Below are 144,179 nucleotides of genomic sequence, written 5' to 3' on the forward strand. Positions count from 1 at the left end.
AAAGCATATATTAAATATGCGGGCTATAAATCAGATGCATTTATTATAGGAAGGGGCACAAGACAAGGGTGCCCTCTTTCTCCTCTTCTATTTGCCCTGCCTATTGAACCATTGGCCCAGAGCGTTAGAACTGATCCTTCCATTACGGGCATAGAACTAGGTGGATATCATCATAAGTTGTGTTTATTTGCGGATATTCTTCTATTCTATTCTATTCTTCTATTCTTATCCTCCCCACAAATCTCTATTAGGGATGAGCCGAACACCCCCCTGTTTGGTTCGCACCAGAACCTGCGAACAGGCAAAAAATTTGTTTGAACACGCGAACACCATTAAAGTCTATGGGACACGAACATGAATAATCAAAAGTGCTAATTTTAAAGGCTTATATGCAAGTTATTGTCATAAAAAGTGTTTGAGGACCTGGGACCTGCCCCAGGGGACATGGATCAATGCAAAAAAAAGTTTTAAAAAAGGCAGTTTTTTCGAGAGCAGTGATTTTAATAATGCTTAAAGTGAAACAATAAAAGTGTAATATCTCTTTAAATTTCATACCTGGGTGGTGTCTATAGTATGCCTGTAAAGGAGCGCATGTTTCCTGTTTTTAGAACAGTCTGACAGCAAAATGATCATTTCAAAGGAAAAAAAGTAATTTAAAACTCGCGGCTATTAATGAATTGCCGGTCCGACAATAAAAGTTCATTGATAAAAATGGCATTTGGGAATTCCCCACAGGGGAACCCTGAACCAAAATTCCCTGTGACGTCAGAAGGGGGCGGGGTTATGTAATGGGTGACCCCGCCCCCTCTGACATCACGGGGAATGCCACAGGGAAGTCCCTTCAAGTCCCCGTGCGTCAGAGGGGGGCGGTGTCACCGGCTCGCCCTGCCCCCCGTTATTTAAGATCCATCAGAAGAGAAGAAGCGTTACACAGCGGGAGCCTCCCTCCATGCCATCATGGATGCAGAGCGGCCCGAAAAGAAGAGGAAGACAAAAAGATGAAGAGAAGAAGATGAAGAGAAGATGAAGAGAAAAAGATGAAGAGAAAAGCGTCACACAGCGGGAGCCTCTCTCAGAGGAAGAACCAGGAGAACCAGAATAAGAAGAAGATGGAGGAAGAAACCGAAGGAAAATAGAAGAAAGAAGAAAGAAGATAGATGGAAGAAGAAGCATTTAAATAAAGGAATTGTCAAAAACCTGTCTCTTGTCATTTTTAACATTTTTGACAGTTTTTTTGTGAAATGGTAGGGGTACTTTTGTACCCCCTTACCATTTCACACAGGGGGGAGGGCCAGGATCTGGGGGGCCCCTTGTTAAAGGGGGCTTCCAGATTCTGGTAAGCCCCTGCCCGCAGACCCCCACAACCACCGGCCAAGGGTTGTGGGGATGAGGCCCTTGTCCCCATCAACATGAGGACAAGGTGTTTTGGGGGCTACCCCAAAGCACCCTCCCAATGTTGAGGGCATATGGCCTGGTATGGTTCAGGAGGGGGGGCCGCTCTCTCGTCCCCCCTCTTTTCCTGCGGCCTGCCAGGTTGAGTGCTTGGATAAGGGTCTGGTATGGATTTTTGGGGGGACCCCACGCCGTTTTTTTTTTAAATTTTGGCGCGGGGTTCCCCTTAATATCCATACCAGACCTGAAGGGCCTGGTATGGAATTTAGGGGGACCCTCATGTCATTTTTTTTTTTAATTTTGGTTTGGGGTTCCCCTGTGTTTTTATCAATGAACTTTTATGTGTAATGTCAGACCGGCAATTCATTAATAGCCATGAGTAGTTTTAAATGACTTTTTTTCCTTTGAAATGTATTTTTGCTGTCAGACTGTTCTAAACATGGGAAACATGCGCCCCTTTACAGGCATACTATAGACACCCCCCAGGTACGAAATTTAAAGGGATATTATACTTTTATTGTTTCACTTTAAGCATTCTTAAAATCACTGCTCCCGAAAAAACGGCCTTTTAAAGTACTTTTAATTAGCACTTTTGATTTCTCCCATATACTTTTAAAGGGTGTTCCGCGGCATTCAAATTTGCCGCGAACACCCCAAATTGTTCGCTGTTCGACGAACTGGCGAACAGCCGATATTCGAGTCGAACATGAGTTCGACTCGAACTCAAAGCTCATTCCTAATCTCTATCCCTAATCTTATGAACATCCCAAACAGGTTTTCAGCTATTTCAGAACTTAAAGTTATTATGCATAAATCAACAGCATTGAACATTTCATTATGTGATAAGGAAATGTGTACGGTTAAGGAGGCATTTCTTTTTAAATGGGCTACACACAGTCTGCCTTACTTAGGTATCCAGCTCACCGCAGATCACAAAGATCTATTTTCCACCAATTATCCAGCCTTATTGAAACAAACCACGAGTTTATTGTCAAAATGGTCATCTATTCCACTTTCCTGGTTCGGGAAAATCAATTTAATCAAAATTACCATTCTTCCCAAATTTTTATATTTATTTAGAGTTCTCCCTGTACACATCCCAGCTTATTTTGTAAGAATTATACAGCAGAGAGTGATAGAATTCACAAATTAAACCAAGATTGCCTAAAGAAACCTTATATCTCCCCAAATTGCGGGGTGGCTTGGGTTTTCCTAATTTCATGGCATATTATAAGGCTGCTCAAGTGGCACAACTGTCAAAATATCAAGCTACTACTGATACCCACCTCTGGGTTGCAATAGAAGCAGTTGACGGTGACCCTTTATATCAAATATATTATGTTTACTTCCAAAGGATCGTAAGAACCTTCTAAACCCAATCACTAAACATTCTTTATCACCGCAGGATAGACACAGAACTATGTACGGTCTACAATCTTTACATAACTCATTCCTTTCATTCCACAAAAATCTGGCCTTCTATCCAGCATGGACTTCCCCCATGACCTTCCGAGGCTGGTATCTCATGCTTACACAATTTGGTTTCAGATTCATCATTATTACCCTTTCCAGGTTTATATAAATACAATGGGCTTCCCCAATCTGAATTATTTCAATATTTACAAATTAAAATTTTTTACACTCCCTCTCTAAATACAAAGATTGCCATGACAAAACTGTCAATTTTAGAAAAAATTTTCTTGAAAGATCCACATTGTAGGGGAAGGATTTCATCACTCTATTCTAAATTGCTTACTAAACCTGATGCATCTCCACCCTCTTATGTGGCCAAATGAGAAAATTATCTGTGTCATACTATTGATACAGCAGAATCGTCTGAAAAATGGTCCATAGCAAAATTTTCCTCACTGAATACATAGTTGCCAACATTGTAAAAAAAAAAATGTGGGACACTTTTGTGGCTGTAGGCGGAGCTGTCCAATAATTAGGGGGCGGGGCATTCGTCAGTAGGCGTGGCCTAGCAAAAATAGACAAGTGTGACACGCGAAAAATGGGCGTGGTTTACGCGAAATAGTGGGCGTGGCTTAAATGGGCGTGGTTCTAGAGGGTGTGCTTAGAGTCTGAGATGAATTAGGGATGGAGAGGGGGAGAGGGGGAGAGAGGGGGAGAGAGAGAGGGGGAGAGGGGGAGAGAGGGGGAGAGAGGGGGAGGGGGGGGAGAGAGAGAGGGGGAGAGAGGGGGAGAGAGGGAAATGACGGGACAGCAGCCCCAGATCCTACACAATAAAAATATGTGTATTCTAGAAAGTTTAACAATCAGCAGATAAAGATACTCCAAACACCTGGTGTTAGCACTTCAATCATCCCGGCACCATGGTTGTTATGGTGTCAGGATGATTGAAGTGCATTATTTCTATTATTACATTGTAATATAAAATGAAATCATTAAACTCACCATAATGCAGAATCAGTGGGATCCCTGAGCGTGTCACTAGCCACGTCGCCTGCCACCAGCCATCCGTCCTTGCTTCAGATGTCCGAGCAGAGTCCGTCCTTGCATCAGGTGTCCCAGCAGAGTCCGTCCTTGCATCAGATGCCCCAGCGGAGCCCCCCTCACACCAGGAGTCCCCGGCGGAGCCCCCCTCACACCAGGAGTCCCCGGCAGAGCCCCCCTCACACCAGGAGTCCTCGGCGGAGCCCCCCTCACACCAGGAGTCCCCGGCGGAGCTCCCCCTCACACCAGGAGTCCCCGGCGGAGCTCCCCCTCACACCAGGAGTCCCCGGTGGAGCCCCCCTCACATCAGGGGTCCCCGGCGGAGCCCCCCCTCACATCAGGGGTCCCCGGCGGAGCCCCCCCTTACATCAGATGTCCCCAGCGGAGCCCCCTCACACCAGGAGTCCCCGGCGGAGCCCCCCCTCACACCAGGAGTCCCCGGCGGAGCTCCCCCTCACACCAGGAGTCCCCGGCGGAGCCCCCCCTCACATCAGGGGTCCCCGGCGGAGCCCCCCTCACATCAGTGGTCCCCGGCAGAGCCCCCCCTTACATCAGATGTCCCCAGCGGAGCCCCCCCTCACACCAGGAGTCCTCGGCGGAGCCCCCCCTCACACCAGGAGTCCCCGGCGGAGCTCCCCCTCACACCAGGAGTCCCCGGCGGAGCTCCCCCTCACACCAGGAGTCCCCGGCGGAGCCCCCCCTCACACCAGGAGTCCCCGGCGGAGCCCCCTTACATCAGATGTCCCCAGCGGAGCCCCCCCTCACACCAGGAGTCCCCGGCCGAGCCCTCCTCACACCAGGAGTCCCCGGCAGAGCCCCCCTCACAATCAGGAGTCCCCGGCGGAGCCCCCCCTCACATCAGGAGTCCCCGGCGGAGCCCCCCTCACATCAGGTGTCCCCGGCGGAGCCCCCCTCACATTAGGTGTCCCCGGCGGAGCCCCCCCTCACATCAGGAGTCCCCGGTGGAGCCCCCCTCACATCAGGAGTCCCCGGCGGAGCCCCCCTCACATCAGGAGTCCCCGGCGGAGCCCCCCTCACATCAGGGGTCCCCGGCAGAGCGCCCCTCACATCAGGTGTCCCCGGCGGAGCCCCCCCTCACATCAGGTGTCCCCAGTGCCCCCCCATCAGGTGTCCCCAGTGCCCCCCCTCATCAGGTGTCCCCAGTGCCCCCTCTCATCAGGTGTCCCCCCCATCAGGTGTCCCCAGTGCCCCCCCATCAGGTGTCCCCAGTGCCCCCCCTCATCAGGTGTCCCCCCCATCAGGTGTCCCCAGTGCCCCCCCACTCACATCAGGTGTCCCACAGCGGTGCGCGCCCCCCCTCCTACCTCAGAGGTGTCCTAGAGGTGTGTCCGCAGCATGGCTAGAACCCCCCACCCCTTTCCATATCAGACTGGCAGCGGGGCGGAGGGTAGGCGGGCCGAGGCGGAGCGGAGCGAGGCGGGGTGGGCCGAGGCGGAGCGGGGCGGGGGGTGGGCGGCGACGCAGAAGCTTCGTCTAGCCCCCCCAGCCGTCTTCCTTAACTTCAATAAAATGGCGGCCGGCGGAGACAATGTCTCCGCCGGCCGCCGACCTCTAAAGGCGGCGGCGGCGGTTTCTAAAACGGGAACCGGATTTTTCGGGACATTTCCCGGGACACCACAAATTCGGGAATGGAGTCCAAGTCCCGGGAATGTCCCGGGAAATCTGGGACAGTTGGCAACTATGTGAATATAACAGCTATTGAGATTGCATACAAAGTACTCACACGAAGGTACTTAGTTCCAGCTAGAATCTCTAAATATGTTCCAAATCATTTGGCTTCCTGTTTTCACAGCTGTTCAGAGCTGGGTTTACATTTACACATATGGTGGAAATGTCCAGTGGTACAAGAATTTTGGAAATCAGTTTTCATGCTTGCCTCAGCAATGTTTAAAACCTTTTCATGACTAAGCCTATTTTTGAAATTTGGTGTTTACAAGTTAAAATCCGTATTTTTTGCTAGAAAATTAATTAGAGTACCAAAACATTATATATATTTTTTTAGCAGAGAATCTAGAGAATAAAATGGCGATTGTTGCAATATTTTTTATCACACGGTATTTGTGCAGCGGTGTTTTAAACGCAAATTTTTGGAAAAGGGACATTTTCATGAATTTTAAAAAATCCAAACAGTAAAGTTACCCCAATTTTTTTGTATAATGTGAAAGATGATGTTACTCCGAGTAAATAGATACCAAACATGTCACCCTTTATAATTGCACGCACTCGTGGAATGGCGACAAACTACGGTACCTATGAATTTCCATAGGCAACGCTTTAAAATTTTTTTACGGTTACCAGGTTTGAGTTACAGAGGAGGTCTAGAGCTAGAATTATTGCTCTTGCTCTGACGATCGCGGCGATACCTCACATGTGTGATTTGAACACCGTTTACATATGCGTGCGCGACTTCCGTATGCGTTTTCTTCGCTGCGCGAGCTCGCGGGGACAGGGGCACTTTAAAAATTTTTTTTTTTTTTTTTTATTTATACTATTATTTTTTTTACTTTATAAATTGTGTTTTAAAAAATTTTTTTTTTTTTTACTTTTATTGCTGTCACAAGGAATGTAAACATCCCTTGTGACAGTAATAGGTGATGACAGGTACTCTTTATGGAGGGATGGGGGTCTTTTAGACCCCCCATCCCTCCTTTAAACTTCAAAGTATTCAGATCGCCGAAAACGGCGATTCTGAATACTGTGTACTTTTTTAAATTTGGCGCCATTGGCAGCCGAGTAAACGGGAAGTGATGTCATGACGTCGCTTCCGCGTTTACAACGAGAAGGCTGGAATGAAGCCGCCCACAGCTTCGTTCCAGCCCGCCCCCAGCTGCCGAAGATACCCTATCGGACACCGGGCCTCCCGATCGCACGGGAGGCCCGGTAACAGCGGCGGGAGGGGGGAATGTCCCCTCCCGCTCCTCCGGTATAACAACCGAGCGGCTTTTAGCCGCATCGGTTGTTGTACTCGGGTAGCCGATCGCCCGCTGGAAACAACGGTACCGGGATGATGCCTGCAGCTGCGGGCATCATCCCGGTATAACCCCGGAAAGCCGAGTACGCATATCTGCGTACGGTCGGCGGGAAGGGGTTAAAAGCACTATTACACCTGACCCGGCATTGGCCCTTCTAAACTTAAGACTGTAATTTCTACAACAAAAACAGTTTAAATTATTAATACAGCTCTTAATAGCTAAACAGATTATAGCTAAAGCTTGGAAAACACCCTAATCTGAATTCAGCTGATACCAAACATAGAAGGAACCAAACTCTGTTATATGCAAAGATGGAAGCTTTAGATAAAAATAGTCTAAAAAAGTTTAATAATCTATGGAAACCATGGATGAAACTGCTTGCCACCAGACTTCGAAGACCAAGTACTTTTACCATAGTAAACGAGGATTTAATGTGTAGATATATCATTACCCTCTGGGAGTAACCTACCTTTGGGGACCTCCTATCCCTCCCTCTTCCTACTTGTTTTCTTTACCCTCCTTGTTGTAAACTCCTTCCCCTTCTTATTTTTCATATTAGCTTTTTAATGCAGGTAAACGCCACTATAGTTGGTTGACATAGAATAATATTACGTAGATATTAGGCCCCTAATCAGCGGTAGATTAACCATAATGTTCCATAATGTTCCACTATTGAAAAGAGCACCAAATACTGTATATTAGCGACTCTACATAAATGTGTATATATATATATATATATATATATATATATATATATATATATATATATATATATTTATTAGATTCTTGTTTAGATGGATAACTTAATTTATTGCATTGATCTGTCTTAATTTAATTCTTAAGAAAACAATTATATGATGTCATATGCGACTAAAGATATACTTTCCTGTAATATGATTATCTTAATGTTACGATGAAAAATTTTTCTCTTTACTCATTACATTCAATGTCTTCTGATAATCTTTAATAAAATACTTGAACAATGGCTCTAAAGTAAATAACAGGGACAAATAACACACAAAAAAACAAAAAAAAAACAACATACAGTAGGTGACCGCAATACTGTGTCAATCTCGCCGATAACTGTTATCGGCGAGATTTGACACCTGCGAGCCCCGTCGCGGGAGCCAGCACCAAGCTGGCTCGCTCATCGAGAAAGGAAAACTGTTTTTTCCTTTCGCCATGAGTGACAGGCAGTGCTGACAGCTGTCTGGTATGAATCATGAGGGAGAACGTTGCGACAAATTTTAAATAAAAAAAACGGCATGGGTTCCCCCCAGGGGCATACCAGGCCTTTAGTTCTGGTATGGATTTTAAGGGGAACCCCCTACGCCGAAAAAACGGTGTGGGGGGGTCCCCCCCAAAATCCATACCAGACCCTTATCTGAGCACGCAGCCCAGCAGGTCAGGAAAGGGGGTGGGGATGAGCGAGCACCCCCGAACCGTACCAAGCCGCATGCCCTCAACATGGGGGGTGGGCGCTTTGGGGCAGGGGGGCGCCCTGCGGCCCCCCCACCCCAAAGCACCTTTTCCCCATGTTGATGAGGACAAGGGCCTCTTTCTGACAACCCTGGCTGTTGGTTGTCGGGGTCTGCAGGCAGAGGGCTTAACGAAATCTGGGTGCCCCCTTTAATAAGGGGGCCCCCCACCCTATGTGAATGAGTATGGGGTACATCGTACCTCTACCCATTCACCTGGGGAAAAAAGTGTCAATAAAAAAACATACTACACAGGTTTTTAAAGTAATTTATTAGGCAGCTCCGGGGGTCTTCTTCCCACATTTGGGGTCTTCTTCCGACTTCTCCGCTCTCTCCGGCCTCTTCTCCCGGTGTCGGGTTCTTCTCCTGCTCTCCAGCCTCTTCTCCCGGTGTCCGGTTCTTCTCCCGCTCTCCAGATCTTCTGCCGGGCTCTTTAAAAAATGCAAGTACATAAAAATACCAATTGATCCCAAATAGAAATCCAGTAAAGCTCCTAACTTCTGTAATGACTAGACAATACTGCAAATCCTAAGCAGTATTATCAGCTCTGAGTTCTTCCCTGCTATACTACAGATCCCCCCATGTAATAAAGATGAGGAGAGGGGAAGGTGCTTAGAAGTCAAAATTAAAAAGTTAGCAGTCTACAGTGACAACACTGCGCCTTCTTAGAGACAGTACACAATGTCACTGCCATCCTCGGACAGAAAGTGCACTACTGGCAGGATCACTAAGTGAAAATAAAGGCAAAAAAAGACTGAAAAAAACCTAATGCAGCTACCGCATCTAAGGACTGATAAACTATAAAATATTACATTTTTGTCCTTGGGTTTAGATACAGTTTAACAGCTTCAGCCCTGGAAGATTTTACCCCCTTCCTGACCAGAGCACTTTTTAAATTGCGTTGCTTTAACTGACAATTGCTGTATCTTCAAGCAATGCTGTACCCAAACAAAATTTGCGTCCTTTTTTTCCCAGAAATAGAGCTTTCTTTTGATGGTATTTGATCACCTCTGCGGTTTTTATTTTTTGCTCTATAAACAAAAAAAGAGCAACAATTTTGAAAAAAAAACAATATTTTTTACATTTTGCTATAATCAATATCCCCAAAAATGTTTTTAAAAAACACATTTCTTCATCAGTTTAGGCCAATAAATATTCTTTGAAATATTTTTGGGGAAAAATCGCAATAAGAATATATTGATTGGTTTGCACAGAAGTTATAAACTATGGAAAAGATTTATGGCATTTTTACGGCATTTTTATTATTTTTTTTTTTACTAGTAATGGGGGGGGGGGATCTGCGATGTTTAGCGGTAATGCGACATTGCGGCAGACAGATCAGACACTTTTGACACATTTTTGGGACCATTGACATTTATACAGCGATCATTGCTATAAAAATGCACTGATTACTGTGTAAATGTCACTGGTAGGGAAGGGGTTAACACTAAGGGGCGATCAAGGGTTAACTGTGTTCCCTAGTTAGTGTTTCTAACTGTATTGGTATAGGACTGACTGGGGGAGAAGACATATCACTGTTCCTACTTAGTATGAACACACAATATGTCTCCTCTCCCCTGACAGAACAGGGATTTGTGTGTTTACACACACAAATCCCTGTGCTGGCTCTCGTGCCCGCGATTGCCTCCTGGTGGCTCATACAGGGAACAACATACCCATATGGGGTTTCGCCCAGGCATGCCATTCTGCCGATGTATATCAGTGTGAGCCGGTCACCAAGTAGTTAAACTGTATCTAATCCCAAGGACAAAAATGTATTATATAAGACATAGCCTCAGAAATTTTTTTTTAGAGCATGTATGCTAGGTAGGGATGAGCTTCAGGTTCAGGTCAACCATGGGTTAGACCCAAATCAAGCTGTTTGCAGTTAGCCGAATTGACAATCTAAATGACCAGATTTGGTCAGCTGGTTCACTTATGGAACCATCATCTGGTGCAGCCAGAAATCATTAATTTAGTGGTAGTATTGCTATTGATATTAAATGATAACTTTTGGGTCAGCAGCCAGCACAACTGATGTCATCTTCTTAATATGACCATATTTGACCAGTGATGTCAGCCCCCTTCAGACTACCACAACCACCAAGCCAGAGATATAGGGAAGAAGCCTTTTTTCATATCAACATGGATACAGGTGCCTGACTGGGAGGCCTCCTCAAGGCAACTTCACAATGCTGAGGGTATGTATCTTGAATAGAATGCAAATCTAATATTGTTCACATTGTCCAGTGATGCATATCCAGCAACAGCCACAATAAGTGACGCCCCAACGACCTACGTACCCAACCACTCCTCTCCCAACCTAAATGACAGCTCCCCAGCCAGGTTCTGAATTTCAACAAAGCAGCTTGCTATGCTGGTTGACATCATTGACCATATGTGGCTAATGACAGCACTCTGGATCCCTTGGCCACTTTGTTTACAAACAGAAGCCAAACTATTATTTTTTTTGTATGTTAGTTCTACTAGAATAAATTCTACAGGTGCACCACTTCACATACAGGTTTAAGGCTTCCCCTAAGGATTTTATTTTTAAAGGAATTGTGTAATTTAATGTTGCTCGTCAGGCCTTTATTAAAAGGGCCTCTCCCTTCTAAAGAGAATTTTTATTTTGCCTTGGTACATCCTCTAGAGTGGTCCCAGCTACCCTTGCCCGTGGTTTGATTTTGGGAGGTCCCCATGCCATTTTTTAAACAATTAAAAACAAGCCAGCGGGAAAATGTAATTTAGCAGCAAATATTTTTTCACTTTTGCTTGTGTGCATCTTTCAGATGTGCCACTTCACAGGCAGGTTTAAGGCATACCCAAGCATGTTATTTGGTGTACTTTTATTGTTCTCCTTTAAGTCACATTAAAAAATATGCTCCCCGCTAAATGGTATTTATTTTTTTTTGCAGTCCCCCGTTGCAGTGTCCACATACTCATGCCCCTTTTTAACATAAGCTTTCACCCTGGCTTTGGAGAAAAATTACAAGATTCAGCTCCTATAGACTTCAGTGGGGTTCATGTCCTAAGTTCATCATTTACAGATTTTAGACTGGGTTCACAAATCATCCTGTAAACCAAACACAAGCCAGTTTGCTCATCATTAATGCATATATTGTATTACTTCTTGCAGATATCAAAGTTCTATCCCCGACAATACTGTCTTCTGCCTTCTCTTAGGATGAAGTTATCTTTATTCAGATACTTTACAGGTAGAGCATCTATCTTCTGGACTGAGAGGCTGGTTCAGAGATGACACAATAATTTAAATCCTGGTTCCTGTGCAATTCTTTGCTGGCTTCACAAATGTCTGACCCAGATCAGTCCTGCTGTAGCCTATCCCCTTGAGACTACAAAGTTACATTGCAGTCTGATTACTGAGGAAGAGGAGACTGAGAAAATGCTACCTCCTGTCTGCAACAGATTGATGACACCAGCTCAGTCTAGGTTAAGTCACTGGGCTGGAGCTAAGAGATTTGTACAAGAAGATTGTGGAACATCAAATACACATTAGGGGAACTCAGAAACTCTTAAAAATAACAGCCATCACTATGTAAGTCTGTCATGTTAGTCCACATCAGGCGTCAGAAAGGAAAGGAATTTCATAAATCACATTGCTATAGAAACCTCACAACCCAGAAGTGTTGCCAAGAGCCATGAGGACACCCCGACTCACCATTGCTCAGCGGGACAACACATCTTTGCTAGCTCTGATCCAGGACAAAGTTTTCAGCTTAGATACTGTATGCAGCCCTTGTACAGCCCTGGCGCATAGGAATGGCTGTTGTCATCTCTTTGCTTTTGCCTCTGACAGGCCATTTATTTAAGAAGCATTTGTGACTGCATTTTAATCTTGTTCTAATAAATTGGTTTATTTTATTTAATGCAGAAGATTGTTGCACCCTTTTCTTCTTATATATTTATTAACACCGATCAGTAAAATTGAAAGGTCCTCTTTAAAGTTTAACATTTTTCATATTTATGTAGTAATACTAACAAAATAAATAAATCCTGTGAATATTACAGTAAATCACAGGCAAACACATTACTGTAAGATATACTTAAGCCTTTCTTTGTATCTTTGGAAGTCTATGTCTGCTAACCAACACAGAAGAAGATTTATATACATATTACACTGGGGTAATCCATACACCCTAATGAACAACGTCTTTCCTGCAATACCATAAAATCCCTTCAGATATTATTAATTTCCTCAAAAAAGCTAGGAATCACTGAAAGTTTTCATTAATTGACATAATGTAATTTAAATAAATTATACACCTCTCTGTGATCACTTAACATGAACTGCTGACATCTTGTCTTTGCTCTGTGAGGTGTATAAATCATCCTTCCACATTCATTTATTGTGTAACAGAGATAATAAAAAGCAAGGTCAACTAGAGTTAAAAAAGCATAGTGGGAAGATGTATATGGCATGTCCAGACAAGACCAGGATGTGATAGTTAAGCTGCTGAGCTCAAGCTATGCTGAATATTAATGTTATATCTTGCTGATTAATCAGCACTGCTGAGTTCAAAACGGGGCCAACATGATCTAACAACACGTTTTGCACTTAAAAGCATTTGCAAGACATTTTTTACACCTTTGACAGTGTTTATTTTGAGTGTCCAAACTTTGTTCCAACCATTATTGCCCTGTGCCCCAAACATTGTTCCACCCTCCCACTACTTAGCAAAAATTACGAAGAGTTATTATGCAAAATGTCATGTTTCATCACCTTGAATTTATAGGCTACCAATATACTGCAGAATCAGAGAGACAAGAAGTTATACTTATGCATCTCAGGCCGATGACCCTTTAAGGGGTAGGAGCCCTAGAGACACACCCACTTCTCCCAAATTAGTGAGAGAAATTAGGAAGGAGAAGATTTGAGAAGATGAACAAATACTTTACCACTGCTGCAAGACTTACCCAAAATTCTGCTCAGGTAGGAAAGATGTTTCCTGAGTAGGGATGAGCTTGGAGTTCGAGTCGAACTCATGTTCGACTCGAACATTGGCTGTTCGCAAGTTCGCCGAACAGCGAACAATTTGGGGTGTTCGCGGCAAATTCGAATGCCGCGGAACACCCTTTAAAAGTCTATGGGAGAAATCAAAAGTGCTAATTTTAAAGGCTAATATGCAAGTTATTGTCATAAAAAGTGTTTGGGGACCTGGGTCCTGCCCCAGGGGACATGGATCAATGCAAAAAAAAGTTTTAAAAACGGCCGTTTTTTCAGGAACAGTGATTTTAATAATGCTTAAAGTCAATCAATAAAAGTGTAATATCCCTTTAAATTTCGTACCTGGGGGGTGTCTATAGTATGCCTGTAAAGGGGCGCATGTTTCCCGTGTTTAGAACAATCTGACAGCAAAATGACATTTCGAAGGAAAAAACTCATTTAAAACTACCCGCGGCTATTGCATTGCCGACAATACACATAGAAGTTCATTGATAAAAACGGCATGGGAATTCCCCAAAGGGGAACCCCGAACCAAAATTAAAAAAAAAAAAATGACGTGGGAGTCCCCCTAAATTCCATACCAGACCCTTCAGGTCTGGTATGGATTTTAAGGGGAACCCTGGCCGGTGGTTGTGGGGGTCTGCGGGCGGGGGGCTTATCGGAATCTGGAAGCCCCCTTTAACAAGGTGACCCCCAGATCCCGGCCCCCCCCCCTGTGTGAAATGGTAAGGGGGTACTTATACCTCTACCATTTCACGAAAAAAGTGTCAAAAATGTTAAAAATGACAAGAGACAGTTTTTGACAATTCCTTTATTTAAATGTTTCTTCTTTCTTCTATCTTCCTTCATCTTCTGGTTCTTCTGGCTCTTCTGGTTCTTCCTCCGGCTTTCTCGTCCAGCATCTCCTGCGCGGCGTCTTCTATCTTCTTCTCCTCGGGCCGCTCCGCACCCATGGCATGGGGGGAGGCTCCCGCTCTTCTCTTCTTCTCTTCTTCTCTTCTTCTCTTCTTCTCTTCTTCATTTTCTTCTCCGGGCCGCTCCGCAATCCATGCTGGCATGGAGGGAGGCTCCCGCTGTGTGACGGCGCTCCTCGTCTGACAGTTCTTAAATAACGGGGGGGCGGGGCCACCCGGTGACCCCGCCCCCCTCTGACGTACGGGACATGACGGGACTTCCCTGTGGCATTCCCCGTGACGTCACAGGGAAGTCCCGTCAAGTCACCGTGCGTCAGAGTGGGGCGGGGTCACCGGGTGGCCCCGCCCCCCCGTTATTTAAGAACTGTCAGACGAGGAGCGCCGTCACACAGCGGGAGCCTCCCTCCATGCCAGCATGGATTGCGGAGCGGCCCGGAGAAGAAAATGAAGAAGAGAAGAAGAGAAGAAAAGAAGAAGAGAAGAGCGGGAGCCTCCCCCCCATGCCATGGGTGCGGAGCGGCCCGAGGAGAAGAAGATAGAAGACGCCGCGGAGGAGATGCTGGACGAGAACGCCGGAGGAAGAACCAGAAGAGCCAGAAGAACCAGAAGATGAAGGAAGATAGAAGAAAGAAGAAGAATTTAAATAAAGGAATTGTCAAAAACTGTCTCTTGTCATTTTTAACATTTTTGACACTTTTTTCGTGAAATGGTAGGGGTACTTATGTACCCCCTTACCATTTCACACAGGGGGGGGGCCGGGATCTGGGGGTCACCTTGTTAAAGGGGGCTTCCAGATTCCGATAAGCCCCCCGCCCGCAGACCCCCACAACCACCGGCCAGGGTTGTGGGGATGAGGCCCTTGTCCTCATCAACATGGGGACAAGGTGTTTTGGGGGGCTACCCCAAAGCACCCTCCCAATGTTGAGGGCATGTGGCCTGCTACGGTTCAGGAGGGAGGGGGGGCCGCACTCTCGTCCCCCCCTCTTTTCCTGCGGCCTGCCAGGTTGCGTGCTCGGATAAGGGTCTGGTATGGATTTTTGGGGGGACCCCACGCCGTTTTTTTTTTTTTTTTTGGCGCGGGGTTCCCCTTAAAATCCATACCAGAACTGAAGGGTCTGGTATGGAATTTAGGGGGAACCCCACGTCATTTTTTTTTTTTTAATTTTGGCCGGGGTTCCCCTTAATATCCATACCAGACCTGAAGGGCCTGGTATGGAATTTAGGAGGACTCCCACGTCATTTTTTTTTTTAAATTTTGGTTTGGGGTTCCCCTTTGGGGAATTCCCATGCCATTTTTATCAATGAACTTCTATGTGTATTGTCGGCAATGCAATAGCCGCGGGTAGTTTTAAATAAGTTTTTTCCTTCAAAATGTCATTTTGCTGTCAGACTGTTCTAAACACAGGAAACATGCGCCCCTTTACAGGCATACTATAGACACCCCCCAGGTACGAAATTTAAAGGGATATTACACTTTTATTGTTTGACTTTAAGCATTATTAAAATCACTGCTCCTGAAAAAACGGCCGTTTTTAAAACTTTTTTTTGCATTGATCCATGTCCCCTGGGGCAGGACCCAGGTCCCCAAACACTTTTTATGACAATAACTTGCATATAAGCCTTTAAAATTAGCACTTTTGTTTATTCATGTTCGTGTCCCATAGACTTTAACGGTGTTCGCGTGTTCGAACGAACTTTTTTCCTGTTCGCATGTTCTGGTGCGAACCGAACAGGGGGGTGTTCGGCTCATCCCTATTCCTGAGGAAGATAACAGTGAATCTGTCAGGCTCTGGAACATCATCAGATACTACAAATGAAGTCATAAAAGCAATACAGATGGATGCTACCCGAAAAGCCATCAGAAGACTTCAGAAGGCCTCGGGAAAGGTGCTAATTGGGAGCAGAAGTCCACAACAGATGGAATTTGAATATTATGGAGGCTGGAGAAGATAGAGATAGTGTTACAGCAAGGAAAGGTTGCCTGCTTCTGGGCCTCAGTGAAGTCAAGGTAGAGCAAGCTACCTAATGTTGTATTGGAAACAGACCCAGAAAAAGAGACAGACTCCAAGCTTTGGTGAAGCTATGGGCCTGAATACTGCTTATACATGTAGCACCCACCCCATTCTGGTGGGTGCTTAGTGTGTTCTGATATTAGTGACAGGCACATTCTGATATTAGTGACAGGCACATTTGGCCTAGGCTTTGCATTTTTCCTTAGGCCTGGTTGTTTATTTGTGGGTGGGAGTGTTAGAATATAGGGGGGGTGTGGTCACCTACACTCTGGCTCAAGGAAGTCCCCTCATCCTTCCAGTGGAAATGTTCTGAAAGGGAGACAGGATTTTGTACCTGAGTGGCAGGCAGCTTAAGTGGAGAGCTCTGGACCAATCATTAAATTGTATTGGCAGGGGCAGGATTTGCATATAAGCTGGGGCCACATGCTTCCTGGAGAAGATTGAGGAGTTGGAACCATGTAAGAGTGCAGCAGGAGGAGGCTTGAAGGCCTGGGTGGTTCAGAGACCCCAGTGCTGGATAGCAGGAGGAGTTTGGAAGTACTGGAGGAGGAGGCTTGAAGGCCTGGGTGGTTCAGAGACCCCAGCACCGGATAGCAGGAGCAGTTATCGCCATGCAGACCAAAGAGAAAACCGGGCGTCCCAGCCTGGGATGTGCCGGACCATGAGGAGGAGGAAGTAGGAGCAAAACGGACGGAGCTTATCCGTAAACTTGCTATGAGTCCAAGGACCTAGTAAGAGACACTTTTCAGAACTGAAAAGGATTGATTGCAAGAGTCAAGGAATCAGGCGATGGAGGCCTGGGACTTTGAAATCTTTTATCCACAGCATTATTAAGAGTGATGCTGGTCAGTTCACAAAAGGAAAGTACACAGGAACCAGAATGAATAAAGGTATCTCATATCGTCTATCTACTTGTTTTACCAACTCAAGTTCAAGAATAAAGTTATATAAAATACAGAGACTGTCTGGTGTTCTGAAGTTGCATGGGAAGGAAGATCGGGGGTCATTGACATAAAGGTAATGAACAACTTTGCAGCACCCAAGGGAGTAGTGTGCTACATACAGATAAACCTCCATTTCACCTTCTGTTTTGGTAGCGGATGAGAAGATTCAATTCTGGCAAAATGTTTGATTCCAGCAGATACTTTCCTTGTCAAAAGAAGTTTATTGAGTATACAATATTATAAAGATACATAAAGTAAGTTTACAAGGATCTATAAAGTAAGCTCATTGTCTTACAGTAGGGTTTATATAGGTAAATATCATGAAATTTCAAATATTAAACATTGGGTTCACGTAAACCTAAATTAAAGATATATATCATTTCCTTAGTTACTTTTGTAGGTATTTAAATGATTTATACCTACTATACATATTGTTTACAGGTAGAGTGTATATAGGTCAAATAAATTCTGATAATGAGCTTTAATCGTAAGGTGGAGAAAAGGAAAGAGAAAGAAGAAAAAGGGTAGAAAGGCAGAGGTATGGTCCACAAGGTTGTCCCGCTCGTCAGTTTATTATTCTTTTTAGTTTTCTTTGAAGCCTTGGAATGGGTGTGTCTGTAAGTCATTTAATCTGCTACCATGGCAACAGGACAGAGTCATTGAAGTTTGACAGGAACTGTTGTTTTATCCAAGGATGCCAAAGTTTTTCAAATTTTGGAATTTGATTTTGATCGATGGCTACCATCTTAGCATGGGACATTGTATTATTTATTCTGTGAATTGTTTCTGCTAGTACCAATGTAGGAGATTTCCATGCCTTGGCCACTGTTTGTTTTGCAGCCGTTGTTAGTTGGATCATAAGTTTGAATTGAGAGAGTGTTAACCGTTTCGGTTTTAGATTAAGTAAAGTTATATAAGGATCTGGTTGTAATTTTTTTTAAATATTTTAGATGCAATCACGAAGACTTCCTTCCAGAAGGTTTGGATTACTGGGCACATCCACCATATGTGTAAATATGTGCCTATTTCTGGGCATCCTCGAAAACAAAGAGCTGAGGTATTGGGTGAATATTTTGCCACTCTAGCGGGTACAAGGTACCAGCGAGTTAGGACTTTATAATTTGTCTCCAGTGCTAAGATGTTGGGTGAAGATGACTTAGATGTGAGCCATATGTTAGACCAGTCCGTGTCTTCTAAAGTTCGTCCCAGGTCCTCCTCCCACCTCTGAACGTAAGAGGGTCTATTAAGATTTGCTACTCCATATAATTGATTATAAAGTGATGAAATTGTACCTTTAGCAAATGGATCTTTTGTACAGATTGATTCAAAAATGGATAATTGGGATAATGGTGTATCCCCCTTTAGGAATGGTGTATAGAAATTTTTGATTTGGAGATATCTAAATATCTCAGAGTTTGGTAGATCATATTTTTCTCTAAGCGATGGGAATGAAAGGAATGATTTAGATGTTATGAAGTCATTTAGTGTCTGAATGCCTGATGTTGTCCAAGCTTTAAAAGAATTTGGGTAGATCCATGCCGGATAAAAGGCCGGATTTCTGATAAAAGAAAGGAGAGGATTGTGTGGAGATTGTAACTGATATTTGGTTTTTAGTTTATCCCAGAGAGATAAGAAGTGTTTAGTTATGGGATTATGAATTTTAAAGCGGTCTTTAGGATCAAGCCATAATAAGTTTGATATTAATAGAGGGTCATTTTCTAAAGCCTCTATAAATACCCATAATGGGATTTCCTGTTTTGCATGGTATTTGGACAGACTGGCCAAATGTGCTGCTCTGTAGTAGTTAGTAAAATTAGGGTATCCCAGGCCTCCTTTATTTTTGGGAAGATGTAGTGTGTGTATAGGTATACGTGGTTTAGAAGAGCCCCATATAAACGAAGTTGCTCTTTTTTGTACTATTCTCAAAAAATAGGAAGGAATTGGAATAGGGAGGACTCTGAATAGATAAAGCAATTTGGGTAGAATAGTCATTTTGATTGCATTAATCTTCCCTATCCAGGATAAAGGAAGTTGCGACCATTGTTTTATTAGATTTGTGATCTGTCTTAATACAGGAGGATAATTGGTTGAGAATAAGTCAGAATGAGATGCTGTTAAATGAATTCCAAGATATGGGATTGATTTTTCTGCCCATGTGAATGGGAGTGCAGCCCTAGCCGGGATCAATTCCATGTTTGTGAGTGAAATATTAAGCATTAGGCATTTCTTGGGATTAATCATAAGGCCGGATAGGGCTGCAAATCCATCAAGAGCTGGTATTAAGTTAGGACCAGAGACCTGTGGTGATGATAGACAAAGTAATATATCGTCTGCAAATATACATAATTTGTGTGTGATACCTCCTACTTCAATGCCAGTTATAGTTTGGTTTGTTCTGATGTATTGGGCCATGGGTTCAAGTATAAGGGCAAATAATAAGGGAGATAATGGGCAACCCTGTCGGGTACCTCTTTCAATATTAAAGGCATCTGATTTGTATCCAGCATATTTTATATAGGCTTTGGGTTTATTATATAATGCTTTGATCCATGTTAAAAAGTGGGGTCCAAAACCCAATTTTTGTAATGAATATTGAATATATTGCCAGGATACTGTGTCAAATGCCCTCTTAATATCGAGAGATAGAAAACATAAAGGGATTTTCTGTTTTTTAGCAATATGTGCCAATAACACTGCCCTGCGTATATTATCGCCTGCCTGTCTATTTGGCATGAAGCCTACTTGATCTCTATGTATTAATTTTCCTATAATGCTATTGAGGCGTTTTGCTATTATTTTTGCTAATAATTTAATATCAAGGTTTAACAGAGAGATAGGCCGACAATTCACACAGGAAGTATCATCAGAAAGGGGTTTTGGGATCATACAAACAATTGCCATTAGTGTTTCTTGCCAAAAAGAATGTCAATCTAGAAGTTTGTTAAAAGTTTCAGTGAGAATGGGAGAGAGTATTTCTGAGAATGTTTTATAGTATAAAGCCGAGTAGCTGTCTGGACCTGGTCTTTTGTTAAGTTTTAGGTCTTTTATGGCGTTAGCAACTTCATCTATAGTTATAGGCTCCTCCAAACTGCTTTTTTGATTCTGAGATATCTCAGGTAAGGTTATTTTTGAGAAGAAGGATTCAGCCTCTGTAGGATTAAATTCATTGTTTGTCTTGTATAAAGTTGCGAGATGTGAGTGAAATTTATGGACTATTTTAACTGGATTACAAGTATATACATTTTTTGATAATTTCAAACGTATTGGTTTGAAAGATTTGTTAGTTGAATTTAATGCCCGAGCCAAATATGTACCTGGTTTGTTTGTATTCATGTAGAAATTGTGTTTGGAGCGTTTGAGGGATTTATCAACTGACTCAGTGAGAAATAGATCATATTCCAATCTAGATTTTTCCAGATGAGATTTTGTACTCTGAGATGGATTATCTTGGAATGATATGTAGGCTGCATTAAAATTGAGTTCTAGTTTTTTTGCTAGATTTTTGCGTTCCCGTTTAAATAGTGCCATTTGTCTTTGTATTGTACCACGCAAGACAGGCTTATGAGCTTCCCACAGTGTTATTGGGGAGATGTCTGTTGTATTATTAATTGATATGTATTCCTTTAAAGCTTGTTCAATGGCCATCTGATGTAGTGGGTGTTTGAGCATTATGTCCGGTAAGTACCACGTTGGGTCATGCGCTTTTGGTATGGCTGAGGCTATAGTAGTGTATACTGCATTATGGTCAGACCACGGAATCGGAATTATATCTGATGCAATAATTTCTGGTATCATTCCTATTGTTAGAAAAATATGATCTATTCTGGTGAAGGTTTGCTGAGGGTGCGAGAAATAAGTGAATTTCTTTTTCATTGGGTTACTTTCTCTCCACGAATCTACCAGATTGTATTTGGAAAGAAGTTGAGAAAAAGGTAATCTAGAGGTTATTTTGGATGGTGTAAAAGGTGATTTATCTAGAAATGGGAGGAGGACCTGGTTCGAATCCCCACACATTATCACTGTTCCTATTTTGTGTGTATTAATCACTTGTAATATATGTGAGAGGAATGGTGTAGGTTGTTTGTTAGGAGCGTAGTAGGAAATCACTGTGATTGCTGTATCCATTATATAACCCATGAGTATCAGGTATCTACCTTCTGGGTCTTTAATTTCTGATGATAAGGTGAATGGTGTGGATCGGTGAAATGCAATTAGAGTTCCCCTTTGCTTGGTACAGGCAGAAGCCGTGTAAATTTGTTGATAAAAAGGAGAAATATATTTTGGAGTAGAATCTTTGGTGAAATGTGTTTCTTGGAGGCATACTATGTGAGCCTTCTTGTTATGGAAAGTACGGAAGGCTTTGGTCCTTTTTTGAGGGACATTTATTCCCTGAACATTCAGGGAGAGTATATTCAGTGGTGCCATGGCAACAGATCAAATAGTTTTGACTTACTTTTTGTTATGCAGAGCTGACTGCGCAGATCAACCTGTGTGGACTGAAGAGATGAAAAGATAGAAAAGAAACCAGTGAATTCTGGAGTAAAGAGTAAACAAAAAACATATGAGATTAGATGATACATTGTATAAATTATTTTTTGCAAGAAATCACAATTTACCCGTGAAAGAGAATAAATATCTCTCTCAGGGGAATAAGTGCCTTCGTCACACTCCCACATAATATGGTTGGGAGAATGAGGAGGGCTAATGGGGGTACACGGATCTTCCGCTTACAGGAGAGAAGTGCTATGTCAAAAGACATCAAAATGATGTTTCATTAATTGGAGTGCAGAATATAGTTTTTGTTGAAATTATTTATTCCAGGGTGGTTGTATATGGTTAGTTTTGCCCTAGGCTAAATAATTCAGTTAGAAAGGTACTGTTAATAACTTTGGTATTGATGAAGATAGTTTGAATTATTTTGGTATTTTAACTCTTTTAGAATAAACAATTACATATTTTATTCATATGTAACTGTTTAGATATGTTAACTCATAAAATTGAGGTTGTATTGCTTCAGATTAAAATAAACAAAAACATAATTCTAGGAACTAGTTAGGTAATAATATATTTGTTTTAAGAAAAGAAAGAAAAAGCTTCCATTACTTCTGGATTATTGAACATATTTGTCCTAAAAAGTAATAAATCTATTGTTATTACCTGATAATATATAACTGAACAAGAATTTCCTTATTTCACTTGTATATTCTAAGGCTATATGAATCAGAAGTAATAAGAAATATAACTGGAATGTAACATGATCCCACACAGTGTGTGACTATCAGAATGCAGTTACATTCAGTTATAAATGTAGGTTTTTTATAGAGAACCATCTCTTAGTATAATAAATGAAGAGATATCAGGAATTAGGATGTCAGTCCATTGAATCTTCTTGGTCCATGGATGATGTGGCATAACGGCCTCTTTTGTGAGAATGATGATTCCCATTTTGTTCTGAAATTTTCTGGGTGCTGCCTGAAGGTGAAGATGATGCCATTCTTCTGCGTGTGGGAGTGTTGCTGCTTGTGGGTTCTGTCAGATTTAATTTTAAAAGGGTTTGTTGTAGTTCATCTGCTGATCTGCTTCTGTAAATTGTACCTTGGTAGTTAAATCTGACTGAAAAGGGGAAACCCCATTGATACATAATGTTGTGGTGTTGCAGTTCCATTAGTTGGGGTTTCATGGATCGTCTTTTAGTAATAGTAAGTTGGGATAGGTCAGCAAAAATTTGATAATTGTGTCCTTGAAAATTAAGTTCCTTTTTTTCTCTTGCAGCAATTAGTATTTGTTCTTTCGTTCTGTAATAATGAAATTTTGTGATTATATCACGTGGGGGTCCATCCTTCTTTTTGGCTGTGAGGGCTCTGTGTACTCTGTCCAGTTCTAAACGTTCAATAGGGATATCTGGCTTTAGTTCTTGTAATAGAGCAGTAATAGTAGATTGCAGGTCTGTCACAGTTTCAGGTATTCCCCTTATGCGCAAGTTTGAACGTCTGGCTCTATTTTCGTAATCTTCAAGCTTAGTTTGAAGTATTAAATTCTCTTCTTTTAATTGTTCCAATTCTGTTATATTTTCTTGGGTTGTAATTTCAATTTCATCCTTTTTTATTTCTAAGGCTGCGGTGCGGTTTCCCAGCTCTCTTATTTCTTTGGTTAGGCTTTTTGTTATTTGGTCTGAGGTTTGTTTTAAAGTCTTATGAAGCATCTTTTCAAATTGTAATAATATTACAGGGGATGCTGAGGAGGCTTGTGGAGAAGTTTGTGAGAGGATTTGTTCTGTATCTGACTCAAATGGAGAGTCTTGCTGTGACATTTTCTGTCTGTGAGAGCGCCCTGATGCTGTATCTTGTGAGGTGACTGGAGCTGCTTCAGCTGCAGTGAATGCCTGTGAGCTCTTTGTGAGGTGATTTTTATTTCTGCCACGGTTTCCTCCCAGTACCATATTTCCTGCCCAAACTTTCACAGTTTGTTCCCAGGGGCAGAAAGGTTCAAATGGATACCTTTTGAGCCTGCAGGCTCCGCTTTGTCCTTCTCTTCTCTCCTCAGCGGTGTGGAGCTCTAACAATGCATGTCTGCTCCGCTAGGCTCCGCCCATCTCTCCAGCAGATACTTTAACATCGCCAGAACTCACCGTCCAGCTAATGAGATGGCAAGAGTTATTCCTACAAGATTGAGTTCAACATGGGGTAAGTAAAGAGTACTCAGCATCTCATAGGCCAACAGTTAAAGCACCCCTTCAGACAAAAGTCATGGAGGATTCCATTAGAACTGAAAAAAAAAGCAGGATCATTAGAGAGCCCATATGCTTTTCCAATAGTAGTAGTCCAAAATTAAGAATGGCTTGATAAAAATGTGCATTGATTACAACTAGGGATGAGCTTCGAGTTCGAGTCGATCCCATGTTCGACTCGAACATCGCCTGTTCAGTTGTTCATCGAATTGCGAACATTATGGGCCGTTCGTGCCAAATTCGAGTGACGTGTCACGGCCCATAATTCATTGCGGCATCGCAGTGCATTGCTGGCTGATGATTGGCCAAGCATGCACTATGACCCAGCGCCGTCTGTACAGAGAGCAGTAATTGGCCAAAGCCAGGGTGGATTTGGACAATTATGGCTCAAGGGGTTTAGTACACACCCACACTATATAAGGTCGTCTGTGTGGCGGCCTTGTATAGTTTGTTGCGGCGGCGGATAGAGATAGACAGAGAGACAGTGTCATTTGATTTAAGTTAGATAGAGTAGGTAGGCGAGTCAGTTAGCTGCACTTACAGTGTATCGTGTATATATATGCATCCTAGGTGTTGTATGTGTGTATATATATATATATATATATATATATATATATATATATATATATATATATATATATATACTGTATTCAGTTTAGCTAGATCCGTTCCTGTTATTCTCTTCCTAATATGCTGACAGGCAGGCAGGTGTTTTTTTTTACAGTATTTACAGTATTTACAGTTAGTGCACTGTGTCCTCTGCACAGTGTGCAACGAAAGCTACCTGAAGACAATTGCTGGTGTTCTTCTGATCCTATTAATACCACAGGCAGGCATCTGCAGTATTTACAGTTAGTGTACTGTGTCCTCTGCACAGTGTGCACCTAAAGCTACCTGAAGACAATTGCTGGTGTTCTTCTGATCCTATTAATACCACAGGCAGGCAGCTGCAGTATTTAGAGTTAGTGTACTGTGTCCACTGCACAGTGTGCACCTAAAGCTACCTGAAGACAATGGCTGGTGTTCTGATCCTATTAATACCACAGGCAGGCATCTGCAGTATTTACAGTTAGTGTACTGTGTCCTCTGCACAGTGTGCACCTAAAGCTACCTGAAGACAATTGCTGGTGTTCTTCTGATCCTATTAATACCACAGGCAGGCAGCTGCAGTATTTACAGTTAGTGTACTGTGTCCTCTGCATAGTGTGCACCTAAAGCTACCTGAAGACAATTGCTGGTGTTCTGATCCTATTAATACCACAGGCAGGCATCTGCAGTATTTACAGTTAGTGTACTGTGTCCTCTGCACAGTGTGCACCGAAAGCTACCTGAAGACAATTGCTGGTGTTCTTCTGATCCTATTAATACCACAGGCAGGCTTCTGCAGTATTTACATTTAGTGTACTGTGTCCTCTGCACAGTGTGCACCTAAAGCTACCTGAAGACAATTGCTGGTGTTCTTCTGATCCTATTAATACCACAGGCAGGCAGCTGCAGTATTTACAGTTAGTGTACTGTGTCCTCTGCATAGTGTGCACCTAAAGCTACCTGAAGACAATTGCTGGTGTTCTGATCCTATTAATACCACAGTCAGGCATCTGCAGTATTTACAGTTAGTGTACTGTGTCCTCTGCATAGTGTGCACCTAAAGCTACCTGAAGACAATTGCTGGTGTTCTTCTGATCCTATTAATGCCACAGGCAGGCAGCTGCAGTATTTACAGTTAGTGTACTGTGTCCTCTGCACAGTGTGCACCTAAAGCTACCTGAAGACAATTGCTGGTGTTCTTCTGATCCTATTAATACCACAGGCAGGCAGCTGCAGTATTTACAGTTAGTGTACTGTGTCCTCTGCATAGTGTGCACCTAAAGCTACCTGAAGACAATTGCTGGTGTTCTGATCCTATTAATACCACAGGCAGGCATCTGCAGTATTTACAGTTAGTGTACTGTGTCCTCTGCACAGTGTGCACCTAAAGCTACCTGGAGAAAATTGCTGGTGTTCTTCTGATCCTATTAATACCACAGGCAGGCAGCTGCAGTATTTACAGTTAGTGTACTGTGTCCTCTGCACAGTGTGCACCTAAAGCTACCTGAAGACAATTGCTGGTGTTCTGATCCTGGTGTTCTTCTGATCCTATTAATACCACAGGCAGGCAGCTGCAGTATTTACAGTTAGTGTACTGTGTCCTCTGCACAGTGTGCACCTAAAGCTACCTGAAGACAATTGCTGGTGTTCTTCTGATCCTATTAATACCACAGGCAGGTAGCTGCAGTATTTACAGTTAGTGTACTGTGTCCTCTGCACAGTGTGCACCTAAAGCTACCTGAAGACAATTGCTGGTGTTCTGATCCTATTAATACCACAGGCAGGCATCTGCAGTATTGTCCTCTGCACAGTGTGCACCTAAAGCTACCTGAAGACAATTGCTGGTGTCCTTCTGATCCTATTAATACCACGGGCAGGCAGTTGCAGTATTTACAGTTATGCCGCGTACACACGGTCGGACTTTTCGTCTACAAAAGTCCGACAGCCTGTCCGACAGACTTCCGGCGGACTTTCGGCGGACTTGCAGCAGACTTTCTAACGAACGGACTTGCCTACACACGACCACACAAAAGTCCGACGGATTCGTACGTGATGACGTACACCGGACTAAAATAAGGAAGTTCATAGCCAGTAGCCAATAGCTGCCCTAGCATGGGTTTTTGTCCGTCGGACTAGCACACAGACGAGCGGATTTCGGGGTCCGTCGTAGTTACGACGTAAAGATTTGAAGCATGTTTCAAATCTAAAGTCCGTCGGATTTGAGGCTGAAAAAGTCTGCTGAAAGTCCGGAGAAGCCCACACACGATCGGATTACCAGCCAGCTTTAGTCCGTCGGCGTCCGTTGGACTTTTGTAGACGAAAAGTCCGACCGTGTGTACGCGGCATTAGTGTACTGTGTCCACTGCACAGTGTGCACCTAAAGCTACCTGAAGACAATGGCTGGTGTTCTGATCCTATTAATACCACAGGCAGGCAGCTGCAGTATTTACAGTTAGTGTACTGTCTCCTCTGCCCAGTGTGCACCTAAAGCTACCTGAAGACAATTGCTGGTGTTCTGATCCTATTAATACCACAGGCAGGCATCTGCAGCATTTACAGTTAGTGCACTGTGTCCTCTGCACAGTGTGCACCTAAAGCTACCTGAAGACAATTGCTGGTGTTCTTCTGATCCTATTAATACCACAGGCAGGCCGCTGCAGTATTTACAGTTATGCCCTGTACACACGGTCGGGCATTGATCAGACATTCCGACAACAAAATCCATGGATTTTTTCTGACGGATGTTGGCTCAAACTTGTCTTGCATACACACGGTCACACAAAGTTGTCGGAAAATCCGATCGTTCAGAACACGGTGACGTAAAACACATATGTCAGGACTATATACGGCGCAGTAGCCAATAGCTTTCATCTCTTAATTTATTCTGAGCACGTGTGGCGCTTTGTGCGTTGGATTTGTGTACACACGATCGGAATTTCTGACAACGGATTTTGTTGTTGGAAAATTTTATAGTAAGCTCTCAAACTTTGTGTGTCGGAAATTCCTATGGAAAATGTGTGATGGTGCCTACACACATCTGGAATTTCTGACAACAAGGTCCTATCACACATTTTCCATCGGATAATCCTATCGTGTGTACAGGGCATAAGTGTACTGTGTCCTCTGCACAGTGTGCACCTAACGCTACCTGAAGACAATTGCTGTTTTTCTTCTGATCTTATTAATACCACAAGCAGGCAGCTGCAGTATTTACAGTTAGTGTACTGTGCCCTCTGCACAGTGTGCACCTAAAGCTACCTGAAGACAATTGCTGGTGTTCTGATACTATTAATACCACAGGCAGGCAGCTGCGGTATTTACAGTTAGTGTACTGTGTCCTCTGCACAGTGTGCACCTAAAGCTATCTGAAGACAATTGCTGGTGTTCTTCTGATCCTATTAATACCACAGCCAGGCAGCTGCAGTATTTACAGTTAACGTACTGTGTCCTCTACACAGTGTACACCTAAAGCTACCTGAAGACAATTGCTGGTGTTCTTCTGATCCTATTAATACCACAGGCAGACATCTGCAGTATTTACAGTTAGTGTACTGTGTCCTCTACACATTGTGCACCTAAAGTTACCTGAAGACAATTGCTGGTGTTCTTCTGATCCTATTAATACCACAGGCAGGCAGCTGCAGTATTTACAGTTAGTGTACTGTGTCCTCTACACATTGTGCACCTAAAGCTACCTGAAGACAATTGCTGGCGTTCTCATACTAATAATACTACAGGCAGGCAGTTGATTCTGCTAGCTGCAGTATAATCAATAAATATATATATATATATATATATATATATATATATATATATATATATATATATATATACATATACACATTGCAGCTTTGTGCAGCTACATCTCACTGCAGGCCATTAGTATGTCTGGAAGGCCAACAAGGAGAGGCCAATAAAAGAGGGCATGCAGGCTCTATGTCTAGAGGCAACAGTACTGGTCGTGGACACAGTGCATCCTCATCAGCACATGGCCGTGGGACATGCTTGTCCTTTTTTTCGGCAGCTGGCCGTGTTGAGCCGAAACATGCGGAAGACTTGGTAGAGTGGATGACCAAGCTGTCCTCATCCTCCTCATCCTCTCTCACCCAGGCTCAGGGTACTTTGTCTGGCAAAGCAGCTGCCAATGCGGCCTCTTCCCTCAGCTCAATGGCATTCGTCACTCCTTCCCTAGCCCCACCATGTCCTCCTGAGGAGTCCCTGGAACTGTTTGACCACAGTGTTGGGTACATGCTCCAGGAGGATGCCCAGAGTTTTGAAGGCTCCGATGATGGTACCCAGCTAGCGGAAGGCAGTAACGTGAGCCCAGAGAGAGTGGGTGCCCAAGAAGGACAGCAATCTGGCAGTCATGTTCCCCCCTGCTTTTAACAGACAGTTAGACAGGTTCATTTGGTTGGTCAGCAGACTGGTTGGTGAGTTGAGCTATGGAATTGTTCTTGTCTTACCTGTATATGCCCCTCCATGTGCTCCTTGCTGTGAAGGCCAGTTATAGGTGGGGGCAGTGGCCAGTTTTGTGTTACTGTTCGTATATATGGTCCGGGGACACACTGGGTACCTTCGCTGCCATTGTGCTCTTGCTGGGTGTCCAGTGTGCTCCTGTTCCTTTAAGGGGGCTTGGGCTACCTCCAGGCTCACCTGCCCCACATCTGTCCATTCCATGCATGTGCTTCCACTGTGGAGACACTTATAAATTTGTAGTGTTAGGACTGCAAGCAACACAGGGTGGTGTGACGAGGCCTTGCAGCTTTCACATGCATTTGCAAATATGTGCTAACTAAACCCCTTTTAACAGATGGTTAGACAGGTTAATTTGGTTGGTCAGCAGACTGGTTGGTGAGTTGAACTATGGAATTGTTTTTGTCTTACATGTTCCCCCAGCTGCAGCATACTGCCAGGTTTGCTCCAGTGATGAGGAGGGAGGGAATGATGAGGAAGTCACTGACTCCACGTGGGTGTCTAATAGGAGAGAGGAAGAGGAGGAGGAGGAGGCACTTCTCCAACGAGGCAGGATGCCCTCCAGGGCCAGCTTAAGGGCAGCACACTGATTGCATCACACCGCAGAGCGCTGCTGTCTCTGTGTGTTATTCCAAAAGTTCTTTTCTGTGGGCACCGCTGCTATTTGCAACATATGTCTCAAGCGTATCTCGAGTGGCCAAAACATCACCCGCTTGGGCACCACATGCTTGACCAGACATATGTCAACCTGCCATGCAGTTCATTGGCAAGCGTACCTAAAAGACCCACACCAAAGAACAAAGCGGACCTCTCCTTGCTCCTCATCAGCTGGGATCTCCAACCCCACTATACCTTCAGTCCTCTCTGAAACCTACACTGAGAGGAATGAAGGTGTAGAATTAGGTGTGTCACAGCCAAGTACTTGCGGGCAATCTGCTATCGTTACACCGACGTCAGATTGTACCAGGCAAATTTTCCTGCCCCAGCTGCTGCACCACCAAAAGAAGTTCACTCCCAGCCATCCACATGCCCAGCGGTTGAATGCTAGCTTGGCTAAATTGCTATCACTTCAACTGCTGCCTTTTCAGTTGGTAGACTGCCCCCTTCCGTGAGTTTGTGGAATGTGCGGTTCCTCATTGGCAGATTCCCAAACGCCACTTTTTCTCACGGAAGGCGATTCCGGCTCTCTACCAGCATGTGGAAGGCAATGTCTTGGCCTCGCTGGACAGGGTGGTCAGCGATAAGGTGCTTATTACCACTGACTCATGGTCCAGTAGGCATGGACAGGGACGTTACCTATCTTTCGCTGCGCGCTGGGTGACTCTTCTGGCAGCTGGGAAGGATGCAGGATAAGGTGCAGTAGTGTTGGAGGTTGTTCCGCCACCATGCCTGATTCTGCCACACCTCTCTCCTCCATCCCCTCCTCTTCTTCTTCCTCCATGGCCTCTTCCTGTGCTAATTTGTCCTCGGAACCAGCAGTGCTCCATAGGGGTTCCAGGGGCTACGCAAGCACACAGGCAAAAAGATGCCATGCGGTGCTTGAGCTGGTGTGCTTGGGGGACAGGAGCCACACTGGGGCAGAGATTCTGTCAGCTCTGCAGAGGCAGGTTCAGAGGTGGTTGATGCCACGCCAGCTTAAGCCAGGAAAGGTGGTTTGTGACAATGGCACCAACCTCCTCTCTGCCTTCCGACAGGGACAACTGACCCATGTGCCCTGTTTGGCTTACGTCCTTAACTTGGTGGTGCAGCGGTTCTTGGGCAGGTACCCGGGCTTACAGGATGTCCTTAGGCAGGCCAGGAAAGTCTGTGTGCATTTCCACCGGTCATATAATGCCAGTGCTTAGCTGGCTGACCTCCAAAAGGAATTTAACCTGCCCAAGAATCGCTTAATCTGTGACATGCCCACCAGGTGGAACTCGTGGAACGTTGGGCATGCTGCAGCGACTGCACATGCAGCAGACGGCCATCAATGAGTACCTATGTGACTATGGCACCAGGACAGGGTCAGGGGAGCTTGTTTTTTTTCCCACACCAGTGGGCCATGAACAGGGATGCATGCACTGTCCTGTCACCATTTGAGGAGGCCATGAGGATAGTGAGCAGTGACAGTGCATGCATCAGTGACACTGTCCCTCTTGTCCACCTGTTGGAGCACATGCTGCGTGGAATAATGGACAGAGCACTTGAGGCAGAACAGAGGAAAGAAGAGGAGGACTTCCTTACCTCTCAAGGCCCCCTTTATCCAGACAGTATTCCTGCGTGCCCGCCGATCACACAGGAAGAGGACGAGGAGGAGGAGGAGGATTGTGTCAGCATGGTTGTGGAGGCTGGCACTCAGCATCAGCAGCAGTCTTCAAGGGATCATTTAAAGTCCCAAGAAACCCATGGACTTGTACGTGGCTGGGAGGAGGTGGCTGCAGATCATGTCGTCTTTAGTGACCCAGAGGACTCCGGACCAAATGCCTCAGCAAACCTACACTGCATGGCCTCCCTGATGCTGCAAAGCCTGCGGAAGGATCCTCGTATTCGTGGTATCAAGGAGAGGGATCATTACTGGCTGGCAACCCTCCTTGATCCACGTTACAAGGGTAAGGTTGTGGACTCTATCTTGCCATTGCAGAGGGAGCAGAGGATGAAACATCTTCAGGAGGCCTTGCAGAAAGGTCTGTGCAATGCATTCCCAGAGACTGGGAGGTTACAAATTCCTGTTCCTGGGCAACGTGTTGCTGAGGCTTCGGTCAGTAAAAGGGGGTGCAGGGGAGAAGGTGGCTGTCTGACCGATGCGTTCAGACAATTTTTTAGTCCGCAGCCCCAAGGTATGATCGGTTCCAGCAACCATTGCCAGCATCTGTTTTACATGGTGCAGGAATACCTAGGGCAAGATCAGACTTGGACACCTCTCCCACCGAAAATCCTCTGGGTTACTGAGTCTTGAGAATGGATCATTGACCAGAGCTTGCACAGTATGCCATTGAGCTACTGGCTTGTCCTGCATCCAGCGTTCTTTCGGAAAGCACATTCAGTGCTGCTGGAGGCTTTGTAACCAATCACAGGGTGAGCCTGTCCACCGACTCGGTCGATGGACTGACCTTCATAAAAATGAATCAGTCTTGGATCACCACCAGCTACCAAGCACCTGATGCTAATGTAACCGAATATTTTTTTTTTGAAATGGCAGATCCCTTCAAGACTGCCTAAGTTGATGCTGAGAGACTATCCTGTTATGCTGAGTGACTATCCTCTTCCTCCTCAATAATCATGCTGATAGCTTGTAAGAACATTTTTGGTTCTGGGCACCACCACCAGTGGCTAAGGCCCAATTTTTCAGCCCCTGTTTAACAGGGGTGTGTAATTACAATTTTTGATGCAATACTTTGCATCAGGGCTCATTCCTGCGCTCCAGCTAGAGTATCTGTGAGGGGTTGCAGTGTTGTGGGACCAGCACCAGTGCCTAAGGCCCAATTTTTCAGCCCCTGTTTAACAGGGGCGTCTAATTACAATTTTTGATGCAATATTTTGCAGGAGGGTTCATTGCCGCGCTCAACTACAGTATATGTGAGGGATTGCTGTGTTGTGGCACCAGCACCAGTGCCTAAGGCACAATTTTTCAGCGTCTGTTTAACAGGGGAGTGTAATTACAATTTTTGATGCAATACTTTGTAGCAGGGCTCATTCCTGCGCTCCTACTAGAGTATCTGTGAGGGGTTGCAGTGTTGTGGCACAAGCACCAGTGCCCAAGGCCCAAATTTTCAGCCCCTGTTTAACAGGGGCGTATAATTACAATTTTTGATGCAATACTTTGCAGCAGGGCTCATTCCTGCGCTCCAACTATAGCATCTGTGAGCGATTGCGGTGTTGTGGCACCAGTGCCTAAGGCCCAATTTTTCTGCCCCTGTTCAACAATTACAACTCTTAAACTAATATTTCACAGCAGGGCCCATTCCTGCGCCAACCAAGGGTAACTGTGAGGGCTTACAGTGTTGTGGCAACACCACCACCACCAAAGGCCCAATTTTTCTGACCCTGTTCAACAGGTGCATGTAATTACAATTATTGATATAATATTTCACAGCAGGGCCCGTTCCAGCGCCCACTAAGAGTAACTGTGAGGACTTACAGTGTTGTGGCACCAGCACCACCTCCACCACCAAAGGCCCAATTTTTCTACCACTGTTCAACAGGGGCATGTAATTACAATTCTTGATCTAATATTTCACAGCAGGGCCCTGTGAGGGCTTACAGTGTTGTGGCAACACCAACACCTAAGGCCCAAATTTCTGCAGAGTATATAGGGCAGGCCCCTACTTTCAAACATCCAACTTCCAAACAACTCCTACTTGCAAACAGAAGGAGACAACAGGAAGTGAGATGAAGTCTACCCCTAGGAAGGGAAATTCTCTCCTGTAAGAGTTAATATGGGAAAACGTGTCTCCTCTCCACTGATGCTTTATCACCAATCCTTGTTTCACTAAGAAACCCAATTTTTCAAAACACATTTGTCATTGTGACAGAAAGTGAGGTGAAATCTTCTGAAGAGGTGCACGGATAGCAAAACAAATGTTACAGGGGTGGTAACTCTTCCCCATGTTTTCCAAAAAGCTTAAAAATAGATTTTTTGGCTGGAGCGACACTTTAAAAATGTACCAGTTCAAAATTACAAACAGATTCTACTTAACAACAAACCTACAGTCCCTGTCTTGTTTGCACCGCCTGTATACTGCTGTTCAGAGTATATAGTGCCTGGGGGCTCCACGCCTTTCCTTTTTTTAATTTGGGTGCGGGGTTCCCCTTAATATCCATACAAGACCCAAAGGGGCTGGTAATAGGCTGGGGAGAGGGGGGTACCCATGCCATTTTTCTCAATGATTTTCATCCATATTGCCGGGACCAGACATTACATTAAAGCCACAAGCAGTTTTAAAATTACTTTTTTCCTTTAGAAATGACATTTTGTGCAGGGACAGTTCTAAACACGGGAAACATGTGCCACTTCACAGGCATACTATAGACACCCCCAGGTACGATATTTATATTTCAATGTTCTTATTGAAAAAGAAGGTAACAAAGTACAAAATAGCCAGTCACATAGGCAGATTAATGTTAAATTCTCAAAGCAGTATATTCCAATACAGAAATAATTAAGATAGATTCATATTACTTATTCACCACCTATTATGGTAACATAACATAAAAAATGCGGCAAACATCCAAATATCGATGGAATTTAATCATAACCTCTCAATTATGAGCTGGACAATTCTTGTGTGAGGGAATGGCACAGACCCAGAGTCCTGGGAGGTCCCAGACATGGTCTTTGGGTCAATCCCAGGTCTCATAGTCATAGAGGATCGTATATGAGATCATCTGTATTGTATCGGAATTTCCGGAGATGTGAGAGTAAGAAAAAGAAAGGAAAAAAAAGAGGGAACAGAAGAAAAGGAAGAGAGAAGAGGAGGGAAGAAAAGAAGAAACGAAAGAGGAAAAGTGAAATGGTGAGGGAGAGGGTTGTCCTGGAGTTTGCTATGGAGTAGAAATATAGTCAATCCATGGGTCCCATATCTTATTAAATTTCTTGACTTTATTACTGAGAATGTGAGTGAGTTTATCATTGATCATAATCCAATTAAGTTTATTCTAGACCTGGTCAAGAGGGATTACTGACTGTTTCCAATGTCTTGCAATTGTAATTCTTGCCGCCAGTAATATATATGTAATAAGTTTTACTGATTGTTTGGGTGTTTCATCAGGCAATTTATGAAAAAGGGCAGCTTCAGGAGATCTGCGAATGTTTACCCCCATCACTGAATTGATCAAGTTGAAAATTCAAATCCAAAATCTGGTTACGAGGGGGCACTGCCACCAAGTATGGTACATCGTCCCCAACTGACCACAGCGTCGGAAACAGTTTGGTGAAGTGGAAGGATGCATTTTAGCTACTCTGGTGGGTACCAAGTACCAATGTAGAAGTGTTTTGTAGTTAGCCTCTATCAGAGTAGTATTAATTGAGACTTTGGAAAGCTGATAAGCAAGATCCTGCCATTCAATGAGGTCAAAAGTTAGATTCAAATCTCTTTTCCATTGTACCATATAAGCAAGTTTTGAATCTGGTTCAGTGAGGGAAGTATATATCGCAGAGATCCGACCCCTCTGAAAGCCTCTGGCTTGACAAGTTCATTCAAATGTTGTAAGCGTAAGGGGGCCCACTACTTGGTTAAGTTTAGATCTGGCAAACGATGCAATTTGGTTATACTGAAATATTTCACTAGGGGGCATTAGAAACTCATCTTTAAAATATTGTATCGTGTGTAATTGATCCCCGTTTAGGAAGTCTCCAATTCTCAGTAGCCCTTTATTGAGCCAGCACTGAAACATTTGTGGGGTCAAACCAGGTGAAAACTCCGGATTGCAGAAAATGGGAGCCAGTGGTGTGTGATTGTATGATAAGGGACTGCGATCGCGTGTACTATCCCATATTGCTAGGGAATGTGATAAGGTGGGGTATAGTATAGGTGGACGTCGATGGTTAGGAAGCCACATTAATGACCCTGTAGCCAGCGAATGACAGGCAAGTGCTTCTATAGAAACCCAAAGAGGGACCGAACCTTTAGCTGTGGTGTAGGCTAATTGGGCTATTTGAGCCGATTGGTAATATGCCTGCAGGTTGGGAAGACCAAGCCCCCCCATAGGTTTTGGTGTGTAAAGTGTACGCCTTTGTATCCGAGGTCTGGTATTACCCCATATGAACCGCAAAACCTCAGCCTGTAGACGCTGTATGTCTCCCCTTGGGACTGCCACTGGTAAAGTCCTAAAGTAGTAAAGGAGTCTAGGTAACCATGTCATTTTTATTGAATTGACTCTTCCAAACCATGAAAGGGAGTAGTCTGCCCAACAACGAAGATCCTCCTTGAGTCTTTTAAATAATGGGGGATAATTTGCCCGATATATGGTGTCTATAGATGAAGTCAATTGAATACCTAGGTACGGAAGAGAACTAAGATTCCATTTAAAGCTAAATTTATTTTGGAGAGTCTGCACCTCAGCAGGGGGTAGTGATATATTAAAAGCGACTGTTTTTGGGGAATTCAGACATAGGCCGGAAAGTTGTGAGAAATGATCTAGGAGGGATAGCAAGTTGGGTAAAGTTATTTGGGGCTTGGTAATATACATAAGAACATCATCGGCAAACAATGTACATTTGTGTTCCTGTTGGCCACAACGAATACCATAAATATCAGGGTGGGAATGGATTGCCATAGCTAGGGGTTCTATTGCTAATGCAAATAGTAGATGGGAGAGTGGGCATCCCTGTCTCGTACCTCACTGGACAGGGAATAATGGTGATTTATGACCTCTAATAGAAACTTGGGCTATTGGGGAACAATATAGCGTATTTAGTAAAGAAATAAATGTAGAGCCAAATCCTAGGGTTTCAAGGGTAATAAAAAGATAATCCCAATTTAGGCTATCAAAGGCCTTGTTAAGATCCAATGAAAGGAGCAAGAGTTCCCGGGTGAGTGGAGCGTCCCAATTAGACCATACTGGTGAGATTAGGGTTATGGATCTACGAATTTGGTCTAGGGTCTGATGCCCTGTTATAAATCCAGATTGGTCTTTATGAATGTAGTGTTCTAAAAAAATGTTAAGGCAAGAAGCCAAGACTTTTGTAAGGATCTTTAAGTCGCAATTTATTAACGAGATTGGGCGATAATTACGAACGTCAGTAGAGTCCCTGTTGGGTTTAGGTATAACACATGCTTTATTTTCATCTAGCAGGACCGTACCTCTATCCCGAAAGGAGTTAAAGTAAAGGACCATGTGTGGAACCAATTGACTAGAAAATTTTTTATAGTATAAGTTAGGGAGACCATCTGGGCCAGGAGATTTGAGGAGTGACAGTGATTTAATAGCAGCACAAATCTCTTCGCCCATAAAAGGTTGGTCCATAAGGACTTTATGATCATCCGTGATAGATAAGAGAGGAAGGTTCCCTAAGAACTGATGAAGGGTCCGCGTTTCGAGGATTACTGTATAGGTCAGCATAAAAATCATGGAATTCCCAAAGAATTTTTTGGGGGTCTTGAGAAAGATGACCTCCTGACAGTCTTATTTTGGGGAGTGCCCGGTGAGAGTGTCTAGGGGTAAGCTTATGTGCTAATAGAGAACCCGGATGGTCCCGCCAGGTGAAAAATTTATGATTCATCCACCTTAGTTGCTTCTCAGCCCTAGTAGTGAGACATAAATTAAGTTCTAAGCGAGATTGTTCCAATTTAGTAAATAAGTTAGGAGATGGAGAGCGTTTGTGTTGTTTAGTTAAGGTTTCAAACGCCCTGGTCTTGGAAGATATCAATTCAAAGTGAGTTTTTTGAGTCTGGAGGATAATTAAATAAAAGCTCCCCGGATAGAGGCTTTGTGTGCAGCCCAATTGATAGCAGGGGACGTATCTTCTGGGTTATTAATATCAAAGTAGGTTTGCTAATGAGTAGCAATCTCAAGACAATGAGATTCATCACCAAGGAGGGATTCATTCAACCTCCAATGAGGGTTTGCTGTTCTACTGGTGAGGTCTGAGATCTGAACCAAAATCGGATCATGATCCGACCAGGGGTGGATAGTATTTTAGCGGATTTCAATTTAGGTAGCAGCCCCGAGAGGAAAAACACATGATCAATCCGGGAGTAGTGTCCATGTGCTCTTGAGTAATGAGAGTAATCTCTAGCGGTAGGATTGATTTCCCTACAAACATCCACTAAGTCATAATGATAAAGCAATTGTGCAAATTTAGGGCTCTGTTTAGGAGGGGGACGAAGCCCCATGGCATGTGATTCATCTTTAAGAGGGTCTAAAGCTAGATTAGAGTAACCGGCTAGGATCACTGCGTAGGAGGGAATGAAAAAATGCGGTTTGATTGGTGTTGGGAGTGTAATAAATTAGGAAGGTAACCAATGATTCCCCTAGATGACCTTTGACAAGAAGATAACGCCCATCCTTATCTATAATAACTTTGATTTCAATGAACGATACACGTAGAGAGAAACAGAGGGCCACTCCTCTTTTCTTTTCTGTTGCATTGGCATAGTAGCAAAGAGGATAGTCTTTATGGAGATAATGAGGGGTAAATAGGGAGGGAAAGTGTGTCTCCTGGAGGGCGACGATTTCTGCCCCCAGAGAGCGATAATGTGCAAAGGCTTTAATCCAATTAGCAGGGGATCCAAAACCTTGAATATTATGAGATAATAGGCGGATATTCCGGAAAATAGATGTTATATTAGACATAGGAAACAGTCAGTTGAACCTCGATAAACAGACTTACCCACCGATCTGCAAACCTCCGGACCCGGGAGCACCAGAAGAACCTCCAGGCGACCCTCAAGAAAGAACAGTGGTAGAAAAGGTTAAGACAAGAATAGAGAAAGAGAGAAAGAGAGAAAACAAAAAAAACAAAAAAGTAGTCAGGCCAGGAGACCCCTAGCACTGAACAGTACAGTATAGCAATGTAAAAAATCATGTAGCACAATAAAAAAAAAAACAATTCAAGTATCTCGGAGCCGAAGCTCAGAGTGTGGAGGAGTCTTCACCACAAACAAGTAATGGGAAGAGTCCTTAAAATGGGGAGAGCGCATAGACACCCCCCAGCAGTAAAGACACATTCAAATACTATTTTGGCCACACATCTCAACCTAGGGAACATAATAAAGCCACAAATTAAAGAAGTTGTGGTATCAAACCTAGTGGGATGAACAATAATATCAGAAGTCCAACCTGAAAAAGAAAATATATGAACCAGATTTAACCAACCACTTCAGGGTCGGCTAGAACATTTAGGCAACAGGCCCGTGGTATCCCAAAATTATCAAAAAAAGGAAAAAAGAGAAAAAAAAGACAAAAGCAGTGGTTATTGTCCCACAATGGGACCACTGAGAAACCACTGCATTAACTGAAACGTTCATCTATTAGGAAGAGACAGGTTCTCAGGGAGCATGAGAAGAAGAAGAAGCTGATGTCTTCGCCGGTGTTCTCGGTTTTGCAGACCACAAAGGGGAGAGTGCAGGAGGAGGATCGTTGGATCCATGTTGATTCTGCAATGAGGGGCTATGAGAGATGAACCCCAATTTCAGTAAGATTGTTTCGCCTTCAGCGAATGTAGAAAAGGAGTAGGATTTTCCATTGAAAGAAAATTGGAGCTTAAAGGGGTAGTTCCATCTGTATCAAATGTTGCGTTGGATCAGAGGTAACAGTAATGGTTTAAACCAGTGGTTCTCAACTCCAGTCCTCGGGACCCACCAACAGGCCAGATTTTAAGTATTACCTTGGGGAGTTGCAGACTAGAATCCTGCAATCACTGAGCAGCAAGTGATATCACCTGTGATGTATTTCAGCTATCTTGCAAACCTGGCCTGTTGGGGGGCCCTGAGGACTGGAGTTGAGAACCACTGGTTTAAACGATCGTCGTTTTTGAATAGTGGCCTGGGATATATCGGCAAATATTTGAATCTTGAGACCGTCTATCTCTAAATCCGGATTTTCTCTAGCATGACGTATCACAGCCTCCTTGATCCGGAAAAAATGTGGTTTAACAATGACATCTCTAGGAGGGCCATCAGGTTTTGGAGGTATCAGGGCCCTATGGATGCGATCGATTTCCATATGAATGTCATCAATATCAGGTACAGCCGCCTGCATCAGTGAGTAGGTGACAGAAGTGATATCTTTTATATTTTCTGGAATGCCCCGTATACGAAAATTACAGCACCTGGCGCGATTTTCAAGATCATCGATTTTTGACTATGCTTCCTCAAGGCGATCTTGTAGATCGGTTATCATGTTTGAGTTTTGGGACACTCTGTGAACCGTATCATCTACTTTTGATTCAATGCTTTCTAACCGATTCCCCAGCTCCTGGAAATCTTGCTTTATGTCCAAGGCTAATTTGTCAGTAGCTTTAGCCAGTTCCCTTTGTAATAAATCAGCAAAGCGTGCCAAAAGTATTGGATCACCTGAATACTGTGGCTGAGCAGATGTAATAGCAGTGAAGTCAGTGACAGCGTCTTGATCTGGTTCTTGGCTGCTGGGCTGACTGCAGAAGAGATCTGCCATCTCTCTATCCAGAACAGAGGATGTATGAGAGTCCTGGCTTGGTGATATGGCTGCAGCTTATGAGGGGGGCTAGGGGGTGAGCCTTGCATACTTGTGTGCTCACCTGAAGCTGAGGAGGGTATCGGAGGACTGTTTGTGAGATTGCTCTGCCCTGGGGGCTTAGTAATCCTCTTCTGTGAGGGCGGCTTAGCCTCTCTGGGTGCCGGCTTCCCTCATGTAGTATAGCCGATCGCCATCTTGGATTCCTTGCCTGTAGCCCGGGAAGGATAGCGGGGGCCGCTCTGGGGCTTAATCCGCGGCTGGTGTGGCATCCATAATGATTCCGATCCTCACCTCAGGAGGATCGGGCAGCTAGAAGCCGTGGGTGAGGTGTGGAACCGCTAATGTTAGCTGTTTCTGCGGAGGGGTGTGCGGAGCAACTCAGAGGCACGTCTGCTCCAGCCGGCCACGCATGCGCTCTGCCCAGGTACGATATTTAAAGGAATATTTCACTTTTTTATTTCACTTTAAGCATCATTAAAATCACTGCTCCCGAAAAAACAGCCGTTTTTAAAACTTTTTTTTGCATTGATACATGTCCCCTGGGGCAGGACCTAGGTCCCCAAAGCCTTTTTAGGACAATAACTTGCATATTAGCCTTTAAAATTAGCACTTTTGATTTCGAACGTTCGAGTCCCATAGACTTTAATGGGGTTCCAAAGTTTGCGCAAACTTTCAGTCCGTTCGCAGGTTCTGGTGCAAACCGAACTGGGGGGTGTTCGGCTCATCCCTAATTACAACACTCCTAATCAAAGAACGATCCCAGATCAGTATACCATCCCACCAATAGAAGACATACTCCAATGCCTGTCAGGAGACAAATGGTTTAGTGTACTGGATTTTAAGGAGCATATACTACCAGATCCCAGTGCTTCCTGAAGTCTGTCTTCATCAGCGCAATAGGTTTCAACAGAACACCACAAGGTTTAACTACGGCCCCCTGACATTCCAATGACTGATGGAGTAAACTGCGGGAGATATGAACATCCAAAGTGAAGATCCAATGGAGCTTATGTGTATTACAGGAATTGAGTAAAAAAAAAAAAAAAAAAAACAGCAATTTTAAGGTGGGTCCTCACACAAAATACACAAGAAACTTAGAATCCCTATGATGTCACTAACGAACTATGGTTGGTTGGTTGGTTGTTTTTTCAGTTGTCAAGCACTGTTTATCACTGGAGGAAGTTAATGACATATAATAACAAATATCAAACAGTGGCATTATGTTTTTTTACTGTTTTAATTTTTTTTGTGAATGAATCATTGACATGGGGGGGGGGGGGGCAGTATTCAGATCATATCATTAGAGGAACCAAATTTATTCTCTCTTGAGAAGAGGAGATTAAGGGGGGATATGATCAACATGTACAAATACATAAGTGGTCCATATAGTGAACTTGGTGTTGGGTTATTCACTTTAAGGTCATCACAGAGGACAAGGGGGCACTCTTTGCATCTAGAGAAAACAAGATTTCCTCTCCAAATACGGAAAGAATTCTTCACAGTAAGAGCTGTGAAAATGTGGAATAGACTCCCTCCAGAGGTGGTTCTGGCCAGCTCAGTAGATTGCTTTAAAAAAGGCCTGGATTATTTCCTAAATGTACATAATATAACTGGGTACTGACAATTATAGGTAAAGCTGATCCAGGGAAAATCTGATTGCCTCTCGGGGGATCAGGAAGGACTGTTTTTCCTCTGCTGTAGCAAATTGGAGCATGCTTTGCTGGGTTTTTTTGCCTTCCTCTGGATCAACTGTGGGTGAAGGATTGTGTATATGGGATTGTATTTTTTTTTTTTTTGGTTGAACTAGATGGACTTATGTCTTTTTTCAACCTGACTAACTATGTAACTATGTAAGTCAATAGTGCCAGTGACATAAATATTTGCTAGGGAAGTGATGAGTGCCAGCACTCACCCGTTCCCTAGCATTTATTGACTTTAAGAAGCTCTCATATAGAAGTGGTAGAAAAACTACTTCTTTATATGATGTCTGAGACTTGAAAAACAGGGGGCTGGATGGGAAAAAGTTCAGATCTGGAGCCGAACTTCTGAACAGCCAAAGTTTGGCCTGAACCTAGGTGCAGATTGAACCGTTGGCTCATCTCTACCTCTGACCACCTTTGTGGATATTTGGTTGCTGCCAGAAGAGTTAATTTAAGGAGACCTATATATCCACTTCATATTGTGGATTACAATTCCTTTGTCAGTTAATGCTCCTGCAAGAAGTAAGGGCCACATCACCGGCAGACTTTTTTCCAGTTCTTCCACTGAACAGTAGTTTAGTTAGGGCCTTGAAAGAGTATATAGACCATAATGATTGTTGCCTCCCATGGAGTTCCCTTTCATGGCTACTTTGTAATTATAATGTTACCTATTCTTTCTTTATATTTCCTGTGCCAGTGTTTCATTCCAGGTTATTGCTGTTATTGTTGCATTTATAAGAACCAAACCTTGCTTTGCAGGACTTTTCCTGGCTCCATAAATTACATTTCTTACTGGTGTGTTGGTCAGTGATTCATTTTAGGGTGGGTCAACACAGGGGATTGAGGAAGAAACCAACAATACAACCACTCCATAGACTGGAAGTGCTACATTTAATTAAAAAAAAATAGTACAGTGCCTAAATTGTTCTGAGTGTGCTACATTTAGGATGGGATGATGTTTGATTGGTTACAATAAGTATAATGTACTTCATTGTTTTACATAATCGCTGGTTACCACTGTAAAATTCCTCTGAAAAGTGATCCACCACAGATCCCTCTTCAGAGGTATGGCAAAAGCTGCAACAGCAGGTGAATTCATGTGCATTGTCCCCGAGAGATATACAAGTTGCTAGGTGATTCAGCAATTCACTCAAAATTACAATACCAATTTGGGTGGGCTGACCCATTAACTAAAATAAACACAATTTTGCAGAACTGGTAAATAAAATGTATAGCACTTAGAAATCTATTTTCAGGTCCCTTATTGGTGTGTAAAAACTGAAAATGTCCCCCCACCCCTTTAGACAAATAGTAAATCCTGAAAGTAAACTTGCCAGACATGACAAAAGCTCTGCTTCTGTTTCTAAGAAATCAACTGTTCAGTTTCAACGACCAGCTGAAGTATGCTGATGCTACTAATAGAGTGAATGTATCTAAATCCTTTAACGTGCACATTGACAAATTACTGTAACAAGAAATGCTTTTCTTGCTGTACTGCCCAATTACCAGTATATTGACATGTCCTTTGTGTAAATATAAGACATTACAAGAGTAGGCACAACCAGGCAATTAATCACAATAAGAATTACAGTGGATGCAGCACAGCAGGTTTAGAAATCTAACCAGTTGGCCTCAATCGAGTGTGGAAGAGCTCTTGGGCCAGCTAAAAAAAATATTCTGAGGTAATACTTCAAGATGCTAGCATTCTGAGAAAATATCCTAAAATTCTGAAATATTTCATTATAATGACTAATTATTTCACTGAAGTGCTTGGATAGCATTGAGTAGCTGGTTACATAGAATTTCTGGACGTATCACGCTGCATCCGCGCACCTGGCAGTTAGTAAGTGTCCCTAAGCTGTACAAACAATAGAAATGGCAGCATCTTAGATCAATTTATAGCAAATATGAGATGCACACAAAGAGAAATACATTAAAACAATACACAAATTTCCCAGAACCAGGTCCTGCTAGTGAGCACATAACACTTATGCCACATTCACACGACCGGACTTTCCAGTCGTGTGTGGGCTTCATCTGACTTTTACTTTTGAAAACTCTGATGGACCTAGAAATAGAACATGTTTCAAATCTTTCCGTCGGAATCAGTTCTACTGGCTATTGAACTTCCTTTTTCTAGTCCTGTCGTACGTCATCGCGTTCTAAACGATCGGACTTTGGTGTGATCGTGTGTAGACAAGTCCATTTCAGCGGAACTCCATCGGAACTCCGTTGAAAAAAAGTCAGAGTTTATTCTGATGGAAAAAATGATCGTGTGTAAGCGGCATTAGGCTACATTCACACTGGCGCGGTGCTGGCGTCAGCGGTAAAGTGACGCTCGCATTAGCGGCGCTTTGGCTCCCCTTTTCTGGCGGTGGCAGGGTGCTTTTAACCCCCAAGAAGGGTTAAAAAGGGGTTAAAAGCAACCGTGATGCGGCGCTTCCAAAGTGCTTTTCAGCTGCTTCAGAAGCAGAGCCTACTCATGCCAATGGGCAGGGCCAGTGTGGGAGCTCCTGTATACACCGCTCCCGCACTGCCCCCAAAGATGCTGCTTACAGGACTTTTTTTTCTGTCCTGCAAGGGCACCGCCCCAGTGTGAAGGCACTCGGGCTTTCACACTGGGGTGGCTTGTGAGGCAGTTTTTAGGCGCTTTACGGGCGCTATTTTTAGCGCTAAAATGCCAGAAAACTGCCTCAGTGTGAAGGGATCTTAAGCTGTTCTAAAATGCACAATTGTAAATAGAGCTGCACTAAAATATTAATAATATAATAATAATAATAAGTTGCAATACATGAATGGTATGGATGGGGTCAATATCGTTGGATGGACTTTTTTCATCACATTTTGGACTTTATATTTTCATATTTTTTATTATCTCACACTGGTGATTTAGCGATCAATGCTTGCCCAATAGGGCTGGTCATTTCACTTGAGGACTTTTTTTCTTTTTTCTTTTGCTTTTTTCTATTAATTTGATTATTTGTTTGATTCATGTATTGCAATTTGTATTATTAATATTTTAGCACATCTCTTTTTACAATTTTTCATTTTTCACTGTGCATATCTCACAGTTGAGTTGCTGCTTTTAGAGATCACTTGAAGCTTATAGCACAGTTTCTTTTCCTTTCTTTGATCTAAAATGTAGGTTTATGTTGCATAAATTTGCAAATACATGTAAAGCCATATTGCCATTCAAGCCATCTCTGCAAAGCATGGTCCCTTATCTGAGCTTCCAAATTGGACCATATATCAGCCAAAACCTTATGACTACCAATAGTTTAAAGCGAAGTTCCACCCAAAAGTGGAACTTCCGCTGTCCGGATCCCCCCCCCGGTGTCACATTTGTCACCTTTCAGGGGGGAGGGGGGAGCAGATACCTGTCTAATACAGGTATTTGCTCCCGCTTCCGGCGAAAGATCGCTGCAGTACCCGTGGCGATCTACGCCATGTCCTGCCCCTTCTCCGTCACCCCTGCTGTCTTCTTGGAGACACACAGGTTCCAGAAGACAGTAGGGACTATTAAGAATGTGCAGTGCGACTCGCGCATGTGCAGTAGGGAACCAGGCTGTGAAGCCGCAAGGCTTCACTTCCTGGTTCCCTTACTAGCGATCTACTCCATGTCCAACCCCTCCTCTGTCCCCCACGCTGTCTTCTGGGAGACACACAGGTCCCAGAAGACAGCAGGGACCACTCAGAACACAGCTTTACTCGCGCATGCACAGTAGGGAACCAGTCTGTGAAGCCACAAGGCTTCATTTCCTGATTCCCTTACTAGCAACGCCAGTGCCTCCACCCGGAGCCGAGGGACAGGTCGGCTTCAGGTGAGGACATTGCAGGCACCCTGGACAGGTAAGTGTCCTTATTTTAAAAGTCAGCAGCTGCAGTATTTGTAGCTGCTGACTTTTATTATTTTATTTTTAGGTGGAACTCCGCTTTAAGTGAATAATATTGATTACCTAGTTACAATGGCATCTGAAAATTAGTGGGATATATTAGTTAGCAAGTAAACAGGTTGTCCCTGAAGTTGATTTGTTGAAAGTAGAAAAAGCTTGCATGGCAGTTTGTTGTTTATGGGATTGCGTATCCACAGACTGGTCAGGATGCCCATGCTGACCCTTGTCTACTGTCAAAGGTGCCTACAATGATCACATGAGCATTAGAACTGGATCATGGAGCAATGGAAGAAGGTGGCCTGGTCTGTTCAATCATGTGTTCTTTTACATACTGTGGATGGCCATGTTCAAGTGCATTGCTTACCTGGGGAAGAGATGGCACCAGGATGCAGTATGGGAAGAATATAAAAACAGTTTGCTGTTCTTAGGGTTGATCACATTCATGTAAACATGCAGAACACACAAAAAATTAATAAAGTCCCATTAGGTGATGAAACAAAGTGCTCGTGCTTAAATTGACATCTCCTGTGCAATGGTGTTCGGACTGGGTGCCCCACATAGATGTACACTCACCATGGATGTTGACCAACTATCGCTGGTATGGTCGTTTAGGCATGTGGGGATACCCCTAGGGAGCCTGTTGAAATGAAGTCTCATGCATGAATGCACCTCACAAGTATGGATGGAAATGACAAAGGAGAACCTTCATTGCGCATTGCCGTAAAACCAGGTTTATTAAATACACATATTAAAATAATTTACTCACATTTCAAATTGCCTTATAGTCCTGGCACCCAGCTTGTGTAACAGGTGTTTATTAAGGGTAATCGGCCCTGATTGCAAAGGCCGCCGTTTGCAGCGTTCAGCTCGATTCCCGGGTAGATTCGTATGGGCGTAAGTAACACAATGATGCGGTGAAATCTTCATCGCGTTACTTCCGCAGTAACCCTAAGCGTTTTTATATTCTCACTTTGCTTCTTTGCCATTTGCTTATTAGCGAGTCTTTGACTGCAGCTGGAACTGGATGATCAGTTCTTTTATCCAAAGGCGCTAAGGTTTATATTTTTCAGTATGGGAAGAAGGCAAACAGAGAAAGTGTGATGCTTTGGGCAATGTGGTGCTTGGAAACCTTGTGTCCTGCCATTCATGTGGATGTTACTTTGACATGTATCTACTACCTAAACATTGTTGCTGACCAAGTACACCCCTTCAGGGAAACGGTATTCCCTGATGCCAGCGACCTCTTTCAGTGGGATAATGTGTCCTGCCACACTGCTAAAATAGTTCAAGAACAGTTTGAGAAACACAACAAAGAGTTTGCAGTGTTGACTTGGCCTCCAAAATCTTCAGATCTCAATCCAATTGAGCAACTGTGGGATGTGCTGAAAAAACAGGTCTAATTCATGGAGACCCCACCTCGCAACATACAGGAGTTAAAGGATCTGCTACTGATGGATTGATGCCAGATACCACAGCATACCTTCAGAGACCTAGTGAGATCCATGCCCCCGAAAGTTTAGGGGTGTTTTAGCTGGAAATGGGGAATCTACTCAATAATAGGTAGGTGATCATAAAGTTATCGCTGATCACTGTATATAGTAAAACCTACAGTGGGGACAGAAAGTATTCAGACCCCCCTTAAATTTTTCACTCTTTGTTATATTGCAGCCATTTGCTAAAATCATTTAAGTTCATTTTTTTCCTCATTAATGTACACACAGCACCCCATAATGACAGAAAAACACAGAAATGTTGACATTTTTGCAGATTTATTAAAAAAGAAAAACTGAAATATCACATGGTCCTAAGTATTCAGACCCTTTGCTCAGTATTTAGTAGAAGCACCCTTTTTTTGATCTAATACAGCCATGAGTCTTTTTGGGAAAGATGCAACACGTTTTTCACACCTGGATTTGGGGATCCTCTGCCATTCCCCCTTGCAGATCCTCTCCAGTTCTGTCAGGTTGGATGGTAAACGTTGGTGGACAGCCATTTTTAGGTCTCTCCAGAGATGCTCAATTGGGTTTCAAGAAGTCACAGAGTTGTGAAGCCACTCCTTCGTTATTAAGTATTCAGACTCTTTTCTGTGAAACTCATATATTTAACTTCCATTTCTTCTGATCATCCTTGAGATGGTTCTACACCTTCATTTGAGTCCAGCTGTGTTTGATTATACTGATTGGACTTGATTAGGAAAGCCACACACCTGTATATATAAGACCTTACAGCTCACAGTGCATGTCAGAGCAAATGAGAATCATGAGGTCAAAGGAACTGCCTAAAGAGCTCAGAGACAGAATTGTGGCAAGGCACTGATCTGGCTAAGGTTACAAAAAATTTCTGCTGCACTTAAGGTTCCCAAGAGCACAGTGGCCCTCCATAGTCCTTAAATGGAAGACGTTTGGGAGGACCAGAACCCTTCCTAGAGCTGGCCGTCCGGCCAAACTGAGCTGTCGGGGGAGAAGAGCCTTGGTGAGAGAGGTAAAGAAGAACCCAAAGATCAATGTGGCTGAGCTCCAGAGATGCAGTCGGGAGATGAGAGATAGTTGTAGAAAGTCAACCATCACTGCAGCCCTCCACCAGTCGGGGCTTTATGGCAGAGTGGTCCAACAGAAGCCTCTCCTCAGTGCAAGACACCCTTAAATGCCTGCATGGAGTTTGCTAAAAAACACCCAAAGGACTCCAAGATGGTGAGAAATAAGATTATTTGGTCTGATGAGACCAAGATAGAACTTTTTGGCCTTAGTTCTAAGCAGTAGGGATGAGCTTCCTGTTCAAATCGAACTCATGTTCGACTCGAACATCGTCTGTTCGACCGTTCATTGAATTTCGAATGATATGGGCCGTTCGTGCTAAATTCGCGTGGCGCGTCATGGCCCATAATTCACTGTGGCGTCGCAGTGCATTGCTGGCTGATGATTGGCCAAGCATGCACTATGACCCGCATGCTTGGCCAATCATAGCGTCATCAGTAGAGAGAGCTGTAATTGGTCAAAGCCAGGGTGGCTTTGGCCAATTATGACTCAGGGGGTTTAGAACACGCCCCACACTATATAAGGCCGCCTGCACGGCGGCCCTGTGTAGTGTGTTCTGGCGTGCTGAGAGAGACAGTGTCATTTCATTTGAGTTAGATAGATTAGGCAGGACAGTCAGTCAGTTAGCTGCACTTACAGTGTATTGTATATATATATATATATATATGCATCCCATATGTTGTGTGTGTGTATATATACAGGCAAGTTAGTGTACTGCGATCTCTGCACAGTGTTCAGCTAAAGCTACAAGTTAGTGTAGTGTGTGCTCTGAACAGTGTTCAGCTAAAACTACAAGTTAGTGTAGTGTGACCTCTGCACAGTGTTCAGCTAAAGCTACAAGTTAGTGTAGTGTGTCCTCTGAACAGTGTTCATCTAAAGCTACAAGTTAGTGTAGTGCGTCCTCCTCACAGTGTTCAGCTAAAGCTACAGGTTAGTTTAGTGTGACCTCTGCAAGGTGTTCAGCTAAAGCTACAAGTTAGTGTAGTGTGACCTCTGCACAGTGTTCAGCTAAAGCTACAAGTTAGTGTAGTGTGTCCTCTGAACAGTGTTCATCTAAAGCTACAAGTTAGTGTAGTGCGTCCTCCTCACAGTGTTCAGCTAAAGCTACAGGTTAGTTTAGTGTGACCTCTGCAAGGTGTTCAGCTAAAGCTACAAGTTAGTGTAGTGTGACCTCTGCACAGTGTTCAGCTAAAGCTACAAGTTAGTGTAGTGCGTCCTCTGAACAGTGTTCATCTAAAGCTACAAGTTAGTGTAGTGCGACCTCTGCACAGTGTTCAGCTAAAGCTACAAGTTAGTGTAGTGCTTCCTCCTCACAGTGTTCATCTAAAGCTACAAGTTAGTGTAGTGCGTCCTCCTCACAGTGTTCAGCTAAAGCTACAGGTTAGTTTAGTGTGACCTCTGCACAGTGTTCAGCTAAAGCTACAAGTTAGTGCAGTGCGTCCTCCTCACAGTGTTCAGCTAAAACTACAAGTTAGTGTAGTGCGACCTTTGCACAGTGTTCAGCTAAAGCTACCTGTAGAAGGTTGGTGGTATTTTCCTGATCCTATCGCTACCGCTTGCAGCTAAATTATTTACACGTTAGTGTAGTGCGACCTCTGCACTGTTCAGCTAAAGCAACCTGTAGAAGGTTGGTGGTGTTTTCCTGATCCTAGCACTACCGCAGGCAGCTAAACTATTTACACGTTAGTGTAGTGCAACCTCTGCACAGTGTTCAGCTAAAGCTACCTGTAGAAGGTTGGTGGTGTTTTCCTGATCCTATTACTACCACAGGCAGCGGTAGACATCACCAATGAGGCAGGATGCCCTCCAGGGGCCAGCCTAAGGACAGCACACTGACTGCATCACACTGCAAAGCTCTGCATGTGCAGGGCACCGCTGTCTCTGCGCGTTATTCCAAAAGTGGTGTGGGCCTTTTTTGAGACGAGTGCATCAGATCGCACTGCTGCTATTTGCAACATGTCTCAAATGTATCTCGCGTGGCCAAAACATCTCCCGCTTGGGCACCACATGCTTGACCAGACATATGTTGACCTGCCATGCAGTTCGTTGGCAAGAATATCTAAAAGACCCACACCAAAGAACAAAGAGGACCTCTCCTTGCTCCTCATCAGCTGAGATCTCCAACCCCACTATACCTTCAGTCCTCTCGGAGACCTGCACTGAGAGGAATGAAGGTGTAGAATTACTGTAGGTGTGTCACAGCCAAGTACTTGTGGGCAATCTGCTTTCGGTACACTGACATCAGATTGTACCAGGCATATTTCCCTGCCCCAGCTGCTGCACCACCGAAAGAAGTTCGCTCCCAGCCATCCACATGCCCAGCGGTTGAATGCTAGCTTGGCAAAATTGCTAGCACTTCAACTGCTAGGGCGATTCCGGCTCTCTACCGGCATGTGGAAGGCAATTTCTTGGCCTCGCTGGACAGGGCAGTCAGCGGTAAGGTGCATATTACCTCTGACTCATGGTCCAGCAGGCATGGACAGGGACGTTACCTAAGTTACCTGAGCATTGGGTCACTCTGCTGGCAGCTGGGAAGGATGCAGGACAAGGTGCAGTAGTGTTGGAGGTTGTTCTGCCACCACACCTCCAAAATGCCACTACTAATGATTGTGACACACCTCTCTCCTCCACCCCCTCCTCTTCTTCTTCTTCCATGGCCTCTTCCTGTGCTTTGTCCTCGGAACCAGTGGTGCTCCGTAGGCATTCAAGGGGCTACGCAAGTACGCAGGCCAAAAGATGCCATGCGGTGCTTGAGCTGGTGTGCTTGGGGGACAGGAGCCACATTGGGGCAGAGGTTCTGTCAGCTCTGCAGGGGCAGGTTCAGAGGTGGTTGACGCCATGCCAATTTAAGGCAGGAATGGTGGTTTGCGATGATGGCACCAACCTCCTCTCCGCCCTCCGACAGGGACAACTGACCCATGTGCCCTGTTTGGCTCACGTCCTTAACTTGGTGGTGCAGCGGTTCTTGGGCAGGTACCCGGGCTTACAGTATGTCCTGAGGCAGGCCAGGAAAGTCTGTGTGCATTTCCGCCAGTCATATAATGCCAGTGCTTGGCTGGCAGACATCCAAAAGGAGTTTAACCTGCCCAAGAACCGCCTATCCAGTGACATGCCCACCAGGTGGAACTCAACGTTGGCCATGCTGCAGCGGCTGCACACGCAGCAGAGGGCCATCAATGAGTACCTGTGCGACTATGGCACCAGGACAGGGTCAGGGGAGCTTGTTTTTTTTCCCCACGCCATGATCAGGGATGCATGCACTGTCCTGTCACCATTTGAGGAGGCCACGAGGAGCAGTGACAGTGCATGCATCAGTGACACTGTCCCCCTTGTCCATTTGTTGGAGCACACGCTGCGTGGAATAATGGACAGGGCACTTGAGGCAGAACAGAGGCAGGAAGAGGAGGACTTCCTTAGCTCTCAAGGCCCCCTTTATCCAGACAGTGTTCCTGCGTGTCCGCCGATCACACAGGAAGAGGACGAGGAGGAGGAGGAGGAAGAGGAGGAGGATTGTGTCAGTATGGAGGTGGAGCCTGGCACTCAGCATCAGCAGCAGTCTTTAAGAGATCAGTCCCAAGAAACACATGGACTTGTACGTGGCTGGGAGGAGGTGGCTGCAGACCATGTCATCCTTAGTGACCCAGAGGACTCCGGACCAAATGCCTCGGCAAACCTACGCTGCATGGCCTCCCTGATCCTGCAAAGCCTGCGTAAGGATCCTCGTATTCGTGGTATCAAGGAGAAGGACCAATACTGGCTTGCAACTCTCCTTGATCCACGTTACAAGGGCAAGGTTGCGGACCTTATCTTGCCATCGCAGAGGGAGCAGAGGATGAAACATCTTCAGGAGGCCTTGCAGAAAGGTCTGTGCAACGCGTTCCCAGAGACTGGGAGGTTACAAACTCCTGTTTCTGGACAACGTGTTGCTGAGGCTTCGGTCAGTCAAAGAAGGAGCGGTGTAGAAGGTGGCCGTCTGACCGATGCGTTCAGACATTTTTTTAGTCCGCAGCCCCAAGGTATGATCGGTTCCAGCAACCATCGCCAGCGTCTGTTTTACATGGTGCAGGTATACCTAGGGGCAAGATCTGACTTGGACACCTTTCCCACTGAAAATCCTCTGGGTTACTGGGTTTTGAGGATGGATCACTGGCCAGAGCTTGCACAGTATGCCATTGAGCTACTGGTCTGTCCTGCATCCAGCGTTCTTTCGGAACGCACATTCAGTGCTGCTGGAGGCTTTGTAACCAATCACAGGGTGCGTCTGTCCACCGACTCGGTCAATCGACTGACCTTCATAAAAATGAATTGGTCTTGGATCACCACCAGCTACCAAGCACCTGATGCTGATGTAACCGAATATTTTTTTTGAAATGTCAGATCCCTTCAAAGACTGCCTATGCTGATGCTGAGTGACTATCCTGTTATGCTGAGTAATTATCCTCTTCCTCCTCAATGATCATGCTGATAGCTTGTAAGAACATTTTTGGTTCTGGGCGCCGCCACCAGTGCCTAAGGCCCAATTTTTAAGCCCCTGTTTAACAAGGGCATGTAATTACAATTTTTGATGCAATTCTTTGCAGCAGGGCTAGTTCCTGCGCTCCAACTAGAGTATCTGTGAGGGGTTGCAGTGTTGTGGCACCAGCACCAGTGCCTAAGGCTCAATTTTTCAGCCCCTGTTCAACAGGGACATGTAATTAGAATTCTTGATCTAATATTTCACAGCTGGGCCCGTTTCTGCGCCCACCAAGATTAATTGTGAGGACTTACAGTGTTGTGGCACCAGCACCAACACCACCACCAAAGGCCCAATTTTTCAGCCCCTGTTCAACAGGGGCATGTAATTACAATTCTTGATCTAAAATTTCACAGCAGGGCCCGGTGAGGGCTTACAGTGTTGAGGCCACAACAACACCTAAGGCTCAAATTTTTGCTGAGTATATAGGGCAGGCCCCTACTTTCAAACATCCAACTTACAAACGGTCCTACTTGCAAACGGAAGGAGACAACAGGAAGTGAGATGAAATCTACCCCATAGGAAGGGAAATTCTCTCCTGTAAGAGTTAATATGGGAAAAACTTTTCTCCTTTCCACTGATGCTTTATCACCAATCCTTGTTTCACTAAAAACCCCAAATTTTCAAAAAAAATTTGTCATTGGGACAAAAAGTGAGGTGAAATCTTCTGAAGAGGTGCACAGACAGCAGAACAAATGTCACAGGGGTGATAACCCTTCCCTATGTTTTCCAAAAAGCTTAAAAACAGATTTTTTGGCTGGAGCTACACTTTAAAAATGTACCAGTTCAAAATTACAAACAGATTCTACTTAACAACAAACCTACAGTCCCTGTCTTGTTTGCACCGCCTGTATACTGCTGTTCAGAGTATATAGGGCCTTTCCTTTTTTTTAATTTGCGTGCGGGGTCCCCCTTAATATCCATACAGGACTCAAAGGGCCTGGTAATGGACTGGAGGGTACCCATGCCGTTTGTCTCACTGATTTTCATCCATATTGCCAGGACCCGACATTACATTAAAGCCGCAAGCAGTTTAAAATGACTGTTCTAAGCACGGGAAACACGCGCCACTTTACAGGCATACTATAGACACCCCCCAGGTACGATATTTAAAGGAATATTTCACTTTTTTTTTACTTTAAGCATCATTAAAATCACTGCTCCCGAAAAAACGGCCATTTTTAAAAGTTTTTTTTGCATTGATACATGTCCCCTGGGGCAGGACCCGGGTCCCCAAATCCTTTTTAGGACAATACCATTTGATTTTGAACGTTCGAGTCCCATAGATGTCAATGGGGTTCTAACATTTGTGCGAATTTTCGGTCCGTTCGCACCAGAATAGATGTCAATGGGGTTCTAACGTTCGTGCGAATTTTCGGTCCGTTCGCAGGTTCTGGTGCGAACCGAACCGGGGGGTGTTCGGCTCATCCCTACTAAGCGGTATGATTGGAGAAAACCAGGCACTGCACATCACCTGTCAAATACAGTTCCCAACAGTGAACCATGGTGGTAGCAGCATCATGCTGTGGGGGTGTTTTTCAGCTGCAGGGACAGGACGACTGGTTGCAATCGAGGGAAAGATGAATGCGGCCAAGTACAGGAATATCCTGGACGAAAACCTTCTCCAGAGTGCTCAGGACCTCAGACTGGGCCGAAGGTTTACCTTCCAACAAGACAATGACCCTAAGCACACAGCTAAAATAATGAAGGAGTGGCTTCACATCAACTCTGTGACTTCTTGAAACCCAATTGAGCATCTCTGGGGAGACCTAAAAATGGCTGTCCACCAACGTTTACCATCCAACCTGACAGAACTGGAGAGGATCTGCAAGTGGGAATGGCAGAGGATCTCCAAATCCAGGTGGGAAAAACTTGTTGCAGCTTTCCCAAAAAAGACTCATGGCTGTATTAGATCAAAAAAAGGGTGCTTCTACTAAATACTGAGCAAAGGGTCTGAATACTTAGGACCATGTGATATTTCAGTTTTTCTTTTTTAATAAATCTGCAAAAATGTCAACAATTCTGTGTTTTTCTGTCAATATGGGGTGCTGTGTGTACATTAATGAGGAACAAAAATGAACTTAAATGATTTTAGCAAATGGCTGCAAAATAACAAAGAGTGAAAACTTTAAGGGGGTCTGAATACTTTCTGTCCCCACTGTATATTGAGATCAGGTTTACCTGGAGAGAGCTACATTCTCTTTTACATAGTTGCATAGTTAGTCAGGTTGAAAAAAAGACACAAATCCATTTACACAATCCTATACGCACAATTGATCCAGAGGAAGGATAAAACCCAGCAAAGCATGATCCAATTTGCTCCAACAGGGGGAAAGAAATCCTTCCTGATCCCCCAAAACGCAATCGGATATTCCATAGATCAACTTTACCTATAAATGTTAGTATCCAGTTATATTATATACATTTAGGTAAGAATCCAGGCCTTTTTTGAAGCAATCTACTGAGCTGGACAGAACCAGCTCTTGAGGGAGACCAGATGGTATGAGAGCGGGCAGTATGTGTAGAAGAATAATGCAGAGGGTATTACTGCAGATGCAATTGTGAGAGAGGACTTGGAAAGTGTGGGAGTTTAGAATACATGTTCCCTTTTACACACTTACATATTCTCTCTGTTAAACCCCTGATACCTCAGATGCCATCAAATACCAGGGACAGAAAATTCCTGATCTGCATCTTAAGCAGCCCTACGCAGACTGGAAGTATAACCTGGAACTTCTCAGTGCTGAGTACCTGTTGGATCTTTGCATGCAAGAAGGCCAGTGATTGGGAATGTGGGAAGTTGACTGGCAACAGAAGAACCAAGAAGGATGAGGGGGTGTTAAAAAAAGTGGCCAAAAACAGTCTACACAGTACATGTGCTTGTATGTCTGCCTTTGTTTTCAGCTTTGTTTCCTTTTCTGACTATAGGACTTAAAACACTCAACACAAATGAAGCGCCCTACTCCCGTAGGAAGTGGCTAAAAGTTTGTTCTAGCCTGAAGTGCTTTCCATCACCCCTTTCCCTCAACCAGATAGAACACGCAGACAGTCATTGAAAAGTGTACTATGTACAACTTTATTGCGGTTTCCATGTGAAATGCTGCACTGCACTGGAAAGTCACTCTGAATAACTTCCAGTGTTTTTGAGTGATGAGAAATACAACTTAAATCCAGAATAAACAAAACCCCCATTAGTGAAGCTTCTATCTGGCACGAATTCTCGTAAGGCAATGCATCTTTTTGAGTGATGAGAAGCACAACTTTAAATCCAGAATAAACAAAACCCCGTTAGTGAAGCTTCTATCTGGCAATGCATCTTTCCTTCCTCCTGTTAGCCACCACTTCCTGACTGTACAGTCCTTCTGATTCTAACTCCATGAACGATACTCTGAATAACGTTTAGGAGATGACTTTCACATTCCTCCAGGGTCTTAGTTCTCTAAGGCCCAGCTCTGTTCTCCTGAACCCGCACACTAATCTCTGCAAAATCTCTCAGAAGTTCTGTTCCCCTGGGTTACACTCACATGTGTTACAGAGCGATGATCCATGCTGCGCACAGAAGATCCTCTCCCAGTCCTGGTTTGTCAGTAACAGCAACTGTTAAAAAGAATGTCCTGCGGTCTCTCTTCCATCTGCATCACTTTCTTCAAAGCATGCTTCCCCTCCCCCTGCAGGGGAGAGCACCCACACGAATCCTCCTGGATCCTACATCCTCCAACAAGAACCCCAGGAAGCATGTGACCAAGCCTTTTAAAGAAGTCCCGCCTCTGCCCAAACAAATTAACTATTGGTCCAGAGGGGTCTTCCAGAACTGCCTGTCACTCTCATTTGTATTCCTCCCATCCTCAAAGTCAAAACACAAAGATTAGAGGAAACTGTCACAAGCAGAGTGCAGGGGGGGTCATACCCTCCTCTACTCTAGTAAACTTTCCATGACAATCTAACCCACCAGTTTGCACCACAGGGTGAAATACTGGCATTTTTGACCTATTTCCACACCTAACTTCCTATTATAGCACTCACCTAAACAGGTGGGCGCTACAGAAAGAATATTGGTTGCATGCTTACTCATGTTTAAGTCAGAAAATACCACCTAGGGGTAAAGCACACTTAACTTATAACAGATTCAACTTCTTGGCTAGCAGAAGTCAATCTTTTCACAAGCTGAAGAGACTCCTCAGGAACCTGTGACCTCACAGCTAAGTGCCAAAACAGATACCATTCTATCTAAATCTAAAGGGCTGTTACCCCAACATTTGATATTCCTAATATGTGTCTGTTGTACTATGTACTTGTGTTAAAAAAGTATCCTGTTCTATTTGTAGTTCTTCCTTTCAGTGAAATATCTGGTGATCCTGCCAGTCCACCTGCCTTCCTATTTTAAACTGAACAGCCTGCTTAGTTTTCCTGCACAACTTGTCTGTCCTCCAGTGGTCAAGACTTGTGCAGATACCCCACCCCTTATTTTGTGAAGATCTTCACAGTTCTGTGACAAATATTCACTATGCCCTGTGAGAAGGTTCTGCTGTGTCACACATTTCACAGAGCCTGCCTTCTGAACTACAGAGGTGCTGAGAGGAGGAGATTCAGAAGGCAGAGTCAGTACAGGAATCACTGTTTGCAGGCAGCAATGTACTATGGAATATCTAGTCCTTATGCCGCGTACACACGGTCGGACTTTTCGTCTACAAAAGTCCAACGGACGCTGACGGACTAAAGCTGGCTGGTAATCCGATCGTGTGTGGGCTTCTCCGGACTTTCAACTGACTTTTTCAGCCTCAAATCCGACGGACTTTAGATTTGAAACATGCTTCAAATCTTTCCGACGGACTCGAGTCCGGTCGAAAAATCCGCTCGTCTGTATGCTAGTCCGACGGACAAAAACCCACGCTAGGGCAGCTATTGGCTACTGGCTATCAACTTCCTTATTTTAGTCCGGTGTACGTCATCACGTAAGAATTCGACGGACTTTTGTGTGATCGTGTGTAGGCAAGTCTGTTCATTAGAAAGTCCGCCGCAAGTCCGTCGAAAGTCCGCCAAAAGTCCGTCGAAAGTCTGTCGGACAGGCTGTCGGACTTTTGTAGCTGAAAAGTCCGACCGTGTGTACGCCCCATTAGAAATTGAAACTGAACAGCAGTTCACAAAGAATGCAGGGAATCCTGAAAGTTGTGAAAAGCGATGGCCAGCACAGATTTCTGCAAGTAAGTAAGCTTATATTGAATTGTCAGTAATAACTATTGCTTGTATTGTCATTGCAATGCTGATGTTATAAAATCAAGTGTATGATGTGACCATTGAACTTCCGTTAGTATAACGACTGCAGCTGCTGATCAATGTATTCTGACAGCACTGCTGATTCTGAATCCTCCATTCACCTTGTTTATGTGGATGGAGGAAACTGTTCATTTTTTTCCCTCTCTGTCTGCTGGCTGAACAAAAATAAACAAATAATCTAGATCAGCTTTAGAGTTTAGGTCATTAATTAGGGAGCTCTCTGCACTAAGAAATGTGTAGGCTTCCATTGCTGACCTTCTTCAGAAAATACAACATTCCTGACCCTCTAATTCAAAGGTTGTACTTTTTTTTAAAGATGATGTTTGTTATTTTTTCTTGTAATAAAAACACACTTATACAATAAAGTACCTATTAAAGACTAAAGGCCCATACACACGATCAGACTTTTTGACAACAAACATGCAAATTACCTGTTTTAAGGCAACATCTGACCCTGTGTATGCTCCATTGGACAAACTTTTTCGGTTTTCATCGGACAAATGTTGGCTGTGCGAACAAACAAACTTTACTGCAACAAAAGTCCTATGTCGGCTAGTCTGATCGTGTGTACACAAATCCATTGTACTTTAGTCCAAAGTACAAACACGCATGCTCAGAACCAATGCAAAAGATCAGACAACAATACAGAAGTTGTCCCAAGGGTGGTGGTAATAAGCTGAAAAACCATGTGATTTGGTGAAAGTTGGTTGAAAAAGTCCTGCCGTGTGTATGCATACCAAGTTCACAGCCAACACCCTTTGGACAGAAATTGTTTGAAGTCCGATCGTGTGTACAAGGCTTTATACAACATGTATACTGTTTTGTGTCAGCGGTATATAATACACTTAGTGGTGCCATACAGAACATACATACAATGTGTACATCGTCACAAGTTTGAACAGAATAAATAATACTAAAAGGGTTGTGGTCCACATAGCCATTAAGGGGAGATTGGGTGTATTTCATCAAAGCATTTTGGGGAGCCATTAGTGGTGTGCATACTACGTTGATATAGACGAAGAACAGACTTAAAGTGATTGTAAAGTCTTGTTTTTTTTCTATTAAAATTACAAGCATGTTATACTTACCTGCTCTGTGCAGTGGTTTTGCACAGTGCAGCCCAGATCCCCCTCTTCTCGGGTCCCTGGCTGGAACTCCTGGCCCCTCTTTCCTGATGAGTGCCCCCACAGCAGGCAGCTTGCTATGGGGGCAGCCGAGCCAAGCTGCAGCTCTAGCTGCAGATAGAATCAGAGATGCAATCAATAACTTATACTCAAATCTTAATCATCAATCAAAATTAACTTCCTCATGTGCGGCATATCAATTGAATGGGTTGTTGACTGAAGATAGACAATTCATATAGAAAGAGACTGATCAGAAAAGAAACCAATGGCCAATATTAGGACTGAATGAAGGAATATGGGAATCATATGGTTGTTTACTACATAACAATTAAAAAGAAAAACATATTCTCATTCCTACATCATTTTATCTGAATATTTTAGCCATATAAAAGTCTCTCTGGATGGATAAAACGCTTCTGATCCTGCTTATCAACATCCCTTTTCCTTCAACTGTCAACATTTGCCAGAAAGGTATAATTAATATACCTAGGATTTCTATATCAGTCATTAAACCACTTCTTGTCATAATTATCTGAGCATGTTTTGACAATTTTTGTACTATTTTGATACTAGCACGATTGACAATGTAGCAGCAGACAGCTAGATTAATGAATCAAAGTGATTTATAAAGATAGCTTATTGACAAGTTTTAGCATCTGAAGACATTTAACTAACTACATTTCTTCATATACGCAAAACTTCTATTAGTAGTAGTAGTTTACAAATCTACATTTTTATGAAGAGCCTGATCTAGCTCTGTTTTCTGTGTACCTTCTTTTTTATTTATTTGTAAGGTATTTTTCACTGCTAATGGGTAAACTCAGGATAGTGTTACTGCTACAAATCCAACCACACACATTTCAAACACTTAGTCATTTTGAAAGAAGCTGCCAGGCAAACAAGACCTCAGTAAACACAGAGAACAGTTCATGTTTCTGCCAGATATGATACTTTATAGGGTGATAGAAAAACATCTGATGATAATAAATCATTTGCTATTGATTACCTATCTTTCAAGTCTAGCAGCACTGCAGAGAAGTAACCCCATTTTTGCAATATTAAAATGTATACCATCTTTTCTTGCTTAACCCATTTGTAGTTAAAGTAGTTTATTGTTTGCACCTAAAAGAGGGTTCAGGTCAAAATACAGAATTCGCTAATGTGACGGGAGTCACTAATAGAGGCACAGGGTGAATGGGAACCCCACTGTGATCTGTGCTGGTCAGAGACTCAATGCTGTCTATGTGTGTGTATGTGGTGTGTGCTGTTTGCTGTGCTGGTTTGGGGTGGAGCTGTGTTCCAATGTTCTATTGTGTTTGTCTGCCTTGGATCACAGGATGTGTATTGCTGTGAAGAAAGAGGGAGGGAGGATTCTTCCAGCAGCCCCCCTGTTAAGACTGTTTACTGATGAGAAGTTAAGCACACCTGACCTGTGTGTCCATTGTTATTGGACAGTTTAACCCGCCCTGTTTTCCAAGGGTGGGGGGGGAAATGTTTTGAAGTGGGAACTGTATAACATGTGTTTTTTGAATAAAGATTCATTCCTGGTTGAAACATGAAGACGGAGCCGTGTCTCGTTTTTGGGGTGGATTATTTGTATGGGTTCCTTGTTTGGCTGATTGGAGTGTTCGGTACTGCCTTTGTGTTTGGGTATGAAATGTCCTAAACGACTTTAACCCCTTTCATACTCGGGGTGTCGTTACACTGGTGGCTAGCAGCAGGATCATTCCCACAGCCCAGAAGGACAGGCTACAAGAGGACACAGGACAATGGAAGCACAGTATGAATGGCTAAAGTGCTCTACCCTCAAGGACTTACTGGAGAACCGGGGCAGACCGGCCAACAACCGTAAGAAGAGGGACATTATCGCAGAACTAGTCGAAATGGATAGAGCTGAAAGACCCAACATAATTGGAAGGCCCAGCGTAACAGACAGGACACCCGAAGAGGCAAGTTTTGATCGGGCTGTTAACATAAGACTGGCACATTATGGCCCTAACCCTACAGCGGAGATCATAGACTGAGTTATAGCGGCTGTGGAGGCAAATAGGCTACAGCAAAGAGGTGCTGCAGCAGCGGGAGTCACAACAGCATCAACTGAAAGGAGAAAGGTACATTTTGCTGCTTTTAAAAATTTCAATGAAGCAGAAGGGGAGATTGATGGGTACCTTGCAGATTTTGAACGGCAATGTGCCCTACACCGGGTGCCCACAGAGGAATGGGTTACCATTTTGTCTGGGAAATTGTCCGGTCGGGCCAGTGAAGCGTTCAGGGCTATCCCAGATGAGGATATTATGAACTATGGGCTTGTAAAAGAAGCACTTTTGGCCAGGTATGCCGTCACACCAGAAGCATACCGGAGGCGGTTCTGAGAGACGAGCAAGCAGACTGGAGACTCATATGCTGAGTGGGCATGCCGCCTACACCGCACGGCATCCCACTGGGTCGCTGGATGTCAAGCAGTATCCGGGGAAGAGGTGCTGCAGCTGTTCCTGCTGGAGCACTTCTTTGACAAGCTGTCCCCAGAAGTCAGAGAGTGGGTTCGGGACAGAAAACCTTTCACCTTGTCTGAAGCAGCTCGCCTGGCGGACGAATACACAGATGCCCGCAAACTGGATAAATCTGTGGTCAAGACAACAGCTCGGGTGGATTATCGATCAGCAGCACCCCCTCCAGCTGGTGCCTACCAACCACAGTCGTACCACCCTACAGCACCACCTCCAGCGGCCACTTATTCTCAGCAGCCCAGGTTCAACTCCCAGGACTACTCACAACCCCTCAGGTGTTTCGGGTGTAAACAGCTAGGGCACAAAAAGCCAGACTGTCCATTGAATCCAGCCAGGCAGTCCCAGTCATGGAGAAAGCCAGCAGGGGGGAATCCCCGCACATCCATGCCTACGGCTCACTGCGTTGAGGAGGAAGAACATTGGGGCGTCCTGCACGAGGCTGATCCAGTACAAGCAGCTAACCAGGACAACAGGCAGCAACACAGGCAGACCGTCAGGGTTAATGGAAAGGTAGCTAATGGCCTATGTGATACTGGTGCCACCATGACCCTACTACGGAAGAACCTCATCCCAGAGAGCCAACACACCGGGGACACTGTAGCCGTAAGGGTAGCAGGAGGCACTATTTTCCAGCTACCCGTTGCCCGTGTTCACCTGGACTGGGGGGTTGGTTCGGGACATGTGAATGTGGGGGTGATGAAGGATTTGCCAGCGGATGTACTATTGGGGAATGATTTGGCCCCCCTCGTTTCTGCTTACGCCCCGATGGGCCCCGCTGAAGCCAACCCAGTGACTACCCGTGCCCAGACCCGTACTGTTAGAACCGGCCCGCTTGCTGCTGAGGCCCAGGTAAGACAATTTTCCCCTCGACATGTACCTTAGATCAGGCTCCCCTAGGTTGGGATACCCTAGAAGCATTCGGGAGGGAAACCCGGGAGGACCCGACCTTACACAAGTATAGGGCTAAGGCAGATACTCAGGAAAAGGGAATAGATAGAGAGCTTTATGAATGGGTGGGGGATAGACTGTATAGGATCCCTAAGTCATCCCCGGGAAATAAAGTCCCCTCGCAGAAACGACAGCTGGTGGTACCTAAGAAATACCAGCTGGAGATTCTGCGAATTGGGCATGATGTACCACTAGCAGGACATCTAGGGTCCCGCCGCACAGCCCATAGAATTACACAGAATTTCTTCTGGCCCAATTTTAACCAGGATGTGCGACAGTACTGCAAAACGTGTGACACATGTCAACGGGTAGGTAAGCGGGGGGACCACCCTAAGGCCAGACTTATGTCTATGCCTATTATTGGGGAGCCCTTTTACCGCATAGCCGTTGACATTGTGGGTCCCTTGGCCAGGCCTAGTCCATCCGGGAAGAAGTATATTCTCACCGGGGTGGACTACGCCACCCGTTACCCAGAGGGAGTAGCTATGTCCAACATTGAAGCAGAGACAGTAGCTGATGCCCTGGTTAAAATATTAAATAGAGTGGGTTTCCCTAAGGAGATTCTCTCTGACCAGGGAACCCAGTTTACCACTGTGCTCACCCAGCAGTTATGGAAGGTATGCAATATTAAGCCCTTGCTGAACTCACCCTACCATCCCCAGACTAATGGTCTCTGCGAGCGCTTTAACGGGACCCTCAAGCAAATGCTGAGGACCTTTTCGGCGCTTGCAGAGGCTGGGAGAAATTCCTGCCTCACCTGTTATTTGCGTACAAAGAGGTACCCCAGGAATCTACTGGGTTCTCTCCCTTCGAGTTACTCTATGGGAGAAGGGTCCGCGGACCCCTCGATCTCATTAGAGGACACTGGGAGGGAGAGACAGAGCGGGAGGGGACCCCCATAGTGCCCTATGTTCTGGAACTCAGGGACCGCATGGCGCAACTGTCACTGATGGTAAGGGAGAATCTCCAGGCGGCCCAGGGGAGACAGAAGAGATGGTACGATCGGGGGGCCCGACAGCGTATCTTCCAGGTTGGGCAGAAGGTCTTAGTACTCAAGCCTGTGAAGACCGACAAGATGCAGGCATCTTGGCAGGGCCCATATAAAGTAGTAGCCCAGGTATGTGATACTACCTATGTTATTGCCAGCTGTGCAGATGAAAGAATCCAGCGAACCTTTCATGTGAACATGCTGAAGGAGTATCAGGAACGGCAGGAGGATGTGGCTGCAGTATGTGCCCCTGCTGCGGACGACTCTGAAAGTTTACCCCTCCCTGACTTACTAGAGAGAGACCCCCAGACTGACCTCATTAGCCTCGTACAGCTAGGGGACCGGTTAAGCCCCACAAAGAAGGAACAGGCTAAGCGGCTTCTGTGCGAGAAACAAGCGACTTTCTCCCAAAAACTGGGTTACACGACCCTGGCTGTGCATAAGGTAGAGACCCCAGGACAAGCACCCCTTCGTCAGCCCCCCTACCGTATCCCTGAAGCAGTCCGAGAAAGAATGCGGAAGGAGATACAGGAGATGATTCAGTTAGGAGTCATTGAGCCCTCTGACAGCCCTTGGGCCTCGCCTGTAGTCCTGGTGCCTAAGAAAGACGGAACTACCCAGTTCTGCGTGGACTACAGGCGACTCAATGAGAAGACCACCACTGATGCCTACCCAATGCCCAGGGTAGACGAACTGCTAGATCGTATAGCCAGGGGACGTTATTTAACTACAATAGACCTGTGTAAGGGCTATTGGCAGATTCCCCTGGCCGAGGATGCTATCCCCAAGTCGGCATTTGTTACCCCATTTGGCCTGTACCAGTCTAAGGTCATGCCATTCGGGATGAAAAATACCCCAGCTACCTTCCAACGTATGGTGGATCGGCTCCTCGATGGCTTTTAGAATTTTGCATGTGCATACCTGGATGACATTGCGATCTACAGTGGGTCTTGGGAGGAGCACCTGGTTCACGTAGGGGTGGTTCTGGACAAGATTCGGGCCGCAGGCCTGAAGTTGAAACCAGACAAGTGCCATCTAGGTATGGCGGAGGTGCAGTACCTGGGACACTGAGTAGGGTGTGGGAACCAGAGACCAGAGCCAGCCAAGGTAGAGGCAGTAGCTAACTGGCCCACACCCCGTACTAAGACCCAGGTATTAGCCTTCTTGGGGACTGCTGGGTACTACCGACGTTTTGTCCCTGATTACAGTGCTATTGCCAAGCCCCTGACTGACCTAACGAAAAAGAATTTACCTAGGCAGGTCCTGTGGTCTCCAGCTTGTGAAGCCGCGTTTCTAGCCCTCAAGTAAGCACTTGTAAATGCCCCTGTCTTGGCTGCCCCAGTACCTAACAAACGTTTCCTTGTCCACACAGATGCTTCCATGTTTGGACTGGGGGCTGTGCTGAGCCAAATCGGGGAGGATGGAAGAGAACACCCTGTCGCATACCTGAGCAGAAAACTATTACCCCGGGAAGTGAGCTATGCAGCAGTGGAGAAAGAGTGCTTGGCCCTGGTTTGGGCCCTTAAAAAGTTGAACCCTTATTTGTACGGACAGGAATTTTCATTGGTCACTGATCACAACCCATTGGTCTGGCTTAACTGGGTCTCAGGAGACAATGGCAGGTTGCTGAGGTGGAGCTTAGCCCTGCAACCTTACAATTTCACCATCAGCTACCGACTCGGTAAGCAAAATGGCAATGCCGATGGGTTGTCCCGGCAAGCCGACGTCACTCCGGCCTCCTAGTTCCGGACATCCCCAAGTTGACCCGAGAAGGATCAAGCCGGGTCTGCCGGAGTGTTCCACAAGGAGGGAGCCATGTGACGGGAGTCACTAATAGAGGCACGGGGTGAATGGGAACCCCACTGTGATCTGTGCTGGTCAGAGACTCAATGCTGTGTATGTGTGTGTATGTGGTGTGTGCTGTTTGCTGTGCTGGTTTGGGGTGGGGCTGTGTTCCAATGTTCTATTGTGTTTGTCTGCCTTGGATCACAGGATGTGTATTGCTGTGAGGAAAGAGGGAGGGGGGATTCCTCCAGCAGCCCCCCTGTTAAGACTGTTTACTGATGAGAAATTAAGCACACCTGACCTTTGTGTCCATTGTTATTGGACAGTTTAACCCGCCCTGTTTTCCAAGGGTGGGGGGGAAATGTTTTGAAGTGGGACCTGTATAACATGTGTTTTTTGAGTAAAGATTCATTCCTGGTTGAAACCTGAAGACGGAGCCGTGTCTCGTTTTTGGGGTGGATTATTTGTATGGGTTCCTTGTTCGGCTGATTGGAGTGTTCGGTAGCTGCCTTTGTGTTTGGGTATGAAATGTCCTAAATGACTTTAACCCCTTTCATACTCGGGGTGTCGTTACAGCTAACATATGCTGTGTCAACAGCTCTTTGTGTCTGTTTACTTTTTTGTTTCTGGAAACACAATTTGACAGAAAAAAATATAAAGCTTTTGGGCCTGTATGAACAGCAATTGCCTCTCTGCAATATACCTGCATTTATTTGTGTTATGGATTAAACACTTTTGAAAACAAGAGTTTTCATAGTGCTTAGTTATTTCATACAGAACAATTAAATAGGGACATATTTTGATATGCCTGTGCATGGCAACCAACCACTTGTTGTTCGCCTGTAGATGTCACTATTTACAGTTGTTACATGTTATACTTTCTATAATCCAAGTTTGTTCCAGTTCCTGTTCCTGTGATGATATACTCATGTAGACCTCCCAACTTTCTGAGATGGGAATGAGGGGTACTTATTAGCAAAAGTGTGTAGGTATAGGACACACACCCTGACACCCCACCTTAAAAGAGAATTGTACAAACACAATTACTGATTAAACCTACAAGTGCTTTTTCTAACCGTAAGGAAATGATTCTGGACAGCTGCACATCCTATAATCCTTTTTTTGAAGCTTCATATTACAAGTGGTTGACAGATGGAGCAGGGGACAAAGAGGTAGACGCGTTTCGCGCAAATGTTAGCGCTTAGTCATGACTAGTTAGTGTGTGTATGTGGTGTGTGCTGTGACTGTTAGTCACGGTGACCTGCGGAGAATCCATCTCCTAACTTTTCCTCACATTCATATTTATTAAAAAAAAAAAAAAATATATATATATATATATATATATATATATATATATATATATATATATATATATATATATATATATTTTTTTTTTTTTACATTTTTTACATTTTCCCTCCACTTACTTCTTATTCTTTTGTGTTTTGTCTATAATATGTAGACTGACCGAAGAAGTAATACATGAAATAGGGACTGGTTTAGGCGTGATAGGAATAATTATATCCACTATGCCTTTAATTTTTATGGGGGTAATAGTGGCATATTATCTAATAGTTCCAAACACCCATACACTGCGTACACTTTCTTGTCATTTCCGGTGTATGGGATGGTATTCCTTCAGACGTCCGCCCCTCCTTATACGCCAAACATCACGTGATTCCCTAAGGGTGCTGGGTTACTAGCTTGTTGAAGACGTTACGACGCACGCATGCGCAACACGTAGAGACGTGGAACGTATGCCGTCATTCAGAAGGAAGAGGTTTGTAACACATCCTAGATGCCGTGACGTAAGGTTGCAAGGTTTGGTGTCGGAAGCACACCACCTTGCTAACCGGAAATCGTCCGGCATCAGATATGCCCATGAATATATGCTTTCTTTGGGTGAGAAATTCATATCCCGGATATCAATCATAAGTGGGATGCTAATTATATATCTCTTACATGGGGACTAGTATGATTTACTCTGCGGGACTGGAACGCAAGGCACGTCCTGATAGAGAGGCTTGGAACGCACGCGGGTCCGCCATTTTGGTCGACCCGGAAGTGCCGGATCGGAAACTCAAGGAGCTGGATTCTCATCACAGGGGTCACAGTGCCTTTATTAAGGAGCTTGGCTGTAGTGGATAGGTACCCCAGACGAAGTCCTGTGAGACGAAACGCTCGGAAAGACTCCACTACCGCCATTATTTTACACACAAGCGCTTTTTTACTACTTAAATGTAAGTGTTTCTCTTTTAATAAAATTTATGTTGTTTACGGAATTACACTATATGGCCCCTTCTTTATCCTATATGGGTTATGTTCGGGGATGTTTAAACATCTATATGGAGAAGACACTTCTGTGAAGACCCCTAGGACCTCATCCCCCGTTGGTCATCAGGGCTTCCCCTCTATTGCCGGTGGGCAATATAAGCTTGTCTGACCCATACAGCATATGCTGTTTTGGGTCCCAACTTTCCGGTAAGCCTCCATTCACTTGTGTGGTGGTATCTTCACAATCCTTGATTTATATACATGACACTCTCGTGAAGGCTTCCAGGACTATACTTTCGGACGATTATTACAGCGTCCCCACCATTGCCGGTGGACAATATAGGCTGGTTTGACCCACATAGCATATGCTATTTTGGGTTCAAACTCTCTGGTACGCCTCCATTTATTTTGGTGATGTTTTTTTCATTATCTAGTTGCTTACGCACATGGTGACCATAATGGTTTCACATAACGATGGACTATGATTCACTAGTGTATAAGATGGACATTTATAAATATTATACATTTTTTCATCACTTTATGTATAATTTTTAGCGCTACACTTGTTCATAAAGCACTCTATAACTACTTTGCCCAGAATATTGGGAACAACTCTGTTTTAACCCAGGAACCACATAGAAGACACTACTATAGGGCAACAAATGCATGTAGATCTGAGTGGAACCACAGGGTGTTTTGGCAATCTTATTATAGCCTAGGCCATCTTTATGTAGAGCAAGAGTAGGCAACCTCGGCCCTCCAGCTGTGGCGAAACTACAAATCCCATCATACCTCTGCCTCTAGGAATCATGTGTGTTTAATTCCAGGGTCTTGCAATGTCTCATGGGACTTGTAGTTTCAAAACAGCTGGAGGGCCAAGGTTACCTACCCCTGATGTAGAGCAACAATTCTTTTTTCAAATACTCAGAGAGTTCTTTGCCATGAGGTGCCATGTTGAACTCCCAGTGACCAGTATGAGAGAGTGAGAGCGATAACACCAAATTTAACACACCTGATCCCCATTCACACCTGAGACCTTGTAACACTAATGAGTCACATGACACCGGGGAGGGAAATGGCTAATTGGGCTCAATTTGGACATTTTCACTTGGGGTGTACTCACATTTGTTGCCAGCTGTTTAGACATTAATGGCTGTGTGTTGAGTTATTTTGAGGGGGCAGCAAATTTACACTGTTATACAAGCTGTACACTCAATACTTTACATTGTAGCAAAGTGTCATTTCTTCAGTGTTGTCACATGAAAAGATATAATAAAATATATACAAAAATGTGAGGGGTGTACTCACTTTTTGAGTGTATATATATATATATATATATATATATATATATATATATATATATATATATATTGTAACCAATCACAGGTATAATGTTCAATATAAAACATTTTCTTTAAATTCTAAATAAACATATATAAAAAAGAAACTACCATCCTAAAACACCCCTGATTCATAGAGCAGGCATCTTTGTTCCACTTTGCTAAATGCTAGGGTCGCACCAATACCACTTTTTAAGACCGAGTGCAAGTACCGATACTTTTCTTCAAGTACTCGCCGATGCCAATTACTGATACTTTTTTAATGTTAAGAGACAGTTATCAAAGCACATTACAGACTAACGATATCTTCTTTAGAATTATGAAGAACTCTAACTCAAGAGATTATAAAATAATAAAATGGTTTTATTTGCTTGTCACAAACTTGTAAAAAACTCAAAGAATTTTCACAGAACATGTTTATAAATAACAAAATATATTTTAAAACAATAAAATATATTAATAAAAACAACAACAATAAATAACAAATGTAAAATCACACAAACAACCAAAAGTGCAAATTGCAAATCAGTAAAAGAATATAACAGTGCATTGTTTAATCATGGGGAACAACTGTATGGGCTAGATTAACAGGCAATCTAGCAATTAGAATGTTTCTCTAACGTTAGTGGCAAGTTCTTTTTAAGGAACAGAAGCATCTATGCATGTTCAGTCATAAGCCTGTTTCTGCTATCAGTAAGGACATTAGATGCTAAGCTGAACAGTCTTTCACTTTCCAAACTACTGCATGGGGCAGAAAGATATTTTTGGGTTAGTTTAGCCAGAGTTGGAAATCTCAGTTTATTAACTGCCCATAACTTCAGGGGTTTCTCTGAACGAGTTACAGTGATCTCTGCCAGGTAAGCTTCCAGCTGTATAGTAGCAGCTTTTGGAGCACTGCTCTCAGATGTAGATGAACATTCATGGACACTGTCCAGACTGATACCTGGCTGGTCACGATGAGGCCTTTTGGAAGCTGGTTCTTCATGCGCCTTCTCAGATACAATTGCCTCTTCAGAAATGTTTTGCAGTTCCAGTATTTCTTTTGCCTCCCTGGAAGTGTCTGCATTACAGAAAAGATCTTTATACCTAGAATTAAAAATAAACAACAATGAATGAATGCAGCATATTTTTTCTGTGAATTAGGAAAAAAAATGTCAGAGTATTACACCAAAAACTCAAAAAATAACTAAAATAAAATTAATTACTCTACTTTCTTACATTTTAAAATGTTAAACAATATTTAATCATTTTTTTATTTCATTGTTCATTTCAAATTTAAAGCTTATTGTTTATAGTTAATTGAATAGCAGAAAAATGTATTACCTTGGATCGAGTAAAGTTGCGATACAGTAAAGTGGGTTTCCTCAGTACCAGAGAAGCGCTTCTGCAAAGCAGCAAGCAAAGTGCTCTTCATTGTTTTGATACCATGGTCCTTCTCATCCACTTTTGATAAAACTTTCTGTAGCACTGGTACTGCAGGAATTAAATCAGAGGCAAACACATCTGAACAACTCACTTGGTGAGTCATCTCTTCAAAGGGAGCCAAGATATTGATCATATTCTCCATCAGATTCCACTGGTTTGCAGTAATGGTGGCAGGGAGCTCATGTTCAGACACATACACTCCAAGGGCCCGTTTCTGCTCAACTGGAGACTTCAGCATGTAAAATGTGCTGTTCCAATGAGTCTGCACGTCTTTTTGGAGTCTTCTTACTGGTTAACCAAGCTGTAGCTGGATGTCCTGCAGCCGAGAGTATGCCAGGTTAGAATGTTTGAAGTGGCCAATTATTCTGCGCCCGACTCCCACAGCATCTGCAATGCTGCCCTGTGATAACAGTCCCTCTGAGACAGCCAGCTGCAGTGTATGTGCCACACATGAAATACTAGGAAGTCCAGCATCTTCCATACCTTTTATCATGTTTTTGGCATTGTCCTGAACTACAACATGAACAGAACTTTTGGGAATCGCTCAAGTCTGAAGCATTTCCACAAGAATGTTCGCTATTGCTTGACCTTCAAATTTTGTAGCGTGGAGCATGACCTGATGTGGAGAGAATTCACCATCTATCCACTGCACCGTTAAGCTGATGAGAGACAGTGGACTCATACTACTGCTCCAGATGTCAGTGTTAAAGCTAATTGCCTTTACATCCTCTTGCAACATGATGGTAATGTGCTTCTTAGCCGTGTCGTGGATATGTGGTATCCACGACACGTCTGTGACATCTGTTATGTAGCGGTGACTGGGAATGTAATACTTCGGCTCCAACACATTAAGAATTCAATGAAAACCCATGTTATCCATAATTGAAAGAGGTTGATCATCCAGAATAATAAATTGGGTGAGCGCCTCTGTTATTTTTACAGCTCTGGGGTTGTCTCTTGACAGCTTTTCTCTTCTGGCAAAAGTTTGCTGCAGAGTTGGCTGCTGAGTGCTACTGCTAGCGATAGCAGTAAATTCTCCATGCTCACTTTTATGTTTTAATTTCAAATGCTTTATCAGATTACTGGTATTGTAAGAACTGATTTTTGTACCTCCTCTAGATGATTTTGCAGAACAAAGTTTGCAGTCTGCAATACAATGGTTGTCCTCGTTAATTTTAAAATACTTCCATGCGGCGCTGACATTCTGCTGGTGTCTCTGCAGCATGCACTGAAAGGCTCTGATAATTTGCTCGACCTTGGGAGAATGAAAACCGGAAATAAAGAATTACAAGCTCAAAGTGTCTGTCTACTGCTACTTCAATACTGGGCACTTTCACCCCTTCCTGCCCACGTCAATTTTCAGCTTTCAGCACTGTGACACCTTGAATGACAATTGCACACTGCGCAGTGACGCCACTATCCAAATGAAAAAGTTTATAATTTTTTTCACACAAATAGAGCTTCTTTTGGTGGTATTTATTTAAACACCCCTGGGTTTGAATTTTTTCCAAAAAAAAAAGTTTTTCTTAATTTCTGTCAGAAAATTTTGTAAATAAGTATTTTTTCTCCTTCACTGATGTGTGCTAATGAGGCTGCACTGATGGGACACTGATGAGGCAGCATTGATGGGGTGGCACTGATGAGGAGGCACTAATATTCAGCAATGATGGGCACTGATAAGATTAGGTGGCACTGATGAGGCAGCAATGAAGGACACTGATGGGGTGGCAGTGGCACTGAGAAGGAGGCCCTAATTTGCAGCAGCACTGATGGTCACTGATAGGTGGCACGTACTGTTGGGCACTGATATGCAGCACTAATGGCTGGCACTGATATGCAGCACTGATAGGTGGCATGTACTGATGGCCACTGATTTGTGGCACTGATGGCTGCCACTGATAGGTGGCTCTTACTGATGGGCACTGATTTTCAGCACTGATAGGTGGCACTGACTGATGGGCACTGATTTGTAGCACTAATAGGTGGTACGTACTGATGGAAACTGATATGCAGCACTAATGGCTGGCACTGATGTGCAGCACTGATAGGTGGCACTGACTAAAGACCACTGATTTGTGGCACTGATGGCTGGCACTGATAGGTGACACTTACTGATGGGCACTGATTTGCAGCACTGATAGGTGGCACGTACTGAAGGGCACTGATATGCAGCACTTATGGCTGCCACTGATATGCAGCACTGATATGTGGCACTGATTGATGGCCACTGATTTGCGGCACTGATGGCTGGCACTGATGGCTGGCACTGATAGGTGCCACTTACTGATGGGCACTGATTTGCAGCACTGATAGGTGGTACTGACTGATAGGCACTGATAGGTGGCACTGACTGATGGCTACTGATTTGCTGCACTGATGGCTGGCACTGATAGGTGACACTTATGGGCAATGATCGGTGGCACCAATATGTGGCACTTACTGATGGGCACTTACTGATGCATCACTGATAGGTGGCACTGACTGATGGGCACTTATTTGCAGCACTGAGAGGTGGCACTGACTGATGGGCACTGATATGCGCCTCTGATGGCTGGCACTGATGAGTGGCAGTTATGGGCACTGACAGGTGGCAGTTATGGGCACTGATCGGTGGCGCTGGTATGTGGCACTGGCTTATGGGCACTGATTTGAAGCACTGATAGGTGGCACTGATGGCTGGCACTGATAGGTGGCACTTAAGGGCACTAATAGGTGGCACTTATGGGCAATGATAGGTGGAACTGCTTGGTAGGCAGTGGCACTGAAATGCAGCACTGATAATTGCTGGCAGCCTGGCATGATAATATTAAATCGATAAAGAAAAAGAGCAGAGTATACAAGAGCCCATCTTGATACACCCTGCACTTGGCCTCAGTAAGCCTAGTCGGAATGCAGCAGTGGACATCTTGTTACACCCAACCCATATAATTAGTGAACTATATGGGCTGGGTGTAACAAGATGTCCGTTGCCGTCTTGTGACTGCAAGCTTACTGAGGCAGAGTACAGGGTGTACCAAGATGAGCGTCGCTGTGTACAGTCTCGGGCCATCGCTTCCATTAACGATTCTGACAGCCTGGGTCACCAGCTTACGTTCTGCTGCAAGACTCGCTCTCCACTGTGCCAGGACTCACGCTCCTCTCTGCCCACTCCACCCACTGACTTGCAGGAGCCTCCTAATACTAAGGTATTCGTGTGAAGCATTGGGAGCATTTGCCCGAGTACAAGTACTCGGGCAAATACTCAGTATCTACACCGAGTACTAGTATCGGTATCGGTGCAACCCTACTAAATGCTTATAGTTTGATGCTTGTAGGTTCTAGATAGAATAGATTTGCATAGAGAAATAGTCAGCTGTCTGCAGAAGCAATACCAAAAAAACCTTACTAATTCCCCAGGTTGTAAAGCTGGCCATTTCCCACATTCCTGTATCCACATTACACAATGCAGATGTACAAATCTCCAGCTGCAGCTACAGTGCTTTGACAGTCAGCCCCACAAGATTTCAGAATACTGGAACAGCAGCTGCATATGATTGAATGCCATTTTCTGCCTGGCTCCTTTGATTTTTCATTTAAGGAATGCTGGGTGGGAGGTAGCTGTCTGGGCCACCCACTAAGTGAATTTTGTGGGGTTCATCAGGAACTGGAAAAAATTTGAACAGTGTATGGCCAGATTAAGAGTGATGTGGATTTGGAGAATAGGCTGAGAACACACACATTGCCAAAATACTGCAAGTTAACATTGAGCTGTATCAGGGCTGGCTACTGTCAACACACTGCTATCCTGCAAGAGTAGCGTTTCAATGTACACTGACCGCAATATGTATATATATATATATATATATATATATATATATATAGTTGAAGCCCTTCAACCGGGATGGATGTGAACCACATAAACATGCCACGAGACTTACAACATGAAATAGACCTTAAGTGTGCCCTGGTCTGCTGGCCGGTATACCAAAAAGGGGGCATAGTAAGGCAAGTAAAAGATGCTTGTGGAGAGAGATGAACTGAGAAATGCCCTGAAATGGGGAATGGGAGGGAGGGTATCGCGCACAGGAACTGACAAAGATCACAGATGAGTGGGCTGCCTAAATACCCCCGGACTCCTCCAATAAATTCAGGCCATCATACTGGCCTTCTTAATTATAAAAAAAGAGATGTGGGACTTTAAATGAGGTGACCGCCAGATATGGACAAAAACAACATAAAGTTGAAGTTACAGTAAATGATTTATTGTTACATTGAAGAAAAATATTGTATCAAATAGATAAGTAATCACATGACTTACACTAAATATGCTACTACATAGCGTGCAATACAAATAAGAATTAGACATAATAATAATAAATGTACATGATAAGATAAATGAGTTAAAAACATGTATTTTAAGAACAGATAACTTTGGGCATCTAGTGGCACAACGCGTTTCCTGGCATTACAGTCATTCATCAAGAGTGTTATGAAGTAATATACTGGAAAGGAAATGGACAGGGGTTAATGATAATGCCCTTAGAATAAGGGAGGACAGAGAGATTATATCCCAACAAGGTGGAGATAAATTGGGATACTTACTACACAAGCCTCAAGGCCATGTCCAGTATCCGCCAAGGATGACAGGGGTAGCAGGCATGATGTCTCCCCCAGAGTTGAGATGGGGGAACCTTCAAAGGAGGTAGAACAGTGCCCAGAGCCCAGCACGGTGGTCACAGCATGATCCAATGTCAGATATGGACAAATATGGGGCTTGGCCTCCTGCTCATCGGCGTCATGCTTCGACGCCGCAATTGGCGGTGTCATCGGCGTTGATTTAACGTCCTTTTTTTCATCCTTAGCCACACACAAGATGGGTGGAGACCCACTGCTGATGGCTTCTCCACATGCAGCTAGGAATCTCCTCCCCACCTCCTTGGTGCAGATTGGCCAATCAGGCATGACGATGATGGGGCCCCTCCCTGGGAATAGGAGTATATAGTAGCCTTAGAGCAGCCGATGGTTCATTTGCTTGACTCAAGCACACACTGATCCCACACACAGGTTACCCTCTTCACTGGGAGATCAGCCATCTTCTTTTGGTAGGTTTTTTTCCCTTTACTTGGTTTTATTTCACATACAACCCCCAACCTCTCATGTAGTCCCCTTGTGGGAACACATAGATTTTTTGCCACATTATTTTTACACTTTTTCACATTTAATTAATCTCTTTTCACACATCTTCTCCAGGAACACTGTGCACTTTTCGTGCACACATAGTCTATTGGATCTTGCTGTGACCACCGTGCTGGGCTCCGGGCACTGTTCTCCATCCTTGGAAGGTTCCCCCGTCTCAACCCCGGGGGAGACTTCATGCCTGCTACCCCTGTCATCCTTGGTGGAAAGTGGACCTGGCCTTGAGGCTGTGTAGTAAGTATCCCAATTTATCTCCACCTTGTTGGGATGTAATCCCTCTGTCCTCCCTTATTCTAAGGGCATTATCGTTAACCCCTGTCCATTTCCTTTCTAGTATATTACTTCAACATTCCTGATGAATGGCTGTAATGCCAGAAAATGCGTTGAGTGCCACTAGATGCCCAAAGATATCTGTTTTTAAAATACATGTTTTTTAACTCATTTATCTATCATGTACATTTATTATGTCTAATTCTTATTTGTATTGCATGCTATGTAGCAGCATATTTAGTGTAAGTTATGTGACTACCTATCTATTTGATACAATATTTTTCTTCAATGTAACAATAAATCATGTACTGTAACTTCAACTTTATGTTGTTTTTGTCCATGTCATTTAAAGTCCCACAGCTCTTTTTTTTCTATAAACTAATTTAGGGGTAGAGGTCGCCATGTGTGCTAGAGTGTGTGCCAGGTCACATCCAATTTACTGTCCTTCCTATTTATGGTCAAAGCCCTTTAACTGGGATGGATGTGAACCACATAAACACGCTACAAGACTTACAACATGAAATAGACCTGAAGTGTGCCCTAGTCTGCTGCCCGGTATACCAAAAAAGGGGGCAAAAACATTCAAGTAGGGGTGAAAGTTTTTTATTGGTTTAGTGTTATTTACTAAGCAAGTTTGGTAAATGCTTGCGACATTTCTACCTGAGGATTTGGGATGTACCGGGCAAAGCAGGTGGATTTCCTCCTGCCTAATCTCTTGATGATATGGTCTGGAACCCTGGGCTGAGATGCGGCCGAGGCTGCTCCAATTCGGAAGGCGTGTCCAGAGTACCGGCTGGGGTCGAGGCCTAGGTTAAGCAGGAGGATCCTGATGTGCTTGATGAACTGGCAGCCACTCAAGGGGTTGGTCGAGAAAGGTAGTAGGGGTCTAGAGTTCGACTGGTTGGGTAGGGGCGATAGTAGGCGGTCGAGTATCACTACTAGGCACCAGATGTTTCTTTTGAAAAGTTGGATGTCAATCCCAGGGCCAGATTGCTGGGTTTTGGATACTGCGAGGTGGAGAATGAAATGATCTTGGAAGCGAGCCAGGTGACGCCTACACAGTACCTGGCCAGCAGGGCTTCTACAGGTAAACTCACTAGGCCGCAAAAAAATGTAGTAGACCAGGTAGATGGCTGCTTGAATGACCAAGCTGGGAAGAAAGCCAAATGGGAAATGAGAGAGGATAGTCGACAGTCTCTGAAGATGGTACTAGTGATGGGCAAGCGTTTGGAGTTGGCTATGGGCTGCTCCTTTTGAACGCCACGCAGGATGGCTCGGATCGCATGGGCTTGGAACAAGGATGGCTTTGTGGGAACCTGTAATGCCAGGAAGTGTTGGATGCCGGCTAAGTATAGTCTGATGTTGTTATGTGATAGCGCCAATTGTGTGTGGCAATATGATATGAAAGCTAGTACGTGCTTAGTGTTTGTTGACGTTGCTCCGGGGCAGGATGCAGAAGGCGTTCCAAGCGGTGTGGTAGACCTTGAGTGTGTTGTGGAATAAAGATTGATTGATGAGCTGGGTCATGCTGTGAAGGTGCTGCTTTAATCCAATGTCAGCTGAGACCAAGGTGGGATAGGAGATGATGTTGGGTCAGCTCCGGGTTTCTGCTGAAAAAATTAAATGAAGTTAAAACGGGACAGTGCGTCTGCTGCGACGTTGCACTTGCCCAGAATGTATGTTCAGTGAACATTGAATTGATGCTGCAGGGAAAATTGGGGAGTGACTTGGACCTGCCCTTGTTGATGATACGAGCCAGTTTGTCGGGGGCAGGCTGGCCTGCATAGAATGAGTGTCAAGGTTGACCCCAAGGAAGGTGATAGAGTGTGCTGGACCTTCCACTTTGTGTTCTGCTATGGGCACATTGAGATTCCCAAACACCACTCTTAACCTATCTAGGTCTACCGGGGGCACGCCAGGCTGTTTGATTAGCAGGAAGTCATCCAGATAATGAATGACCATCTGGCACTGGGCTTGGTGCAACACGATCCAAGTGAGGCACTGTGCGAAGCTGTTGAAGAGCTACGGGCTGTTTTTGGAGCTGAACGTCAGTTTAGTGGCATAGTAATATGACTCTTTCCATTTAATGCCGTACCAACACCAGGAAATGGCTCGATGGGTAGAAGCTTCAATGCATCTAATATGTCAGCTTTAGAGGGCTTCGGCACCTGTGCCTATATTGATAATGGCCTGAATCACCATGTCGACTGAAGCATTGCTGTCGCTGGTGGTGGGAAGAGGAGCCTGAAGAGCTCGGCTTTCCTGGTTGTAGCGGGGTAGGGTACGCCCCTGCGCCTTATTTCTGCTGTTAACTTGGGGACGGTCCATCCCCTGAGGGACTGCACTCTGCCGCTCTCTGAAACAGGAGAGGGTGACAGAGGGGCAAATGTGAGGTCTTCGCTGCTGGCCTGTGACATGGCTCTGGCTGTCTTTTGCCCTAGTTGCAAAGTCCTGGTTTTGAGGTTGAAAGCACAGTCGACCGGTACCTGTAGTGGGGGCTAAATAGAAGTCCATTTTTTTTTTTTTTTATGTATCTTCTATATGTATTTTTTTATTGTTTTTTTACCTGGGGGAATAACACCCAACCTGGTGCAGGATGGAACTACCTGAACTTGACTGACCTAAAGGAGAAATGACAGAGGGACAACAGTGAGTGGCTCAATTACATGCCATTTGAGGATGAATGAGTGGCCGGATCTTCGACTTGAGATGCGCTTGTAATGACTGCAAAGGAATTAGAAGGAAAAATTACTTTGGGAACAGTTTGCCTGAAAGCTATGTGGGCCGATGTGCCGTGGTTTTGACTGGATTCGTACTGGACCGCAGGGTAAGCCATACTGTTGGGTGTCCGTCAATAACGTGACATAACATACAGCGATCTGAAATTAAAATGAATCGTTGTGTCGCTGAAGCCACCGGCATCGAACCAAACTGTAGAGTGTATGAGATGGAAATAAAATAAAACAAAAAATGCATGAATGAACCGACACAAAGCGAGTGCTGTATTTAAAGAGAACCTGACACACAATATACTAAATAAGACCATTGAATGATTGAAGTGACAGTGACACGAATCGGGGGCCGTAATTGTTACTGACAATGAACCAAACTGTGGAATATGGGATAAAGTGGAGACTAAATTAAATGACCAAATGAAGCAGACATGAATTGGAGTGCTCCTAAAGTGACTGGATTCGGATCGGAGTGTAGGGTATATGAAATGTAATGACCAAAATGATTGCTATGACAAAGGTATGCATCGGTGTGCCTAAATTGTGGCTGACAGCGAAATGGAATGTGGAGAATGGAATGAAATTTGATGAAATTACTAAAAGGAGCCGACACGAATCGGTGTGTCGCTACTGCGACTGGATTTTAATCGGAGTGTAAGGTAAATGAAGTAAGTGAAATGATTGCCATGACAGAGGCACAAATCGGTGTGTCATGATTGCGACTGACAGCGAACCGGACTGTGGAGCATAGAATGAATATGAGGTGAAATGACTAAATGTAGTTGACACGAATCGGTGCATTACTGATGCGAGTGGATTTGAATCGGAGTGTAGGGTATGTGGAATGAACAAAATGATTGTCATGACAGAGGCACGAATCGGTGTGCCGCCATTGTGACTGACAACGAACCGGACTGTGGAGCATGGAATGAAATTAGATAAAAATGACTAATACAAGCAGGCAGGAATCGGTGTGTCGCAGATGCGACTGGATTCAAATCGGAGTGAAGGGTATGCGAAATGTAGCAAATGAAATTATTTGCCATGACAGATACATGAATCGGTGTGCTACAATTGCGACTGACAACTAGGGATGAGCCAAACACCCCCCCCATTCGGTTTGCATCCAGAACATGCGAACAGGCAAAAACTTCGTTCGAACACCGTTAAAGTCTATGGGACACGAACATGAAAAATCAAAAGTGCTCATTTTAAAGGCTTACATGCATGGTATTGTCATAAAATGTGTTTGCGGACCTGGGTCCTGCCCCAGGGGAAATGTATCAATGCAAAAAAAGTTTTAAAAACAACCGTTTTTTCGGGAGCAGTGATGTTAATAATGCTTAAAGTGAAACAATAAAAGTGTAATATTCCTTTAAATTTCATACCTGGGGGGTGTCTATAGTATGCCTGTAAAGTGACGCATGTTTCTCATGTTTAGAACAGTCCGAGTGCAAATTTACATTTCTAAAGGAAAAAAAGTCATTTAAAAGTACTATCACTAGCGCCAGCTATAATGAATTGTCGGTCCGGCAATACACATAAAAGTTTATTGATAAAAACGGCATGGAGGCATGGAATTTCCCCACAGGGGAACCCCAAACCAAAATTAAAAAAAAAATGCGTGGGGGTCCCCCTAAATTCCATACCAGGACCTTCAGGTCTGGTATGGATATTAAGGGGAACCCCGCACCAAAATTTTAAAAAAATGGCGTGGGGGTCCCCCTCAAAATCCGTACCAGACCCTTCAGGTCTGGTATGGATTTTAAGGGGAACCCCACGCCAAAATTAAAAAAAATATTGGCATGGGGTCCCCCCAAAAATCCATACCAGACCCATATCAGAGCACGCAACCAGGCAGGCCGCAGGAAAAGAGGGAGGATGAGAGAGCATGGGGGTCTGCGGGTGGGGGGCTTATCAGAATCTGGAAACCCCCTTTAACGAGGGGACCCCTAGATCCCGCCCCCCCCTGTGTGAATTGGTAATAGGGTACAAATGTACCCCTACCATTTCACAAAAAAAGTGTCAAAAATGTTAAAAAAGATAAGAGACGGTTTTTGACAATTCCAGTTCCAACATTTTTTTTTAAAATTTTGGTTCGGAGTTCACCTGTGGGGAAATTGCATGACATTTTTATCAATAAACTTTTATGTGTATTGCCGGACCGACAATGCATTATAGCCGGCGCTAGCGATAGTACTTTTAAATGACTTTTTTTCCTTTAGAAATGTAATTTTGCACTCGGACTGATGTAAACACGGTAAACATGCGCCACTTTACAGGCATACTATAGACACCCCCAGGTATGAAATTTAAAGGAATATTACACTTTTATTGTTTCATTTTACCCACTTCAGCCCCGGAAGGATTTACCCCCTTCCTGACCAGAGCACTTTTTACAATTTGGCACTGTGTTGCTTTAACTGCTAATTGCGCGGTCATGCAATGCTGTACCCAAACGAAATTTGCGTACTTTTCTTCCCACAAATAGAGCTTTCTTTTGATGGTATTTGATCACCTCTGCGGTTTTTATTTTTTGCGCTATAAATGGAAAAAGACCAAAAATTTTGAAAAAAAATGATATTTTCTACTTTTTGTTATAAAAAAAATCCAATAAACTCAATTTTAGTCATACATTTAGGCCAAAATGTATTCGTCCACATGTCTTTGGTAAAAAAAATGTCAATAAGCGTATATTTATTGGTTTGCGCAAAAGTTATAGCGTCTATAAACTAGGGTACATTTTCTGGAATTTACACAGCTTTTAGTTTATGACTGCCATTGACTGACATGTCATTTCTTGAGGTGCTAAAATGGCAGGGCAGTACAACCCCCCCCCAAATGTCCCCATTTTGTAAAGTAGACACCCCAAGGAAATTGCTGAGAGGCATGTTGAGCCCATTGAATATTATTTGTTTTTGTCCCAAGTGATTGAATAATGACAAAAAAAAATTACAAACAGTTGTCACTAAATTATATATTGCTCACACAGGCCATGGGCATATGGGGGATTGCACCCCAAAATACATTTAGCTGCTTCTCCTGAGTATGGGGATACCACATGTGTGGGACTTTTTGGGAGCCTAGCCGCGTACGGGGCCCTGAAAACCAAGCACCGCCTTCAGAATTTCTAAGGGCGTAAAGTTTTGATTTCACTCCTCACTACCTATCACAGTTTTGAAGGCCATAAAATGCCCAGATGGCACAAAACCCCCCAAATGACCCCATTTTGGAAAGTAGACACCCCAAGCTATTTGCTAAGAGGCATGTTGAGATCATGGAATATTTTATATTTTGACACAAGTTGCGGAAAAGAGACAAATTATTTATTTTTTTTTGCACAAAGTTGTCACTAAATGATATATTGCTCAAACATGCCATGGGCATATGTGGAATTACACCCCAAAATACATTCTGCTGCTTCTCCTGAGTATGGGAATATCACATGTGTGGGACTTTTTGGGAGCCTATCTGCGTACGGGGCCCCAAAAACCAATCACTGCCTTCAGGATTTCTAAGGGCGTAAATTTTTGATTCACTCCTCACTACCTATCACAGTTTCGAAGGCCATAAAATGCCAAGATGGCACAAAATCCCCCAAATGACCCCATTTTGAAAGTAGACAACCCAAGCTATTTGCTGAGAGGCATGGTGAGTATTTTGCAGCTCTCATTTGTTTTTGAAAATGAAGAAAGACAAGAAAAAAAAATTTATTTTCTTTTTTCAATTTTCAAAACTTTGTGACAAAAAGTGAGGTCAGCAAAATACTCACTATACCTCTCAGCAAATAGCTTGGGTTGTCTACTTTCCAAAATAGGGTCAATGGGGGGGGGGGGTTTGTGCCACCTGGGCATTCCATGGCCTCTGAAACTGTGATAGGCAGTGAAGAGTGAAATAAAAAATTTACGTCCTTAGAAAGCCTGAAGGCAGTGCTTGGTTTTCTGGGTCCCGTACGCGGCTAGGCTCCCAAAAAGTCTCACACATGTGGTATCCCTGTACTCAAGAGAAACAACAGAATGTATTTTGGGGAGTAATTTCACATATTCCCATGGCATGTTTGAGCAATATATCATTTAGTAACAACTTTGTGCAAAAAAACAAAATTGTCTTTTTCCTGCAACTTGTGTCACAATATAAAATATTCCATGGACTCAACATGCCTCTCAGCAAATATCTTGGGGTGTCTACTTTCCAAAATGGGGTCATTTGGGGGGGTTTGAACTGTCCTGGCATTTTATGCACAACATTTAGAAGCTTATGTCACACATCACCCACTCTTCTAACCACTTGAAGACAAAGCCCTTTCTGACACTTTTTGTTTACATGAAAAAATTATTTTTTGCAAGAAAATTACTTTGAACCCCCAAACATTTATACATTTTTTAAAGCAAATGCCCTACAGATTAAAATGGTGGGTGTTTCATTTTTTTTTTCGCTCAGTATTTGCGCAGCAATTTTTCAAACGCATTTTTTTGGGAAAAAACACACTTTTTTAAATTTGAATGCACTAAAACACACTATATTTCCCAAATGTTTGATGAAATAAAAAAGATGATCTTAGGCTGAGTACATGGATACCAAACACGACACTTTAAAATTGCGCACAAACGTGCAGTGGCGACAAACTAAATACATTTTTAAAAGCCTTTACAGGTTACCACTTTAGATTTACAGAGGAGGTCTACTGCTAAAATTACTGCCCTCGATCTGACCTTCACAGTGATACCTCACATGCATGGTGCAATTGCTGTTTACATTTGACGCCAGACCGACACTTGTGTTCGCCTTTGCGCAAGAGCAGGGAGGGACAGGGGTGCTTTTTTTTCTTTTTTTTTCTTTATTATTTTTTTGCTTTTTTTATCTTATTTTTAAACTGTTCCTTTCATTTTTTTTTAAATCATTTTTAGTGTTATCTCAGGGAATGTAAATATCCCCTATGATAGCAATAGGTAGTGACAGGTACTCTTTTTTGAAAAAATTGGGGTCTATTAGACCCTAGATCTCTTCTCTGCCCTCAAAGCATGTGACCACACCAAGATCGTGTGATAAAATGCTTTCCCAATTTTCCAATGGCGCTGTTTACATCCGCTAATTAGCCACTAGGATTGCTTTTACATGAAAGCCGACCGCTGGCTGAAAAGAATGATACCAAGATGATACCTAAACCTGCAGGCATCATTCTGGTATAACCACTCAAAGTCCAGCAACATACCAGTATGTTGCTGGTTCTTGTTGGGCATATTTTGTAAACTTTTTTTCATGCAGCCTGTGGGCTGAACAAAAAAAAGAGATTGATCGTTGGGTATGCCCACCATTAGAATACCTCCCTTCATCCACCTACTTCTAATGATGGGCATACATGCACCCAACGCTGTATCCTGGCCTAGGCCAACAAGGCCCAGGCCTAGGGCAGCACTTTGTAGGGGGGCAGCACGGAAAGAGTCTCCGGCAGCTTGCGCTACACTGTTAGTGTAGCACCAGTCTTATGGGTTGACTGGGCTGAGAGGCAAATTAGTCTAGTAACCCCATAAAGCGGCCTCACTGCTTCCGGTATATGGGCGGCCGGCAATCCGCAACTGTGGGGGGGCCGCTTCTAATTTTGACAGTTCTCTCATCCTGGACCACAAACCTTCCTCACTGTGCTATATGTTTTTTGCTGCACCATTGGCATGGTTATATCTTCTTAGTCCTCTCCATAAAATTATCAGAAATTTGTGCTTAAAGTAGAACTATAGGCAACACTTTTTTTTTCATTTTGGATAGGGTAAAGGAGGGTTATAACCCCTGTCAGTTTATTTTTTACCTTCCCTGTCCCATTGCAGAGATTTCCCTTCACTTCCTGCCCCATAGCCAAACAGGAAGTGAGAGGAAATCTATGCAAATTAAGGGAATCCATTGTCCACCCCCCAGGCCCTCAGAACTAGTGTCCCCACTTGAAAATTTCAGGGCGGGTCTTAAACAGCAAGGGGTGTGGCCCTGACAGGAAGGGGTGGGTCATATTTAAATTAGGGGTGCGTGAGTTTAGTCAGGCCTAGGGCAGCACAAAACCTAAATACACTACTGCATGCACCGTTTATGTATGCAGAAGCATGGGAGCATCCGCCCCAAAAAGTAGGAGCAAATCGCTCCTCCGCCCCTGCTGCCCCCATGCTTTGGCATATATGCTCTTTTTTTAACTGTGGTGGTGAAATCACCTCCTACAGCGCTGGAGTCACGGCTTTATGTATCGTGGGAGAAAACGCTGTTGCTGTCAAGATAAATAAATCAGCGCTGCAACTGAATGGCGTACCTGCTAAGCAAATGATGGTTAACAATAAAACAAAGTAACATTACAGTATAACAGTAAGGATTACCATACCTGCAAAGCAAATAAAAAAAAACATAGTAAAAAATAAAACATTTAACACAACCTGTGCCTAAAATATATATATGCCGAAGCATGGGGACATCCTCCCGCAAAAGGTAGGAGCAAATCGCTCCTCCGCCCTTGCTGCCCCCATGCTTCGGCATATATGCTGAAGTATGTAACTGTGGTGGTGAAATCACCTCCGACAGCGCTGGAGTCATGGCTTTATGTATCGTGGGAGCAAACGCTGTTGCTGTCAAGATAAATAAATCCGCGCTGCAACTGAATGGCGTACCTGCTAAGCAAATGATGGTTAACAATAAAACAAAGTAACATTACAGTATAACAGTAAGACTTACCATACTTGCAAAGCAAATACAAAAAAAAATAGTAAAAAATAAAACATTTAACGCAACCTGTGCCTAAAATATATATATATATGCTGAAGCATGGGGGCATCCTCCCGCAAAAGGTAGGAGCAAATCGCTCCTCTGCCCCTGCTGCCCCCATGCTTCAGCTTATATGCTGAAGTATGTAACTGTGGTGGTGAAATCACCTCCGACAGCACTGGAGTCACGGCTTTATGTATTGTGGGAGCAAACGCTGTTGCTGTCAAGATAAATAAATCCGCTCTGCAGCTAAATGGCGTACCTGAAAACAAAAAAATGGTTAACAATAAAACACAATAATCAGTAAAGTATAAAAAAAATTGCATACCTATAAAGCAAACATGATAAAAACATAACAACAATAAAACATTGCAGAACAGAATACAGTAAAAATGAGCAGAACAATAGAGAGAGAGTAGAGAGAGAACAATAAAATGGCAACTATTTTTGTTTTTTTATTTTATATATTTTTTTGTGTTTTTTTTTTTTTTTTTACACTTTTTTTGTAACTGTAACTTTTGTAACTGTAATCGTATCCAGGTTCGGGTCTCTCAAAATGCGATGGCATCTTGGGAGACCCTGTGAAAGTGTGTCCTAGCCTGTGCAGTGCTGTACCCTACGCACATACTCAACTAGTGTATGGTAGCGTTCAAAACATTCACCAATACAAAGACCAGGATTGTCAGGACAGGAGGGACAATAATAGCGGGTGTCATGCCTATATCTGCGCTTGCTGCAGACACGACATCTTTTTTGGGGGGCTCGTTGGGTAGCGGTACTCGGGAGGACATAAAGAAAATGCCTCTCATGCAGCCGGCTTACTGCATTTGGTTGGGGAAGGTGAGGTGGAGCACCGTCTGGAAACAGAAGGGCTCTGATGATCTCTTCCTGGAATTTAAGGAAGGATCCAGTCCGTCCTGAAGCTCTGTATAGCACATAAGCGTTCAGCAAAGCCAATTGAAATAAACAGACACTTTTTTGTACCAGCATCTGGCCTTAGGGGCAACTAGGTACGGTGCCAACAACTGGTCACTGAGGTCCACTCCTCTCATATTTTGGTTATATTCGTGGACACAGAGGGGTTTCTCCACAACACCAGTCGCCGTAGCTCTGTATAGCACATAAGCGTTCAGCAAAGCCAATTGAAATAAACAGACACTTTTTTGTACCAGCATCTGGCCTTAGGGGCAACTAGGTACGGTGCCAACAACTGGTCACTGAGGTCCACTCCTCTCATATTTTGGTTATATTCGTGGACACAGAGGGGTTTCTCCACAACACCAGTCGCCGTAGTAATTTGGATCGTCGTGTCTGCATGAAGGGAGGTAAGAACGAAAACATTATTATCCCTCCACTTCATAGCGAGTAAATGATTACACTGCAAGCAGGCTCTCTCCCCCAGCCTAAGATGGGAATCTACAAGCCACTGGGGAAAGCCCCTGTGATTAGGTCGCACGGTGCCACATGCTCCAATCTGATGATCAGAAAGGTAACTAAAAAGTGGCACGCTCGTGTAATAATTGTCCACGTACAAGTGGTACCCCTTTCCGAATAAGGGTGACACCAAGTCCCACACAATCTTGCCAGCGCTTCCTATGTAGTCAGGGCAATTTGTCTGCTCTACTTGACTATCTTTTCCCTCATAAACCATAAAACTACATGTATAGCCTGTGGCCCTGTCACAGAGCTTATACATCTTGACCCCGTATCTGGCACGCTTGCTGGGAAGGTACTGTTTGAATGACAAGCGGCCAGAAAACTTAATTAGGGACTCATCAACGCAGACAACTTGATGTGGAGTAAACAAGTCTGCAAAACGTTGGTTGAAGTGGTTTACGAGGGACCGAATTTTGTAGAGCCGATTGTATTCAGGGTCTCCACGAGGACGACAAAGTTCATTCTCATTGAAGTGCATGAACTGCAAGATCTGCTCATATCGTGCCCTGGTCATGGAGGCAGAGAACAAGGGCATATGGTGAATTGGGTCAGTGGACCAATATGACCGCAATTTTTTGGTTATGACACTCTTTTTGGTTATGCCCATGTTGAGGGAAAGGCCCAAAAAGAGCTTAAATTTGGAGACCGTAATTGGTCTCCAATCTCTGGCAAGGGAGGACTAGGGAATAGTGGTGATGTGTTGACCAGCGTACAAATTGCTTTGGTCCACAATAGATCTATAGAGATCTTCGGGAAACACAGCGAATACAAATAAAGTGACGTAAAATCAACTGTTTCCACCTGAATGCCGGGTTGGCCAGTGAATGGGGGAAGTACGGGTCCTGCAGAAGTGGTGGGTTCCCATTTAGGATTGGTGAATGCAGCAGGAATGGCACTATGGGCACGACGGGCCTGTGTTCGTCTTCTTGGTGCAGCGGGACACTACTTGTGCTTGCCACCTCGCCAGCTTGAACTGCACTTATGGGACTCGCCACGTCACCACGTGATACTGCAGTGCTGGATGTATGACCAGGGTGTATTAGGCCGCTGGTGCTTGCCAGTTCACCAGAAGGAATAGCGGCGCTAGTACTGCTCTGCTCCATACGAGGGACCTGTGGTTCTTGCACATCAACGACAGAAGAAGAAGTTCGGGGTCTGGTACACCTGACCTTGGCAGGGACCACAAGTCCATCGTCAGAGCTATCTGTCATTGAGCCGCTGTCGTCTACAGGATCGTATTCTGAGCCTGAATCTGACAGATGAGTGACTTCCTCTTCACTATCTGTCATGCTCAGAAACGTGTAGGCCTCTTCACTGGTGTACCTTCGATTTGCCATTTTGTGCTCTAAATTTAGTGGTACACTAGTGAGACTCACAGGCAAAAAAGCTCCTGACTGTTAGCGACTGTATCAAAACGCTACCAAAAAACTGTTAGCGATCGCAGGGATCAGGCCTGACTCTGCGAACGCTGTAGTTATGTGCGTTTAGTGTTTTGTAAGTGACAGTGATCGATCGATACTGCACTTGGGTGGGCTGGGCTGGGCAGGGCTGGGCCGAGGGGCAAAAAGCAGGTGCTAGCAGGTATCTGGGCTGATCCCGCTAACACTGCGTTTTTAGGAACCCTAAACTGCTGGGGACGCTAATATAGATCTGATCAGATCAGATATTGATACTTTACCACTAAGGAAGTAGTAAGCTGCGTGCATGGGTGTTAGCGGTACTGACGCTAACCTAATGCTGCCTGGGGCGATGCAGACCTTATCTGACCCTAAAACTTAACTTATATCACCGCTGAGCGATTAGGGGGTTAAACCTTTATTAGGTAATAAATGGCAGGTGCCCTGAAACTATAAAAAACAAACTAACTAACCAGCGGGGATCAGGGGGGTGATGGGGGGTAAAAAGTGTGCCTAGTGTGTTCTACTGTTAGGGTAGTGTTGTGCAACTCACATCGATGTCTTCTCTCCTCGGCGCCAGAACGAAAAGACCGGCTCAAGGAGAGATGAAATCACTTCCTCTGCCGCTGTTTACATTACAGCAGCAGAGGAAGATTGTCATTCATTGGGAGCGATTGCGAGGGGATGGCCACGAATGAGTGGCCTCCCCCTCAGCCTGGATCGCTCCCCTAAGGAAGCCGACCACCTCGGGCACCAGGTACGTGATTTTGCCTGCCCGTGCCATTGTGCCGCAGTATATCTGCATTAGGCGGTCGGCAAGTGGCTAAGCATTATTAAAATCACTGCTCCCAAAAAAAAAAGGCCATTTTTAAAACTTTTTTTGCATTGATACATTGTCCCCTGGGGCTGGATCCAGGTCCCCAAACACTTTTTATGACAATAACTTGCAAAGAAGCCTTTAAAATTAGCACTTTTGATTTCTCCCATAGACTTTTAAAGGGTGTTCTGCGGCTTTCGAATTTGCCGCGAACACCCCAAATTGTTCGCTATTTGGCGAAAGGGCGAACAGCCAATGTTCAAGTCGAACTCATGTTCGACCCGAACATGAAGCCCATCCCTACTGACAATGAACCGGACTGTGGAGCATGCAATTGCATGATACGAAATTACTAGAATGAGCTGACGATTTGAATCGGAGTGAAGGGTATGCGAAATGTAATGAATGAAATGATTTGCCATGACAGAGGCACAAATCAGTGTGCCGCAATTGTGACTGACAACGTACTGAACTGTGGAGCATGGAATGGAATGAGATGAAATTACTAAACCGAGCCGACATGAATCGGTGCATCGCTGATGCGACTTGATTTGAACTGAGGTGAAGGATATGCGAAATAACCACGAATGCCATGACAGAGACACAAATCGGTGTGTCGCTATTGCGAATACCGGATTGTGGAGCATGGCAAGAGATGACATGACTAAAAACTAGCCGGGACTAATCAGTATGTCGCTGATGCGACTGGATTCGGACTGGAGTGTAGGGTATGTGAAATGTAACGAATGAAATGACTTGCATGACAGAGACATGAATCAGTGACAAATCGGTCATCTCCTGTTTACTCTCTCACTCGGCTCTCATGTCACACACACAGTCCCGCCTCCGCCACCGGCATTGTTCTATCTATCACAGGAGCTGGTACAATGCCGATGGCGGAGGCGGGACTGTGTGTGTGAGAGCCGAGTAAACAGGAGATGACGGCTTGGTGATTTCCTGCACGGTTCAGGCTGCTTTGATGAGAGATGGTGAGGTTGCAGATGGCATTGAGGCTGAAAAACAGCATTAATCAGGCTGCATTATTGGGAGATAAGCTGCAGATGGACATTGATCAGGCTGCATTGAGGCTGCAGATAAGCATTGATCAAACTGCAGATGGGCATTGATCAGGCTACAGATGGGCATTGATCAGGCTGCAGATGGGCATTGATCAGGCTGCAGATGGACATTGATCAGGCTGCAGATGGACATTGATCAGGCTGCAGATGGGCATTGATCAGGCTGCAGATGGGCATTGATCAGGCTGCATTGATAGGAGATGGGGAGGCTGCAGATGGGCACTAATCAGGCTGCATTCATGGGCATTGACCCTTAAGTTGTTTAATTAAAATATAAGTTTTTTTCCGGAAACTTCCCTCATAAAAAGAAGGTGCGTGTTATACGCCTGTGCATGTTATATGCCGATAAATACAATATATACGAATCCTACCTGCGACAGTTGAGCAAGATTCAATCTACAAAAAACCATGAACAGAGAACCGAAAGCCTCTGGAAGTTCGGACACACAACTCATGAACACCAAGTGAGTTAGAAGAGTCGGCCTAGTGACATAACGAATCACGCACAAGAACCGACAAGGACCACAGATGAGTGGGCTGCTTAACCACTTACAGACCGCCTGCCGCAGTTTTACATCGGCTGTTTGAAGGAGGATATCGTCATTATAGCAGCAGCTAGCTGCTATAACCCTGGTATCCCCTTCTTCGGTGGGCAGTCCGCTACAAGATAAAAGAGGTCTCTGCGGCGGTTCCGCCATGAGATCACTTTTATTGGTGGCGGGAGAGGGCCCCCCCTCCCGCTGCGATCCGATGCCCTCCTTACCAAAGGCGTCGGCAGCGGCGGAGGCGATCGTGTCCTGTCACTAGCTAGGTATGGAGACGAGTGAGGGGAAGATGGCCCCCACCCGACTCCATACATACATACGTTAAAACGTCACTTCCGCCCACAGCTATTAAAGGGCCATTTTTTTTTTTATTTTTTTTTTAAATGACATTTTTTTTTTTGATGCATTTTAGTCTAAATATGAGATCTGAGGTTTTTTTGACTCCAGATCCCATATTTAAGAGGTCCTGTCATGCTTTTTTCTATTACAAGGGATGTTTACATTCCTTGTAATAGGAATAAAAGTGACATTTAAAAAAAAAAAACAGTGTAAAAATAAAAAATAAAAGGTAAAATAAATAAGAAAAAAAACATTTTTAAACGCGCCCCCTCCCGACTAGCTTGCGTGCAGAAGTGAATGCATATGTGAGTAGCGCCCACATATGAAAACGGTGTTCAAACCACACATGTGAGGTATTGTCGCGATTGGTAGAGCGAAAGCAATAATTCTAGCCCTAGACCTCCTCTGTAACTTAAAACAAGCAACCTGTAGAATTTTTTAAACGTCACCACTGGAGATGTTTAAGGGTAAAATTCTGTCACCAGTCCACGAGCGGGCGCAACTTTGAAGTGTGACATGTTGGGTATCAATTTACTCGGCGTAACATTACCTTTCACAAAATAAAAAAAATTGGGCTAACTTTACTGTTGTCTTATTTTTTTATTCAAAAAAGTGTATTTTTCCAAAAAAAAGTGCGCTTGTAAGACCGCTGCGCAAATACGGTGTGACAAAAAGTATTGCAACGACCACCATTTTATTTTCTAGGGTGTTAGAAAAAAAGGTATAATGTTTGGGGGTTCTAAGTAATTTTCTAGCAAAAAAAAAAAAACAGTTTTTAACTTGTAAACAACAAATCTCAGAAAGAGGCTTGGTCCTTAAGTGGTTAAATACCCCCCGGACTCCTCCCATAAATTCAGGCCACCATACTGGCCTTCTTATATATACTATTGATCCAAGTGGTTCTACTGGGATGATGTCAGCAGCTACAGTCATTCCAGTATTGTGTTTTGTGAGGGGTGCACTCACTTTTGTGAGATACGCTATATGTATATGGTATATATATATATATATATATATATATATATTTACACACACACACATTTATTTATTTATTTATTTATTTAAGATAATGTTTTTGGAGTGTTTAAAGGTTATGATTAAACAACATCTGTGTGCTGAAAGACTTTTTTATTCACCCCTTATGTTTAATGAAAGTAACCTCTAATCAAGAGGAAAAGAAATCTCTCATTTGTAATCCAAGTATGAATTCCTGACATAAATTTGTGTTGACGTTCAGGCTTTTTCCTAGATATTGCTGGAATGATTTTTGAAGGCATCATCTGCATTCCTAAATTAAAAACAGTTTTCAAAAATACCCAGGCATACATTATATTCCTGTCATTTGATGGGATACATATGCAGCAGTCGCCTGTGGGTAATCTCTGAAACCCTACAGCAATTTGCATATTTCTTAAGCATTAAGTTTTGTTTTCTGTACCCCCTGTTGCCCTTGGAAACAGCCCCACCATTTACATGAAGTTGACAGAATAAAGCAAGCTTCGCTTCACTGAGCACAATCTGCAGATAGCAGGTAGTCTTTGTTTGAGTTTAATACAACTGGTTATTAAAAAATAAAAATCTTACCAAGTAAAGCAATTAAAAAGCAGCTATATATCAGAAGGTGACAGTAGTTGTATTTGGCTTCTGCTTATACGCAGCGGATTCTTAAACAATGTACATAGGTACAAACACAAATTTTCTTCATTTTTTTTCTGTGTAATTTATATATTTCAAGAAGTCAAAGAGCTGTTACATATGCAAAATATATTACTGTTGCAGATACTACTACATGAATCACAGAAAAGAAATTCATTATATGAATTATATTGTAAAAAATATACAATGAAAAATATAGGTATTTCTTTACTAAAGAAACAGAGACTGCTTACCTAATAAAGTGAATGTTCACTTTGAAAAGTCTATGTTAACAAAGTGAATTTTAGTATGTAAGGTGAACTTGTATTCATTTTGACTATGCAATCATGTGTGAAGGAAATAAAAACACAATTTCAAAGCACAGTTTCACCCTATTCACTAACATTCGACTTAGCAAAAAAACAAAAAATCCCTTTGCTAGGTGAACAGCCTCTAATTTTTAGTAATTAAACATATCTTGAAATGACATCTAGGGGCTCTTGTATAAAGTCTAAACAAGTCTCACATTTAGAACCTCATAAAGTAAACTTTTTTTATCTCATTTTAGTCAGCCAAATTCTCTTTCATTTGTGTTTCACATGCTCCCCTCCACATATCCATTAAAGATGATAGAAAATACTATACTATACATACTAGAAAATATTATACTATATAGATAATTTTTATTCTGATGCGCGTTTTGATGGGAGCAAAATCACCATTTCAGTTTAAGTCTTTGCTACTTAAAAAGCTTGGCTGTGATAGTGTTGATTGCAAACATGGACCCCGTTTTCAGAGCATCTAAAAGGAAAATTGGTAATGTAATTAAATGTAAATTGGTAATAACACATTTTAAGGTGCAGTACTTTGCAGTTTATTCCACTATTGTTTAATCTTTATTAGGCTGTAACAGTAAAATACCCAAAAAGTAAACTTTTACTTTTACTTTTTGCTGTATTCTGTTTGGATTTGTTTTGGCTTTTTTTAAGGCAAACCCACTAATTTTGCTTTGAAATCAGGTTCAGCATACTTTAGCTCTTATTCCTACTACTAAAAATGTGCTAACATTATTTCTTTTTACTTAAAAATATTTCTATACCTTTTAAGAGGGTTATTCAAAAGTATATGACTGCCAAAGTACTGATGTCTGATGCTGACAGGTTCTGTAACATCCCCAGTGCCAACAAAGGGATGCCATGAGTTGTATTATTTACCTACTCCTATCTCCAGCTTGGAGAGCTGGTTTATCAGTACTTAGGACATATAGCAAGGTCCCAGGCCTCCTTTGATCTAAAGAGAAGCTCCAGGGTCAGGGATAGCTGCCATCCTTCTGTATGTAGTGAGTTGTGAGGCATGAACGTATTCTCTCTGGAGAAGAGATGCTTGAGAGGGGATATGATTTTAATTTAAAAATACCGTACTGGTGACCCCATAAAAGGGATAAAACTTTTCAGTGGAAGGGAGTTTAATAAGACATGTGGCAACTCATTAAGATTAGAATAAAAGAGGTTTAACCTTAGACTGCATAGAGGGTTATTTACTGTAGGAGCGGCAAGGATGTGGAATTCCCTTCCAAAGGTGGTGGTTTCAGCTGGAGCATCAATAGTTTTAAAAAACTATTAGATAAGTACCTGAACGACCACAACATACAGGAATATACAATGTAATATTGACATATAATCACACACATAGGTTGGACTTGCTATGTAACTATGTAACTAGGGATGAGCCGAACACCCCCTGATTCGGTTCGCACCAGAACCTGCGAACGGACCGAAAATTTGCGCGAACTTTGAAGTGTATGGGACGCAAACGTTCGCAATCAAAAGTGCTAATTTTAAAGGCTAATTTGCATGGTATTGTCCTAAAAAGGGTTTGGGGACCCAGGCCCTGCCCCAGGGGACATGTATCAATGCAAAAAAAAGTTTTAAAAAGGGACTTTTTTTCAGGAGCAGTGATGTTAATGATGCTTAAAGTGAAAAAAAAAGTGAAATATTCCTTTAAATATCATACCTGGGGGGTGTCTATAGTATGCCTGTAAAGTGGCACGTGTTTCTTGTGCTTAGAACAGTCCCTACACAAACTGACATTTTTAACGGAATAAAAGTAATTTAAAACTGCTTGCGGCTTTAATGTAATGTCGGGTCCCGGCAATATGGATGAAAATCAGTGAGACAAACGGCATGGGTACCCCCCAGTCCATTACCGGTCCCTTTGGGTCTTGTATGGATATTAAGGGGAACCCCGCACCCAAATTAAAAAAAGGAAAGGCGTGGGGCCCCCAGGCCCTACATACTCTGAACAGCAGTATACAGGCGGTGGAAACAAGACAGGGACTGTAGGTTTGTTGTTAAGTAGAATCTGTTTGTAATTTTGAACTGGTACATTTTTAAAGTGTAGCTCCAGCCAAAAAGTCTATTTTAAGCTTTTTGGAAAACATAGGGAAGGGTTATCACCCCTGTGACATTTGTTTTGCTGTCTGTGCACCTCTTCAGAAGATTTCACCTCACTTTCTGTCCCAATGACAAATGTTTTTTTCTTAGTAAAACAAGGATTGTTGATAAAGCATCAGTGGAGAGGAGACACGTTTTTTCCCATATTACCTCTTACAGGAGAGAATTTCCCTTCCTAGGGGTAGATTTCATCTCACTTCCTGTTGTCTCCTTCCGTTTGCAAGTAGGAGTCGTTTGTATGTTGGATGTTTGGAAGTAGGGGCCTGCCCTATATACTCTGTAGAAATTGGGGCCTTAGGTGTTGGTGTTGCCACAACACTATAAGCCCTCACAGTTACTCTTGGTGGGTGCAGGAATGGGCCCTGCTGTGAAATATTAGATCAAGAATTGTAATTACATGCCCCTGTTGAACAGGATCAGAAAAATTGGGCCTTTGGTGGTGGTGGTGCTGGTACCACAACACTGTAAGTCCTCATAGTTACTCTTGGTGGGCGCAGAAACGGGCCCTGCTGTGAAATATTAGATCAAGAATTGTAATTACATGCACCTGTTGAACAGGGGCAGAAAAATTGGGCCTTTGGTGGTGGTGGTGGTGTTGCCACAACACTGTAAGTCCTCACAGTTACTCTTGGTGGGCACTGGAACGGGCCCTGCTGTGAAATATTAGATCAAGAATTGTAATTACATGCACCTGTTGAACAGGGGCAGAAAAATTGGGCCTTTGGTGGTGGTGGTGGTGCTGCTGGTGCCACAACACTGTAAGTCCTCACAGTTACTCTTGGTGGGCGAAGAAATGGGCCCTGCTGTGAAATATTAGATCAAGAAGTGTAATTACATGTCCCCGTTGAACAGGGGCAGAAAAATTGGGCCTTAGGCACTGGTGCCACAACACTGCAACCCCTCACTGATACTCTAGTTGGAGCGCAGGAATGAGCCCTGCTGCAAAGTATTGCATCAAAAATTGTAATTACACGCCCCTGTTGAACAGGGGTTGAAAAATTGGGCCTTAGGCTCTGGTGCTGGTGCCACAACACTGCAACCCCTCACAAATACTATAGTTGAGCGCAGCAAGGAACCCTCCTTGCAAAATATTGCATCAAAAATTGTAATTACACGCCCCTGTTAAACAGGGGCTGAAAAATTGGGCCTTAGCCACTGGTGGTAGCGCCCAGAACCAAAAATATTCTTACAAGCTATCAGCATGATCATTGAAGAGGAAGAGGATAGTCACTCAACATAACAGGATAGTCACTGTCATGAGAGGGTTTACCCGTTGGTGGCGCTATCGGTCTCTTGGATCGCAGTACCAGTGTCCACCAGCGTGTGTCTTCCAACACCTAGCACCTGTAGTAAGAGGACTCTCCTGCTGGTGGCACTATTGCATCCTTGGGCCGTAGTACCGGTGTCCACCAGCGGGTGCACTCCGGAAGTGTGGAGCAAACAGCACCCTCTGCGCTCAGCTGTAACATGAGGTCAATTACTACAGAATTATAAATACCCGGCAAGCCCTCACATGCTTGCCTTGGTATCTTTCTCCCTGCGCCCTGACTTTGCTGCCTGTATCCTGACCGTGAACTTGTTTTCTGTCCTGATCTGATCCAATCCCTATCTCTAGCCCATCCTGTACTTGTCCCTCCTGATTCCCTTGGATCCCGTGCTCGTTTCCCGTCCTTACCCATCTGCTGACCTCCCTGTGTATGACCTTGGCCTGGCTTTGTTTACAATTCCGGTATCTCCATTTACTTGTATATACTATTTGTTGTTTGTGGGTCTGTGGTTGGTTTTGCACTGTTTATATTTCTCTTACTTGTCACTTATTTAATAAACACCATTATTTTTTCACTTACATGCGTTTCTGGTTTCCTCTGTGCAGTCCACACAGTCTGGTCTACTAAATCCTCTGACAGTCACTCTTGAAGGGATCTGACATTTTTAAAAAAATCATTCGGTTACATCAGCATCAGGTGCTTGGTAGCTGGTGGTGATCCAAGACTGATTCATTTTTATGAAGGTCAGTCGATCGACCGAGTTGGTGGCCAGGCGCACCCTGTGATCGGTTACAAAGCCTCCAGCAGCACTGAATGTGCGTTCCGAAAGAACGCTGGATGCAGGAGAGGCCAGTAGCTCAATTGCATTCTGTACAAGCTCTGGCCAGTGATCCATCCTCAAGACCCAGAAACCCAGAGGATTTTCAGTGGGAAAAGTGTCCAATCAGATCTTGCCCCTAGGTATTCCTGCACCATGTAAAACAGACGCTGGCGATGGTTGCTGGAACCAATCATACCTTGGGGCTGCAGACTAAAAAATTGTCTGAACGCATCGGTCAGACAGCCACCTTCTCCACCGCTCCTTCTTTGACTGACTGAACCCTCAGCAACACGTTGTCCAGGAACAGGAGTTTGTAACCTCCCAGTCTCTGGGACGCATTGCACAGACCTTTCTGCAAGGCCTCCCAAAGATGTTTCATTCTCTGCTCCCTCTGTGACAGCAAGATAAGGTCTGCAACCTTACCCTTGTAATGTGGATCAAGGAGGATTGCCAGCCACTATTGATCCCTCTCCTTGATACCACGAATACGAGGATCCTTCCACAGGCTTTGCAGGATCAGGGAGGCCATGCAGCCTAGGTTTGCTGAGGCATTCGGTCTGGAGTCCTCTGGGTCACTAAGGACGACATGATCCGCAGCCACCTCCTCCCAGCCACGTACAAGTCCATGGGTTTCTTGGGACTGTAAATGATCCCTTGAAGACTGCTGCTGATGCTAAATGCCAGGCTCCACCTCCATGCTGACACAATCCTCCTCCTCCTCTTCCTCTGTGATCGATGGGCACACAGGAACACTGTCTGGATAAAGGGGGCCTTGAGAGGTAAGGAAGTCCTCCTCTTCCTGCCTCTATTCTGCCTCAAGTACCCTATCCATTATTCCACGCAGCGTGTGCTCCAACAGGTTACAAGGGGGACAGTGTCACTGATGCATGCACTCTCACTGCTGACCATTCTCGTGGCCTCCTCAAATGGTGACAGGACAATGCATGCATCCCTGATCAAGGCCCACTGGCGTGGGAAAAAAAAACAAGCCCCCCTGACCCTGTCCTGGTGCCATAGTCGCACAGGTACTCATTGATGGCCCTCTGCTGCGTGTGCAGCTGCTGCAGCATGGCCAACGTTGAGGTCCACCTGGTGGGCATGTCACAGATTAGGCGGTTCTTGGGCAGGTTAAATTCCTTTTGGAGGTCAGCCAGCTGAGCACTGGCATTATATGACCGGCGGAAATGCACACAGACTTTCCTGGCCTGCCTCAGGATATCCTGAAAGCCCGGGTACCTGCCCAAGAACCGCTGCACCACCAAGTTATGGACGTGAGCCAAACAGGGCACATGGTTCAGTTGTCCCTGTCGGAGGGCGGAGAGGAGGTTGGTGCCATTGTCGCAAACCACCATTCCTGCCTTAAGCTGGCGTGGCATCAACCACCTCTGAGCCTGCCCCTGCAGAGCTGACAGAATCTCTGCCCCAGTGTGGCTCCTGTCCCCCAAGCACACCAGCTCAAGCACCGCATGGCATCTTTTGGCCTGCGTACTTGTGTGGCCCCTTGAACGCCTACGGAGTACCGCTAGTTCCAAGAACAAAGCACAGGAAGAGGCCATGGAGGAAGAAGAAGAGGAGGGGGTGGAGGAGAGAGATGTGTCGGAATCACCAGTAGTAGCATTTTGGAGGCATGGTGGCGGAACAACCTCCAACACTACTGCACCTTGTCCTGCATCCTTTCCAGCTGCCAGCAGAGTCACCCATGCGCCGTGAAAGATAGGTTACGTCCCTGTCAATGCCTGTTGGACCATGAGTCAGCGGTAATATGCACCTTACCGCTGACCACCCTGTCCAGCGAGGCCAAGACATTGCCTTCCACATGCCAGTAGACAGCCGGAATCGCCTTCCGTGAGAAAAAGTGGCATTTGGGAACCTGCCACTGAGGAACCGCACATTCCACAAACTCATGGAAGGGGGCAGAGTCTACCAACTGAAAAGGCAGCAGTTGAAGTGCTAGCAATTTACTCAAGCTAGCATTCAACTGCTGTGCATGTGGATGGCTGGGAGCGAACTTCTTTCTGCGGTGCAATGGCTGGGGCAGGGAAATTTGCCTGGTACAATCTGACGTCGGTGTACTGATAGCAGATTGCCCACAAGTACTTGGCTGTGACACACCTAATTGTACACCTTCATTCCTCTCAGTGCAGGTCTCAGAGAGGACTGAGGGTATAGTGGGGTTGAAGATCCCAGCTGATGAGGAGCAAGGAGAGGTCCTCTTTGTTCTTTGGTGTGGGTCTTTTAGGTACGCTTGCCAATGAACTGCATGGCAGGTCAACATATGTCTGGTCAAGCATGTGGTGCCCAAGCGGGTGATGTTTTGGCCATGCGAGATACGCTTGAAACATATGTTGCATATAGCAGTGGTGGGATCTGATGCACTCGTCTCAAAAAGGGCCCCCACCAAAGAACTTTTGGAATAATGCGCAGAGACAGCAGCACCCTGCACATGCGGAGCTCTACGGTGTGATGCAGTTGGTGTGCTGCCTTTAAGCTTGCCCCTGGAGGGTATCCTGCCTTGTTGGTGATGTGCCTCCTCCTCCTCCTCTTCTCTCCTATCAGGCACCCACGTGGAGTCAGTGACCTCATCATCCCCTCCCTCCTCATCACTGGAGCAAACCTGGCAGTATGCTGCAGCTGGGGGAACATGACTGCCAGATTGCTGTACTTCTTGGGCACCCCCTCTGTCTGGGCTCACGTTACTGCCTTCCTCTAGCTGGGTACCATCATCGGAGCCTTCAAAACGCTGGGCATCCTCCTGGAGCATGTACCCAACACTGTGGTCAAACAGTTCAGGGGACTCCTCAAGAGGACATGGTGGGGCTAGGGAAGGAGTGACTGATGCCATTGAGCCGACGGAAGAGGCCGCGTTGGCAGCTGCTTTGCCAGACAAAGTACTCTGAACCTGGGTGAGAGAGGATGAGGAGGATGAGGACGTCTTGGTCATCCACTCTACCAAGTCTTCCGCATCTTGCGGCTCAACACAGCCAGCTGCCGAAAAAAAGGACATGCATGTCCCACTGCCACGTGCTGATGGGGATCCACCGTGTCCATGACCAGCACTGTTGCCTCTAGACACAGAGCCTGCTTGCCCTCTTTTATTGGCTTATGACAGTCTGCCTCTCCTTGTTGGCCTTCCAGACATACTAATGGCCTGCAGTGAGATGTAGCTGCACAAAACTGGGATGTATATATATATATATACTGATTATACTGCAGCTAGCAGAATGCCTGTCTGTGGTATTAATAGGATCTGAAGAAGCACACCAGCACTTGTCTTCAGGTAGTTATAGGTGCAACTGTGCAGGGTACACAGTACACTAACTGTAAATACTTCAAGCTGCCTGTGGTATTAATAGGATCAGAAAAAGAACAACAGCACTTGTCTTCAGGTAGCTATAGGTGCAACTGTGTAGGGTCCTAGATGACGGGGACCTCGCCATGTATACGAGCCACATATTTCTGTGGCTACGATACACTGATGACGTCCTCCTCATCTGGGAGGGCCCTGAGGAAATGTTGCTAAAATTCTTTGACTGTATCAATCAGAACAAACACAACTTAAAGTTTACCGTGACCTATGATCACAACCAAATGACGTTTTTGGACGTCCAGTTAAGACGTACCCCCGGGGGGAAAATCTTCAGTACTCTTCGAAAAAGCACCGCAGGAAACACAGTGCTCCATGCGGATAGCTTTCACCCCACAGTACTAAAAAAGTCCATGCCGTATGGACAATATCTGCGACTACGCAGGAACTGTTCAGATGATACCCTTTTTAAACAGGAAGCGTACAACCTTCAAACTAGATTATTAGCACGTGGCTACAGTCGTTCTTGTCTACGTAAGGCCTACAATAGAGCAGCCGCACAATCTCGATGCGATCTGCTATCCAAAAAGAGGACGGTGGATGATCGTGGTATGGCTCATACCAGGATCATCCTTCGATTCTCTAAACAGCACCATGCGATTAGGAACATCTTTCAAAAACATTGGCCCATACTCAGGGACGTTAGTGATTTTATTTCAACTAGCCCCTCTATCACCTTTAGACGGGCCACCTCGTTAAAGGACAAATTGGTCCAAAGCGAGTTCAAGTACGAACAGAAAAGACTGAAACATTGTTCAATCTTTGGATCGTTCCCCTATGGGCATTGTTCTTTCGGTCAATACATAAGACGGGAAAAAACTTTCCGCCTTCCGAATGGAGTATTGTTTAAGCCAGCGCACTTTACCAACTGCCAGATACGAGGAGTGGTGTACCTCATGTCATGCGAATGCGGAGCATGCTATGTCGGGAAGACAAAACAAGAATTTCATCGTCGTATATCTAAACACATTTATCATATGCAAATTGGTAACCACTATCTACCACTTGGGCAACATGTGGTGACAGTGTACAGTTACAAGATGCCCAAAGTATCCTTCGCCGCACTCAATCAGATTCACTTACCGGATCGAGGCAGTGACTGGAACAAAACTTTGTTGCAACATGAACAGAGGTGGATATTCAAGCTAGATGCCACCTCTTTTCCAGGACTAAATGAGGCCATCTCATTTGCTCCATTTCTAAAGGGCTTTGTTTTGGGGAAAACTCAATAAATGCCCTTGGAACATTCCTCTCAATACAAAAGCTTTTTTGGTCATTTTTCCTGTTTTTATATTCCCTTTTTGGATGATTTGATTCTGTTTCCATTTTGTCCTACTTTATTTCATTCATTTTACTGTGATTTTGCAGATTTATCAATGTATGTGATTAGTGTTCCTTACGTGTACTGATGTCTCATGTATATGTATATTGTATGTGATGCCTGAGTAGTACCACTATGTAATTAAAATTAGCCTGGGAGAATATACCCATGCATGTCATGTACCATTTGTTTCCATATATTCCCTTTTTCTGCAAGCAAATGTAAATGGTTACTATGCTTCCTTTTTGGCCCTCTTGTTCTCCCCTCGGGAGTCTGGCACACTCGCTGCCGCTGCTTCGGGATTGGGATTTTTCCTCGGATGTGCCTTCCCGGCAAGGGGGGGGAGACCAATTACCATTCAGCGGATCCTCCCCTTTTTTCCCCATCAGGCACCCGGGCTGGTACCGGCTGCCTCATTGGGGATTTTTCCTCCTTGCTAGCAGCGTTCCGGAACATTCTCGGACGTTCCCATCACTACGCATGCGCTGGGCCCCGCGCGTGCGACGTGGCGTAGGAGTGTCACATGGTTACAACGAGAATTATGTAATTTCGGGGTCGTAGGCCCATCCCGAACGCCAGGGAAGCCACACGAGGCTGCCTGAATGGTGGCCATGCCCCCTATGACGGCCTGTCTGGTCGACCTGGGGGGGACGCGCACCTGTAGTGGATCCATCTTGATTAGGATACGCCCTTAGTAAGTATATATACATGTGAATGATCTTGGATCTGTAGCTTTCCTGTTTGGTGGGTCAGAAATCTATGCAGCTCCTGCACCATAAGTACACACCTGAGCAGTATGTTCTTGCACCATCTCTGCCTTTATACTTATGACTTTATAATAAATCTATGATGTACCTATGTTTAGTTACTTATAATACTATTTTTTAGATAAATAATGGTCCTTCTAAGTGTAATGTCCTACATACACAAGGTTAACCACCACTGCGCCTCGGAAACAGTCTAAATGATGATGATCACTAACTAGTAAAGTCTATCTATAGCTGCCACTTAGTGAATAACAATATATGAGTAATATTTCTAAATCTTGTGACGTGACTATGGTGTATTGCAACCCACGTGAAGAATAAAAATGTGGCGCTATCCTAATCACCCTCTCCGTGGTGTCACTGTTGACAGTGAATATCCTAATCTAATACACACTTATAAAGTGTGTGAATAAAGTAAATAATATGAAAAATAATAATAAAAAATATGATATATATATAATGAAGACAAAAAACACCATACACAATACAATACCTACAGTGACTCAGTGATGAAATTGCTAGAAAACCACAAATGTGTCACTCCTATAACCGTGTGTGTGACAATTCAATGTGCACACTCAACATAAACTACGTGACTTAATAAATAAAAAGTCCAAAATAAGTGCACATATGTGTGAAAAAGAAAGTCCGTGATAAAAATGCAAAACAGTTGTGCCACAACAAATCCTTGTAGTTCCTGAAGTTTAACTTGAACTTTCCACCACACCTCTGTGTTCAGTGTTCCCTCTCCCAATAGACAGTCTCTTACCAGCTCTGTGTGCCCCCACTTTCGTATGAGGCTAACAAGCAAAAGAGTTTCCAGGCAATCAGAAGGGGTTAAATTTATTCCATTCAGGGGCTCGTTCCATATGCAAATGAGAAAGAACTCCCAATAGTGTGATAACGTAAAACCTTTATTGTACACACTTCAAAATACACTTCAAAAGATTCACTCACATTGTGTCAACTCTATAACAGCATAACAAAAAAATCCACGGCAATCTGTACACTGCAATCTCCACACAGCAACCTGGGTAGACTTTCCTAAGACTTTCCTAAGGGGTGTGCGGTCGCGGAGGACCTTGACGCCGCTGGAGTGTAAAGGGGTCTATCTCACCCTCTCCTCGCTCGCTCTTCCAATGGGCCCTCCGTCTCCCCTGACAAGTGAACCGCAGCGCTTTGCTTCCTTCTGTCACACAGTATCTGGTGTTTTATCCTTCACTCGGCTTTGCCCCGACATGTTTCGCTACAACTGTAGCTTATTCATGGGATAGGCCGCTCAGACTGTCATTCTAACTTTATAACCTCCCTACTCTCTATCTGACTAGGGGAATCACAGTGCGCATGTGCGTCCCACGTATCCCGCGCATGCGCAGTCAGAGTGTCCCCGTAAGCGCAAACCGCAGCTGTTTACAGCTGTCAGTTCATAATCCCATACTGTCCTAAGCAGCGGCATCAGAATATTGACATCCCACTGCTCAGTCATCATTAGTATGGGAATCTCACAGCCCGATGACTACTCTAATGTTTTTCTAAGTATCCTGACATGTTTCTCAGAGCGCTCTATGCGCTTCATGCACAAAAAAATATAATATAAGTGTGTTTTATCACCCATATATTATAAGGAGGGGTTTAGGAGTTCTCAAATCTAGTTGTTAATATCACACCTCATTGGTTTATACTATTCAGTGTCCTCATGAGTATAAACCAAAAGAAGTATACAATCATGCATTACACATCTATAAACCAGAAAATGAACCTTAAAAATGTGTAAAAACATATATATATATAAAAATGGAAGAATAAGCTTGGCTAAAAAAGAATTGTTGTATGGTGGCGGATCGTAATAGCCCTCATCCTCCAACCCAGCGTATCTATTGTACAACGGGATTCCATTGTTCATATCCGAATAATGGTTCGGTGGGGGATGTTGTCTCCACTGCTGATGTTCCTGTGGGGGATGGTACCCTCGTGGTCCATCTCCTCTATAAGGTGATTGATAGTAATAATCTCCTCTTCTTTGTGGGGTATTATTTCTATGTGGTCTTGGTGTTTGATAGTTGTACTCTCCCCTTCCTTGTCGTCCTGGTCTAGGTGAGTATCCATATCCTTCATTGTAATTGTTATTCCTCACCTGGTGGTCCCCATTATGGGTAGTACCAACAGGTCCCTGTTTATTCTTTTTCAACATAGTTTTTTGTCCATATTCCTTCTGGGTAGGTTTGGGTTGGGATTTTTCCACAGTGGGTTTTACTTCCTGATTAGAATCCTCAATAATAACTTCCTGGTTATCACTATTACCACTTTGCCAAGCGTAGATTTTATTCGTCCTAAAATCATTCGAGTCCCTCGTGAATTTCTTCACCTTCTTTTTTTGTGTTTCACGATCTACTTTCTCTAATTTTATTTTCATTTTGGTATTAAAGTCTTTAATCTGGTTGGATTCCTTTATGGGTTCCAATTTCTCTTTCAACAGTCTAATATTTTCATTGATCCTACCTAGTTTAATATGTTTTCTTTTTAAAACCAAGCTTTGTAGTTCTCTACCAGCTCTATTAAAAAATGCCAGCCATTCTTCCATAAAGTTAGAGTCATTAAGACCATCCTGTGGGGGTACTTCCCACCTTAGGCTCCTAAAAATCAGATTTTCCTTTTGGTAGTGCTCAAAGGTGAACACATCCCACCACGCTTTTAATTGTTTCTCTAGGAGGTTTTCCAATGATCTCAGTGTACCTGAAAAATCCTCCTCATCTACAGTCATAACTTGATTACTTGAAAAAACATGTTCAGGATTCATTTGTCTAGAGATATGTGATATATTTATGGTCATTTTATTTTTAATTTTTATTTTTTTATTTTTATTATATAATTTTTGGGGATGTGTACTAATATTCCAAAAATTATTCAATTTTGATTAACAGTAATAGATGTGTATGCAGTAACATCAGATATATCAAGTCTGATTTTATTTTACTTTATTTTTGAGCCAGCCAAGCTTATTCTTCCATTTTTATATATATATATGTTTTTACACATTTTTAAGGTTCATTTTCTGGTTTATAGATGTGTAATGCATGATTGTATACTTCTTTTGGTTTATACTCATGAGGACACTGAATAGTATAAACCAATGAGGTGTGATATTAACAACTAGATTTGAGAACTCCTAAACCCCTCCTTATAATATATGGGTGATAAAACACACTTTATTATATTTTTTTGTGCATGAAGCGCATAGAGCGCTCTGAGAAACATGTCAGGATACTTAGAAAAACATTAGAGTAGTCATCGGGCTGTGAGATTCCCATACTAATGATGACTGAGCAGTGGGATGTCAATATTCTGATGCCGCTGCTTAGGACAGTATGGGATTATGAACTGACAGCTGTAAACAGCTGCGGTTTGCGCTTACGGGGACACTCTGACTGCGCATGCGCGGGATACGTGGGACGCACATGCGCACTGTGATTCCCCTAGTCAGATAGAGAGTAGGGAGGTTATAAAGTTAGAATGACAGTCTGAGCGGCCTATCCCATGAATAAGCTACAGTTGTAGCGAAACATGTCGGGGGCAAAGCCGAGTGAAGGATAAAACACCAGATACTGTGTGACAGAAGGAAGCAAAGCGCTGCGGTTCACTTGTCAGGGGAGACGGAGGGCCCATTGGAAGAGCGAGCGAGGAGAGGGTGAGATAGACCCCTTTACACGCAAGCGGCGTCAAGGTCCTCCGCGACCGCACACCCCTTAGGAAAGTCTTAGGAAAGTCTACCCAGGTTGCTGTGTGGAGATTGCAGTGTACAGATTGCCGTGGATTTTTTTGTTATGCTGTTATAGAGTTGACACAATGTGAGTGAATCTTTTGAAGTGTATTTTGAAGTGTGTACAATAAAGGTTTTACGTTATCACACTATTGGGAGTTCTTTCTCATTTGCATATGGAACGAGCCCCTGAATGGAATAAATTTAACCCCTTCTGATTGCCTGGAAACTCTTTTGCTTGTTAGCCTCATACGAAAGTGGGGGCACACAGAGCTGGTAAGAGACTGTCTATTGGGAGAGGGAACACTGAACACAGAGGTGTGGTGGAAAGTTCAAGTTAAACTTCAGGAACTACAAGGATTTGTTGTGGCACAACTGTTTTGCATTTTTATCACGGACTTTCTTTTTCACACATATGTGCACTTATTTTGGACTTTTTATTTATTAAGTCACGTAGTTTATGTTGAGTGTGCACATTGAATTGTCACACACACGGTTATAGGAGTGACACATTTGTGGTTTTCTAGCAATTTCATCACTGAGTCACTGTAGGTATTGTATTGTGTATGGTGTTTTTTGTCTTCATTATATATATATCATATTTTTTATTATTATTTTTCATATTATTTACTTTATTCACACACTTTATAAGTGTGTATTAGATTAGGATATTCACTGTCAACAGTGACACCACGGAGAGGGTGATTAGGATAGCGCCACATTTTTATTCTTCACGTGGGTTGCAATACACCATAGTCACGTCACAAGATTTAGAAATATTACTCAAATACTATTTTTTATTTGTATGTATTTCAAGCTTGTTGACTCGGATTGGACATTGATCCACTGAGCCAGACACAACTTGCGGCCAATCCCGGGCTAGGTCACAAATTATAGTCTGATCATATAGGGCGACTTGGCACAATTTCATATGTGCCCTAACACCTGCTAAGGTATATTTGGGTTTATTCTGTTTTTACTTGCTTGTTTTTTGCACTCCTATGTTTCACTAGTCCTTCATTATGTGCGGTTTTGTATACACCGCATGTATCCTTTTTCACCCTTTGGGCTACTCTCCCAATACTATGTATGCACAATTATTTCTTTATATTTCACTGCATTCTTTTCACCCTATCACAATCACTTTATCTAATTGAGCTGACGTGTACCATTCTGACCCTCTGACCAACTACTTCATTCAATTACTTAACGAATCTGTTTTTTTTAATCTATTTTTTCCAAATAATTCTTCTTACTTATTTATTGTTTTTTGGCAAAAATATAGTTGTCAAGTACTTAGAGGCCACCAACTGCATATATGGAATGCTGGGAGACTGGTGCCTCGTAGCTGGTTATTTGACCATCTATTTGGACAAATATATTTTTCCAAATAATTTTTTTTCTTATATATTAGGGTGTATTGCTTAGTCTATTTTTGGATTTCCGCTGCAGGTGTGGTTTGCTCCCCGACCGATCGTCTGGCCTGACGGGGTGATCCCTTAGTATGACTTCTCGTAAGCCACATCCTTGGACTACTGCCCCATTTTTTGGTTGTGGTGTCGGTGGAGGTGCTTTGGGACCCCTTGGGGTGAGAGAACGAGCAGCTTTTAAAGGGATCTCCATGTAGGAAGCTTTCTTTTCCTGCTGGACATACATTGTTGGGTAATTATATCATATGTATGCACTGCATATCATTTTCATTGTATGCAAGCACTCTGTCACATGTGTACTTATACCACATATCTCTCAACAGACTGACCCTCTGAAGAAGACCCCTAGTATACGGGTTGAAATGCGTCAGGTTTATTTTCCTGTTGTTGACATTTTTGTCCAATGTTCCTATGGAAATATGTCTGTATAATGTATGTCTGATTTTAAAGGTTTAAAGTACTTCCTACTGGAGCTCATTTTTTAACCTTCATGATATGCGTTTTTTGTGAAATAAACTTTTTCAATTTTATACATTTTTTGACTCAATACTTGTACTTTGCTGCCAAAAAACCCCACCTTGGGGGAACTTTTCTCTTTTTCCTTTTTCAATACCAGGGGTGAGCAGCATTTCTTCTCCCTCATTTGTGTCCCCTCTTTGTAGCTGTAAATACTTCAACCTGCCTGCCTGTGGTATTAATAAGATCAGAAGAAGCACACCAGCACTTGTCTTCAGGTAGCTATAGGTGCAACTGTGCAGGATACACAGTACACTAACTGTAAATACTTCAAGCTGCCTGCCTGTGGTAATAATAGAATCAGAAGAAGAACACCAGCACTTGTCTTCAGGTAGCTATAGGTGCAACTGTGCAGGGGGTACACAGTACACTAACTGTAAATACTTTAAGCTGCCTGCCTGTGGTATTATTGGATCAGAAGAATCACACCAGCACTTGTCTTCAGGTAGCTATAGGTGCAACTGTGCAGGATACACAGTACACTAACTGTAAATACTTCAAGCTGCCTGTCTGTGCTATTAATACGTTTAGAAAAAGAACAACAGCACTTGCCTTCAGGTAGCTATAGGTGCAACTGTGCAGGGTACACAGTAAACTAACTGTAAATACTTCAAGCTGCCTGCCTGTGGTATTAATAGGATCAGAAGAAGAACACCAGCACTTGTCTTTAGGTAGTTCTAGGTGAAACTGTGCAGGGGTACACAGTACACTAACTGTAAATACTTCAAGCTGCCTGCCTGTGGTATTAATAGGATCAGAAGAAGAACATCAGCACTTGTCTTCAGGTAGCTATAGGTGCAACTGTGCAGGGTACACAGTACACTAACTGTATATACTTCAAGCACAAGAAGTACAACAGCACTTGTCTTCAGGTAGCTATAGGTGCAACTGTGCAGGGGTACACAGTGCACTAACTGTAAATACTTCAAGCTGCCTGCCTGTGGTATTATTGGATCAGAAGAAGAACACCAGCACTTGTCTTCAGGTAGCTATAGGTGCAACTGTGCAGGGGTACACAGTACACTCACTGTAAATACTTCAAGCTGCCTGCCTGTGGTATTAATAGGATCAGAAGAAGAACATCAGCACTTGTCTTCAGGTAGCTATAGGTGCAACTGTGCAGGGTACACAGTACACTAACTGTATATACTTCAAGCACAAGAAGTACAACAGCACTTGTCTTCAGGTAGCTATAGGTGCAACTGTGCAGGGTACACAGTACACTAACTGTTTATACTTCAGGCTGCCTGCCTGTGGTATTAATAGGATCAGAAGAAGAACACCAGCACTTGGCTTCGAGTAGCTATAGGTGCAACTGTGCAGGGGTACACAGTGCACTAACTGTAAATACTTCAAGCTGCCTGCCTGTGGTATTATTGGATCAGAAGAAGAACACCAGCACTTGTCTTCAGGTAGCTATAGGTGCAACTGTGCAAGGTACACAGTACACTAACTGTAAATACTTCAAGCTGCCTGCCTGTGGTATTAATAGAATCAGAAGAAGAACACCAGCACTTGTCTTCAAGTAGCTATAGGTGCAACTGTGCAGGGTACACAGTACACTAACTGTAAATACTTCAAGCTGCCTGCCTGTGGTATTAATAGGATCAGAAGAAGAACACCAGCACTTGTCTTTAGGTAGTTCTAGGTGAAACTGTGCAGGGGTACACAGTACACTAACTGTAAATACTTCAAGCTGCCTGCCTGTGGTATTAACCACTAAGGACCAGCCTCGTTTTGGATTTTAGGTGTTTACATGTTTAAAACAGGTTTTTTTTGCTAGAAAATTACTTAGAACCCCCAAACATTATATATGTTTTTTTCTAACACCCTAGAGAATAAAATGGCGGTTGTTGCAATACTTTTTTTTGCAACGTATTTGCGCAGCGGTCTTAAAAGCGCACTTTTTTTGGAAAAAATTCACTTTTTTGAATAAAAAAATAAGACAACAGTAAAGTTAGCCCAATTTTTTTTATATTGTGAAATATAATGTTACACCAAGTAAATTGATACCCAACATGTAATGCTTCAAAATTGCGCCCGCTCGTGGAATGGCGTCAAGCTTTTACCCTCAAAAATCTCCATAGGCGACGTTTAAAAAATTCTACAGGTTGCATGTTTTGCGTTACAGAGGAGGTCTAGGGCTAGAATTATTGCTCATGCTCTACCGGTCGCGGCGTTACCTCACATGTGTGGTTTGACCACCGTTTTCATATGCGGGCACTACTCGCGAACTCGTCGGGACGGGGAGGTTTTAAAATATTTTTTTTTCATTTTTATTATTTATTTTACATTATTTTATTTATTTTTACACTGTTTTAAAAAAAAATTGTGTCACTGTTATTCCTATTACAAGGAATGTAAACATCCCTTGTAATAGAAAAAAGTATGACAGGACCTCTTAAATATGAGATCTGGGGTCAAAAAGACCTCAGATCTCATATTTACACTAAAATGCAATTAAAAACAAAAAAAAAAAGTCATTTAAAAAAATGACATTGAAAAAAATATGCCTTTAAGAGGCGTGGGCGGAAGTGACGTTTTGACATCGCTTCCGACCCAGCAGTGTCATGGAGACGAGTGGGCACCATCTTAGCCTCACTCGTCTCCAGGCACAGGAGGGAGACGGATGCGTTGCTGTCATAACAACGATATCCCCCTTCAAAGTTTGGACGTACATCGGCGTGCGGCGGTCCGGAAGTGGTTAATAGGATCAGAAGAACAATAGCACTTGTCTTCAGGTAGCTATAGGTGCAACTGTGCAGGGTATACAGTACACTAACTGTAAATACACCTGCCTGCCTATCAGTATATTAGAAAGAGAATAACAGGAACGGATCTAGCTAAATTGAACACAGTGGGTCTGAGCCAGAGGTGGTGGAACTGAGTTCCACCAAGTTCCCCCTGAAAATAAGCCCTGTGTATATATATATATATATATATATATATATATATATATATATATATATATATATATATACACACACACACCACCTTGGATGCATATATATACATACAATACACTGTAAGTGCAGCTAACTCTCCTGCCTACTCTATCTAACTTAAATCAAATGACACTGTCTCTCTCTCTGTCTAATACTCTCCACCGCCTCAACACACTACACAAGGCTGCCACACAGGCGGCCTTATATAGTGTGGGGCGTGTACTAAACCCCCTGAGCCATAATTGGCCAAAGCCACCCTGGCTTTGGCCGATTACGGCTCTCTGTGCAGACTGCGCTGTGATTGGCCAAGCACGCGGGTCATAGTGCATGCTTGGCCAATCATCAGCCAGCAATGCACTGCAATGCTGCAGTGAATTATGGGCCGTGATGCACCACTCGAATTTTGCAAGAACAGCCCATAACGTTCGCAATGATTGAACACACGATGTTCGAGCCTAACATGGGTTCGACTCGAACTCGAAGCTCATCCCTATATGTAACTATCTAACTATGGTGGGTGAAGAGTAGTTAAAGTTATTGGGCATCAGACACTTCTTGAATGCAAAAGAAAGTTTATTTCTCTTAACAAACTTTTTGGGGGAGACAGGGTTAGGGCCAGGACACCCTTAGGTAGTTGCAAGATTTATTGGCAGACTCCGAGACTTCAATAGGGGGACAGCCATGCAGGGAAAGGTATCCAGCAAGACACCACATCTGCAGGTGCAGGAATGCTGTCTCCTATGGCAACAGTTCTTTCACTTCCAATGCAATCGCTCCTTGTAGTTCTTCAGCCCACTGAGCTCCCGGTCTTTCACTAGACCCACTGATTCACTGCCACTGAATCCCTTGAGCTCCTCCAATCTTCACGGTGGTATCTTCCTCAAGCATCACCCCTGCCTCTCTGCTGAGTCTCTAGCCTGGCACTCAAGATACCTCTCAAGTTTCACCCCACTGGCCTGCTCAGTCCCTGGCTTGACACACACAGGGCTGCTCTGCAAACATTACCTCCACTGGCTGGGTCCCTGGCTTGTTACCCACTGAAGTTTCCCACTTTTTTATAGTCCCCGGTTGGTGAGAATGCTGGTCTGTTACTTGCTTCAGTTACTCACTGTGGTCCCTGGTAATCAGGCAGATAGTCCCTTACTGGGGAAAGCTTCCCCTCTACCTCCGACCACAACAGGTTCTCAGGCTGGCAGAACCGTCACTTTTGGTTCGACTGCAAGCCGCAGTCCCAACCCTGCACTGCTCTCTTACTTCTAGATAGGCCCTCAGACAGCCTAGCAGCCAGATGTGCCTGTGATGGGCCCCATCTCTGGCCTAGTAGACTGGGCAATACAAAACATGTCCACCCAGACAGCTGTCCAGGTGGCACAGAACATAGATCACCTGACTCCACCCAAATATATAGGTTCTCCCAGCAGGTCAAGCGATTCAAGAAAACCCCTGCACATTGGCTGAGATACCCCATATACCCATAACCTGACCTTGCGTTGCCCTTCTCATATCTAATACCATCAAGTACCCGGCCATCTAGCGGTAGAAGAGAAAAGTGCAACAAGGCCGAACTTAGGGAGAAATCATTAGATCTATAACAATCAACCAGGATAATTATTTCTGGCAAGTAAATTTGTGAGGAGCAACCCTGCCTAAACTCCAGGGTGCTACAGGACATGTGCATGATCATTGAATCCAGTGATGTCACAGGGAATCCTGGGAAGATACCTCCGTACATTTTCTTGCACATTTAAAACTATTCCTTACCTAAGATTCCACAAAAAAAGTCAACTGTAGAGTCTTTGATCTTTGAAAAATGTACATAAATTATTACAAAAACAATAATTTCTAGACATGTGCACACTGAAATATTTCGTTTCGGAATTTCGTTTTCGTCCGAAAAATAAATGTATTTAGTTACTCCCGAAATTCGTTTTTATTTATTTAAGTTTTCATTAAAAATTGCATTCGTCTGAAAATCCAAATTAAGGTTGAATCTGTCATTGTCATTGAAGGCTTATGGTGTCTATCGAATTTTCAAAGAAGATTCGACGGAGCAGCTAAACTGTACGACGCCGTATAGTTTACCTGCTCCGTCGAATCTTCTTAGAACTTTCAACAGACACCATAAGCCAAAGTACATGTGTACTTAGTTCTAGCTATTTTACTACTCCTCCTCTTTGGTTACAATCAGCCAATAACATTCATCATCATCATTATTTTTATTTATCTTTTCTCCCCTACGTCGAATCTTTTCTCTTCTACGTCAAATCTTTTCTCCCCTACGTCAAATCTTTTCTCTCTATGTCAAATCTTTTCTCGCTATGTAGAATAATCTTGGACTAATAGAGTTAAAGTTAGGCACATTCAGCCACAGGTTCGATAGACACATATTGTTATTGTCATCATCATGTCGAATCTCCTATCTATATCGAACTGTTGTAGCAACGAAAACAAAAATAAAGCATTTTTTATGTTGGATCTTTTCGTTTTTCGGATTCTGGCTAGGGAGTGAGGTGATCAGTAGTCACTGTCAATTTGCTCTGAATGAAGAAAACATTTGCAAACAGCACTTCACATTAAAGTGCACCATCTCTTGTTAGTAAAATCAGTAAGATTTATACTTAGAGCAAATAGGTTCACTTTGCAAGGGAATCTTCCCCAGAGTTTAGTGTGATGAAATTTCACTTTGCAAGAATACCCAATCGCATGCAAGAAAAAAAAAATCTGCATTTTTGCTTGCACATGATTAGATGAAGGAAGTCAGCAGAGCTTCACCTCATTCACTAAGCTCTGGGGCAAATTTCCTTAAACAGTCTATTTGCCTCTAGTAAATCAATATTGGTGAATATGCAATAAATGTCAAGGTATCCAGGTCCCAGGCTGGAAACTGTGTCTCTATGCCCTGGCAGTTTTGTTATTCTGTTTCCCTCACTCAAACCAGGCTTTAAAGATCAGACTGAATCCAGTATTTTTCTTTCTGCTTTATATTGAAGGATAAGTACCTTGGAATTAGCACTTGTCCAATAAAGAACAGTGCATGGCAGGAATTCAAAGTCAGCTCTGGAAAAAAACATTAATAGAATATGTACTTTCTTTGTTTGATCAATGTTCTCCTTGGTGCACACTGCATGCTTGCTTAGTGAAATAAGCAAAACTACATTACTGTCAACATCATCATAGGTAATCACCAAGGAAATGACTTTATGAATTCTTCTAATTCACTTTTCTCTCCATTCCCCAAGTGACAGGATTAGTGATCACATAAGCTTAGTTCTGAACAACAATTCCCCCCTGAAAAGATTAAACACATTTGTCTTGCAATGAATGTGCATGACTTCAGAATTTGGATGCAGGAAATATCACCAGAATGGTCAGCTGGAATCCATATTGCCAGAAAGGCTAATGGCACATATGGGGTACACCTTTTACTAAACTGTTTCACTGTTAGTAATTTTTTAAACTGCTAGTCTATTTAGATATTGGAAAATGTAGAACTGAATCAGACATGTTGAGCTTTCAGCATAATTTAGTTAAAAATACAATGTTACACACAGCCAGAAATAGTTGGCTGCACCGTCTGGCAAAAGTGTCTAGATCACAATACTGGCTGAACATAATTACAAATGTTTTGGAAAAGTTAAATAATTCCCATGTGTTTCAACTGTATGTAGATGTTTGTCTTGAGTTTATTTAACAACCAGATCTGCCAATACCATAATCCCAAAATCCAGTGCTGATGCTGATCAAGGTACATGAAACCCTGAGCATATTCCTGAGGAGAATCTAAAGCAAAGCTTCACATTTATCTTCTGGAGCCCTGCTGATTTCAGGGTAAGGGGAATAAGCTGCAAGCAGTTAAGAGGGGGGAAAACTTTGACACTTCTGAATTCTGATTTGGAGGTAGCTCAAAACAAGCTTACTGAATATCAAAAACAGATTCAACGCAAACAAAGGGCTGAAATAATGCCAAATGCCTAATTTTATAGTGTACGGTCAGTCTACAATGTGTACAGTGGTAACCAGGTCTCTTTAACCAGTGAACCAGTTAATAAGCAGTTTGTCTATATGTCTGCTAACTGAATGACGTTTCTTTTCTTTTCTTGCTTGGAAATATTTAAGCAATAGTTTCCAGCTTGTCTACCCACTTTGTACGTTGTGTACTTTGCATCAAAGTCAATTTCCTCTAAAAGCTATAAAACCTAAAATGTAAGTCCTTTTAAATCAAGTGCATTAACACAAAATGAAAAATATGTACATTTTATGTAGTATTAATCTTATGCTTCTGTTTTAACATGCAAAATGTGTTTAAAATATGTCTGTTTAAAAAGGAAATACAATGTATTGTTTTGGAGTGATATATATGATATATTGTTTGCTTGCGTTTTTTCAGGAAATGGAATAATAAATCCATCTCTTATGAAGTGGATATTTAGTTTTTGATGTTTCTTTATTAAATAATTTGATATCTTTATTCAACAGAACATAAAGCATAACTAGAATTTTGTTTAATGTGACATATAGATAATCTGTCACTCCTTCCCATATTCAGTTACCTATGCACCATTTTATAAATAAAATAGGGAAAATGTTTAAACTTTCTATTTTACAAGGCATTGCGTTTCTCTTGTTTCAAATTAAATAGACAGGTGATAAAAGTATTCAATCTTCTGATATAATAGGGAACAATAATAAATATTGGTGGCTTACAGAACATCTACAAAGCATAGTATGAAAAATAAGATTAAACAATAACTATTGAAAGACAAGTTGCTGTATTAACCATTTTCAGACCGCCTAATGTACATGTACTGTGGCAGGTCAGCTCTATTGTGCAAAATCACGTACCTGTACATCATTTCGTGCAACAGCCAATGGGTGATGCACACGCGTGCCGAAGGCGAGATCGCGTACCGATTGGATAGAGGGGGAACCAATCGGTGGGTCTGGTGGACCCGATGTCTGCCGACCACCCACGATAGTTCCTGAGAGAGACAGAACGGTGATCTGCCTATGTAAACAAGGCTGATCGCCCTTCTGTCAGGGGAGAAGACAGAGATCTTGTGTTCCTGCTAAGCAGGAACATAGATCTCTGTCTTCACAAAGTCAGAGCAACCCCCACACAGTTAGCAAGCACCCCCTAGGGACACATTTAACCCTTTGATCACCCCTGATGTTAATCCCTTCCCTGCCAGTGTCATTAGTACAGTAACAGTGCATATTTTTAGCACTAATCACTGTAATAATGTCACTGGTCCCCCAAAAAGTGTCAAAAGTGTCAGTTAGGTGTCTGCTTTGATCACTGCAATGTTGCAGGCCCACTAAAAATTGCTGATTGCCACCACTACTAGTAAAAATAAAATAAAAAGCCACTAAAATATCCCATCATTTGTAGACGCGTTAACTTTTGCGCAAACCGATTTTTACCAAAAATATGTAACAGAATACATATTGGCCTAAATTGATGAAGAAATTAGATTTTTTAAATTTTTTTATTGGATGTGTTTAATAGCAAAAAGTTAAAAAATATTGTTTTTTTTATCAAAATTGTTGCTCTTTTTTTGTTTATAGTGCAAAAAATAAAAACCACAGAGATGATCAAATTCCACCAAGAGAAAGCTCTATTTGTGGGAAAAAAAAGGACATCAATTTTATTTCGGTACAGTGTCGCACGACAATTGTCAGTGAAAATAACGCAGTGCCATATTGCAAAAAATGGGCTGGTCATTAAGGGAGTAAAACCTTCTGGAGCTGAAGTGGTTAAAGAATAGAAACTGTTCCCTTAGTTAGCGAATAAGACAAGGCTGTGTTCACTTTATCCAATCACTTGCAAACCAATTTTTTTTTTTTAAATTGCCTTACACATGCTTGAATATTCAAAGTAAACATATGTTCAGCTTATTTGCTAAATGATCAGCCTCTGTTACTTAAAGCGGTTGTATATCCGCACATCTAAAAAAAAAGAAAAAAAAAAACCCTGCAAGGCAAAGGCATAATGAGCTAGTATGCACCACATACTAGCTCATTATGAAATACTTACCTTAGATCAAAGCCCCCGTATTGCAGCCCGGTCTATGCCAAGGGAGCTGAGATCTTACCCTCGGCGTTTCTTCCGGGTTCACGGCTCCAGCGATGTGAGTGGCAGGAGCCACGATAATGTTACTCCTGCGCATGCGCGTGGGAGCCATCTTACCGGCAAGGTCCTTCAGCCGGCATTTATAGCGCATGCGCCACTGATGTCAGCGGCTGCATGCAAAGGGAATATCTCCTAAGCCATACAGGTTTAGGATATATTCATTTTACCTACAGGTAAGCCTTATTATAGGCTTACTTGTAGGTAAACATGACAAATTAGGGTATACAACCATTTTAAGTAAATCAACCCTACTGCTCTGGAAATCAGAGTGCCCCTAAAGTAGGAAGATAGGGTTGTAACTATTATTATTATTTTTATTAGAGCAACTAAGGTATAATTAAGGGGAATCTGTTAGGGGGACCAAAATAAACTGCTGCATGAAGCAACTATCTGCAATAGCCTTCATGACCCTACAGAAACAGCCACATCTTAAACCATTCTCACTGGCAAAGCCCAGCATTTCCTGTGCAAAATTTCATCCACCCTGTCCCCTGTTTTTAAATATTGGCCAGCAGCAGCAGCTGGTGCTCAACATTTTTGGGGGGCTCAAACAAACTGAAAAATTCTGAAAAATACTGAAAAAAACCCATCAATTGCAGCCTCACTGTGCCCATCAAATGCAGCCACTGTGCCCATCAAATGCAGCCGCTGTGCCTGTCAAATGCAGCTGCTGTGCCCATCAAATGCTGCCACTGTGCCCATCAATTGCAGTCACTGTGCCATCGATTGCAGCCACTGTTCCATCAATTGCAGCCACTCTGCCCATCAAATGCAGCCACTGTGCCCGTCAAATGCAACCACTGTGCCTGTCAAATGCAGCCATTGTGCCCATCAAAAGCAGCCACTGTGCCAATCAAATGCAGCCACTGTGACCCCAGCACCCTCCCCCCGCCCGCCCGCTTGCTCACTGTCTGACTAGCACTTACCCCATCATGGTGGCGGGTCAGGCAGCAGGTGACAGCAGTGAGCTGTGGGACGGGCAGTGGGTCAGGTGGTGACTCCTGTGTCCTCCATGCTTTTCCTCCTGCTAGGCATCCAATAGGAGCACCTGTCCTTTCAGCCAATCAGGTCATTGGTATCAGACCCATGCTTCCCGATTGGTGGAGAGGCGGTTCAGTGTTAGAAAAATGAATATTACTTTGCTTTTCTAAAACACCTGGGTGGGCTCCAAGCTCAATGCTCTGCGCTCTGAGTCCACCCTATTTTGAAGCCTATTAGATCCTATGGCTCTAATCAGGTGCTTCAAAAATACAGCCCTGCCTCTCTAATTCAGGTGCCCGGCGTTCTAAAGGGGGCCGGATGCCTGAATGGGGGTGGCCGTGGCAGCCATGGATAGGTTCATGCTATACATGAATCTATCCATTAAGCATATAGGGGGTGGCCTTGAGAGAGGGGGCGGCGCCTGGCTCCCCTAATGGACAGGCCGCCACTGTATGGCCAGTAAAATGACCTATCATAGCAAAATGTCACCAGGAATGTGCAAAGTTGGATCCCCTTTGAGTGGAAAGCTCAAACACTGGAAGGTTCAGAGCTTTGCCTGTTAAATTGGCCAAAGATTTTGCAGTGACAGGAGCTTTTGAGAGGTAACCCCTAGGTGCTTACAATTCATACCTATATTATTGCATCCCCACAGACAGTCTCTGTAAAGAAGGCAAAGGAACCTCCTTTAAAGACACTATTGTCAGACTTTTCTAATAATCATCTGGTGTTCGTGGGTTGTCCTGGATTATTGGCTCAAGCATGAGCTATAGACTAATAGCCAAGATGACAACCAAGCAACCAGCATTTTTTTTTTGTACTTCAAGTTTTATTAAATTTTCAACAGTTACAAAAAAGTAACAAAAAAGATTATTACAAAGATACAACTTCAAGCTATGGTGTGTATACACTTAGATGCGTATCTAGAGCATGCAAAAAATGTGTTGCATATATGTACTAATAAAGGAGCTGTAGCATGCATATACTTTGTCTTATATAGGTAGTAACCAAAAAGAGAAAACAATGCTATCGATTTTAGATTTAACTTAAACCTTATTCTTGCTATCTACAGGGAGTGGGACCAGTAGACAGTCATACATGTAGTTATATTTTACTACGTGGGGAAACTGGGCGCATAATGTGGAGATGTGTGGACTGCCTACTTATTATTGAGGAGTAAAGATTATAACAGAGTTGTGAGATTTTTGTAAGTAAAGGAGGAATCAGTCCAGCTGTATACTTCTAAGGTCATTGATCCATAAAGTCCAATTCTTGAAAAAATTTTCAGTGGTGAGATGGGCTTTGGAGAAGCCGTGTTCCATTTTGAAGTTTTCGTTTAGGATTGTGATCACTTCCTTGATGTCAGGAGGCTGATTACTCTTCCATTTCCTTGCAAGTGCCAACCTTGCAGCGATGAAGATGTGGGTGGCCACTGTTTGAAATTTCCTGGGCCATGTGGGAATTATCAGACCCAGGAGAAGGTCAATGGGAGATAGATTATTTGTTGTGAGTGTTAATGATTGGAGCATTTTTAGTACTTGGTTCCAGAAGACTTTGAGGTGTGGGCACTCCCACCAAATATGGAGTAAAGTTCCTGGAAGACCGCATTTTCTCCAGCATAAGTGAGATGTGTTGGGGTGCATCTTGGCAATTCTGGTGGGAGTGTAGTACCAGTGTTGAAAGAGTTTTTGTAAGGATTCCCAATGCGTGGTGCAATGAGAGAGTTTCGATGGTAAGGATAAAGCCTTATGCCACTGATTAGATGGAGGGGCTGAAGGAACGTGTTTTGACCACTGCAAGATTTGGGTTTGAGTTGAGTTCTTAGCAGGTTGAGAGAGCAAGCCATAAATATATGATATTCCCTTAAGTTTGCTTTTAGTGGAAGCAAGAAATTGTATCATGGGGGATAAAATCTCGTCTTGTGTTATCCAATGTGTTTTATTGAGAAGAGATCTGATCCTGAGGTATATATGGAAAGTTCTTGGTGAGAGACCGAAAGTAGCTTGAAGGTCGTTGAATGGGATTAAACCGGACGCATTGCAACCAGCATTTTTAGAAGAAAGTCAGCAATGATGGTTGATATTTTTCTTATGACAGGTTTCCTTTTAAGTATTATACTCATTTTTTTAAATGCCAGAGATTTGGTGGTGACATTCATGTTCTATTTTGAAAAAACTTGGCTAGAAAGCAATAATAATGTCTTTAGTGTATTTTCTTCTCCTGCAATGCATTTTATTGGATTCAATTTTATAGATCCTTTTTTGGAATACAGAAGAATATAGGTTCTTTCTGGAAATTATATCACAATGCACTTTTAAAAATAACTAATTTCAAAATAAACCATTTCTCTTTTTATCCATAGATTGTGCTTATATTTCAAAGGAACACCTATTTTTTTTATATATTATAGGCTTACATTTCTGTCTGAATAATACCTATAGTCTTCCATCTCAGCCTAACCTGGTTTTCAATGGAAACCGTGGCTACTGTCTCCATTGAGTTCAAATAATTCACTTGCCCCTAGATATTTTTGATATTTTTGTTTTCTACATGCCAAGATGACATTGATCACGCACAAGACTGATGGAGGAGAAAAATCCTATTAAAATTGTGCTTCATAAAAAGAAACATGCTGTCTGTTCCCTAAGGCTGTGAACTGAACCTCATAAACTTTCAATTTCATGAAACAGGAAGGGGCCAAGGCCAAGCAACCATCACAAGATGAATTTTCTCTAACATTGTAGATTGATTCATGTGGAATGTCAAGTATTTCCTATTAGTAGTAGAAAAGGCCAAAGGTGTTGCTTGTCACTTGTGCATAATTGATCCTTATTTACTTGGCACGTTTGCTTGGTATACAGATACTGTTTGAAGGTCTGCTCCACATTAAACCATATATTTGCTGGCTGCCTTGTATATCCATCTTTTATTGTTTTGTAGGGTGGCTGCCAATAAAAGAAAAGGTTTATTGAGTAACACTTCAAAATCATAGTGTAATGCTGTGAAAATTTAGATAATAGCTAAGGATCGTGGCTGGCAAAAGAAATACAGAAAGTCAGTAATATTGTTTCAGCTAAAACGTTGTCTTTCTGGTCAAATTTTAAAAAATGTAGAACATCAAATGCATTTATTTAATTTGGTTATTTTGCACCAACAAATTTTACAAAGATTTACAGAATATGAAGAACCATTCAAAATGTGGTGTAGTACAGATTTGCCATTTTTAAATATGTAATCCAGGTATTTTTTTAATTGCTCCTCTTTTACTAGGGGAAAGATAACAAGCAGTTTTACCTACCTTATCTTATACTCCCCGGGCAAACCCTCTCCTCTTTCTTGTTTTGGAATACAATGTTCATTTGTATTTTATGCAAAAACTACATCAATATCAATATTCAGTAGAAATATATTCTACAAACAGTAGATGGCAGTGTTTATAAGTGTGCAGCTGCTCTATGGTAAACTCTATGTCTTTTCTCTGTGTAATAAAGTTTCCTGTTTTTTTTTTTGTTGTGAAACAGCAGATAAACAAAAAAGGACTGTGTACTGTCTGTTCTGTAAGGCTATATACTGAATTTTCTAACAGGTTATGGACCCCGGCATAGCCCAGAGAAAAGCTGAGAACTCAGTCATAACCCAGGAATAACCAGCTACAGCAGAGATGTGCAAGATACAGCAGCAACAGAAAGAACACTGCAACAGAACAGAGGAAAAATGACCAGCAACACAGCTGCAACATAGCTTTCATTTGTAAATCTTACAAAACAGAACTACCAGTTTTGGAAATTCAAGATGAAAATGCTGCTAATAAGAGAAGGTACGTGGAAATGTATAAATGTCAGATCAGAACACTCAGATGAGTGGATAGAGAAAGACCAAAGAGCTCAGAGCACAATCTCTTTTAGCATAGAAGATGATCAAATCATACAGATATGTACGTATGAAACTACCAAAGAAATGTGGGAAAGATTACAAGATGTGCATAAAAGAGCTAATCTCCGCAATAAACTGTATTTTATTAAAAAGCTATACCAAATCAAGCTTATGAAAGGCCAGGATATGCAGGATTACATAAAGCATGCCTAGGAAATGGCTGAACACCTTAGAGGTATAGAAGAAGAAAAAAAAGATTTTCATGTTACATCACTATTACTCAGTGGCTTCCCAGAAAGTTATGAAACGCTTGTCATAGCACTTGATGCACATCCAGATAATGAACTGACATTGAAATCTGTTAAGGGCAAGCTTGTGGATAAATAAAAGCGTAAAATAGAAAGCATTACCAGTGACAGTGCTTCTGATGCAGAGTCTGCTTTACAGATGAGAAATAGGAATAAAAACAGTAACATGCAATAAGAAACACATGAATGTTTTGTGAGCAAGCAAGGTAATTTTAAACCCGATTGCAGAATCTGTAAACCTGGAAGGCAAAAACAAACTAAACTACAAAAGGCCAAACGTGTGAAGGAAGAATCTGATTTTGCTTCAGATAATAAATATGTTTTTCAATCCAAATGTAGCAGCTCATCTTTACAGGCATGGTGTGTTGATTCAGGAGCTACTAGTCACATGACAAATGACAGAAATGTCTTTATTCACCTTGACCAGAGTAAAACAGAAAAAAACACCACAGCTAATGGGCCAATAATGGAATCAGAAGGAATAGGAGATGGTTTTCTTTACTGTCCTATTTCCCAGACTGTCACCAGAAAGATACTTGTGAAAAATGTCCTCTATGTCCCTACTCGTGAAACTAATCTTTTGTCAGTGAAGAACTTCACAAAACAAGGCAATGTAGTTACCTTCCAAGATGACAGTTGTGCCATCACAAAAGGGGATATCATATTTGTAAAGACTAAAATTAAAGATGAACTGTATCAGCTGAACTGCAATGAAGTGGTTAACCACTTAAGGACCGGAAGATTTGCCCCATTAATGACCAGGCCATTTTTTGCGATATGGCACTGTGTCGGTTTAACTGACAATTACGCGGTTATGCAATGTTGTACTCAAATAAAACTGACGTCCTTTTTTTCCCACAAATAGAGTTTTCTTTTGATGGTATTTGATCACCTCTGTGGTTTTTATTTTTTGCGCTATAAACATGACCTCTTTATCACTAATTCCTTTAATCTACTTGCTCTCACAGAAACCTGGCTCCACGAATATGACACCCCTTCTCCTGCTTCCCTCTCCCAGGGTGGCCTTCACTGGACTCACTCCCCCAGGCCTAATGGACGCAAGGGAGGTGGAGTGGGATTCCTCCTATCCCCCCAGAGCACCTTCCAGGTTATTCACCCTCCTCCCTCTTTTTCACTCTCATCATTCGAAGCCCACTGTATACGTCTATTCTCTCCCACTTCCCTAAGAATTGCTGTGATCTACCGGCCCCCTGGACCATTATCGACTTTCCTTGATGAGTTTTCTGCCTGGCTACCCTACTTTCTCTCTTCTGAAATTCCCACAATCCTTCTCGGTGATTTCAACATCCCTGCTAATACAAACATTCCTGCTACTTCTAAACTTCTTAGTCTAACCTCTTCATTTGACCTGAAGCAATGGGTACAGGCTTCTACTCACTCTGATGGCAACACCCTTGACCTTGTATTCTCTTACCTATGCACTCCATGCAACTTCTCAAACAATCCTTTTCCTCTCTCCGACCACCACCTTATTAGTTTCTCTCTCCCCCTGTCTTCCACCACCTTTCCCTCCAATCGCCTAACCGTCACCCGTAGAAACTTTCGCAACTTCAACTCCTCTCTCCTCTACTCTGCTACCGACCACCTCTACGACAAAATCTCCCCCCTGTCCTGCCCCAACCAAGCCATATCCATCTACAATAAATCTCTGTCCTCCACCCTGGACAAGCTCGCTCCCCTCACTACACGCAGAATCAGGCCTCGACCCCTACAACCCTGGCAAACAGATGACACTAAAATTCTCAAAAAACGTAGTCGCGCTCTTGAGCGTCTGTGGCACAAGACCAAGTCTCTCAAAGACTTCAACCAATACAAATCTGCCCTCCAAAAATACTATTCTTTCCTCCACACTGCCAAGCAAACCTATTTTACAACTCTTATTAATACCTTCTCATCCAGTCCCCGTAAACTCTTCTCTACCTTCAACTCTCTACTTTGTCCTCCACCGCCTCCCCCCACTGATTTACTCACTGCCCAGGAAATCGCTAATCACTTCAAAAACAAGATTGATACAATCCGTGATGAAATCTCCACTCTACAGGTATCTCCCCCAGCTAAGACCCCATGTCAACAGATACAACTGACACTACCTCTATTCAAATCTACTACTCCAGGCGAAGTTGCTAAACTCCTTTCTATCGCCCACCTAACTACCTGTCCCCTGGACCCTGTTCCCTCTCAAATGCTACGGTCACCCTCTGACCCCATCCTACACTCTCTAACCCACATCTTCAATCTCTCCCTCACCTCTGGCATCTTCCCCGATGCTCTAAAACATGCACTGGTCACTCCCATACTCAAAAAACCATCCTTGGACCCTACCAATCTTAACAACCTACGCCCTATCTCCTTGCTCCCCTTTTCCTCTAAACTCCTTGAAAGCCTGGTTTACAACCAACTGAGTGACCACCTCATTAAAAACAACCTTCTTGATCCCCTTCAATCTGGATTTCGCCCTCAACACTCCACAGAAACTGCTCTTTTAAAACTCACAAATGACCTACTAACTGCAAAAACCAACGGACACTATTCTGTACTCCTACTTCTGGATCTTTCAGCTGCCTTTGACACAGTTGACCACCCCCTCCTCCTCAAAAAACTTCACTCCATCGGTCTCCGTGACTGTGCTCTTCAGTGGCTCTCATCCTACCTATCCCAACGCACCTTCAGTGTCACTTACAATTCTACTTCCTCCACTCCTCTTCCCTTCTCTGTCGGGATCCCCCAAGGTTCTGTTCTTGGACCTCTTTTATTTTCAATCTACACCTCTTCCCTGGGTCAGCTGATAGCCTCTCATGGCTTTCAATATCATTTCTATGCTGATGACACACAAATCTCTCTCTCCACCCCTCAACTCACTCCATCAGTCTCCTCACGCATCACTAACTTACTAACCGACATATCTGTATGGATGTCACACCACTTCCTCAAACTCAACTTGTCCAAAACCGAGCTTATAATATTTCCTCCCCCACGTGCCTCTTCCCCTGACTTCTCTGTGAAGAGCAATGGCAAAACCATCCACCCGTCCCCACATGTCAGGGTGCTAGGTGTTATCCTAGATTCTGAACTCTCCTTTCAGCCCCACATCCAATCACTTTCCAAAGCTTGCCGCCTCAACCTCCGCAACATCTCTAAACTACGTCCCTTTCTAACCAGTGAAACTACAAAGCTCCTGATTCACTCCCTGGTTATCTCTCGCCTTGACTACTGCAACTCACTCCTCATTGGCTTACCTTTAAATAGACTATCCCCCCTTCAGTCCATCATGAATGCTGCTGCCAGACTCATCCACCTTACAAACCGATCAGTGTCTGCTACCCCTCTCTGCCAATCCCTCCATTGGCTACCACTCGCCCAACGAATTAAATTCAAAATACTAACAATAAGTTACAAAGCCATCCACAACTGTGCCCCCAGCTACATCACTAACCTAGTCTCAAAATACCAACCTAAACGCCATCTCCGTTCCTCCCAAGATCTCCTGCTCTCTAGCTCCCTCATCACCTCCTCCCATATCCGCCTCCAGGACTTCTCCCGAGCCTCACCCATCCTCTGGAATTCCCTACCCCAATCTGTCAGACTGTCTCCAAATTTATCCACTTTTAGGCGATCCCTGAAGACTTTCCTCTTCAGAGAAGCCTATCCTGCCTCCATCTAACAACTGCATTATTTTCTCCATTAGCTCATCCCCCACAGCTATTACCCTTTTGTATAACTTGACCCTCCCTCCTAGATTGTAAGCTCTAACGAGCAGGGCCCTCTGATTCCTCCTGTATTGAATTGTATTGTACTTGTACTGTCTGCCCTAATGTTGTTGTAAAGCGCTGCGTAAACTGTCGGCGCTATATAAATCCTGTATAATAATAATAATAATAATAAATAAAAAAAGACAGACAATTTTGAAAAAAAAAAAAATATTTCTGAGGCCAATATGTATTCTTCTACATATTTTTGGTAGCGCAAAAGTTATAACATCTACAAAATAGGGGATGTATTTATGGCATCTATGATTTTTAGTGGGACTGCAACATTGCGGCGGAGAGATTGGACACATTTGACACTTTTTTGGGAGCTTTGACATTTATACAGCGATCGGAGCTAAAATTAGCCACTGATTACTGTATAAGTGTCACTGGTAGGGAAGGGGTTAGCACGAGGGGGCGATCAAGAGGTTAAGTGTTCCCTAGGGAGGTGTTTTCAACTGTGGGGGCAGTGTACTGACAGGGAATAGAGAGAGATCACTGTTCCTGATTACTAGGAATAGCAGATCTCTCTCTACTTCCCTGACAGAATGAGGATCTGTTTACATTGACAGATCCTTGTTCTGTCTCTCTCAGGAGCAATTGCGGGTCGCCGGCAGACACGCATCAGCTCCGATGTCACGTAGTCAGCGCGCCCCCTATACCCCTTAAAGTGGCTGCCGTACAGCTACAGCGATTCACGCAGGGGAGCCAACCTGCCATCGTATAACGATGGCAGCTGGTCGGCAAGTAGTTAATAATGCCAAGAAGGAAGCACATTCAAACTACATTCACACATGGCACAACTTGGGCACAGATATCCTGACATAATAAACAAATTAGCTATGCAAGTGGAATAAAAATTAGTCCATGTAATCAAACAATGATAAAAGAAAACATGACAAGAAAAGCTTTTCCAAAGCAGAGTAACATCAGAGCTAGGAAACCTCTTAACTTAATTCATTCAGATCTGTGTGGTCAAATAGAAAAATTGACTCCAGGAAAGAAGAGGTTTTTCTCACTTTTATAGACGATTACTCCAGGTATACTACACTATATCTGTTACACAACAAAAGTGAAACAGCAGAGAAACTTGAACAGTATTTGGCTCAAGTAAGCAACAAATTAAGCAAAATGCTGAGTATTGCGCACAGACAATGGAACTGAGTACTGTATACAAGTGATAACACACAGTTGATTCTCAGAATGCATGGCATAATATTTCAAACCACTGTGCCATACAACCCAGAACACAATGGGGTTGCAGAAAGAATGAACCATACTCTATGTGAGAGTGGAAGAACCATGCTGTTTGATGCAGATATGCCAACCACACACTGGGAGGAGTCAGTTATGACTGCATGCTATCTCCAAAATCGACTATTAGGAAAATCAACTGATATTCAACAATTTTGCACTGACAACTTGCGAATCCATCCATAGTGCAGCTATAGAGTGATACATTCACATAATACAGTACTGATAACATTGAGACATCTGCATAAACAAGGAGTTAGGTACAGATATTGTTACGGCAGAGTGCAAATCAAACACAGTTGGGTCAATTACAGAATTCTAATAGTTATTAAATGTAGAAGACCAAGACCTGGGATATCAAGCCAGGGGGCCCATACATTTTCAAATTTATCTGGGGAACTTCTATGCTGGTAAATATATTTTTCCAGATGAAGTGTTTCTCCCATATACCCTATCCATTCAGTGTGTGTGGGTGGATCTGCAGATATGCAGTGGGTCAAGAGCAGTCTACAGAACAGGGGCCTCAAAATTGCCTCTCTGGTATATTCTTGTTTTTGATATGATATCGATTCTAAGGTACCCAAGATACACTGTTTGTAGATATGTAGATACTGCCTAGTAGATATTTAGCTTGGGGCAGTGCCATAGTAAATGAATTACAGTAGATCTCCATTATCCTTTCAGTATTTACTGCATAGAGGATCATCAAGGATGCCCATCTTGAAGAGCTTGCAAGGCATGTAGAAAAATGTAGCATTGCTTAAAGTGGATGTAAACTCCATTCATGAAATCTGACCTGGGCACATATACAGTATCTGCAGTGTTTACTTATCACTCTCCAAAACCTTAAGTCTCGGGTCTTTCTGCTTCCCCATGCCTCTGTTATCAGCATGATAACTTCTGAAAAGTTCTCTGACAATGGAGATAAAAGCAGCTGGAAATTTGTGTTGGGGTGGGTGCTATAAATAGATTAGCAGAGAGATTTTATTTTCACAGTACAGCTCTGCAAGTTTCTTCATTCCTCTGCCTATGTTGGGGGGGGTGGCTTTCCTCCAATAAGCTGTCACACAGTGTATGCCAAGACTCCACACCCAGTGGTGGAACAGGAAGTAACATTTCTAACACCATGTTCTCTCTAAACAGTGTAGAAAGCTGAAGACAGCTTATATACAAATACATCTTATGTAGGGGGATTTGTTTCATCTCTGTGTATCATCTGAGGCTGTTCAATTCACTGGGTATATGTGAGGATTTACATCCACTTTAAGTCTTTGAGAAACATTAAGAGAACTTCCCTGGACTGCCTACAGTATATCGCCTCCTCCCACTGGTTCTCTTCAAATGAGCCATTGTCAGTAGACCAGAAACTCTCCACCTTGAGAGGATAGCTATCAAGAAAGTTAACTAATAGCATAGCATAGCATTGTGAAACTAACCCCTCAGTTGTGTTTTGCATCATACTGAAGTTCGGGGTATGAGACTGTCTCCACATGGTTGCATCTCCTTGAGCCCTTACTGCATGCTGCAACTGTAGCTAATAGAACAACATAGATTGAAGCAAACCAAATTGGTTTTGCAAGTCAGTGAAGGTCTTTATTGAGTCATTCACAAAAATTTGGCATAAATGTAAAATTTTGAATTTCCCCCATTTATGACTATTTGCACATTCTTTACAGTCCAAACTGTTCTTTGTTTTTTTTTAGTTTTGGATAGAGGGGGGGAAGGGATAGAACATTTGTCATGTTTGTGATAGCTGTGTCCCTGCTCACTTTTTATTAATGTCTGTGTTCCTATACAGGAGATTTTTTTTTCTCTTGCTATTCTATCTGATACCTGTTACCTGGATGTGAAATGATGGAAAATCATTCTCATAGGGATGCAAACAGCAATAAAGGACTATTCTAAAGGATTCTAACCCTTCTTTAATCTAATAGAAACTTTTACTGTAGGCTGTGCCCCCATGGGGTGTTTTCCCCAACTTCCTATTTAATCTGACAATCAGCAAATAGACAGAAAGTGGGGAGATTTAACTTTTCTTAGTGTCCTGTCAAACACATTGGACAGAATAGATGAACATAATGAGGACACAAACAACAATAACAAGTTGGCTGATTATTTAATTATGTTCAGTGTGTGAATAGGGGGTGCTGCTGTGTTATGGGCTAAGGGGTGATGGTGAAAAAAAATCATAGGGAGTTCCTATGATTTCTACATTACATACATCTAACACTTGCACTTTGTACATTAGAAACACCTGACTCCTACACTCTGTACAATAGATACATTTGGCCCCCTGTACTTGTCACATGACATACTACTGACACCTGCACTCTGTACATTACATATTTCTGACCCCGCGCGCTTTATGTAGATACACGTTTTAGGCCCCTCCCACAATTTTGCCACATGCACAATTTTCCTCTGGGTGCCACTAAATCCTAAAATATGAGGGAGCTGAATCCCCAGGAAAAAAATATCTATGGCACTGCCATACTCAGGGCCGTTTTTAAGGCAGGGCAAAAGGGGCCCTGTCATTGTTGTGGGGCCAAAAGCAGCTGCCTCATACTTGACAACTATCCTGGTTTAAATCCCCTCGTCCCTTGAGGTTTTAGTCCCGTGCTGTGTGCCAATATCTCAGTGGTGAAGTGCTGCTACTAATGCTGCCCAGCTCTGCCCTATTGTCGTGTACAGATGACTCACCAGCAGACCCTGTGTTTACATGTAAATTACCAGCATTCATATGTAAATTGTGGCGGCATTCATATGTAAATAGCTGCGGCCGGTGGCATTGATATGAATATCATGCCCCCCCCCCCCCCCCCCCCGAGGTCATATCCACAGTTATCTCTAGCAACCAATCAACAAGCAGAAATCATGTGCTGTAACCTCTAGCAATTAATCAGTGAGCCATAATGTGTGCTGTAGCCTCTAGCAACCAGTCAGTGAACGATAATGATGCACTGTAACCTCTGGCAACCAATTGCAATAGCTGCCTGATCTGATTCAGTAAACTGATTTTGAGTCTAGCTGCTATTTATTGTATGTCTCAGAGCAGGTAGAGAGCAAACTGCATGGGGTGGGGGGGCGCAAGAAAAGTTTTGCCCAGGGTCCAATCAATATTAAAGACGGCCCTGGCCATACTGATGCTGTTAAACTTGGTCTAGGCATCTAAGATTCTAAAAACTCTTGTCACAAAAAAATTAAACTTCAATTCCACAAAGCAATTCTCGAGTCAATGTTTTAAATAAAATATGAAAACAGCATATCTGGCTGCAATATTCACCTCCTCTCTGACACTGACCCCCATAATACGTAATCTCCACCACAATATGTCCTCAGTCTTCCAGGTTGAATGAGAGATTGAGCTGTGAGTTCAGTGTAATGAGGCAGAGAGTGGCATAATAATTATATAAAAAATAAAAAATAAAGTCTATTGTTCTCAGCTTCATTGAGGACCGCCCAGTGCTGGCCTTAACACACATAGAAAAGCTACATTTAAAAAAATAAATAAATAATTAACCAAAATACATGCATGGAGGTTGAGGGAAGGGGGACTCCAGAAATGACCCAAATGGGGCAAAAATGTGGGTTAAAAGCTTAATGGCAAATTGAATTAATGAATTTTGATAGTGAATTCTAGCAGAAAACAGTCAATTCATTCTGAAGGTTTTTTTTTTTTTAGTTTGGCAAGAACTGTGGGAAAAAAATTGTTCTACTTTCCAAGAATATAATAATCGTCTCAAAACAGCGCAGTAATCAAGAACACAATCAGTATCCTCTCAAATGTTTTCACAAATACCATATGCATCAATAAAAATATGCTGGCATTTTTAAAGGCAGGTTTATACAATTGTTAAACGCCTTCTACATTGTCTGCATGTGCTTCTATTTTCCTGCTGTTTTCTGTGCTACTCTTTTTATAATCCCCTTGAGAGGTTTTGATTCTCATCGAGTGCAGAATCCAAAAAAAATACACATTTTTCTGACAGTTCACACAGCACTTTGGCCACAGAGGATCAGTCATCCTAAAAATTTATATGTGTTGGTTTTGATCTTTTCAAAAGGTGTGCTGCCTGACTGTAAACACAGCTTTCTGCGCAATAAATGGCTTTTCTGTCAAGACACAGCACAAGACTGTATATAAATCGCCCAATTTCAGCTCTGAAGGCACCAGCCAATATATAGGCATCGGTTTTGTACTGCATTGTGCTGGTTAACTTGTTTTGTAGTGTTTCACCCATGTGAGCGCAATAGCAAATGGGTAATTCTTGGCTAAAATTTTACGTACAATCTAGCTCTTAAAAAATGTAATACTAGTAATTAGTTTCAAACAATAAAGGTATTAATATAATTCAGTAATGATTACTATTATGTAATTCAGCCTAGGCACAGACATGAAATGTACATCATACTTAATACGGGCCCTATGTCATTTCCATTAAGCCGCGTACACACGACTGGACTTTTCGTCGGACTGAACTCCAAAGGACTTTCGACGGAGTTCCGACGGAGTTCCAACTAAACGGACTTGCCTACACACGATAACACCAAAGTCCGATCTTTTCGAGCGTGGTGATGTACGACCAGACTAGAATAAGGAAGTTCATAGCCAATAGCTGTCCTTGCATCCTTTTTTGTCCGTCGGACTAGCAAACAGACAAATAGATTTTTCGATCGGACTCGAGTCCGTCGGAAATATTTGAAACATGTTCTATTTCTAAAGTCCAACAGATTTTTCGACAGAAAACGTCTGATGAAGCCCACACATGATCGAATTGTCCGACGGATTTGTTCCGTTGGACCAGTTCGGTCGAATAGTCCGGTCGTGTGTACACGGCATTAGATGTAATCACATGGGCTGACTGTGAAGTAAAGTGACCAAAAGAAGTTACTGTAAAGCAAGACCTTTGAAATACTTCACTTAATGTGTGCTTGCACAGAAACTGCAGTATTTTTAAAAATGTTATAATGCATTCAGGCTTATCAAAATGCAAGAGAGGAACACAAGAAAATAGATACTTTAAAACTAGACCCAATGGGGTTGATTTACTAAAACTGGAGAATGCAAAATCTGGTGCAGCTGTGCATGGTAGCCAATCAACTTCTAACTTCAGCTTGTTCAATTAAAGTGGTTGTAAATACTTGAGGCTGCATTCACACCTGAACGTTTCAAAGTTGCTCTTGCTTACCGCGTTTTTTTTCTGCGTTTTTGCCACAATTTTGTACAGGTCACCAATGTAAAAAGCAGAAAAAAATGCCTGTAATCTACCTCAAAGAAGCTCATGTTCTTTTTTTGAGCTTAATCCCTGGTTCACACTGGAGCGTTTTGACATGCAAAAATCGGCGGCAATTTCCATCAATGGCACCGTCCTAATCGGTGCGATGCTGCATCTGCGGTGCTGCACCGATTTCACAAAATAGTTTCTGTACTACTTTTTGCGATTTCGGGCTGAGATTTATATTGACATGTGTGCAGAAACCTGCACAGATGTCTCTGAAATCGTGGCCCAACTTGGGACTGACATGCGGGAGTGAAATAGTGCGAGTTCAGCTGAACTCACACAGCCTCATTTCCGCAGCTCAGTGTGAACCTGGGCTTAGACACTTTCACACTGGGGCGTCGCTGGCAAAGCGCAGCTATTTTTAGCGGTGCTTTACCGCCGTTTTAGCAGCGCTTTTCAGCCACTAAAGGGGCACTTTTAACCGCCACTAGAGGGCGAAAAAGGGTAAGAGGCGCCGCTGCAGCAGGGCTTTGCCGGCGCTTCCCATTGATTTCAATGAGCAGGGGCGCTTTAGGAGTGGTGTATACACTGCTCCTATAGCGCCTCAAAGATGCTGCTTGCACCCAGGCTTTCACACTGGAGTGACAGGAGAGGCGCTTTACAGGCGCTTTGCAGGCGCTATTTTTAGCACTATAGTGCCTGTAAAGCGCCTCAGCGTGAAAGTGGCCTAAAGTGCTTTTCAGGAGTTTTACTTCAGGTGTCAAAACGCTCAGATGTAAACAGGTGCCATTGAAATTAATGGGATTTTGCTTGTTGGGCGAAAAACACAAGTTTACTTTAAAGGCTAGGTCAACTAAATTGAACTTTAAAGAGATATAGACCAGTAAAAATATCAAAGTCCTTTTGACCTTAATATGTTACTAAACCCAGGACCCTGCATTCACTATATCTGGTCTCCCACAGTACACAGAACATGGGAATGCAATTATTTTAGTAAATACAAACTGTCATTTTTTTTAGTAAATACTTTTTCTCATTAGCAGTATATAGCAGTCTTGTGACAGTATCAGTGTTCGGCCCAGCTTTGGTTAAGGCTGGGTTCACATCTAAGCCGCATGCGGCTCACATCAGGGGTCCAGTGCATTCCTGTTCACCGTTTCAAGTCCAATTTCAGCCCAAACTTTTTGGCTGAATTCAGACCTGAAACAAACCAAAAGATGCACAGAACCTGGTGCAAATGGTGCAAATTCGCATCTGAGCCACAGCGGAGATATGTGAACTGGCTCCATAGAGAGCCGGTCACAATCTCCTGCTATTGCGAAATGGATGCTGGGAATCCGCATCCAATTCGCACTAGTGTGAACCCAGCCTTAAGCTTGTAGAAGGAGTTTTCATTCTCCTCTGACTGCCCTATGAGACCGATTTCACAAAATAATTTCTGTACTACTTTTTGCGATTTCGGGCTGAGATTTATATTGACATGTGTGCAGAAACCTGCACAGATTTCTCTGAAATCGTGGCCCAACTTGGGACTGACATGCGGGAGTGAAATAGTGCGAGTTCAGCTGAACTCACACGGCCTCATTTCCGCAGCTCAGTGTGAACCTGAGGTTAGGGCACTTTCACACTGGGGCGTCGACGGCAAAGCACAGCTATTTTCAGCCACTAGCGGGGCGCTTTTAACCGCTGCTAGAGGGCGAAAAAGGGTTAGCGGCACCGCTGCAGCAGGGCTTTGCCATCGCTTCCCATTGATTTCAATGAGCAGGGGCGCTTTAGGAGCGGTGTATACACTGCTCCTATAGCGCCTCAAAGATGCTGCTTGCACCCAGGCTTTCACACTGGAGTGACAGGAGAGGCGCTTTACAGGCGCTATTTTTAGCGCTATAGCGCCTGTAAAGCGCCTCAGCATGAAAATGGCCTAAAGTGCTTTTCAGGAGTTTTGCTTCAGGTGACAAAACGCTCAGATGTGAACAGGTGCCATTGAAATGAATGAGATTTTGCTTGTTGGGCGTTTTTAAGGCGTTTTTTCGGGCGTTTTACACATGTTTTATGAGCTGAAAACGCTCAGGTGTGAATGCAGCCTGAAGGTTTTTTTACCTTAATGAGTTCTATGCATGAAGGTAAAAAACCTTCAGTCTGCAGCTCCCCCCTCAAACCCCCCCCCCCCTAATACTTTCCTAAGCCCTATCTATCCTCTCCCAGGTCTCTCCATAGTGATTGGCTGAGATGCGGCAGCAGAAGTCATTGGCTCCCGCTGCTGTCAATCACAGCCAGCAAGGCGGGAGCGGGGGCCGGGGCTGAACTGTGCTTTCTGTGTTTTATGAATTCTGCATAGACCCTCTGCACACTGCTATACACTCTTTCCAGCAAACTATGCAATGTAAAACAGGGATATTTAGTTCACATATATTGCAATACATGTTTAAGCTGCCCAACTGCGTCAAAGTAATCCCTCTTCTGGCCAGTCCTACACTGCTTTGCCACTGCAAATGCTACGGTGGGCACCATGCCAACATGGGGCATGGGCATAAAGACTTTTCTCTGTGTCTTATGGGCACGAGTGCCCACACAGCAAATGGCTTGCTATGGGGGCACTCGGCAAGTGGGAGGGACCAAGAGCGCTGGTGGGGGACACGAGAAGAGTATCGGGGCTGTTCTGTGCAAAATCATTACACAGAGCAGCTAAGTATGACATGTTTGTTATTTTATTTTTAATAAATTTTTTTATTTACATTTACTTTAAGCTTTGACAAAAAAAATAAAAATACTGGAAGCAGACTGTTTTCTATACAGAGCTGCACCAGATTTTGCAGTCTCCGGTTTTAGTAAATCAAACCCAATATATCTATATTTGGAGGTTTAGGTGTCTAACCAGTATACAGTATGTGTACATGACTTCTGATCTCTGTCTGTATTATCATGTTCTAATACAAAGTTATTTTTCTAAGGATAATTTGTAGCACTTTGTTTCACTCTTGGCAGCAACCCTGGATTATGTTAATTTTGGTCAATCAGGAGAAGAGTAGAGGTCATTTTACACATTGCATTGTGATTTGTTGTTTAGCATTACTGGTTTCATAATTTGGCAGCTTTTGTCCATAAGAAATAAAAGATAAGAGAATGAGATTGATTGTGCTACAGCTGTAGTGAGGTTGAAGATCTTGAAACAATCTACTAGCCAGAATGAAAGGGATAACAGTAGTTGCAGAAATATAGGCCTCATTCACATGGGGAGTACAATAGCATAGTGTTCCATGCACCCCCGTGCAGGCAGTCCTATCCAGGTCAGTTTGCACACAGTGGCAGCATGGAAACAGCCACTGCTCCCAATGTGACTTGTGTGCGGGTGTGGGGGTACAGCCCAGGGTGCCCATGTGTCCCGGATTACTGGGACATTCCCGCAATTAGCAGGTCTGTCCCGGGTCCCGGGCACCTTCATTCCAAGACAATACAGTGTCCCAGAATGAAATTGACAGAGCTTGCAAACCTTGTGTACTGAGGGAGGGGGATCTATACTGAGGGAGGGGGGTCTGTACCTAGTGGGGGGTCTGTACTTATTGGGGGGGTCTGTACTGAGGGAGGGGGATCTATACTGAGGGAGAGGGATCTGTACTGAGGGAGGGGGATCTATACTGAGGGAGGGGGGTCTGTACCTAAGGGGGGTTCTGTACTTATTGGGGGGGGTCTGTACTGAGGGAGGGGGATCTATACTGAGGGAGAGGGATCTGTACTGAGGGAGGGGGATCTATACTGAGGGAGGGGGGTCTGTACCTAGTGGGGTGTCTGTACTTATTGGGGGGGGTCTGTACTGAGGGAGGGGGATCTATACTGAGGGAGAGGGATCTGTACTGGGGGAGGGGGATCTATACTGAGGGAGGGGGGTCTGTACTGAGGGAGGGAGATCTATACTGAGGGAGGGGGGTCTGTACTGAGGGAGGGGGATTTATACTGAGGGAGGGGGGTCTGTACTGAGGGAGGGGAGTCTATACTTAATGAAAGGGGGACTGTACTGAGGGGGGACTTTACTTGGCAGGGGGTGACATCATGTTTTACAGCACCGGTGGGGTGACACCAACCCTAGCAAAGCCACTGCCACCCACCTCCTCTATCTTCTCTGGGCCCACTCCAGCATGCTCTAAAACAGGTCCTCGGGCCGCATTGCCACAGTGGCAAGTGACACACTGCATCTAGTGGCAGATGACAGTGGCAAGTGACACGCTGCATCTGGTATCAGGCGACGGTGGCATGCTGCATCTGGTGGCAAGTGACAAGCTCAGGGTTCCCAATGATTCTGCATTATACCATATACCATATCAAGCATGGTGTTGGGATGATATAAGTGCTAAAACCAGCCGTTCACCTGACAAATCACTCACCCCTGAAATATCCCCGTCAACTCCGAGACTTCATTCAACACCCCCCCCCCCCCCCACCCCTTTGGTCCTTGGCAAAATTCTCCCTGAATGCCAGTTTGGAAATGTGGTCACCCTAGCACATCCCCAAATTCAAGCAGTGTGAAAGAGGTCTTAGCTGCATCTGATGCAACAGACTCTGATACCTTTCCAGAACCTCAGTGTGATTGCATCACTCACTAAGGTCTGTACACTACACCTACTGCCTCCAAGACAATCTGCCTACTCATTCCCCAGTACACCAGGCCTCAGCAAGCTGTGTATGCAGCTAACAGACAATCTGCCCTACTATGGGAATTGTCAATTACCTTTTATCAAACACACTGCTCCACAGCTGCAATCCAACATGCCATTGTCAGTAATGCCTTTGCACCACTATACCTTCCAAAGTCACTCAACATCAGTGCACTAGCCTTTGTAACTAACAGTTGCACATGCAACCATACATCCAAGGTATGAAAACACAGATACACTATATTACCAAAAGTATTGTGACACCTGCCTTTACACGCATATGAACTTTAATTGCATCCCAGTCTTAGTCCATAGGGTTCAAGATTGAGTTGGCCCATCCATGTCTTTATGGACCTTGATTCATGCACTGGTCCAAGTCATTTGGTGGAGGGGGGATTACAGTGCAGGTTTGTTTTTTAGGGTTTGGGCTTGGCCCCTTAGTTTCAGTGAAGGGAACTCTTAAGGCGTCAGCATACCAAGACATTCTAGACAATTTCATGCTCCCAACTTTATGGGAACAATTTAAGGATGGCCCCTTCCTGTTCCAATATGACTGTGCACCAGTCCATAAAGACATAGATGAGCGAGTTTAGGGTGGAGGAACTTGACTGGCCTGCACAGAGTCCTGACCTCAACCCGATAGAACACCTTTGGGATGAATTGGAGCAGAGACTGTGAGTCAGGCCTTCTCGTCCACATCAGTGCCTGACCTCACAAATGTGCTTCTGGAAGAATGGTCAAACATTCCCATAGACACACTCCTAAACCTTGTGGTCAGCCTTCCCAGAAGAGTTTAAGCTGTTATAGCTGCAAAGGGTGGGTCAACTCAATATTGAACCCTAAGGACTAAGACAGGGATGCCATTAAAACTTATGTGAATGTAAAGTTAGGCATCCCGATACTTTTGACAATATAGTGTATGTCACAGCTTGCTAAAAACATGGTTAGAAGAAGAAATGACTCACTAAGTTTAATGACAAACCTGCCATTTACATGAAAATGCACATTTAAGACCACAATTAGTAAACTAGCTATTACAGCTACAGAAGAACTATCTGTTTATCAGGTGCCTAGACCTTGAATGTACACAGGTTGCAGGATATGTAACTGTAGTGTTCCTGCAGTTTACTGTCCATGTTCTGTCCATGTTCTGATCTTTTAATAGACCTTCTGGTGCCAAATCAGGAATTGGGCATGTGCGTCCATGGGCATGCTGGTCATGTAGTGTGCCTATACACATGCATAGTTGCCAACAGTCCCGATTTTCCCGGGACAATCCCGATTTTGGGACCCTTGTCCCGATTTAATTTTGTCCCGGGTGTTTTCCCGAATTTTTGGGGTTTGTCCCGAGAAAATCGTGAGTGTTTTTGTAAAACACGGCAACGGCTCCACAAAAATGGCCGCCGTTGCCTCCACGAGTCAGTCACAATGTTCCCCTTGTGTTCAGTGCAGGGGAGAGGGGCAGCCAATCCGCTTCTCTCTTCAGTGTACAAATAGAAAATTCTATTGTACACTGAAGCCTATTGGTTGGAGGGATTGGCAACCCCTCCCCGCTCTACACTGCACACAAGGAAGACGTGATCAGCCTCCACTGCCATCACCCTCCGCCCCCGTGTGTCCAACGGAGCTCTGAGGAATAGTGGGAGTGACGGGAGGGAAGAAGGGAGGCTTTCATCTGGCTGTTCAGGAGTTGTCTGACACTGTGAGTAGTGGCCTGTCAGTGTAGTGGGGGAGAGGAGAGATAGGGGGAGGGGGTGTACTCAGTGTATGGGAGGCTTGGAGCTTTCCCTGCAGTACACTTCTCAAAGGCTGAGGTCCAGCATGGATGGACTGGGGCTCCGCTGGCTGGGGACATTGATGGTCCTGGCTCCCCTCTTGCACACCATGTCACCACCATACCTGCACCCCCCTCTCCCCCCCGTGTCACCACCATACCTGATTCCCCCTCCCCCCTGTGTCACCAACATACCTGCACCCCCCTCTCCCCCCCGTGTCACCACCATACCTGATTCCCCCTCCCCCCTGTGTCACCAACATACCTGCACCCCCCTCTCCCCCCCTGTGTCACCACCATACCTGATTCCCCCTCCCCCCTGTGTCACCAACATACCTGCACCCCCCCCTCCCCCCTGTGTTACCACCATACCTGATTCCCCCCTCCCCCCTGTGTCATCAACATACCTGCACCCCCCTCTCCCCCCTGTGTCACCACCATACCTGATTCCCCCCTCCCCCCTGTGTCACCAACATACCTGCACCCCCCTCTCCCCCCTGTGTCACCACCATACCTGATTCCCCCCTCCCCCCTGTGTCACCAACATACCTGCACCCCCCTCTCCCCCCCCTGTGTCACCAACATACCTGCACCCCCCTCTCCCCCCTGTGTCACCACCATACCTGATTCCCCCCTCCCCCCTGTGTCACCAACATACCTGCACCCCCCTCTCCCCCCCGTGTCACCACCATACCTGATTCCCCCTCCCCCCTGTGTCACCAACATACCTGCACCCCCCTCTCCCCCCCTGTGTCACCACCATACCTGATTCCCCCTCCCCCCTGTGTCACCAACATACCTGCACCCCCCCCCTCCCCCCTGTGTTACCACCATACCTGATTCCCCCCTCCCCCCTGTGTCATCAACATACCTGCACCCCCCTCTCCCCCCTGTGTCACCACCATACCTGATTCCCCCCTCCCCCCTGTGTCACCAACATACCTGCACCCCCCTCTCCCCCCTGTGTCACCACCATACCTGATTCCCCCCTCCCCCCTGTGTCACCAACATACCTGCACCCCCCTCTCCCCCCTGTGTCACCACCATACCTGATTCCCCCCTCCCCCCTGTGTCACCAACATACCTGCACCCCCCTCTCCCCCCCCTGTGTCACCAACATACCTGCACCCCCCTCTCCCCCCTGTGTCACCACCATACCTGATTCCCCCCTCCCCCCTGTGTCACCAACATACCTGCACCCCCCTCTCCCCCCCTGTGTCACCACCATACCTGCACCCCCCTCTCCCCCTGTGTCACCAACATACCTGATTCCCCCCTCCCCCCTGTGTCACCACCATACCTGATTCCCCCCTCCCCCCTGTGTCACCACCATACCTGATTCCCCCCCTCCCCCCTGTGTCACCAACATACCTGCACCCCCCTCTCCCCCCCTGTGTCACCACCATACCTGCACCCCCCTCTCCCCCTGTGTCACCACCATACCTGATTCCCCCCTCCCCCCTGTGTCACCACCATACCTGATTCCCCCCTCCCCCCTGTGTCACCACCATACCTGATTCCCCCCCTCCCCCCTGTGTCACCAACATACCTGCACCCCCCTCTCCCCCCCCGTGTCACCACCATACCTGATTCCCCCCTCCCCCTGTGTCACCAACATACCTGCACCCCCCTCTCCCCCCCTGTGTCACCACCATACCTGCACCCCCCTCTCCCCCTGTGTCACCACCATACCTGATTCCCCCCTCCCCCCTGTGTCACCACCATACCTGATTCCCCCCTCCCCCCTGTGTCACCACCATACCTGATTCCCCCCCTCCCCCCTGTGTCACCAACATACCTGCACCCCCCTCTCCCCCCCCGTGTCACCACCATACCTGATTCCCCCCTCCCCCCTGTGTCACCAACATACCTGCACCCCCTTCTCCCCCCTCTGCTGGGGGCACCTTATGTAAGGACAGACTCTGCTGGGGAAACCTGATGGCATCTGGTGGCAGGCGACGTGGCAGGTGACACGCTCAGGGGTCCCACTGATTCTGTATTATGGTGAGTTGAATGATTTCATTATTTATATTACAATGTAATAATAGTAATAATGCGCTTCAATCATCCTGACACCATAACAACCATGGTGCCGGGATGATTGAAGCGCTAACACCAGGTGTTTGGAGTATCTTTATCTGCTGATTGTTAAACTCTGGAATACACATTGCTATTATGGTGTAGGGTCTGGGTCTGCTTTCCCTCCATCCCTCTACCCCCCTTTCCCTCTGCATCCCTCATTCACCTCAGACTCTAACCACACCCCATTTAGCCACGCCCATGTAAGCCACGCCCACTATTTCACGTAAACCACGCCCATTTTTTTGCCCATTTTTTTCCGCCTACAGCCAAAAAAAGTGTCCCTAATTTTTTTTTCCCAATGTTGGCAACTATGCACATGCAAGTGCACATGATTCTATGCCTAGGGTTGCATGCAGGATTGTGTGCATGGTTAGTCCATTGTATCGAACCAGTATGCTGACATAGGCCATGGGTGTGCCCCACATCCTTTCTTTGCTCCTAAAGCAGAGCAATTGGGGAGTAAAAGGAAGGTAAGTATGTGAAACCGAGGAGAGTGGCTGCTAGGTGAACCTCTCACGTTGTTTGTTTAGGAAAAACACAAGTTTACTTTAAAGGCTAGGTCAACTAAATTGAACTTTAAAGAGATATATAGACCAGTAAAAATATCAAAGTCCTTTTGTCCTTAATATGTTACTAAACCCAGGACCCTGCACTCACTATATCTGGTCTCCCACAGTATACAGAACATGGAAATGCAATTATTTTACTAAATATAAACTGTAAATTTTTTTAGTAAATACCTTTTCTCATTAGCAGTATATAGCAGTCTTGTGACTTCTATCAGTGTCCGGCCCAACATTGGTTAAGGCTGGGTTCACATCTAAGCCACATGCGGCTCACAGCAGGGGTCCAGTGCGTTCCGTTCACCGTTTCAAGTCCAATTTCAGCCCAAACTTTTTGGCTGAATTCAGACCTGAAACAAACCAAAAAGACGCACAGGACCTGGTGCAAATGGTGCAAATTTGCATCTGAGCCACAGCGGAGATATGTGAACTGGCTCTATAGAGAGCCGGTCACAATCTCCTGCTATTGCGAAATGGATGCGGGGACCCGAATCCAATTCGCACTAGTGTGAATCCAGCCTTAAGCTTGTAGAAGGAGTTTTCATTCTCCACCGACTGCCCTATGAGGCTGCAGGACCCCTGACCCTCTGTGCTGGTTGGCCCTGTGCTGATCACATGTACCCTCCCAAAACAAAACAAAAAAACCATCTAGCAATACACACCAAACTGAGCATGTGCAGAGTGCCTCATAGGGCTCTGTTCTATTAGCAGATGGATTGGGGACAGTAATAGAAGGGGAGGATCAGAAAAGACAGGATCAACTGCCTTTTTACACAATGCAGAGGATTAACCCCTTAGGTTTCACAGTGAGTATAACAAGCATGCTTTACTGCATATACACACTGATTTTACTGTTGTGGGTTTAGTTACACTTTAAATTGCATTTCAGGAAAGGGTTAACCATGTAGTCAAGTTGCTAAGTTCTTTTTTATGGATGTCCTCAGCTAAACCACCAAAAATCTTATCTCCGACTCAGACAGTCTGTTTTCATTAAAGTGTCTTCAAACACCAGACATTTTTTTTGGCTGCTTAATATTTACAATACCCAATCCATCTTTTGTTCACTTGTGTAATAAACTATCGTCCCTTATTCCAAACCCAATGACTTCACGATTTTGAAATGTTCACCTTGCGGCATTTAAGATCTACCTCCACAGCACTTTGGTAATTTTTTTAGCCTTGTTATTTATGACAAGTGCTTATAAAAGTTAAATATGTGGAACAAAGCCTTGAGGTTATGCAGAAGGCCACGGCCTGTGCTCAGAATGCTCAATGTGCATTCTGGATTTCCTAATGGTCCTTGCAGTGCTTTTATTGCTGTTTTAACTTTACATTTAAAACACATTCCTTGTATTCTTTTCCCTTTCACTATGAAAGCCAGCACACGTTTTTTTAAAGTCAGTTTGAATTGGTCTGCTTAAATCATTTTCCAGCTGTGTTTAATCCAGTATAACTCTCTTTTTGCCTCAACCGTTCTTCTGCAAAGTTTACTGTGTAGACCTGCAAGGGGTGTGTGCTCATAGGACTGTGAACATAAAATAACCAATCTCCTGAATAACCACCAACTTGGTACACAGCCAACTTCAATGACCTGACTGCATCATCAACTGCTCAGGCTTATACAATGCTTATCATATAATTCAAGTGTCCTTCCATATTTACAAAGGTCATTTATGATAGCGAAAAAACTGCAGTCGTGTACTATGCAAAAATGGAAGCATTTTCAGACTTGCATTAGTTGCTATCCGGAGACTGAAGGAGGCTAACAGGTTGGAGACGTGCTTTGCTCATTTTGTCCTGTTGTTGTATAAGTGTGTTTTTACCTATACTGGAAAACAAGAAATACATTTTAGGGATAAATAAATAAGAATGTTTTTAATTTGACAGTATATAATTTTCTTATTTTACCATTAGGCAACAAAGGTACCTATAGACAGACCAGGTGTTGGCAACAGGCTCCTCATGATCTACCTGTTGATGGCGACCATGTGGCAGCTAGATTGTGACTTCACCATCATGGGCATTGCTAGCATTGGGCACCAGATCACATATCCCTCATCTTTTGCCTAGTGCCCCAGATGCCAATAGAGCTGCTATCTATGTTCACTGGTGTTATGGTGTTCTATACATGCACAAGGAGGGCAGCACTAAACAGGGTGCAGTCTGTCATGGCACTCCTACTTAGGATTATCACCTTCCTGTTTTCCCACAATCAAGAACATAGACAAGGAACTGAAGAGGCTGGAGGGACAACCAGCCATACCAACAGAGGTATTTGAGAGAGGAAGGTAAATGATGTGTGTGTGTGAGTGTATGTATGTAGATGTGAGGGTGAATGTGTATGTATATGGTTGTGAGTATGATTATGTGTAAAAGTGTGTGCGCGTGTGTTGTC

Source organism: Aquarana catesbeiana, linkage group LG01, assembly GCF_042186555.1.
Source record: "Aquarana catesbeiana isolate 2022-GZ linkage group LG01, ASM4218655v1, whole genome shotgun sequence".
Classification (NCBI taxonomy): domain Eukaryota; kingdom Metazoa; phylum Chordata; class Amphibia; order Anura; family Ranidae; genus Aquarana; species Aquarana catesbeiana.